Below are 144,179 nucleotides of genomic sequence, written 5' to 3'. Positions count from 1 at the left end.
CAGGTCAGTTTTATAGTGGTAGAGAGATTTAAATTGTGATGGTTTTGGGGAACAAGAAACTCTGGACCATTTAAACAATACTTTGGAGGAGGGTGGTAGGCCATCCCTTTCTAGTGGTAGAAACTTAACAAACATTGGCAGTTTTGTTGGGAGAGGGACTGGGGGGACTCGAGGGTCCTGTAGCCCTTTCAGTCCCTGTTATTTTTTAAACTTTCTGAACTGAACTCCAAGAGGTTGGGATTAGTTGAGGGTGGCTATTGCTGCAGAGTTTAGGAGAGTATATGTTAGTTTTCCTCTCTTCTTCACTCACACACCCCCTCCTTACCTTTTGTAGAGCGGGACCTCCTTCTTACCCTGAGCTAGGTTCCAGGAGAGGTGAGGCACACTCCCTGTACAGTATGGGTGAGTACAAAAGAATGTTTTTAATCACTATTAGGATGGTAGTTTAGGGTTTATTTACCTCTTTCATGATCCCAATGTATTATGTCTGTTCCTTACAGATGTACGATACGCCGAATTGATACAGAGGAGCATTGATCCCAAGTTCACATGTTGATATCCTTTTATTGTACACTTTTGTAAGACAGTAGCGAGTGATTAAGAATTGTGGCCCTGACGAAAGCCCTTGGTACTAGTCCGTTTAGGGCTGAAACATGTTGGCCTTTTGAAAAGCAGTTATCTGTTCCAAACTGCTTCACTTGTTTGGTTTTAACAAGGGAGAGTACAATGCCGATTAAAATTTCTTTTATTGTTTCTCTATCCTGTTTTAATTCACACCACTTCTTCTTTTTCGCACTGCACTTTTTCCATCTAGATCATGGCTCTGTGGTCGTCACAGTGATTGAGGGCTTGTCCCCAACGAGTTTTGTGGTTAGGTATGGTCTTATTGATCAGAAGACATACCAACCAGCTTGGGATGACCAAATGATAACAATTTGATCTACATAAGACATTGATGGGAATCCTACCTCTCTGGAGGGGTCCATTCAATCGGTCGCGGTGAATCATAGAGCCATGAGGTTATAATTCCATCCTATTTTCTATTTTGAGGCACTAAGCGAGGTCTAGTGCGTAATCATTCTTGCTAACTTATATAGGAGTATAGTGAATAGAGGGACCACTATATATATTCCCTTTAGACCCCCGGGCTGTCTTTTGTGCTTAGATAGTTGTTTAGGGGATTTCAGCCTGTGAGTTGGGTCTTTAAATATTTCCCTATGACCCTGTTTTCACCATTTGTTATTTAATAAAACCGCATAAACATGACAACTTTGCTCCCTCCAGAATAAGGAGTATACCTCCAGAGTCGCGGAAACAATAGATAACTATTTTACTCAGTCAATCGTGCATTCTTAGTTTCACCAGAAGCGCAGAGAAATAGAGAGACGGGCGTTTTCAATAAAAGTGGTTATTTATTGAAGAGTCTTCTTTCTCATGCAAGAGAAGTGAGTTGCTACAATAGCAATACTTGTCATAAAGTAAAGTGCGTACAGTAAAATGAGTATTATGAAATAATACTGTAAAAGCACGGTATGGTTTCTAAGCCATACGGTGTTTAAAATAGATAAAATATATACATTGATAAAATCATGACTAAACGTACTCAACTGGTGCTTCTAAGATACGCCTACCCCGGTGTACCTAACCTAAGCCTAGTACGTGGGAAGGAGTAAGTGAGCTGTAGTTTGAGTTAAGATAGTTTCTGCCAAGAATCTAAATCAAGAATTCTCTTAAGGGTCTAATCAGCTCCGTACCTTGGTTATAGAATGAAGGAGGTCTTGTATCTCTCTCTCTCAGGACTCGATCTCCCAGCAACCCGCAAGGGTGACAGGGAAACACTGGAGCTGGATTTCTCGGCAGGAGAAAAGACAGCGTCTCTCTCAGTGCGTCAGTGGGAGGGTCGGCTTCCTTCAGCACTCGTTACAGCAGGGCGTCGGGCAAGTAGATAGCCGATCTGCTCCAAACCACAGTGTCTTTTGCTAGGGCAGATGCTGGTATATTTATACCTGGAAGGTGCCGAGTTTGACATAAGGTTGGACATAAGACATCACTAAGAACTCGCAGTTCTTTCAGGACTCCAGGACTTCTAGGACAAATCAATACAGAAGCAGGGGGAATTCCCGGGCTGCTGGAGGCTTGGTTTGTTTAAGAACACATTGTGCTTTCTAGGAGTCTATGGGAGTAGCCTTGCCGTATTTGGACTGCATTGGCTATGACTTAATATGGGTATGATTCTTATGCCTTTATAAGGATATGATTTGATATAACCGCATAACGGCATAAATCGGGAATATTTAAATAGGGTCCTAGATTAGTTTACAACAAGCCTTTGGAAGGAAATTCAAGTTACTGTAAGTATGGTTACAATTACTTTTCAGGATCAGTAGTGTGCTGAAAGATGCAGCACTGAGGTCTCTCCTGATAACAGGTGAGTAAATCGGAATTCATAGTTCGGCTGATTTTAAAGGAATTTTTTAAAGTTCCAAAACTCCAAAAATTTCCAAGTGAAACCAGTCAATGTTAGCCTATGGAAGGAAATTCAAGTTACTGTAAGTATGGTAAGAATTACTTTTTAGGATCATTAGTGGGCTGAAAAATGCAGCACTGAGGTCTCTCCTGATAACAGGTGAGTAAATCGGAATTCGTAGTTCGGCTGATTTTACAGGAATATTTTGCTCAATAGTGAAGGAAGGGGGCGGGGCCTGGGATAACGTGTGCAAACACGCCCTGTGGCTCGTTTTAGGCTGGGGAATTAATTCCTCTTCAATCCTGAGGTCCCCTGTGAGCCAGCTAGCCCACCAAGTACCTCCAGTATGCGCCAGGGAGCTGTGTTGCAGAGAGGTGTTCAGACGGCACGCCCCCTTTTTACAACATTCTGCAACACAGCTCCGTAACACAACTATGTGGTGCTTACTGGAGATAACTGTTGGACTAGTTGCCCCCTAGCGGACCTATGGATTGAAGAGGATTTAATTCCCCAACTTAAAACGCGCCACAGGGCATGTTTGCACTCACATCACCTCTAGCCCCGCCCCCTACCTTCACCACTGTGCAAACGCACCCTGTAGCATGTTCTAAGTTGGGGGATTAAGTCCCCTTGCATACTGGGGGTCCCTGGGGGTCAAGAAGCCCACCAGGAACCTCCAGTATGCTCCAGGGGACTGCGTTGCAGAGATGTGTAAAAAGGGGTGTGGCCTCATTATACCTCTCTGCAACACAGCCCCCTGGCGCGTTTGCAGAGGGGGAACTAATTCCCCTTGCATACTGGAGGTCCCTGGGGGCCAACTAGCCCACCAGGAACCTCCAGTATGCGCCAGGGGACTGCCTTGCAGAGAGGTGTAATGAGGCCACGCCCCTTTTTACACCTCTCTGCAACGCAGCCCCCTGGCGCGTTTGCAGAGGGGGAACTAATTCCCATTGAAGACTGAGGGTCCCTGGAGGCCAACTAGCCCACTAGGAACCTCCAGTATGCGCCAGGGGGCTGCGTTGCAGAGAGCTGTAATGAGGACACACCCCTTTTTACACCTCACTGCAACGCAGCCCCCTGGCGCGTTTGCAAAGGGGGAACTAATTCCCCTTGCATACTGGGGGTCCCTGGGGGCCAACTAGCCCACCAGGAACCTCCAGTATGCGCCAGGGGCCTGCATTGCAAAGAAGTGTAATGAGGCCACGCCCTTTTTACACCTCTCTGCAACGCAGCCCCCTGGTGCTTTTTCAGACGGGAAACTAATTCCCCTTGCATACTGGGGGTCCCTGGGGCCCAATTAGCCCACCAGGAACCTCCAGTATGCACCAGGGGGCTGCGTTGCAGAGAGGTGTAATGAGGCCACGCCCCTTTTTACACCTCTCTGCAACGCAGCCCCGGGGGCCGGCCTTTTTTTATTTTTATTTTCTTGGGAGGGGGGCCGTGTTGCACCCTCCCGGGCCACTTCTGGCCCCAGAGACCCCAACTCGCGGGGCCTGGCCCTCCTCATTGGAGGGTGTGGGGGGGTCCCCAAGCCCCCCACGGTCCCTGGCGGCTCGCCGCATCCTGCGGGAGCCGGCATTACTTTTCTGCATGGGGAGCAGCTAACATGGAAGAGAGAGCAGGTTTCCTGCTTTCTCTTCCAAAATCCAAAGAAGTTTGCTATGGTAGGGCGGGAGCCGCGAGGGGGTGGTGTTCCCCGGGGCTGGGGGGCCCATCACGGTTTTAAATATTAGTGCCCCGGGGAGGTGGCGGTCCCCGGGGTGTGTGGGGGGGCTTGAACACCCCCACACAGGTTTTTTTAATTTTTATTTTATTCGAAGCCCCGGGGGTGGTGGTCCCCGGGGCTGTTGGGGGGATTGACCCCCCCACACTTTTTGGCATAGTGCACTCGGGATTTGGTCCCCCCGGGGGCTAATTTAAAAAAAAGCAGACCGGATTTATTTATTTTTTTTTCCACGGGGTACGCGTACCTACGTGTACACCGTGATTTATTTATTTATTTATTTATTTTTTGGGCCTTGGGGGTCCTTGTGGAACCCCCTAAGCAGGCCTAGGGGGTCAGGGTGTTTCTACCCTGCCCCCTTTGTGTTTTTTTCCACCTTTGTTTCACTGCTTTCTTGTGGCTCGGTTCCACCGAGGCGCAAGATGGCTGCCAACACTTCCTGGTTTGGAGTGTTGACAGCCAATTAGCACTCAGCTCGTGCTCGAGAAGGTACGCGTGCGGTACTCGCCTATAGATCTGCGAACCGAACTCTACCTTTTTGCCAAATTTGGTGTAATTCCGTTCAGCCGTTCGAGCTGTAGCCCTGGCTAAAGGTCCTATGGAAAGGAGCGGAGCAGGCCATTTTCTTGGAGAATTTCGCAAAGATTCGTCCACCGGCGCCAAAGTTATTCCAAATAGAATGTTGCGGATTTCCTATGGAAACTAGGTCCTAACTATAACTACCCACTGGCGACCGCCAGTAGGTAATATACATATATATATATATACTTATATAATTACAAAGGTCTCTAAAGCTTATCCAACTATGGAGAGAATTCAACGTATAATGGAAATAACAGCTTCACTTTCAAGAAAAGAGTACACTTCTGTGCAGACATTCAAGTTCATGTTAAGAATGATGTCTTCTTGCATTTCACTGATTGCAAATTGTCGTCTACACATGAGACCATTGCAGAAGAATTAGACATACCATCAGGGCCGGACTGAGAATGAAAACCGGCCCTGGCAAAGTGCTCGGCCGGCCCCCAGGGGGTGCGACCGAGCTCTTTGCCGGGGCCGGTTTCCGGCCGTTTTTGTTACGGGGCCGATTTTGCAGCTAAACGACCCTGTAACAAAAACGGCCCCCAGGGCCCAAAACCGGCCCCCACCCTTGCGGCGCACCGGGGGATTGCCCGGTGCCCGCAACGGCCAGTCCGGGCATGCATACCATAGATACAAACCCAAGGTACGTTTGAGGACATAGGGGGTAAGATGGTGGACGGACTTCAGTCCATCTGCCATCGTGTCAGGGAGTGGGAGAGCTCGCTTACAAGCCATGAAGGTCGCATCTGCTATCTTTAACATTGCGGCGGGTGCTGTTAGCTGCAGCACCCACTGTAATGTTAAAAATGCACTGTTTACATTTCCCAGCACTACGTGGCATGCACCAGGCGGTGCCTGCCACATGGTGTAGGGAAATGTAGGGGGTCACCATAGGTGTCCCCCAAGTGCAAATCCAAATCCCCATAGTCAATTCCCACCAGCCTTTCCATGGGGGGGGGAACCACCATGGAAAGGCTAGCGGCGAGCCACCATTTTGAGGATGTGGGTGCGTCCAAAAGGCAATCGTAACGATTACCTCTGTCGGACCCATGCCGTCGGGCTCCCCGCCCGCCAGCACACTGCCCGCCATCACAATCTGGTGGGCGATAAAGGGCCTTACAATGGCGGTGAACCCACCACCGACAGCCTGTTGATGGCGGGTTCACAGCCATCGTAAACAGGCCATGGTCACTTTTACCCCAACTGTGAAACTAGCAATGTCATGGTGAGGAAAAAGGGAAAATATCTCTCTGAACCTTTCATTCATAATGTTGCATTCCCATTTTGTGATGATAATTGATGGTTCCATAGTAGGTTGGGGAGCTCACATTCATGAAACTGGAAATTCAAGGAAAGTGGTCCTTTCAAGAGTCCAAAATTCACATCGATCTGCCAGAGTTAAAAGCTGTTTTCCCAGGCCTACAATATTTTCTTTCTAGAAGTTGCAATTCATCTGTTTTATTGAGGATGGACAATACCACAACCATGTTCTACCTCACCAAGCAAGGGGGGAAAAGTCAAAGATACTGTCCTCTCAAAATCAGCAAATATGAAAATGGTTATTTACCCACAACATCTCTTTAACCCCTAGGCCGCAGCGGTAATTCCGCCGCGGCGCTGGGGAGAGGGTCTGTGCGGCACCGCCATGCTCGTGACGGAACTATTCTCATGAGCCACGGGCGCGGTGTGCTTGTGACGGAGTGGTTCCGTCTTGGCCCCGCCCGCTCAATAGAACGTCCGCGCAGGCGTGGAATTCCTGCAGCGTGGACGGGGCGGCCGCGCCGTGACGGAACAACTCCATCACCAGCACTGCGCGTCCGTGGCTCGTGACGGAGTGGTTCCATCACGAGCACAGAAGAGTTTAACAGTGGAGCACCTTCCAGTGGTGCACAATCAATGAGCAGATTCTCTGAGCAAAACTTCGAAACAGTGTCACAAACTGGAAATTAACCAGCAGCAGTTGCTTCGGGTCTTCAAACAGTGGTGTACCCCAAATCTGGATTTGTTTGCAACCCGTCAAAACAAGAAATTAAACATTTTTGCAAGCAGATTTCTTCAGAAAACGTCTTTTGGGTGTGCATTTCTAAAAGCCTAGACCGAAATGTTAGCTTATGCTTTTCCACGTTCCTCTGTCATCCCAAAGTTATTCAGAAAACGAAGCACGAACCGTGCCGCCTCATTCTGATAGTTCCAACGTGGTCAAGGCAATATTGGTATACAAAGCTTCTTCTATCAGTATGCCCACACATTCAATTCTCACCTGTGGAGAATCTCATTTCCATGAACAAAGTTTAGATTTTTCATCCGCAAATACAGTCACTCAATTTATCAGCTTGGCTCTTCACGACAGTGTTTTGATTGCTGAATATTCCACAGGAATGTAAATCAGTTCTGGAGCAGTCATGCGCCATGGCCACAAGTATATCCTACTGCGCAGAATGGAAAAGATTCTGCTATTGCTGTATCAATAATAATCTACACCCCTTTAAATCTTCTCTGGAACAGTTGCTGCCTCACCTTCTTCATCTAGCGAAGTCTGGCCTAGACGTTCATTTAAAGTACATTTAGCAGCAATTTTGAGATTTTGGAGAAAGAGAGAATACTTCTCTTTGTGGTCTAATAGACTAATTAAGGAATACATGGAAGGACTGTTCAGAGCTTTTTCTCCTGTGAAACTTCATCCGGTATCCTGGGAGTTAAATACAGACCTATCACAGCTCATCAAAGACCTAAATCTATTCATGAGGTGGACATAAAATATGTATCGTGGAATATGGCCTTTCTCCTGGCCCTAACTTCAGCAAGAGGAATACGGGAAATTGAATATTTTATAGTTGCAGAACCTTTCTTGCAATTCAAGGATGAAAGAGTGACTCAGCGACACCCCTCGCAGCGGATCACGCGCCAGTCGGGGCAGGACGAGGGGGTGAAGGTCCCGACGAACCCTCCCGGGCGGAGCTGCTGAGGGCGATCCAGGGGTCCCATTCCGCCCTGGAGCGACAAATTGAAACGGTGTCCATAGATGTGAATTTACTACGGACAGATCTGCGAAAGGTGGCAGATAAGGTTTCTGATGCAGAGGGGAATATGGTCCAGCTGCAGGGAGAGGTGGTGTCCCTCAAAAAACAGTCTCACAGCTTACTGCCACGACGGGGGCACTGGAACGAAGGGCAGAAGACGCAGAAGGGAGGGCATGCCGCAGCAACATTGGGGTTCTCGGCATTCCGGAACGGGCGGAGGCGGGCAACGCAGAGCGCTTTCTGGAGCACTGGATTCATACAACACTATGCCCCACGGGTCTGTCTGAGATCTTTGTGATTGAGCAGGCCCATAGAGCATTGGTTCCACCACCGAGACCGGGAGCCCCTCTGCAAGCCCTCATTGCCAAGATCCTCAATTATCGGGATAGGGACTGCATCCTGAGGGCGGCGAGGGAGACTGCAAACCTCACCTTTGAAAATGCCAGAGTCTCCATCTATCTGGATTACACCCAAAAGGTGCAGGAGCAGTAGAGGTCCTTTCTGGCAGTCAAACAGAAGCTTCGGGAGCTACACCTAAAGTACATGCTGCTCTACCCGGCTAAGCTGAAGGTTATATCCCAGGGAAAGGCGCATTTTTTTGAAGCCCCTTAAGAAGTATGGGAGTGGCTAGAGATCAGAGGGGATGGCCTCCCCCCAGGTGAACGGGGGGGAGCCCGAAGTACTTTGGGGGACACGACCATCGGGGAGGCGCACAAGCAGATGAAGACGTCTCTCAGACACTGTTGAGCGCAAGAAGAGGTGGCGTGTCACGGTGGGAGATCATGGGGTCCTCTGCCTAGAACCGACTGAGTCTGAAGGCTTGCCGGTGACATCGATGACTCCCCTTCGGGGGTAGGTACTGGTCCCAGACACCCTGCAGCCCACCACAGATACTCTCCCGCCTCCCACTACCCCGATTCCTGAGACAGCGGGGGACCAGTTGGTTGCCTCGTCGGTCCCGTCTTGAGGGATGGGTATGGCTGTGTATTGCTTGTTCGACACCGTGACTGGTGGCCGACCTACCTAAGCCCTCTCGCAAGGGAGAGAATGTTTTCAGGTTATTGGCATTGGGGGAAGATGCTGATCGTCGGGGGGCGAAGGGTCTGACAAATTATGTGTATTTCAACTGTGACGGTCCGAACCCTATGTTAATGCTGAGATAGCTGCCTTGCTGGGAGCTGGGTGGGGGGAGGAGAGTCTCCTTTTTATTTTTCGGTTGGTTTAGCCCTGTTGGGCGAATGGGGTGGCTGTGCACGTCCTGGCACCAGCAGGGGAAGGGCATTTTGGCAAGTTTTGTTGTTGCAAGTATATTGCTCGTGGGGGGTGGAGGGGGTTTTGGAAGGGGTTGTTGAGGGGGAATATTTCAGGCATCGTATGTATTACATTTCAGGCACGGGTTGGAGTGACACCATGGGTAGAGTACTATTGCTGGTTTGGCTACATCATCAGACATGGAGTATAAGTTTATGAGCTGGAACGTGAGGGGGCTGGGCACATGCACTAAGAGATATAGGGTCCTTTCTCTCCTTCGCAGACATAGGGTCTCCATTGCGTGCCTCCAAGAGACCCACCTTGCAGATGAGGGAGCTCAGAAATTGAGAAAAAAGTGGCAGGCCAAGTATTCCACTCATCATTTTCCACATACACTAGAGGGGTACTGATTTGGGTGGCACCTGGTGTCCCGTTCGCTATCCAATATGTGGAGGCGGATATCCACGGTAGATACCTGCTTCTTCGGGCGAAACTGGATGGGAGGGAAGTCATTATACTAAACACATATGCACCCAACACGCATGACCCGGTCTTTTTCCAGATCCTCCAGGAGGTCCTGATCCATGACCTAGAGGCGCCAGTGCTTTGGTTCAGGGATTTTAATTGTGTCCTTGATCCTGTCCTGGATAGGCACAAAGTCCCGTATGACTGTACAGCTTAGGGAGGTCATGGAGAATATAGGAGCTGTTGATGTTTGGCGCCAGAGAAACCTGACACAGAAAGTGTATTCCTGTTTTTCCCCCACTCACAACACGCACAGTCGCTTAGATAGGGTATTAGTGGCAAATGCAGAGTCCAATATGTCCCTTGAGGTTACCCACCAGGCTTGGTTCTGATCTAATCACTCCCCGGTAGTGTGCATGGTGCAATGGGGAGCCCCGGTTTCCCACCCCCGGACTTGGAGGTTGCCAGCGGATTGAGGACCAGGTGGGGAAAGCTCATGTGGAGACAGCTCTCAGGGATTACGTGGATCTTAACTGGGAGTAGGGGGGACTTACCCTGGCCACCAGGTGGGAGGCCCTGAAGGCAGTGGTGAGGGGGGCGTGTATGGGTCTCACCTAAGGGGCCCGGAAACAGCTCCATCAGGACCTCCAGAAGGCGGAGGATACTCTTTTGAATGTACAAACCTCGACGGTCACTGACGCCTTACAGCAGGAGGAGGAGCAGACTGGCCGGACTCATGTACATGACATCCTCGATCGGCTTGACAAATATACCCTCGGTCAATATAAGCAGCGCCTTCAAAGGGAGGGTGATAAGTCACGGCGTCTTTTGGCATTTATCCTCCGGAAGGAGCAGGCCCCAGAGCGTATTGTTGCACTGCGGGATCCAACCGGGGCCATGGTTCACTCGGAAAGGGGTATCCTCGGGGTTCTCCAGTCCCATTTACAATGGGTATATACCTCGGACCCCGCTATCACCGAGGCCTCTTATTTCCCTTACCTTCAAGGGCTGACCCTGCAGACCCTCTCCGAGGCGGCACGGGAGGAGTTGGATGAGGCCCTAACGCTGGGGGAGGTGCATACAGCTTTGGGCCGCCTGCCGCGTGCTAAGTCCCCCGGGAGCGATGGGTTCCCTCCTGAATTCTATCCGGAGTTCGGGGGTACACTTTCCCGCCTCCTCTTGCAGGTATTTCTCGAAGCGTTTGAGAGTGGAACTCTCCCACTGAGTATGACACGGGGGAAATTTGTATGATCCTGAAACCGGGAGGGGACAAGCATGACCCTTCTTCGTATCGTCCGATCACTATGATTACTACTGACGTGAAGATCTTGACCAAGCTGCTGGCCACCGGCCTGGCACCGTATATGCCCCATCTGGTCCACACGGACCAGTATGGGTTTATTCCTGGGCGTAATACAGCCATGAACCTACGGCGCTTGAATCACATTAAACATGAGGTACAGGGCAGCGAGGAGCAGATGGTTCTGGTATCCATCGACCTCGCTAAAGCATTTGATACAGTTGATTGGAGGTATCTCCAGGGGGTCCTCCGAGCGGTGGGCTTGGGCCCCAACTTTTGCCAATGGATCCGCATCCTATATAAGTCCCCTCGTGCCAGGGTACGACTTGGAGCTGCGCGATCGGAGGAGTGGCACCTGGGACGGGGTACACGACAGGGGTGTCCCCTCTTGCCACTCCTCTTTGCCCTGGCCATAGAGCCCTTTGCTGTTCGGGTCCGCACGGAGATGTCACAATGGGGCATTCCGGTGGGAGACACATGCAATGTCATCTCTCTGTATGCAGATGTCGCCTTGTTTTATTTGAAAACCCCGAGGGAGGCACTCCCGATATTGGTGTACCACCTGGATCGGTTCGGTGAGGCGTCGGGACTAAGGCTCAACCGCAACAAGTCTCAGATCTTCCCGCTGTCGGGCCTTGACTCAGTGCCCCTGGAGGACTTGCCGGAGCTTGGGCTGCAAAGGGAACGGGAGGGCTTCCGTTATCTTGGTATTCAAGTGGCCTCGGCAGACTCACAATTGCTGGCCCGGAATATTGATCGGGTAATCCAGTTCCTGTAACAATCTGTGTCCTTTTGGAATTCCCTGCCACTATCCTTAATGGGTCGTCTGGCCGTCGCAAAGATGGTAATGCTGCCGAGCTCGCTATACTTCCTCCAAAATATGCTGTGTCCTCTTCCCCCTAGATGCTGCTCACATCCCTGCTTTGGGCGGGCCGGTGCAGTAGGGTAGCTCTTCACACTGTCGTTCGCACATACAAGGAGGGAGATCTAAAGGCCCCGCGCTTTGACTTATATTATTACGCGTCGCAGCTGCAACCTGCGGCCAGGTAGTTCGCAGATGCGGATAATTGGGAGACGAGCACTTCGGCGGGCGGAGCGACTGTGCTGGAGCTACAGGTCGCATTGATGCAGGGAAGGGGGGGCGAATGAAAATTTTCCCAACATTGTGCGTCACACGGCGGGCGTCTGGCAGCGATTTGTAGAGAGGGTCCTGCGGAGAGCGCCCTTCCATAGAGAACTCCTGGTCTGGATACTGGTCCCTCTGGTGGCAATGGAACAACAAATGTCCTTCCGTAACTGGCGGGAGGGGGGCTGTGAGGTTCTGGCCGATCTATACCCTAACGAGTCCTTCTTGATGTAGGATCAGGTGGAGGAGACCTTTGGCCTCGGAAGAGGGCAGTATCTGCACTATCAGGGACTGCACGATGTGGTGCGGACGACCAGGCCTCAGTGTCCGGATGCACCCCCACTGACTCACACCTTACACATTCTTCTGTCCTGCGGCAGGGGGCGCAGACTGATCTCCCTGCTATTAAAAAGGACTCCGCCCCACCGGTGCCACCGGCTTTGGTAGCCTGGGAGGTGGATCTTGGCGCCCCGGTGGAACAGGGGCAGCGCAAGCGAATAGGGGCTCTCACGCGTAAGGTCTCATGTAATGCTCGATTCAAACTGATACACTTTAACTTCCTGCACCGTACCTACCTAATCCCGATCTCGTTGAGGCGTTTATCTGATGACAGGAGGGACTTCATGTCAGACCATGTTTAAAATTTTATATAGACAGAACAAATACTTTTAGATAGTCAGACCAGCTTCTTATATCTTTTGCCTCAACTACGAAGGGCTATGCTTTGTCAAGGAGCAGTATATCTCGTTAGGTTTCTTCAGAGATTACTTTTTGCCACGACAAAGCAGGAAGGCCACTGTCAGCAAAGGTTATGGCAAATTCTACTAAAAAAGTGTCTGTGTCCATAGCCCTGTTTGCTGTAGTGTCACTACCGGATATTTACAGAGCAGAAACGTTGACTAATGTCCACACATTCACCAGACATTATTTTTGGGACTCGTTGTGTAAGGCTGACAAAGCCATTGGACATTTTCCATTTTACATGTTTGAAATATTTACAAGTTAGTTTTTTCTATTGATAGTTGACTTCTTACTCATTATTATTCAATTATTTATTAATTAACTTCCCAACCCCTCCTCCTACAAACCTAGCAACACACACCTAAATTAAACTTGGCCCAAAGGGTGGACTCAATGCTATGTAGGAGGCAAGTTTTAAAACATGGGTGGTGTTCTTAGAATAAAAGAGGTGCACCTTTTATTACACTTCGTGCAACTATTAATGTTAATGAATAATATTGCTTTACTATATACTGAAGTTGTATTGATTCTCTTTTTTAAACCCTTTGGGCCAGATTTACTATTCTCATGCAGTCGTAAATGCTGCACTACATGAAAAGAGAGCACCAAATGTATTTGGCACCCCCCCCCAACTCCGGTGCTGAAATCAGCATAGACTGACTTCAGCCCTTTTCCCATTTTGTATGTGTGTTGTACAGTGCAGCACACGTACAAAGTTGAAAAGTAAAGCATTTCTACTTCCTTGTGCCTACTTTAAAAGGGCGGAGTTTTCTGACGCTAAACCCTGTCTACTTCGTTTAGTAAATTGGGTTTAGGCCATGCCCCACCCAAGGTACGCACCCTTGGCGCTAAGTAATGACCTTCCACCCCAGCATGGAGCACTCATATATTTTGTATTAACTAATGGTTCAGCCTCTCTGAAGTACTTTGCACCTGATCACATTACCTCAGTGTTTGGTCTGTGCACTCTAAGGTACTCACTGTGAGACATTTGACCTATTTGGTACTCTTCCAAATAGTAGTTGATTTGCTGTCACACTTGGTTCATTCTGGCACCACCCGCATACACCTCCTCAATGCACTCCAGCACTCGGGGATTTCACACGTTACAATTTATTGCTCAGGCTTTGCAATGTAGAATATTAATTATTTGCAACTTAACTTTATGTACTGAGTCATTTACACTGGGTCTTAGTGCTAATCTTGCTTTCCTTAACCAAGAAAGCAGTTACCACTATTGTTTTACCAAGAAGTCATTCCCACTCAAGGATTTCTTTTTCAGTATGTCACCTTTGCTTTTTATTTTTCGGGAGGGAAGCCCCTTGAATTTGCCTATCCTCTCTCCTCACACATTCTTCTCCAGGTCATACCTCGAACTCCTTACCACGCAATTTTGGTTATGACTTCCTTAGTGAAAATCATGAGCTTTTCATATTGTTGTATGTCAGAATCACAGAATCCCATCTACACTGACCTTGCTTCGTCTCAAAGCGTTTGTAACAAAGCCTACATTAGAAACTGCAAAAATCCAGTGCAGTATGAAGTGCTACATTTAAAATACGTTTTTTAAAATATTATTACAAATAAACACATGCACCAGCACACCTGCAGTATTCATACCACACAATTCGTACCTGCACATTATGGATTTTGGAAACAATCAAGGCACACGCATCAGGTCCAAAGGTGAGTCACTGTATGCTCTTAACTGTACTAGAGTTTATATTCTAACTCCCACATCGAAAGTTTGCTGGGCCTTTGTCATAATACCACATTTCCGGTAGTTGTGACATTAACACAAATGTAGACATATATGGGGACTAAATTGCAAAAGACATGGAACGTATGGGCTTGAATTGAGGTTTTGGTGGATAGAGTACACTCAGTCAGGCGGGTGGAGCTCATTACCTCTGACATACTGATGGACTACCATCTGCCTTACTTAAGGGTGACCGCTGGTCCAGTAGTCATCTCTATACACTGAAAAGAACCACCATCATGGTTGTTCCTTTCAATGTACAAAAGCTTTGGCGTCAGCTGCCATCAGTTTTGACAGTTTTAAGTTTTGTTTTTGTTTTTAATAAACTAACTCCCAAAGCAGGAACAAAATTAATGACCCCCAAACCCTGAGAGGTCATTATTTTTTCCCCATTCCTCACCACCAGGGTTTTTCCTGGCAGTGATGGCCAGGACAAACACCCATTACACTGCCCACCCTAAATGAGGCGGCGGTGTAATGTCCTTCCTCCCACAGCTCCTAATCCGTCGAGCCATCAAAAGAAGCATTCAGTTGACAGCCAACGAGGATCCATCAACAGAATACTTAAGGTCCACCCATTTCTAAATGGGGCCAACGCACCAAGGGTTTGGCAGGCACAGTACTCAATTACGTTTGCAAGGCAGTACCCTATCTGCCAAAGTCTAAACCAGGCCCCAAGTTTCCTCATGTTTTCCACATACAAAGGGGCAGAGCTACCATCAGCATTCTGTTAGCGGTAACAGGAATAGTTTCTCATGCAGGGAAGTGCCATGGCTGCATTTCTTAATATGGCAATAACAAGTTTCTCTAAATCTAAAAATTGCACTTAATGCACACAAATCATTTTATTCCACATTTAATACTTTCAAATAATTTTGATGAGGACCTAGGGGTTGATATTTTAATAAATATAAAGTAATGCCCAAACACCTTGGTGATAATACCAGCCCATCTTACCCACCATGCTAAAGTAGGAGAGGACACAGCTTTGTGTGGTTTTTTAATGGCAATAAGGAGTTGATGTTCACCGGGCAGGTGAATATCTTCAGTCATAGCCTTGTAAACTTTCAGACATCAAACAACACATAACTTGAGGGAATCTGCGAAAGCCGGATATGTAACAACATTGGAGTTACAATTGGGGGTGGGGTCGCACACTACTCACACACCAGCGGGATCGCCCCTAAGGACTGTGGTAAGTGTAGTTCGTGTTCCGCGATGCATCTTCTTTCGATTCTCTGCTATCTTCGCCATCCCTGGACACGTGTTTCGGGGTATTTACCCCTCATCAGCAGGGATTAGGCCGTGTTCTGGGGTTGCCGGTGGCTGCCATATATTGCCAGGTTTAGTACCACTCAGGCGCGCAGGTGCGGGGTCCCAGGCTCGTCAGCCAACTGCTCAAGGGAGCTTTAACATTACAATTGGGGGTGGGGTCGCACACTACTCACACACCAGCGGGATCGCCCCTAAGGACTGTGGTAAGTGTAGTTTGTGTTCCGCGATGCATCTTCTTTCAATTCTCTGCTATCTTCGCCATCCCTGGACACGTGTTTCGGGGTATTTACCCCATATCAGCAGGGATTAGGCCGTGTTCTGGGGTTGCCGGTGGCTGCCATATATTGCCAGGTTTAGTACCACTCAGGCGCGCAGGTGCGGGGTCCCAGGCTCGTCAGCCAACTGCTCAAGGGAGCTTTAACATTACAATTGAGGGTGGGGTCGCACACTACTCACACACCAGTGGGATCGCCCCTAAGGACTGTGGTAAGTGTAGTTCGTGTTCCGCGATGCATCTTCTTTCGATTCTCTGCTATCTTCGCCATCCCTAAACACGTGTTTCGGGGTATTTACCCCTCATCAGCAGGGATTAGGCCGTGTTCTGGGGTTGCCGGTGGCTGCCATATATTGCCAGGTTTAGTACCACTCAGGCGCGCAGGTGCGGGGTCCCAGGCTCGTCAGCCAACTGCTCAAGGGAGCTTTAACATTACAATTGGGGGTGGGGTCGCACACTACTCACACACCAGCGGGATCGCCCCCAAGGACTGTGGTAGGTGTAGTTCGTGTTCCGCGATGCATCTTCTTTCGATTCTCTGCTATCTTCGCCATCCCTGGACACGTGTTTCGGGGTATTTACCCCTCATCAGCAGGGATTAGGCCGTGTTCTGGGATTGCCGGTGGCTGCCATATATTGCCAGGTTTAGTACAACTCAGGCGCGCCGGTGCGGGGTCCCAGGCTCGTCAGCCAACTGCTCAAGGGAGCTTTAACATTACAATTGGGGGTGGGGTCGCACACTACTCACACACCAGCAGGATCGCCCCTAAGGACTGTGGTAAGTGTAGTTCGTGTTCCGCGATGCATCTTCTTTCGATTCTCTACTATCTTCGCCATCCCTGGACACGTGTTTCGGGGTATTTACCCCTCATCAGCAGGGATTAGGCCGTGTTCTGGGGTTGCCGGTGGCTGCCATATATTGCCAGGTTTAGTACCACTCAGGCGCGCAGGTGCGGGGTCCCAGGCTCGTCAGCCAACTGCTCAAGGGAGCTTTAACATTACAATTGGGGGTGGGGTCGCACACTACTCACACACCAGCGGGATCGCCCCTAAGGACTGTGGTAAGTGTAGTTCGTGTTCCGCGATGCATCTTCTTTCGATTCTCTGCTATCTTCGCCATCCCTGGACACGTGTTTCGGGGTATTTACCCCTCATCAGCAGGGATTAGGCCGTGTTCTGGGGTTGCCGGTGGTTGCCAGATATTGGCAGGTTTAGTACCACTCAGGCGCGCAGATGCGGGGTCCCAGGCTCGTCAGCCAACTGCTCAAGGGAGCTTTAACATTACAATTGGGGGTGGGGTCGCACACTACTCACACACCAGCGGGATCGCCCCTAAGGACTGTGGTAAGTGTAGTTCGTGTTCCGCGATGCATCTTCTTTCGATTCTCTGCTATCTTCGCCATCCCTGGACACGTGTTTTGGGGTATTTACCCCTCATCTGCAGGGATTAGGCCGTGTTCTGGGGTTGCCGGTGGCTACCATATATTGCCAGGTTTAGTACCACTCAGGCCCGCAGGTGCGGGGTCCCAGGCTCGTCAGCCAACTCCTCAAGGGAGCTTTAACATTACAATTGGGGGTGGGGTCGCACACTACTCACACACCAGCGGGATCGCCCCTAAGGACTATGATAAATGTAGTTACGTGTTCCGCGATTCATCTTCTTTCGATTCTCTGCTATCTTCGCTGTCTTCGCCATCCCTGGACACGTGTTTCGGGGTATTTACCCCTCATCAGAAGGGATTAGGCCGTGTTCTGGGGTTACCGGTGGCTGCCAAATATCTGCCAGGTTTAGTACCACTCAGGCGCGTAGGTGCGGGGTCCCAGGCTCGTCAGCCAAGTGCTCGAGGGAGCTTTAACATTACAATTGGGGGTGGGGTCGCACACTACTCACACACCAGCGGTATCGCCCCTAAGGACTATGGAAAATGTAGTTCGTGTTCCGCGATGCATCTTCTTTCGATTCTCTGCTATCTTCGCCATCCCTGGACACGTGTTTCGGGGTATTTACCCCTCATCAGCAGGGATTAGGCCGTGTTCTGGGGTTGCCGGTGGCTGCCAAATGTTGCCAGGTTTAGTACCACTCAGGCGCGCAGGTGCGGGGTCCCAGGCTCGTCAGCCAACTGCTCAAGGGAGCTTTAACATTACACTTGGGGGTGGGGTCGCACACTACTCACACACCAGCAGGATCGCCCCTAAGGACTGTGGTAAGTGTAGTTCGTGTTCCGCGATGCATCTTCTTTCGATTCTCTGCTATCTTCGCCATCCCTGGACACGTGTTTTGGGGTATTTACCCCTCATCAGCAGGGATTAGGCCAAGTTCTGGGGTTGCCGGTGGCTGCTATATATTGCCAGGTTTAGTACCACTCAGGCGCGCAGGTGCGGGGTCCCAGGCTCGTCAGCCAACTCCTCAAGGGAGCTTTAACATTACAATTGGGGGTGGGGTCGCACACTACTCACACACCAGCGGGATCGCCCCTAAGGACTGTGGTAAGTGTAGTTCGTGTTCCGCAATGCATCTTCTTTCGATTCTCTGCTATCTTCGCCATCCCTGGACACGTGTTTCGGGGTATTTACCCCTCATCAGCAGGGATTAGGCCGTGTTCTGGGGTTGCCGGTGGCTGCCATATATTGCCAGGTTTAGTACCACTCAGGCGCGCAGGTGCGGGGTCCCAGGCTCGTCAGCCAACTGCTCAAGGGAGCTTTAACATTACAATTGGGGGTGGGGTCGCACACTACTCACACACCAGCGGGATCGCCCCTAAGGACTGTGGTAAGTGTAGTTCGTGTTCCGCGATGCATCTTCTTTCGATTCTCTGCTATCTTCGCCATCCCTGGACACGTGTTTCGGGGTATTTACCCCTCATCAGCAGGGATTAGGCCGTGTTCTGGGGTTGCCGGTGGTTGCCAGATATTGGCAGGTTTAGTACCACTCAGGCGCGCAGATGCGGGGTCCCAGGCTCGTCAGCCAACTGCTCAAGGGAGCTTTAACATTACAATTGGGGGTGGGGTCGCACACTACTCACACACCAGCGGGATCGCCCCTAAGGACTGTGGTAAGTGTCGTTCGTGTTCCGCGATGCATCTTCTTTCGATTCTCTGCTATCTTCGCCATCCCTGGACACGTGTTTTGGGGTATTTACCCCTCATCTGCAGGGATTAGGCCGTGTTCTGGGGTTGCCGGTGGCTGCCATATATTGCCAGGTTTACTCCTCAAGGGAGCTTTAACATTACAATTGGGGGTGGGGTCGCACACTACTCACACACCAGCGGGATCGCCCCTAAGGACTATGGTAAATGTAGTTACGTGTTCCGCGATTCATCTTCTTTCGATTCTCTGCTATCTTCGCTGTCTTCGCCATCCCTGGACACGTGTTTCGGGGTATTTACCCCTCATCAGAAGGGATTAGGCCGTGTTCTGGGGTTGCCGGTGGCTGCCAAATATCTGCCAGGTTTAGTACCACTCAGGCGCGTAGGTGCGGGGTCCCAGGCTCGTCAGCCAAGTGCTCGAGGGAGCTTTAACATTACAATTGGGGGTGGGGTCGCACACTACTCACACACCAGCGGTATCGCCCCTAAGGACTATGGAAAATGTAGTTTGTGTTCCGCGATGCATCTTCTTTCGATTCTCTGCTATCTTCGCCATCCCTGGACACGTGTTTCGGGGTATTTACCCCTCATCAGCAGGGATTAGGCCGTGTTCTGGGGTTGCCGGTGGCTGCCAAATGTTGCCAGGTTTAGTACCACTCAGGCGCGCAGGTGCGGGGTCCCAGGCTCGTCAGCCAACTGCTCAAGGGAGCTTTAACATTACACTTGGGGGTGGGGTCGCACACTACTCACACACCAGCAGGATCGCCCCTAAGGACTGTGGTAAGTGTAGTTCGTGTTCCGCGATGCATCTTCTTTCGATTCTCTGCTATCTTCGCCATCCCTGGACACGTGTTTTGGGGTATTTACCCCTCATCAGCAGGGATTAGGCCAAGTTCTGGGGTTGCCGGTGGCTGCTATATATTGCCAGGTTTAGTACCACTCAGGCGCGCAGGTGCGGGGTCCCAGGCTCGTCAGCCAACTCCTCAAGGGAGCTTTAACATTACAATTGGGGGTGGGGTCGCACACTACTCACACACCAGCGGGATTTGTAACTGTGTAACTGTGTAATTTGTAATTTGTAACTGTGTTTTGTATCGCGCCAACTCACCGACAGGTCTCAAAGCGCTACTGACCAAGTACAGCAACAAAGATGGAATAAAAAAAAAATACGGGGGTGTCTGATCTAATAGCCGATTATTGGGATGGAAAAGCGTCCCTGAAGAGTAAGGTTTTCAGGGACTTTCTAAAGTGAAGGAGGTTAGGTTCCAAGCGCAGCGCCTCCGGTAACTTGTTCCAGATGGTTGGTGCCTGAACTGAGAAAGATCTGCCTCCTTTAGTTGTTAACTTGAAGCGTGGACAGGATAACAGGAAAGATCCGGACGATCGCAGGGCACGCTTTGGTTCGTATAGCTTGAGCCTTTCTTTTACATAGGCTGGCGCCTGTCCGTGGACTGCTTTGTGACAGATACACATACTCTTGAATTCGACTCTCTGCGCTATAGGCAGCCAGTGTAGCCTATAGAGCAGAGGGGAGGCATGAGACCTCCTCGGCAATCCAAAGATCAAGCGTGCTGCATCATTCAGGATAACCTGAAGACGGTTGATGGAACTCTTTGGGAGGCCGAGGTACAAAGCGTTGCCATAGTCTATTCTAGACACTATGGTGGCTGATACAATGGTTCGCAGCATGTTTCTCGAGAGCAAGGGGGCAAGTTTTCGTAGTTGTCTGATCAGGTTGGTGCAGGAGCCAACTACGGTGGATACTTGGTTGACTATCGAGAGTTCCTGGTCAATTTTCATGCCAAGGCTCTTAACACTGGGGCAGGGCTTTGGGGTAGGTCCTAACTCTTGTGGCCAAAACAAATCATTCCAGGGGGAAGTAGAGGTGGAAACTACAAGCACTTCCGTCTTGTCTGGATTGATTTTCAGCAAATTGGTCGACATCCAATTCACTGTAAATCGTAGAATGTCTTGGGCCAGGGACTGAGCCGATGGAGTATTGTCGATGCTCAGCAGCAGCTGAGTGTCGTCGGCGTAGTTAAAGACTTTGCAATTCATGTTTGCCAGGGACTCAATCAATGGTTGTAAGTACATGTTAAATAAAAGCGGAGAGAGTGCCGATCCCTGCGGGACTCCACAGGCCAGCATGCCCACATCTGAGACCTGGTCTGCCAACTGGATCTTCTGCGTCCTTCCTGTCAGAAAAGCTGTTAGCCATTTAAAGGCTTGCTCTCCTATCCCACATCTAGCCAGTCTGTCCAGGAGCAATGCATGGCTGACGGTATCAAACGCCGCTGAGAGATCTAATAAAATCAGGGCGCTTGGCTTTTTACCGTCAGCCATGCATCTTAGCTCGTCTAGTACCGACAGCATTACTAGTTCTGTGCTATGGTGGGCACGAAAACCAGCTTGCCGCTCCTGGAGAAGATGGTGAGATTCCAGGAGGGATGACAGTGATTTTAGTACATGCTGTTCTAGTACTTTTGACAGAAATGGCAGCTGGGAGATTGGCCTGTAGTTCTTTAAGTTAGTGGGATCTGCTCCGGGCTTCTTCAACAGGGGTCTGACGCGTGCTTCTTTGAAGGAAGATGGCAAAGTTCCCGTGGCTAATGAGGTATTTAGAAGGTCTAAGATTTGATCTTCTAGGAGCGGTATTGCCAGCCGAAGGATGTCAGGTGGGCAGGGGTCGGCGGGGGAGCCAGATTTGGTGGATGATACAAGTTGTCTCAGGGTGGTGGAATCGATTTCAGGGAAGCTAGTGAGGACAGGGGATGGAGGGTGTGAAGGAAGTTCGGTAGAGGAGGCTGGGTTGTCCTTCTTGATATCGGACAGGATGGTCGCTACTTTTTCCAGGAAATAACCCTGAAAGGTCTCACACTCAATCAGAATATCAGCCTTTCCTTCCTTCTTACTCAGCTCTTTTAGGATTTGGAAGGTCTCTCTCTGGATGTTGGTAGCCTTATTGATGCGTGTCTCATAGTAATCCTTCTTGGCTGATATAATGAGCTTTTTGTAAGATTGAAACAATAATCTAAATGAATCCCTGTCAGTATCCGTTTTGGATTTCCTCCAACATCTTTCGAGGTAACAAAGTTTCCTTTTTTGTTCACGTAAGCCTTCGGTGAACCAGGGGGCTCCTTTCCCTGCACCTTTTACTTTTTGTGTTTTTTCAGGGGCTAGCTCATCGATTGATTGCCTAAGGGTGGTTATTATTGCACCATACTTTGAGTCTAAGTCGGAGCTATCAGCAAGGATAAAGGAGTTCTGTTTGTATTTAGGCAGGGCTTTAGTTAAGGTCTCAGAAGTTACTTTCTTCCATTGGCGTACTCTTTTAGTTTTTAACGGCAGTTTGGCCTGGTAGTTATTGTCCGGTAGATCATATGATATAAGATAGTGGTCCGACCAAATACAAGGTGAAATACTTGTAATGACTGTTCTTGGTATCGAAGACCAAATGAGATCTAGGATATGGCCTTTTATGTGGGTTGGAGTTTCCACAAGTTGTATTAATCCAAGGGCAGTCATGGTGGTCTGTAATGTCTGGACAGCCGGAGATTGATCACTTTTATCCCAATGAATATTAAAGTCACCCGTTACCAAGATGTTTTTATAACGTGTGCATAGATCAGAAATAATGGGGATAAAGAGATCGTTAAACATGGGAGTGCTTTGGGGTGGACAGTAGACTGTTAGAATGATGAGACAGGAATTATTCGAAGTAACTTTTATCCCTAGTAGGTCGACGATATTTATAGTCTCTGCTAGGATTTTGGTAACCATGAATTGCTTTTTGAAAATGGTTGCTACTCCCCCACCTCGGGTCCCCTCAGGTCGATTGTGCCAGATCATGTCGTACCCGCTGGGAAGGGCGGCAATGATATCTGGGGAAGAAACATCACTCAACCATGTTTCAGTGAGTGTTAGGATATCGATAGTCTCGTCCTGTAAGAGAGTGAAGATTTCCAAATGATGTTTCTGTAGTGACCTGGTGTTGAGGGTGGCTACCTTTAGAGGGGTTGAGCGGTTTGAATTCTTTCCGCTAAGAGGGTGCAGTATATGATTTTCCTTGAGAGTGGTACATATAGTGGGAGATAGAGTGTACCTGTCAGATTTCAGTGCAAAAAGGTCCGCGGAGGAGTAGCAGGTGCGAGTGCCAGAGTCCCTCAGCCCAGAGCCCGGTCGAGTGCGGACGGGTGCAGACGGGCAGGACTCTGGCACGACTCCGGCGCAGGTCCGGCGTGTCCGCTGATCGCGTCCGCTGCGCGGAGCCATGACCGTCTGTTTTTATAGCGCTGTCAATGGCCTCAGTTACCTAGCCCGACCTAAGATGGCCGCCAAAACCGGCGACCAGCGCTCTCGGCGTCAATACTCGGCCGAGAGCGGGACCGGAGCTGTAGGGAAGGGGCAGAAACAATTTCTAGGCGCTGCTGAGCGCTGGGGGGTCCCAAACACCTATCAGGATCAGGTGTGATAAATTTGGCAGATTGCGAGCCACAATGTTAAAATACACAAATTAAAACAGGGAAAGACAAGAGACCTCCCGGCTTCCGCCTCAGGAGGGGGAAAGGTGCTTGCAATGTCAGGATTACCGGCTACCTCTTCCTGGCGCCTTTTATAGCGCTGTCAATGGCCTCAGTTACCTAGCCCGACCTAAGATGGCCGCCAAAACCGGCGCCCAGCGCTCTCGGCGTCAATACTCGGCCGAGAGCGGGACCGGAGCTGTAGGGAAGGGGCAGAAACAATTTCTAGGCGCTGCTGAGCGCTGGGGGGTCCCAAACACCTATCAGGATCAGGTGTGATAAATTTGGCAGATTGCGAGCCACAATGTTAAAATACACAAATTAAAACAGGGAAAGACAAGAGACCTCCCGGCTTCCGCCTCAGGAGGGGGAAAGGTGCATGCAATGTCAGGATTACCGGCTACCTCTTCCTGGCGCCTTTTATAGCGCTGTCAATGGCCTCAGTTACCTAGCCCGACCTAAGATGGCCGCCAAAACCGGCGCCCAGCGCTCTTGGCGTCAATACTCGGCCGAGAGCGGGACCGGAGCTGTAGGGAAGGGGCAGAAACAATTTCTAGGCGCTGCTGAGCGCTGGGGGGTCCCAAACACCTATCAGGATCAGGTGGGATAAATTTGGCAGATTGCGAGCCACAATGTTAAAATACACAAATTAAAACAGGGAAAGACAAGAGACCTCCCGGCTTCCGCCTCAGGAGGGGGAAAGGTGCATGCAATGTCAGGATTACCGGCTACCTCTTCCTGGCGCCTTTTATAGCGCTGTCAATGGCCTCAGTTACCTAGCCCGACCTAAGATGGCCGCCAAAACCGGCGCCCAGCGCTCTCGACGTCAATACTCGGCCGAGAGCGGGACCGGAGCTGTAGGGAAGGGGCAGAAACAATTTCTAGGCGCTGCTGAGCGCTGGGGGGTCCCAAACACCTATCAGGATCAGGTGTGATAAATTTGGCAGATTGCGAGCCACAATGTTAAAATACACAAATTAAAACAGGGAAAGACAAGAGACCTCCCGGCTTCCGCCTCAGGAGGGGGAAAGGTGCATGCAATGTCAGGATTACCGGCTACCTCTTCCTGGCGCCTTTTATAGCGCTGTCAATGGCCTCAGTTACCTAGCCCGACCTAAGATGGCCGCCAAAACCGGCGCCCAGCGCTCTCGGCGTCAATACTCGGCCGAGAGCGGGACCGGAGCTGTAGGGAGGGGCAGAAACAATTTCTAGGCGCTGCTGAGCGCTGGGGGGTCCCAAACACCTATCAGGATCAGGTGTGATAAATTTGGCAGATTGCGAGCCACAATGTTAAAATACACAAATTAAAACAGGGAAAGACAAGAGACCTCCCGGCTTCCGCCTCAGGAGGGGGAAAGGTGCATGCAATGTCAGGATTACCGGCTACCTCTTCCTGGCGCCTTTTATAGCGCTGTCAATGGCCTCAGTTACCTAGCCCGACCTAAGATGGCCGCCAAAACCGGCGCCCAGCGCTCTCGGCGTCAATACTCGGCCGAGAGCGGGACCGGAGCTGTAGGGAAGGGGCAGAAACAATTTCTAGGCGCTGCTGAGCGCTGGGGGGTCCCAAACACCTATCAGGATCAGGTGTGATAAATTTGGCAGATTGCGAGCCACAATGTTAAAATACACAAATTAAAACAGGGAAAGACAAGAGACCTCCCGGCTTCCGCCTCAGGAGGGGAAAAGGTGCATGCAATGTCAGGATTACCGGCTACCTCTTCCTGGCGCCTTTTATAGCGCTGTCAATGGCCTCAGTTACCTAGCCCGACCTAAGATGGCCGCCAAAACCGGCGCCCAGCGCTCTCGGCGTCAATACTCGGCCGAGAGCGGGACCGGAGCTGTAGGGAAGGGGCAGAAACAATTTCTAGGCGCTGCTGAGCGCTGGGGGGTCCCAAACACCTATCAGGATCAGGTGTGATAAATTTGGCAGATTGCGAGCCACAATGTTAAAATACACAAATTAAAACAGGGAAAGACAAGTGACCTCCCGGCTTCCGCCTCAGGAGGGGGAAAGGTGCATGCAATGTCAGGATTACCGGCTACCTCTTCCTGGCGCCTTTTATAGCGCTGTCAATGGCCTCAGTTACCTAGCCCGACCTAAGATGGCCGCCAAAACCGGCGCCCAGCGCTCTCGGCGTCAATACTCGGCCGAGAGCGGGACCGGAGCTGTAGGGAAGGGGCAGAAACAATTTCTAGGCGCTGCTGAGCGCTGGGGGGTCCCAAACACCTATCAGGATCAGGTGTGATAAATTTGGCAGATTGCGAGCCACAATGTTAAAATACACAAATTAAAACAGGGAAAGACAAGAGACCTCCCGGCTTCCGCCTCAGGAGGGGGAAAGGTGCATGCAATGTCAGGATTACCGGCTACCTCTTCCTGGCGCCTTTTATAGCGCTGTCAATGGCCTCAGTTACCTAGCCCGACCTAAGATGGCCACCAAAACCGGCGCCCAGCGCTCTCGGCGTCAATACTCGGCCGAGAGCGGGACCGGAGCTGTAGGGAAGGGGCAGAAACAATTTCTAGGCGCTGCTGAGCGCTGGGGGGTCCCAAACACCTATCAGGATCAGGTGTGATAAATTTGGCAGATTGCGAGCCACAATGTTAAAATACACAAATTAAAACAGGGAAAGACAAGAGACCTCCCGGCTTCCGCCTCAGGAGGGGGAAAGGTGCATGCAATGTCAGGATTACCGGCTACCTCTTCCTGGCGCCTTTTATAGCGCTGTCAATGGCCTCAGTTACCTAGCCCGACCTAAGATGGCCGCCAAAACCGGCGCCCAGCGCTCTCGGCGTCAATACTCGGCCGAGAGCGGGACCGGAGCTGTAGGGAAGGGGCAGAAACAATTTCTAGGCGCTGCTGAGCGCTGGGGGGTCCCAAACACCTATCAGGATCAGGTGTGATAAATTTGGCAGATTGCGAGCCACAATGTTAAAATACACAAATTAAAACAGGGAAAGACAAGAGACCTCCCGGCTTCCGCCTCAGGAGGGGAAAAGGTGCATGCAATGTCAGGATTACCGGCTACCTCTTCCTGGCGCCTTTTATAGCGCTGTCAATGGCCTCAGTTACCTAGCCCGACCTAAGATGGCCGCCAAAACCGGCGCCCAGCGCTCTCGGCGTCAATACTCGGCCGAGAGCGGGACCGGAGCTGTAGGGAAGGGGCAGAAACAATTTCTAGGCGCTGCTGAGCGCTGGGGGGTCCCAAACACCTATCAGGATCAGGTGTGATACATTTGGCAGATTGCGAGCCACAATGTTAAAATACACAAATTAAAACAGGGAAAGACAAGTGACCTCCCGGCTTCCGCCTCAGGAGGGGGAAAGGTGCATGCAATGTCAGGATTACCGGCTACCTCTTCCTGGCGCCTTTTATAGCGCTGTCAATGGCCTCAGTTACCTAGCCCGACCTAAGATGGCCGCCAAAACCGGCGCCCAGCGCTCTCGGCGTCAATACTCGGCCGAGAGCGGGACCGGAGCTGTAGGGAAGGGGCAGAAACAATTTCTAGGCGCTGCTGAGCGCTGGGGGGTCCCAAACACCTATCAGGATCAGGTGTGATAAATTTGGCAGATTGCGAGCCACAATGTTAAAATACACAAATTAAAACAGGGAAAGACAAGAGACCTCCCGGCTTCCGCCTCAGGAGGGGGAAAGGTGCATGCAATGTCGGGATCGCCCCTAAGGACTGTGGTAAGTGTAGTTCGTGTTCCGCAATGCATCTTCTTTCGATTCTCTGCTATCTTCGCCATCCCTGGACACGTGTTTCGGGGTACCCCTCATCAGCAGGGATTAGGCCGTGTTCTGGGGTTGCCGGTGGCTGCCATATATTGCCAGGTTTAGTACCACTCAGGCTCGCAGATGCGGGGTCCCAGGCTCGTCAGCCAACTGCTCAAGGGAGCTTTAACATTACAATTGGGGGTGGGGTCGCACACTACTCACACACCAGCGGGATCGCCCCTAAGGACTGTGGTAAGTGTAGTTTGTGTTCCGCGATGCATCTTCTTTCGATTCTCTGCTATCTTCGCCATCCCTGGACACGTGTTTTGGGGTATTTACCCCTCATCTGCAGGGATTAGGCCGTGTTCTGGGGTTGCCGGTGGCTGCCATATATTGCCAGGTTTAGTACCACTCAGGCGCGCAGGTGCGGGGTCCCAGGCTCGTTAGCCAACTCCTCAAGGGAGCTTTAACATTACAATTGGGGGTGGGGTCGCACACTACTCACACACCAGCGGGATCGCCCCTAAGGACTATGGTAAATGTAGTTTGTGTTCCGCGATGCATCTTCTTTCGATTCTCTGCTATCTTCGCTGTCTTCGCCATCCCTGGACACGTGTTTCGGGGTATCACCACTCGTCAGCAGGGATAGGCCGTGTTCTGGGGTTGCTGGTGGCTGCCAAATATCTGCCAGGTTTAGTACCACTCAGACGCGTAGGTGCGGGGTCCCAGCGGTATCGCCCCTAAGGACTATGGAAAATTTTATATAGACAGAACAAATACTTTTAGATAGTCAGACCAGCTTCTTATATCTTTTGCCTCAACTACGAAGGGCTATACTTTGTCAAGGAGCAGTATATCTCGTTAGGTTTCTTCAGAGATTACTTTTTGCCACGACAAAGCAGGAAGGCCACTGTCAGCAAAGGTTATGGCAAATTCTACTAAAAAAGTGTCTGTGTCCATAGCCCTGTTTGCTGTAGTGTCACTACCGGATATTTACAGAGCAGAAACGTTGACTAATGTCCACACATTCACCAGACATTATTTTTGGGACTCGTTGTGTAAGGCTGACAAAGCCATTGGACATTTTCCATTTTACATGTTTGAAATATTTACAAGTTAGTTTTTTCTATTGATAGTTGACTTCTTACTCATTATTATTCAATTATTTATTAATTAACTTCCCAACCCCTCCTCCTACAAACCTAGCAACACACACCTAAATTAAACTTGGCCCAAAGGGTGGACTCAATGCTATGTAGGAGGCAAGTTTTAAAACATGGGTGGTGTTCTTAGAATAAAAGAGGTGCACCTTTTATTACACTTCGTGCAACTATTAATGTTAATGAATAATATTGCTTTACTATATACTGAAGTTGTATTGATTCTCTTTTTTAAACCCTTTGGGCCAGATTTACTATTCTCATGCAGTCGTAAATGCTGCACTACATGAAAAGAGAGCACCAAATGTATTTGGCACCCCCCCCCAACTCCGGTGCTGAAATCAGCATAGACTGACTTCAGCCCTTTTCCCATTTTGTATGTGTGTTGTACAGTGCAGCACACGTACAAAGTTGAAAAGTAAAGCATTTCTACTTCCTTGTGCCTACTTTAAAAGGGCGGAGTTTTCTGACGCTAAACCCTGTCTACTTCGTTTAGTAAATTGGGTTTAGGCCATGCACCACCCAAGGTACGCACCCTTGGCGCTAAGTAATGACCTTCCACCCCAGCATGGAGCACTCATATATTTTGTATTAACTAATGGTTCAGCCTCTCTGAAGTACTTTGCACCTGATCACATTACCTCAGTGTTTGGTCTGTGCACTCTAAGGTACTCACTGTGAGACATTTGACCTATTTGGTACTCTTCCAAATAGTAGTTGATTTGCTGTCACACTTGGTTCATTCTGGCACCACCCGCATACACCTCCTCAATGCACTCCAGCACTCGGGGATTTCACACGTTACAATTTATTGCTCAGGCTTTGCAATGTAGAATATTAATTATTTGCAACTTAACTTTATGTACTGAGTCATTTACACTGGGTCTTAGTGCTAATCTTGCTTTCCTTAACCAAGAAAGCAGTTACCACTATTGTTTTACCAAGAAGTCATTCCCACTCAAGGATTTCTTTTTCAGTATGTCACCTTTGCTTTTTATTTTTCGGGAGGGAAGCCCCTTGAATTTGCCTATCCTCTCTCCTCCCACATTCTTCTCCAGGTCATACCTCGAACTCCTTACCACGCAATTTTGGTTATGACTTCCTTAGTGAAAATCATGAGCTTTTCATATTGTTGTATGTCAGAATCACAGAATCCCATCTACACTGACCTTGCTTCGTCTCAAAGCGTTTGTAACAAAGCCTACATTAGAAACTGCAAAAATCCAGTGCAGTATGAAGTGCTACATTTAAAATACGTTTTTTAAAATATTATTACAAATAAACACATGCACCAGCACACCTGCAGTATTCATACCACACAATTCGTACCTGCACATTATGGATTTTGGAAACAATCAAGGCACACGCATCAGGTCCAAAGGTGAGTCACTGTATGCTCTTAACTGTACTAGAGTTTATATTCTAACTCCCACATCGAACGTTTGCTGGGCCTTTGTCATAATACCACATTTCCGGTAGTTGTGACATTAACACAAATGTAGACATATATGGGGACTAAATTGCAAAAGACATGGAACGTATGGGCTTGAATTGAGGTTTTGGTGGATAGAGTACACTCAGTCAGGCGGGTGGAGCTCATTACCTCTGACATACTGATGGACTACCATCTGCCTTACTTAAGGGTGACCGCTGGTCCAGTAGTCATCTCTATACACTGAAAAGAACCACCATCATGGTTGTTCCTTTCAATGTACAAAAGCTTTGGCGTCAGCTGCCATCAGTTTTGACAGTTTTAAGTTTTGTTTTTGTTTTTAATAAACTAACTCCCAAAGCAGGAACAAAATTAATGACCCCCAAACCCTGAGAGGTCATTATTTTTTCCCCATTCCTCACCACCAGGGTTTTTCCTGGCAGTGATGGCCAGGACAAACACCCATTACACTGCCCACCCTAAATGAGGCGGCGGTGTAATGTCCTTCCTCCCACAGCTCCTAATCCGTCGAGCCATCAAAAGAAGCATTCAGTTGACAGCCAACGAGGATCCATCAACAGAATACTTAAGGTCCACCCATTTCTAAATGGGGCCAACGCACCAAGGGTTTGGCAGGCACAGTACTCAATTACGTTTGCAAGGCAGTACCCTATCTGCCAAAGTCTAAACCAGGCCCCAAGTTTCCTCATGTTTTCCACATACAAAGGGGCAGAGTTACCATCAGCATTCTGTTAGCGGTAACAGGAATAGTTTCTCATGCAGGGAAGTGCCATGGCTGCATTTCTTAATATGGCAATAACAAGTTTCTCTAAATCTAAAAATTGCACTTAATGCACACAAATCATTTTATTCCACATTTAATACTTTCAAATAATTTTGATGAGGACCTAGGGGTTGATATTTTAATAAATATAAAGTAATGCCCAAACACCTTGGTGATAATACCAGCCCATCTTACCCACCATGCTAAAGTAGGAGAGGACACAGCTTTGTGTGGTTTTTTAATGGCAATAAGGAGTTGATGTTCACCGGGCAGGTGAATATCTTCAGTCATAGCCTTGTAAACTTTCAGACATCAAACAACACATAACTTGAGGGAATCTGCGAAAGCCGGATATGTAACAACATTGGAGTTACAATTGGGGGTGGGGTCGCACACTACTCACACACCAGCGGGATCGCCCCTAAGGACTGTGGTAAGTGTAGTTCGTGTTCCGCGATGCATCTTCTTTCGATTCTCTGCTATCTTCGCCATCCCTGGACACGTGTTTCGGGGTATTTACCCCTCATCAGCAGGGATTAGGCCGTGTTCTGGGGTTGCCGGTGGCTGCCATATATTGCCAGGTTTAGTACCACTCAGGCGCGCAGGTGCGGGGTCCCAGGCTCGTCAGCCAACTGCTCAAGGGAGCTTTAACATTACAATTGGGGGTGGGGTCGCACACTACTCACACACCAGCGGGATCGCCCCTAAGGACTGTGGTAAGTGTAGTTTGTGTTCCGCGATGCATCTTCTTTCAATTCTCTGCTATCTTCGCCATCCCTGGACACGTGTTTCGGGGTATTTACCCCTCATCAGCAGGGATTAGGCCGTGTTCTGGGGTTGCCGGTGGCTGCCATATATTGCCAGGTTTAGTACCACTCAGGCGCGCAGGTGCGGGGTCCCAGGCTCGTCAGCCAACTGCTCAAGGGAGCTTTAACATTACAATTGAGGGTGGGGTCGCACACTACTCACACACCAGTGGGATCGCCCCTAAGGACTGTGGTAAGTGTAGTTCGTGTTCCGCGATGCATCTTCTTTCGATTCTCTGCTATCTTCGCCATCCCTGGACACGTGTTTCGGGGTATTTACCCCTCATCAGCAGGGATTAGGCCGTGTTCTGGGGTTGCCGGTGGCTGCCATATATTGCCAGGTTTAGTACCACTCAGGCGCGCAGGTGCGGGGTCCCAGGCTCGTCAGCCAACTGCTCAAGGGAGCTTTAACATTACAATTGGGGGTGGGGTCGCACACTACTCACACACCAGCGGGATCGCCCCCAAGGACTGTGGTAGGTGTAGTTCGTGTTCCGCGATGCATCTTCTTTCGATTCTCTGCTATCTTCGCCATCCCTGGACACGTGTTTCGGGGTATTTACCCCTCATCAGCAGGGATTAGGCCGTGTTCTGGGATTGCCGGTGGCTGCCATATATTGCCAGGTTTAGTACAACTCAGGCGCGCCGGTGCGGGGTCCCAGGCTCGTCAGCCAACTGCTCAAGGGAGCTTTAACATTACAATTGGGGGTGGGGTCGCACACTACTCACACACCAGCAGGATCGCCCCTAAGTACTGTGGTAAGTGTAGTTCGTGTTCCGCGATGCATCTTCTTTCGATTCTCTACTATCTTCGCCATCCCTGGACACGTGTTTCGGGGTATTTACCCCTCATCAGCAGGGATTAGGCCGTGTTCTGGGGTTGCCGGTGGCTGCCATATATTGCCAGGTTTAGTACCACTCAGGCGCGCAGGTGCGGGGTCCCAGGCTCGTCAGCCAACTGCTCAAGGGAGCTTTAACATTACAATTGGGGGTGGGGTCGCACACTACTCACACACCAGCGGGATCGCCCCTAAGGACTGTGGTAAGTGTAGTTCGTGTTCCGCGATGCATCTTCTTTCGATTCTCTGCTATCTTCGCCATCCCTGGACACGTGTTTCGGGGTATTTACCCCTCATCAGCAGGGATTAGGCCGTGTTCTGGGGTTGCCGGTGGTTGCCAGATATTGGCAGGTTTAGTACCACTCAGGCGCGCAGATACGGGGTCCCAGGCTCGTCAGCCAACTGCTCAAGGGAGCTTTAACATTACAATTGGGGGTGGGGTCGCACACTACTCACACACCAGCGGGATCGCCCCTAAGGACTGTGGTAAGTGTAGTTCGTGTTCCGCGATGCATCTTCTTTCGATTCTCTGCTATCTTCGCCATCCCTGGACACGTGTTTTGGGGTATTTACCCCTCATCTGCAGGGATTAGGCCGTGTTCTGGGGTTGCCGGTGGCTGCCATATATTGCCAGGTTTAGTACCACTCAGGCCCGCAGGTGCGGGGTCCCAGGCTCGTCAGCCAACTCCTCAAGGGAGCTTTAACATTACAATTGGGGGTGGGGTCGCACACTACTCACACACCAGCGGGATCGCCCCTAAGGACTATGGTAAATGTAGTTACGTGTTCCGCGATTCATCTTCTTTCGATTCTCTGCTATCTTCGCTGTCTTCGCCATCCCTGGACACGTGTTTCGGGGTATTTACCCCTCATCAGAAGGGATTAGGCCGTGTTCTGGGGTTGCCGGTGGCTGCCAAATATCTGCCAGGTTTAGTACCACTCAGGCGCGTAGGTGCGGGGTCCCAGGCTCGTCAGCCAAGTGCTCGAGGGAGCTTTAACATTACAATTGGGGGTGGGGTCGCACACTACTCACACACCAGCGGTATCGCCCCTAAGGACTATGGAAAATGTAGTTCGTGTTCCGCGATGCATCTTCTTTCGATTCTCTGCTATCTTCGCCAACCCTGGACACGTGTTTCGGGGTATTTACCCCTCATCAGCAGGGATTAGGCCGTGTTCTGGGGTTGCCGGTGGCTGCCAAATGTTGCCAGGTTTAGTACCACTCAGGCGCGCAGGTGCGGGGTCCCAGGCTTGTCAGCCAACTGCTCAAGGGAGCTTTAACATTACACTTGGGGGTGGGGTCGCACACTACTCACACACCAGCAGGATCGCCCCTAAGGACTGTGGTAAGTGTAGTTCGTGTTCCGCGATGCATCTTCTTTCGATTCTCTGCTATCTTCGCCATCCCTGGACACGTGTTTTGGGGTATTTACCCCTCATCAGCAGGGATTAGGCCAAGTTCTGGGGTTGCCGGTGGCTGCTATATATTGCCAGGTTTAGTACCACTCAGGCGCGCAGGTGCGGGGTCCCAGGCTCGTCAGCCAACTCCTCAAGGGAGCTTTAACATTACAATTGGGGGTGGGGTCGCACACTACTCACACACCAGCGGGATCGCCCCTAAGGACTGTGGTAAGTGTAGTTCGTGTTCCGCAATGCATCTTCTTTCGATTCTCTGCTATCTTCGCCATCCCTGGACACGTGTTTCGGGGTATTTACCCCTCATCAGCAGGGATTAGGCCGTGTTCTGGGGTTGCCGGTGGCTGCCATATATTGCCAGGTTTAGTACCACTCAGGCGCGCAGGTGCGGGGTCCCAGGCTCGTCAGCCAACTGCTCAAGGGAGCTTTAACATTACAATTGGGGGTGGGGTCGCACACTACTCACACACCAGCGGGATCGCCCCTAAGGACTGTGGTAAGTGTAGTTCGTGTTCCGCGATGCATCTTCTTTCGATTCTCTGCTATCTTCGCCATCCCTGGACACGTGTTTCGGGGTATTTACCCCTCATCAGCAGGGATTAGGCCGTGTTCTGGGGTTGCCGGTGGTTGCCAGATATTGGCAGGTTTAGTACCACTCAGGCGCGCAGATGCGGGGTCCCAGGCTCGTCAGCCAACTGCTCAAGGGAGCTTTAACATTACAATTGGGGGTGGGGTCGCACACTACTCACACACCAGCGGGATCGCCCCTAAGGACTGTGGTAAGTGTAGTTCGTGTTCCGCGATGCATCTTCTTTCGATTCTCTGCTATCTTCGCCATCCCTGGACACGTGTTTTGGGGTATTTACCCCTCATCTGCGGGGATTAGGCCGTGTTCTGGGATTGCCGGTGGCTGCCATATATTGCCAGGTTTAGTACCACTCAGGCCCGCAGGTGCGGGGTCCCAGGCTCGTCAGCCAATTCCTCAAGGGAGCTTTAACATTACAATTGGGGGTGGGGTCGCACACTACTCACACACCAGCGGGATCGCCCCTAAGGACTATGGTAAATGTAGTTACGTGTTCCGCGATTCATCTTCTTTCGATTCTCTGCTATCTTCGCTGTCTTCGCCATCCCTGGACACGTGTTTCGGGGTATTTACCCCTCATCAGAAGGGATTAAGCCGTGTTCTGGGGTTGCCGGTGGCTGCCAAATATCTGCCAGGTTTAGTACCACTCAGGCGCGTAGGTGCGGGGTCCCAGGCTCGTCAGCCAAGTGCTCGAGGGAGCTTTAACATTACAATTGGGGGTGGGGTCGCACACTACTCACACACCAGCGGTATCGCCCCTAAGGACTATGGAAAATGTAGTTCGTGTTCCGCGATGCATCTTCTTTCGATTCTCTGCTATCTTCGCCATCCCTGGACACGTGTTTCGGGGTATTTACCCCTCATCAGCAGGGATTAGGCCGTGTTCTGGGGTTGCCGGTGGCTGCCAAATGTTGCCAGGTTTAGTACCACTCAGGCGCGCAGGTGCGGGGTCCCAGGCTCGTCAGCCAACTGCTCAAGGGAGCTTTAACATTACACTTGGGGGTGGGGTCGCACACTACTCACACACCAGCAGGATCGCCCCTAAGGACTGTGGTAAGTGTAGTTCGTGTTCCGCGATGCATCTTCTTTCGATTCTCTGCTATCTTCGCCATCCCTGGACACGTGTTTTGGGGTATTTACCCCTCATCAGCAGGGATTAGGCCAAGTTCTGGGGTTGCCGGTGGCTGCTATATATTGCCAGGTTTAGTACCACTCAGGCGCGCAGGTGCGGGGTCCCAGGCTCGTCAGCCAACTCCTCAAGGGAGCTTTAACATTACAATTGGGGGTGGGGTCGCACACTACTCACACACCAGCGGGATCGCCCCTAAGGACTGTGGTAAGTGTAGTTCGTGTTCCGCAATGCATCTTCTTTCGATTCTCTGCTATCTTCGCCATCCCTGGACACGTGTTTCGGGGTATTTACCCCTCATCAGCAGGGATTAGGCCGTGTTCTGGGGTTGCCGGTGGCTGCCATATATTGCCAGGTTTAGTACCACTCAGGCGCGCAGGTGCGGGGTCCCAGGCTCGTCAGCCAACTGCTCAAGGGAGCTTTAACATTACAATTGGGGGTGGGGTCGCACACTACTCACACACCAGCGGGATCGCCCCTAAGGACTGTGGTAAGTGTAGTTCGTGTTCCGCGATGCATCTTCTTTCGATTCTCTGCTATCTTCGCCATCCCTGGACATGTGTTTCGGGGTATTTACCCCTCATCAGCAGGGATTAGGCCGTGTTCTGGGGTTGCCGGTGGTTGCCAGATATTGCCAGGTTTAGTACCACTCAGGCGCGCAGATGCGGGGTCCCAGGCTCGTCAGCCAACTGCTCAAGGGAGCTTTAACATTACAATTGGGGGTGGGGTCGCACACTACTCACACACCAGCGGGATCGCCCCTAAGGACTGTGGTAAGTGTAGTTTGTGTTCCGCGATGCATCTTCTTTCGATTCTCTGCTATCTTCGCCATCCCTGGACACGTGTTTTGGGGTATTTACCCCTCATCTGCAGGGATTAGGCCGTGTTCTGGGGTTGCCGGTGGCTGCCATATATTGCCAGGTTTAGTACCACTCAGGCGCGCAGGTGCGGGGTCCCAGGCTCGTTAGCCAACTCCTCAAGGGAGCTTTAACATTACAATTGGTGGTGGGGTCGCACACTACTCACACACCAGCGGGATCGCCCCTAAGGACTATGGTAAATGTAGTTTGTGTTCCGCGATGCATCTTCTTTCGATTCTCTGCTATCTTCGCTGTCTTCGCCATCCCTGGACACGTGTTTCGGGGTATCACCACTCGTCAGCAGGGATAGGCCGTGTTCTGGGGTTGCTGGTGGCTGCCAAATATCTGCCAGGTTTAGTACCACTCAGACGCGTAGGTGCGGGGTCCCAGGCTCGTCAGCCAAGTGCTCGAGGGAGCTTTAACATTACAATTGGGGGTGGGGTCGCACACTACTCACACACCAGCGGTATCGCCCCTAAGGACTATGGAAAATGTAGTTACGTGTTCCGCGATGCATCTTCTTTCGATTCTCTGCTATCTTCGCTGTGTTCGCCATCCCTGGACACGTGTTTCGGGGTATCACCGATTAACACTCTGTTGACATACCATAGAACCAGCGGCAGCTCCTCTGCTAAAGCGGAGGAGGATCACTCATCTGCTCTGTGAGCATGAGTTAAAGGAAAACGAAAAGGAAAATAACCAACGTTATTATCATTTTCGTTTTTTGTTTCCTGGTGCGATGCTGCTCTGCTTGCAGAACAGGAGCCAGGGGTAGGAGTGGTTTGCCCCCTGTCTCAGGACGGCCAAACTTTCATGTGCACTTTGCTTGTCATGCCCAGGCTCCCTTTCCCCATCTGAGCATCAAACCACGGCGCTCAGACTAATCACAACACTGTATCTGAAAGAAACAGGTTAGTATTAGATTCCTTACCTTAGAATATCCCCAGGCGTCAGTCTGGATCCGGAAACTTTTGCATAGCAGTACCCCTGCGCATCGGTAGGCGTCGTCTGCAGGCGTCCCCTGCGGCTCCGCGTCCGTCGTCCTCGTCGTGCGCCGTGATGACGTAGCTGGAGTATATAGACGCCGCCTCCGCGCGCTGACGTCAGTTCTTCTTTTTTCCGCGCCAGTTAGCGCAGATCCGAAGAGCAGTACTCCGGTCTTTTGACCTACGTTTTTTGATTAACTTTCTAACTCTACGGTGCCGATAGGATGCCCGGGTTTAAGAATTGTGACGGGTGTGACCGCACGATGTCGGTCACGGACCACCACCGACTCTGCCTCCGGTGCCTGGGCGCGGACCACGACGTGGAGTCCTGCGTCGACTGCCGGGCCTTGACGAGTAAGGCTAGACGGGAGCGGTCCCGCAAGCTACTCGAGCTCCGGGTGTCGGCCCCGCGTCAGGAGCGGTCCCGGTCCGGCCGGAGGTCGAGGGAGCGGTCGAGGGAGCGGTCGCGGAGCCACCACGAGTGCTCTGGAAGTCGTCACCATTCCTCTGGTTCCTCAGGTAAGAGGCACAAGAAGTCGGGGCATCGTCATCGTACCCCCGACTCCCCCCGACGCTCGCGCGATGCGGCCGGGGGTTCGGGTGGCCCCACCCCCACGGCTCCGCGTGGGTCGCCGACGCTGCCTGCTCCATACCCGACGGTCCCTGGGCAAGGCGCGTCGCGAGAGGAGATTGAGGAGTTCCTCATGGCCATGAGGGCGCTGTCTCCTCCGACGGGGCCTACGGCGCCTGCGGGCCCGGTGGTCCCGTCCGGGGGCCCGAGCGGTTCGGGTGCTCCTGCCCCGACGCCGTCGGGTGCTCCGGCCCCGACGCCGCCGGCGGCTCCGGCCCCGGCGCCGCTGGGCCCTTCAGGGTCGACGCCGGCTGGTCCACCGGCCTCTCCGGCGTCGATTCCATCGGGGCAACCCATGGTGCCGCCTCCGCGCGGCGCCGGGACTTCGACGCCGGCGGGGCCGGCGTCGGGACTTCGACGCCGGCGGGGCTCCGGCGCCGGCTCCGGGCGGCGCCACCCCCATTCCCTCTCCTACTCCGGACGCGGAGTCGGACCGGCGTCGTCCGACGCCGAGTCCGGCGCCGATGGGGCCCATTGACCCCGAGGAGCCGGTCTACATCATTGACTCCGAATATGGTGAGGATGCAGATTATGGAGAGGGTTGGGAGGGGTCTGAGGACCCTCTGTCACGCGAGTGTCAGTACGACGTGGACTGGACAGGTGACTTGGGTGATGCCAGTGGTCTGGACGATTCTCCTAACCCTGGTTTTGTCTCGCCTCCTACTGTGGCCTCGGAGGCTGGGGCTGCTTATTCAGTGGTGTTGATGAGGGCTGCCAAGGCCTTACACCTTGAGCTCCCCGTCGCGGTCGTGAGGCCTAACATCCTCACTGAGGTCTTCAAACCGCAGTCATGCCCACAGGAGCCTCTGCTGCCGTTCAACGAAGCCTTGACAGACGTTCTTTTGGGCACGTGGTCCAGGCCCGCTTCAGGTTCGCCTGTTGATAGGAACGTGGCCAGACGCCACTGTCCGTGTCCGGACGACCCCAAGTTCCTGTCCACCCATCCCACCCCTGAGAGTCTGGTGATCCAGGCCTCGACCTCTCAGACCGCATTCCCGTCGGCCCCGCCCGATCGGGAATCCAAGAGGTACGACCAATATGGAAAGAAGGTCTTCTCGTCCCTGAGTCTGGGACTGCGGTCTTGCAACACCGCATGCCTCTTAGGCCGCTACACCCACTCTCTGTGGGATACGGTCGCGGAGTGTCTGCCACAATGCCCGCAGGAGGTACGGGCAAAGCTCGGTCAGGCTATGATTGAAAGCCGAGACGCAGCACGATATTCCATCAGGTGTGGTCTCGATACGACCGACTCGCTAGGCAGAGCGATGTCCACGACGGTGGCGATTCGTTGCCACGCCTGGCTGAGATCCGCCAACTTTTCGCCGGATGTCAAAAATACTTTGATGGACATGCCGTTCGATGGCAGTCGCCTGTTTGGCGACAAAGCGGACCACGCGCTGGAGCGCTTCAAGGACTCCAGGGTCACGGCCAAGTCCTTGGGTCTCTCGACCCAGCGCCAGCAGACGGGTTCGTTTCGCTCCTTTCGTGGCCACGGAAGGGGCGGTCCCACACGTGCTGCCAGCCACGCACCGCAGAACACTTCTCAACGCGGTGGCGGCCGTGGCTTCCGCCGTGGAGGCGGTCGGGGACAACGGCGAGGTCAGACCACACCTCCCCCCGCAGCATCAGCCTCCAAATCCTCCTAGTCCGAGCTTTCAGGCCCATATGACGCCAGTGGGTGGCAGGGTTCGCCATCACCACTCACGCTGGCGCACCATCACATCGGACGGGTGGGTGCTGCAGCTCGTCCGAAGAGGCTACTCCCTCCCCTTCGAGAGCACTCCTCCAGCCATGCCACCGCAGAACCACCGTGTGTCGGGGGACCACCTGACACTTCTGCAGGAGGAAGTTACGGCCCTCTTGGCCAAGGGGGCCATCGAGCACGTTCCTGGGCCAGAAGTAGGGTGTGGTTGCTATTCCCACTACTTTCTGGTACCCAAGAAGGACAAGGGGGGCCTGCGTCCTATCTTGGATCTACGGAACGTCAACGGCTTCCTCCGAAAGGAGAAGTTCAAGATGTTGACTTTGGCTCAGGTCTTGGCTGCTCTGGACCCACAAGACTGGATGGTGGCGTTGGACTTGCAGGACGCGTATTTTCACATCCCCGTCCTGCCGGGCCACCGACGTTACCTGCGGTTCACAGTAGGCCACAAGCACTTTCAGTTTATCGTGCTCCCATTCGGCCTTACCAGCGCCCCACGGGTGTTCACGAAAGTGATGGCGGTGGTCGCAGCTCATCTGCGCCGGTTAGGGGTTTCAGTCTTCCCCTACCTCGACGACTGGTTGTTGAAGGCGGGCTCGCCCCAGACAGTCGTCCACCACCTTCAGATGACGGCAGACCTCCTGCACGAGCTGGGGTTTTCCATCAATGTGCCGAAGTCACACCTGTGTCCCTCTCAAAAGCTCCTTTTCATCGGAGCGGTTCTCGACTCGGCGCAGTTTCGGGTTTATCCTCCGGAACGGCGGGTCCGGGATATTCAGGCTCTGATTCCAATCTTTCAGCCGTTATCCCGGGTTTCGGTCAGGTTGACGCTGCGGCTGCTGGGGCTGATGGCTTCCTGCATCCTTCTGGTGCATCACGCCCGGTGGCGGATGCGGGCTCTGCAGTGGGACCTGAAGTTTCAGTGGGCCCAGCATCAAGGCAACCTATCCGACCATGTCCTGATCTCGGAGGGCACTGCGAGACAGTTGCAGTGGTGGCTTACGGACCGCGATTGGGTCAGAGGCAGATCCCTCTCCCTTCCCCAACCGGAGCACGTAGTTGTGACGGACGCGTCCCTCCAGGGCTGGGGAGGCCACTTGGGAGAGGCGGAGATCAGAGGCATCTGGTCTCCGGCGGAGTCCCGGCTCCATATCAACATGTTGGAGCTGCGGGCGATTCGCCTAGCACTGAAGGCATTCCTCCCCTTTGTCAACGGGAGTGTAGTGCAGGTGTTCACGGACAACACCACCGCCATGTGGTACTGCAACAAGCAGGGCGGAGTGGGGTCGTGGACCCTTTGCCAGGAGGCTCTGCGTCTCTGGCAATGGCTGGAACGTCAGAGCGTGACTCTGACGGTTCAACACCTGGCAGGTTCTCTGAACGCCAGGGCGGACGAACTCAGCCGTCGGTGCTCGGTGGATCACGAATGGCGTCTGAACTCGGACGTGGCGAAAGGCCTCTTTCTGCAATGGGGAGAGCCTTGGTTAGATCTATTTGCCACAGAAGAGAATGCGCAATGTCAGCAGTTCTGCGCGTTGGAGTTTCCAAGATGGCACTCGCTCGGCGACGCCTTTCGGCGCGAGTGGAGTTGCGTTCTATTGTACGCCTTTCCGCCTATACCACTTCTGCCCAGAGTGCTGAAGAAGATCAGGCGCGACCGGGCCCAAGTTATCCTTGTGGCTCCGGACTGGGCTCGAAGGTACTGGTATCCCGAGCTACTCAGCATGTCAGTCGGTCCCTCGATCCGCCTGCCCCTTCAGGAGGACCTTCTGTCGCATCAGCAGGGGACGGTCCTCCACCCGAACCTGTCCAGTCTCCACCTCCATGCGTGGAGATTGAGCGGCGACAGTTGAGGCCATTTGACTTGCCTCCTGAGGTTTGTGATGTGATTCTGGCAGCCAGGCGTCCCTCCACAAAGTCGGTATACGCCTGCCGGTGGAACAGATTTGTGGCATGGTGCACAGCAAAGGCTGTGGACCCTCTCTCTGCCCCTCTTTCCGAGGTTCTCCTCTTTCTTCTCTCTCTTGCCCAGCAGGGCTCTGCTCTGGGCACTATCAAGGGCTACCTTTCTGCCCTTTCGGCCTTTCTAAGGCTGCCTGATCAACCTTCTTTGTTCAGGTCCCCTATTGTAACAAGATTCTTGAAGGGCATCACGCACATGTATCCACCTGTTCCGTTCGTGATGCCTCAGTGGGACTTGAACCTGGTTCTGACTTTCTTGATGTGCGCTCCCTTTGAGCCACTTCATTCCTGTCCTCTCCGTCTCCTGACTTTAAAGACGGCCTTCCTGGTTGCCATCACCTCTGCCAGGAGGGTGAGTGAGCTCCAGGCTCTTTCTGTCAAACCTCCTTTCATGTCAATTCATCCAGACAAGGTGGTTCTGAGAACTAGACCTTCTTTCCTGCCCAAAGTAGTCTCTGCTTTTCACATCGGGCAGTCCATCACCTTACCCTCCTTCTTCCCGCCTCCGCATCCTTCAAAGGATGAAGAGCGGCTCCATCGTCTGGACCCAAAACGTGCGCTTTCATTTTATATGGATCGCACACGCCAGTTCCGGGTGGATGACCAACTGTTTGTTGGCTACGTGGGTGCGAAGAAAGGACGGGCGGTACATAAACGGACCATCTCTCGGTGGGTCGTTCTGTGCATCAAAGCGTGCTACTCTTTGGCTCGGAAGGAGCCTCCTGTTGGGCTGAGGGCCCATTCCACTCGGGCCACGGTGGCTACTACTGCCCTGGGCCGGGGAGTCCCTTTGCAGGACATTTGCCAGGCGGCTACGTGGGCCTCGCTGCACACCTTTGCGAGGCACTACTGCCTGGACAGTCAAGTCCGGAGGGATGGCTTCTTTGGCTGTTCGGTCCTCCAGGACTTTCTGGTGTAGGATTGTATTGGTTCGCAGACCCACCACCGGGGTTGGTATTGCTGGGGTATCTATTCTAAGGTAAGGAATCTAATACTAACCTGTTTCTTTCAGATGAACAAGTTACTTACCTTCGGTAACGATATATCTGTAAGAAACAGTAGTTAGTATTAGATTCCTTACCGCCCCGCCCATCCTCCCCGTTCTGCGAACTGATACCTAGGGTTAAGGACATCCCTTTCAGGGCCCTAGTTTCAAATGGCACCAGTGTTGGTTCTCACATGGCTCTGCGTGTTCTGGCGCGGAAAAGCTATGTACAAAGAACTGACGTCAGCGCGCGGAGGCGGCGTCTATATACTCCAGCGACGTCATCACGGGGCACGACGCCGACGACGGACACGGAGCCGCAGGGGACGCCTGCAGACGACGCCTACCGATGCGCAGGGGTACTGCTACGCAAAAGTTTCCGGATCCAGACTGACGCCTGGGGATATTCTAAGGTAAGGAATCTAATACTAACTACTGTTTCTTACAGATATATCGTTACCGAAGGTAAGTAACTTGTTCGATTGGTTTAGGGGGGCATGGGAGCCCAGATGTTTCCTGCTGCCGGACTCCAGACAGAAAGAAGATAAGAAGAGGACAGAGGAGAGACGGCAGGATTAAAAAGATGAACAATTCGATGCCACACGGTCTTAATGACCGCATCGAGTATAGTTGTTTCTTGTGACCTGTCTGGACCGCATCTACACACGTAACGCACTATGTGTGCGTTCTGAACACTTCCATGCACCCGTACTGCTTCAGTGACTTTTTCCATTTTTAATTTTTTTCACCATTCTTTTCATAATTTTTTTCACTATTGTTTTCAACATGTTATGGATGCAGCCTGCATACATGTTCTTTTAATCCTCTATTTATTCTTTTTTACTTTCCTTTTATTCTGTATTTATTTCATTCGTTCGTGCAATGTCATCAATGCACTCATATCTATACATATAAAAACCAAGGTATGTTTGTTTGTTCTTTATGCATTACTACACCATTCATCCGATCGGCATGAAACATTGGGAAGTTGTTGAGTATACTCCCGTGAAGGTTTCTGGCTAAAACAAAAAAAAATGTGTTAAAAGTTGTTGAGTACACTCTCGCGAAGGTTTCTGGCAAAAAAAAAAGGGAAAAATGTGTTAAATATCGGCCCCCGGACCCTGAGGGCCCTCATAATCTTTCCAATACTGAACGTTTACAGTTTCCGGTGCGACTCGCTTTTGCAATGACCATCAACAAAGCACAAGGACAATCGCTGCAAGTGTGTGGACTAGATTTGGAGAATCCGTGCTTCTCACATGGACAACTGTATGTGGCCAGCTCGCGCGTCGGAAAGCCTTCTGATTTATTCGTGTACGCACAAGACGGAAAAACTAAAAATAAGGTGTATCCACAAGCACTCGAATAAATAAACAGAATTAAAACAACACTTTAAAATGTTTTCCATATTAAAATGAATAAGTTTCAATAAAAATGACACAATGTAAATTGAATGTTATCATATCAAGTTTCCTTAAATTTCCTTTCTTCTGAGATCGCAGCAACGAGCGACGGGTAAGCTAGTCTGGTATAATGTTGTTCCTACTATATTTATGAATTGTTCTTTTCAATCCACTTCCTGTGTGTAATTTTACATCTTCACGTAAGTCTGGCTCACACATTTTTTCATATAGCTCCATACAACTCGAGACATATTCATCCACTTCGAAATGGCCATCGCTCTTCTTGGGCGACAGCACCCTCTTCACTTTCCGCAATGTTAGCCTGGTTACACGTCTTGACATACATCTACATACAACTCGAGACACATTAACCCACTTCAAAATGGCCATCGATCTTTTTGGGCGGCAGCACCCTCTTCACTATCCACATTCATGGGTAAATATGGAGTCCGTTACGGCGTCTCAGTCATATTCCAGTTATCCGTGTTGTGAGCTCCGTGATTGGTATGAGCAAAATCTGAGCGCACTAAGGTAATACTTTTTACACTCTTTCAGTTTGAAAGGGGTGTGCATGTCGGGAGTGACATCACGCCGCACAAGTAATCTAAAACTCACTTTGAGACGATACCGCGATCATAGCATGTCTCAGCCATTAGTTTGACATTCAGATTCTTTGCACAGCTGAATATTACATTGGGAGCATGTCACAGTTATCTCCAGTTTCACGCAACAGTATTTCACATCTCGCGTACATTAGAACATCACGTTTTAGACACAATTTCGGAGCCACACAAGAGTTGTTTTCATTCGGTCTCCAACCGGCTTTCACTTGTTTTTTCACCTGACAGAATTTGTCGCGGCTGCATTCAACAACACCTAAACAGTTCACCTTGCACCTCTCATTATCATTGGTTTTAGGAACTTTGTCATCTCATTTCGCTCTGTCTCGTTTTCTGGGAATTTACCCCATGAAGAAGGGGGGTTTATCTGCCTGAAATGCATTAGGGTTAACGCAAATGTGATTCACAGTATTACGGATAATAGATAATGAATTTATAAGCATCATGTGAACTACTCATGAATTTAATGAGAGCATATCAATTTTCAACATAAAGGATGTGTTGAAACCCAACTTTTGGATTATTTGATTAAACTTTTGGATTATTTGATAAAATTTTCCATTTTGGATTCAGGCAATGCACATAGAGGGACACTTCCCGGTAGGGAAGTGCAACTGTGGTCATTTTCATACACCTAGGTTTAGGGGAGGATACCTCAGTGCACGCCTTAATACTCAATTAACTCTTCAAACCACCAATGTTAACCTTGAATACCACAGAGTACGTGATTCAATAGCCTTTGAAAACGTCCAATCTGCCACCTGGTTGACTGAACCCAGGAGATGTTTGCCTCTCATCAAAATGTGTATATGGAGACAATATTCCCAGAAGCTCTGAGCTGAGTCAGAGAGAGCCTTGGTTCTTGTTCTTCCAAAGTGGTTGATATACTTGACCGCCGATACATTGTCCATCTTGAAGAGGACAAAATATTGCGCTTTGTCCTTGGTCCAGCATTTCACAGCAAAGGAGCTGGTCAGCAACTTGGGGCAATTGATGTCCTAAGGCTGTTCTGCAGTGGACCAACTGCCTCTAATGGCAAAGTCCTCACATTGTGCCCCCTAGTCTGTACCGCTGGCTTGGGACTTAATTATCAGATCTGGTTAGGAACCGAAAATAGCACACCCAGACTTCCATATGGGAGATCCACCAACAGAGTTCGGTCAGGTAGGCATCCTTGAGGTCCAAACATATCAGCCTGTCATTGGGTCTCATTTAATTCCAAAGAAGGTGAATCTCCTCCATTTTGAAGTGGCAGTAAACCAGCCACTCGTTGAATTCCCATAGGTTGATTACAGGGTACTGACCCCCTTTGGTCTTCTCCACCCAAAAAACATTGCTGAGGAAACCTGTGAGGTGTACGGTCGATGGAATGATAACGCCTTTGGAGATAAGTTCCAATACCTCTATGTTGATTAATGCGGCCTCCACTTCAGAGAATAGCAGGGGAGGGGGAGGAGCGTGTTGAAAATCCATTGGGTAAAGATGCATTTAATAGAAAACGGGGCTTTATCCAATGAGTAGAATGTGGACACAAACTTGCTAAGTTCCTTTATGAAGGGGTCTCTAAAGAGCCCCCCTGTGCTACCTGGCCCATCCCCTGAGACTGGCAAATCCTCTAGTTTTGAGTCTATCTTGATGAAAAGAGACCTGCACCTCACAGTAGACGTGGTGTAGTTGGCATTCCCAAGGAAAATGATTGCCCTTTCGACACAACCGAAAAGGACCTCTGGTGATATCAGGGTTTCAGACGCCTTTGCGTCTTGGGCCATGTCAAGAATTTTAGTCAGTGGTCCGGTGACATCCAAATCTTTATCTTGACATGACCTCCAAAAGCGGTCATTCCCATTCTTAGGGTCCCTCACATATTTGGCTAGAAAGATATCCATCCTAGGATCCATATCGGGTGTCAGTGCCACTTTACCGTTACACAACGTGCAGGGAAACTCTGATCACAGATGACTGCAGACTTCCTTGTCCAGGGGTCTTCAAAGTCTGCTCGCCATGTATGCGGTGACCGTTCTTGCTGTGGCCCACTCCAAGGAGCAAGCGTGTAGGAGATCCTCAGGATGTAGCATATACGAATCCTTGTTGGGGATTCTGATGGCGGTGCCCCCAGCAAGTACCCGCAGACGGGCACCTTGGCTTGTCGAGTTCTGTATCACCATTGGATGCCGCATGGGGGTCGTCCCTGTCTGGTGAAGGTGGAGGTTATCAGCTTGTCCTGGTTCAGTCCCTGTTAAGGTTCCCGAGGGCGGTGGAGAAAGGGGATGGAGCCTGTGGAGCCTGGCTCATAAAGGCTTTTTTAAGTCTGGCAAAGGCATCCTAATTAATCCCAGGGTGTTTGCACGGGGCGGTGTGAGTCAGCACGGCTGGCTGTTCTGGAAGTATGGGAACCAATGGTCCAAAAGGGTCTTCCCTTGGACGGAGGGGTTTTAGCATCGCTCTGCCATCCCTAAGAGCTTGTGCTCCAAGGGCACCACCGCGTCCGACACTGCTCTGTGAATGTGGGAATCCATGGCCTCGCAAAATACATTAGTAATAGAGAAAGAGGAGCTGGACCGCTCTTCTAGATATGAGTCTTCAGACTCCTGCATAATGAGGGAGGGCAATTGCAGCGGGGGAGGCCCAGACAATGTGAAAAACCTGAATACGTTAAATATATATATGTAGGATTCTCCAGGCCTGACTGATAGCCAAGTAATACAAAACTTGGACACCACATGCTCTAATTATTTTCACAGGGCTTCCATCTCATTGAAACACCTGGGTCATGTCCCCAAATAAAGCCCGTACTCAGTTTGCATAGTACGGACTCCATGTAAGGGGGGTATGACTCAGGCGGTCAGGGCACTCTCAGGTGGCACTCTGCAGTTGGATACGTCGGGCTCCAAAGGATGTCCCTGCAATGTACTCTGACCAAGGAGGCAAAGATGCGTATGCATGTCAAGAGACGCATATTACAAGTAGTGCATGCTCCCTAGTGGCCAGAAGACTGCTGCGCACCAGTCCTGGAGCCTCGCTGAGGCAAGGGATCAGATCACAGCGGCTGTGAAGGAGCGTTGAAATATTCCGGCAGCCGCACCTAAAAACAAATGATTACTGTGTTAAGCGCGCCCAGTCCAGGGCCAGTAAAAATGAACAGAATAAACCTCACGCATTAAGCACAACAGGCACAAGTAATAAAATATTGCACAATCAAGTCAAGCACTTATCTGTCGGCTGCTAGAGCAGCAAAGAAAGAGGAGGCAGGAGAGTCTACAAGGGGATCTGATGAGAGACCATGCCTGTGGATTGGGTGGACTGGAATTCTTCTCTTTCCCAGTGATTCATGGTAAATGAAGCTCTGTTATTGTGTTTAACATGGCTGCTGTTTTAATGAAGTGAAGAAAGAGCAGCATAATCCTCACCTCCGGTCCTGACATGGATTTATTTCTCAACTGTTAGAAATGGAGGCCCCTAGTTGGCAGAGGTAGGTACCTTTGTCCAAATAGAGACCCTTGCTTCTAGGCAGGGTAAGGGGGATACACACTCTAGATAACCCCATATCACCCCCTTGGTAGCTTGGCATGAGCAGACAGGCATATCCCAAAGGCAATGTGTAAAGTATTTGTACCAACACTCACAGTAACACAGTGATAACAACACAAATGGACACCACACCGGTTTAGAAAAACTAGGTATCTTTTCGAAACTTAAGGCCAAAACAACAAAAATCCAACATACAAATATTAAGAAAAATGACTATCAAAAGGTTTTAGCAACTGAGTCTATAGAAAAATATGGATGCGTAATTTCTTGCAAAGTACCTGTCGCTGCGACAAAATTCACCAAGCCAAACAGCTGCAAGGATGGGAAGCGTAAAAAACAAAGAGATGCGTCGATTCCTGAGACCTTCGTTGATGCAGTGCGACAGTTCCGCTGGACACAGGGGGGTGGTGTGTCGGGTCCGGTCTGTAGGGGAAGGCGATGCGTCGAATCTGAGATGACTTCCATCCGCGGGTGATGCGTCGGGGAAAACTTGCCGCACAGGGACGATGCGTGGAAATCCGGAATGCATTGGCGAACAACAAGTCGGCATCGAACTGCACTGCATTGGTTTCTTCAGCCGCGATCCCTCGATGTGTCGATTCTTGCAGCAGTGACAGGCGCTGCATCCGTTTTAGCAGCAGTGCAGGAGATTCTTCTCGCACCACAGCGTGGCGTTTCAAAAACTGTTGCAAGAAGAGAGATGTGTCGATTTTCTTGTTGTTGCATTGCTTCCATCTCCCAGCAGCAGAAACAACCTCCAGAGGCCCCACACAGTCGCAGGCACTCCTGGCAAGTGAGTATCCCGGCAAGGAAGTTCAGGGGAGCTGGGGGTAAAGTCTTTGTGTTATTGAGACTTCAAAACAGAAGGCAAGCTCTACTCAAGCCCTTGGAGACTTTCCTCAAGCAGGGGATACAGCACACAGCAAAGTCCTTCTCCTTTCCTAGGCAGAAACAGCAACTGCAGGCCAACCGCAGACACACAGTAAGGGAGTACATCTCCTCAGTTTCTCGAGCTCTCCTCATTGGCACAAGGTTCCTCTTGATTCCAGAAGTAGTCTAAAGTTCAGGGGTTTTAGGTCTAATGCTTATACCCCAAATGTCTTTGTTCCCTTTGTGCAAGGGTCTATGAGCCCAGGCCAAACCAGTTCTGTCCTCTCTGGTGCAGCTGCCCAGCAGGAGGCGGAGGCAGCATTGTGGAAGGCAGACAAGCCCTATTCAGGTGCAAGGGAAATCTCCTCCCACCACTCTAAATGCAGACCGGGCCTATTCCGGTGCTAGTGAGAACTCCTTTCCCTACTCAGACCAACCCAAGTCTATGCAGCCCAGCCCTGATCATTCAGGAAAGGCAGAACGCACATCAATCCAAACCCCGGTGGCTGCCTGAGAGAATGCACAACCCCAGCCCCTGTCACTCCAAAACCAGACAGTCAATACACAAACAGGCAGAGGCACACAGAAAGGTTAAACAAGAAAATGCCTACTTTCTAAAAGTGGTATTTTCAAACACAGAATGTAAAAATCACCTCACTAAAAGATGCATTTTAACATTCTGAGTTCAGGCATACTAAACTTTATTTCCCTACCTTGTTCCCAGGGGCAGCTATGTTTATAAGATGTTATAAACAAACTCCCCATTCGGTCCTATGGGAACAGGTAGCCTTGCAATAGTGAAAAATGAAATTAGCAGTGATTCACTCTCAGGACTTACCACACAAATCAGGGCATGTCCTACCTTTCACATACACTGCACCCTGCCTGCAGGGGTACCTTGGGCTTACCTTAGGGGTGACTGACATGTAAGAAAAGGGAAGGTTAGGGCCTGGCAAGTGGGTGCACTTGCCAAGTCGACATGGCAGTTAACAACTGTGCACAGACACTGCAGTGGCAGGTCTGGTTTACTGTTTCAGAACTACTTATGTGCGGGGCACAATCAGTGCTGCAGGCCCACTAATAATATTTGATTTACCAGCCCCGGCACACTCAGTGCATTTTACTAGGGACTGACCAGTAAATCAAATATGCCAATCAGGGAGAACAAATCATAATACCAATTTACAACAGTGAGCATATGCACTTTAGCACTGATTAGCAGTGGTAAAGTGCCCAGAGGGATCACTGACAGAATATCGAGGAGCAAAATATCGACCTGCAAAAATATCGTGGAGAAAATATAGAATGCCAGAATATCGACTTCCTATCTACAAACAGGTAAGTACAAAAATATCGACTCCACAATATCGATTGTAAAAAATATAGACAGTCAAAATATCGATTTTTTTAAATGTCTTAAAAGTAATTTAAAATTAATATAATTAATTTAAACATACTTAAAATACTTAAATAAACTTACAATTAATAAATAATTAATGTAACTTAAACATTTTTTTAATACACACACATATATATATATATATATATATATATATATATACATATATATACATATTATTAACAAAACATATACAATATTTTTACCATAGGATAGCGAGAGGGTTAAATTTACTAATACCACTCCAGTGAGTGCAACAGTAGGGAAAGCGTTGGATAGCGTAGGGGTAAAAATTACTATTCCCACTCCAGTGAGTGCAACAGTAGGGAAAGCGTTGGATAGCGTATGGGTAAAAATTACTATTTCCACTCCAGTGAGTGCAACAGTAGGGGAAACGTTGGATAGCGTAGGGGTTTAAATTACTATTTCCACTCCAGTGAGTGCAACAGTTGGGAAAGTGTTGGATAGCGTAGGGGTAAAAATTACTATTCCCACTCCAGAGAGTGCAACAGTAGGGAAAGCGTTGGATAGTGGGAGGGTAAAAATGACTATTCCCACTCCAGTGAGTGCAACAGTAGGGAAAACGTTGGATAGCGTAGGGGTTTAAATTACTATTCCCACTCCAGTGAGTGCAACAGTAGGGAAAGTGTTGGATAGCGCAGGGGTAAAAATCACTATTCCCACTCCAGAGAGTGCAACAGTAGGGAAAGCGTTGGATAGTGGGAGGGTACAAATTACTATTCCCACTCCAGAGAGTGCAACAGTAGGGAAAGCATTGGATAGCGTAGGGGTAAAAATTACTATTTCCACTCCAGTGAGTGCAACAGTAGGGGAAACGTTGGATAGCATAGGGGTTTAAATTACTTTTCCCACTCCAGTGAGTGCAACAGTAGGGAAAGTGTTGGATAGCTTAGGGGTAAAAATGACTATTCCCACTCCAGAGAGTGCAACAGTAGGGAAAGCGTTGGATAGTGGGAGGGTAAAAATGACTATTCCCACTCGAGTGCAACAGTAGGGAAAATGTTGGATAGCGTAGGGGTTTAAATTACTATTCCCACTCCAGAGAGTGCAACAGTAGGGAAAGCGTTGGATAGCGTAGGGTTAAAAATTACTATTCCCACTCCAGAGAGTGCAACAGTAGGGAAAGCGTTGGATAGCGTAGGGGTAAATATTACTCTTCCCGCTCCAGAGAGTGCAACAGTAGGGAAAGCGTTGGATAGCGTAGGCGTAAAAATTACTATTCCCACTTCAGAGAGTGCAACAGTAGGGAAAGCGTTGGATAGCGTAGGGGTAAAAATTACTATTTCCACTCCAGTGAGTGCAATAGTAGGGAAAGCGTTGGATAGCGTAGGGGTTTAAATTACTATTCCCACTCCAGTGAGTGCAACAGTAGGGAAAGCGTTGGATAGCGTAGGGTTAAAAATTACCATTCCCACTCCAGAGAGTGCAACAGTAGGGAATGCGTTGGATAGTGGGAGGGTAAACCTTGACTGTTTGTATTTTGTATTTTGCCTCTGTTGCGTTTGTATTTTGTATTTTGCCTCTGTTTTTTCGTCGATTGCCTCTGTTTTGCAGCGTTATTGTGTGTTCTGCCCCACTTGTTGTGCCCAGCCCCTGCCGCGTTTCCCGCCCTCTCCCCGCTCCCCGCCGCTGCTCCCCTGCGGCCCCGCCCCCTTCTTTCTCTGTGTTCCTTCCCATTCGCCGCCCCGCTCCTGCCTCCCAGCTGCTCCTCCCTCCCACTTCGCCATTTATGGCGGAGTGCACGTGTACGTGCAGCGTTCACGCACAGCGGGTGCGCCGATTGTGCGCCGAAGGCACGTTAAAGGGAATCCCGTCTACGCCCGTCCGCGCCTGGACCGCGCCCAGCGCCAGAACCCCTGGCCCCCGCAGATGCCAGCCCACACGCCGGACTTACGACGCCGCCACCCTCAACGCACTCAACACCGGCCGGATCCCCGGTTGCTACCGAGCCACCCAGAGACGCACCCACGGACCCTTCACCTGCCAAGCCTGCAAGGTCACCTGCATCCGGACCTGCACCGCACCCGCTAAGCCGAGCACCAGCAGCAACCACTTGAAGTGCATCCTGCTCAACACCCGCGCCGTCACAGACACGCCGTGGAACTCTGGAACCTGCTCGACACCACATCTCCAGATGTCGCCTTCCTCACGGAAACATGGATGAACGCCTCCTCAGCGCCCGACATCGCCATCGCCATCCCGGACGGATACAAGATCACCCGGAGGGACCGCGTCAACCAGACTGGAGGAGGCATCGCCATCGTCCACAAGAACACCATCCGCGTCACGACCAACTCCGACGACACCCTCACAGCCGCCGAACACCTGCACTTCCAGATACACACCGACCCCCAAACCACATTCAGAGGCACCCTCATCTACAGACCCCCAGGACCTCGCACACAATTCAGCGAAGACATCGCAGACTTCATCAGCCCGCACGCCCTCTCCTCCGCTGACTACATCCTCCTAGGGGACCTCAACTTCCACCTGGAGAACAACAATGACAGCAACACCACCACCCTGCTGGACAACCTCGCCAACCTCGGATTCAAGCAACTGGTGAACACCCCCACCCACTACGCCGGACACACGCTTGACCCAGTATTCTCCTCCAGCAAGTACATCTCCTTCAACCACTCCACCGGACTCCACTGGACAGACCACAGCTGCGTCCACTTCAGCTTCAGAAAGACCACGACCCACCACCACCCACAACAGGTTCCCTGCAGGAGCTGGAACAAGATCACCACTGACCAGCTCACCACATCCCTGAGCCAGAACCCTTCCTCTAGCTCAACGGACCCCAACCAAGCAGCCAACAACCTCACACAGTTGATCGCCAACTGCGCTGATGACCTCGCACCACTGAAAAACCATCCCAGCAGGCCCGGCAGCAGGAAAGCCTCTTGGTTCAACGACGATCTCAAGAACTCCAAGAAGAACTGCCGTACCCTCGAGAAAGCATGCCGCAAAGACCCGACTACAGACAACATGACCGCCCCTGGGGATAACCCTGCAAAAAGGGCCAAGTACAGCACAGCCCCCTTCCATCCTAAAGCCAGAGTAGACCAATCCATACCTCAATTGCCTTCCCTGCTTGGGGCGATAGAACATGAAACTTGGTCCACAACAGCAGGTGTCTATTCCTGTTCTACGCCTTCCTGAACCGAGTTGGATCTCTTGATCTATACTCAGGGCCCTCTAGCTAACCCATGGGGAACACTTCTCCTCACCTGTGGACACCATCTGTGCTGCGCCTTTGCTCACAAATGTGTCCCAACAGGCAGACAGTACCCACGTGGCCAACACAGTGGTGTGGCCCAGTCTTACCCCTCGTGGTGTGACTCTTGTCCCCCTCCCAGGGTCAACCTGCCAACTGTCAGTGATGAGAGCCAGGCCTCATGATTTTCAAGCCTCTCTAACCTCTGTGGCATTAGAAAGTGGGGGTGGTAGCCCCAGGTGCCTGGCACCTTTTGTCCACTCTCCCTCCTGCCAAATCAGGCATGGCATCTTGACACTGACCCACCAGCCCCGAGTCTGTACCCTGCGGCTGGACAGGAGATGAGGGTTGGCTCTCCCACACCCTGTTCCCCTCCCTGGGACTCTGCATCCCCCACTGGGAGCAGTCCCCCTTGATTCCAGAATTGTCTGGGCACTTGTGGCAGGTGTTCTGCACAATTCTCCCACCAGTTCAGGGGTGCTATCCTGCAACTGGTACACCAGTCCAGTGTCTGTACCCTCCAGCTGGATACAGGAGTGGGGTGGGCTCTCCCACACCTGGTCCTCCTCCCTGGGGCTCTGCACCCTCCCACCTGGAGGGCACATTAAGAATCTTACAACCAAAGGGGCCACATTTCCAACATTTAAGGGGCATATTTATGAGTTTTGTGGTACAGCGCAAGAAGTCACCTTGCTGCGCTGCCATGTGTCACAGGTAAAGGGCATTATGCAATAGAGCACATTCCTGTTCTTTCCCATTGCGCTGGCACCGTTTTGGCAGCCTAGCACCAATGCAGGTACCCTTGCGCCATGGTGCAAGGGTGCCTGTGTTGTAGGCAGGATTGTTTTTGTGCAGTTTTCTGAAGCATTGTGCCTACGGTGGGACCTGGGCGGCCTCCTGTTGTCAGCCCAGAGGAGACAGAACTCTCAACTATCTCTCTGGTGGAGTTTGGGACTGCCAACCATATTGTGTATCCACCTACCTTCGCTCCCCACGGGAACTGGCTCCCAGGGTATTCATAGACCGTGCTGACTACCATATCGACAGTCATGCAGAAGGGCTTCTGTCACAAAGTACGAAATACGGTCGCAAAACATTCACAGTTTACCACCTACATCAAGTAGGTGGTAACCCATTCGCAAATGGGAAGGGGTCCTCAAGGGACCCTTTACCCTTTGGGTATGGTAGCAAAAACGTTTTTTTTAGAGCAGGCAGTGGTGTGTTGGAATACTGTCTGCCCTTAAAAAATTTAAAGAAAACTTTTCATTTTTCTTTTTCAAAAGGAAAATGGGCTGCATTTGAAAAAAAAATCCTTTATTTAAAAGCAATTACAGACATGGTGGTCTGCTGACACCAGTAGGCTACCATCATTGAGATTTTAGCGATTCCCAATGGGTCGCAAATCGTGACCTAACTCATTAATATTCATAAGTTAGGTCCTATGCGACCAACTAGGAATCGCTAAAAGAAACTCATGGAGTTTCATACATTAGGAATAGCGATTACCTAATTGCGATTCGTGGAAAATAACAATTAGGTAATCGCTATTTCCAATATTGATACATGTAACCCACTGTGTCTATTCTTTAGACTTTCTGGGATGGAGTAATAATGCAGAACATGGGAAGGAGGGCATTCTCTCTTCCGAGGCAAACAAATACACCAGCAGAAGGACACATTTCTGTACTTCACATGGAATGTTTGCTCCATTAACAACAATGTGAATACTGATTGAAAGATCCTACTAAAGTGATCTGCTGCTGAATGCTCCCATCCCAGCAGATCAACTGCCTCTAAGGCCAGAAAATTGGCTCTGCCAAAAGACAAATCTGTCGGATATGAGAGTTTAATGACTGGAACAGACAACTCCCTTGATGATTTATGTCACTCATGATAATCTTGTTGTCTGCTCTTAACTGAACTACCTTATGTTCTAACAAAGTGGCAAACCGGAGGAGAGCTAAATTTACTACTTTGAACTCCCTCCAGTTGAAGGAAGTCCTCCTTTCCTGTGGAGACCACAGGCCTTGTTCCATAGCCTGCTCCAGGACAGCTCCCCAACCCACCAAACTAGCATCTGTAGTTATTGATTTGCTTGGGCACTCTCTGAATGGGGATCCTTTCTGTAAGTTCTCCTCCTGGAGCCGCCACTGCCGTCCCATGGGACTGGATCATCTTAATTGCCTGTCTCTAGATCCCAATGGGAAAGAACATAATTGATCAGAGCATACATACTCAATCTTGTCTAGGGAATTACAATACCACAGTGAGATGATTCACACCAAAAGCAGTAAACATTTCTTCATCAAATTAGATTTAAATTGCACTCCATTGTCTGTCATGAGACTTTTAGGAATACCATCTTTGAAACAGGACTCTGAAAAATTCTATGATCACTCAAGTGTCAGGGTTCTCTCAAGAACTTGCCCTCAACCCACTTAGAATGATAATCCACTAACATCAGCGCATAGAAATATTTTTCTGGCAAGTCCTGCATGGGACCAATAAAGTACATTCCTAACTTTTCCCAAGGCTACGTAGGGAACTCGACAGGAGCGAAAGGACTGTTCACTGAGCAAAGGGATCTGTTTGCACTTCTACACTCAACACAGCTGGCAGCAGACATGGCCACCTCTGTAGCCATACCTGGCCAATAATAAAACATCTGAAGTCTCTACTTCAAATCTGTCAATTCTACATTACCATGATGGGCAAACTTAACTAGTTATGTTCTCAAATTAGTTGTAGGAATCAACAAACTACCCCTAAGCACAAGTCCAATTTCTACAGTTAACCGGTCCCTCACTTTGGAAAATGATTTAAATTCATGACTTAACATGTTCTCCCTAGACGATCATTTAGTCATATAATCCTTCATAGCATTGAGAATGAGCCAGACTGAATACCATACTCCCATTCCTGTACAGTCACAACCTTTCCAGAGGCCATTAAGCCATCCACTAGACCTTCCGCATATTCACAACCATCCTCACCATCCTCTTGAGAGTCATTCTGCACCAGACACCTGGACATAAACTCAACTCTAAAATTCTTCCCTCCTCGAATATGTCTTACACAAAATTTTAAATCATATATCTTAGACAAAAGTCTTACAAGCTGGGACTGACCTTGTTTAGACTCCTTTCATTGAGCAAATATACTAAAGTTGTATGATCAGTGACTAAAGAGAAACGTCTGCCCTATAGATAGGTAGAAAAATGATTGGAAAACAGGCCAGAGCCTTCCTCTCTATCGTACTATAATTTCTCTCCAAATCAGCAAGACATTTCGAAACAAATGCTACAGTGTGTTCCTTTCCTTCAACTATTTGACTCAGGATTGCCCCGAGACCTACTGCACTGGTACCCACTGTGGCTATAGAGGAAATGCCATCTCTGTATGGGTGCAGGGCAGCAGTATCAATATTCAATAATTTCAACCTGTCAGACACCGCTTTCTCCTCAACTCCCGAACTGAATTTCACTCCCTTCTTAAACATTCCTGAGTGGTTCAGTCTGTAAAGTAATAACGTCAATGAAACATGAATAGTATTCACACAAAACTAAGAAAGATTGCAACTGGTCTTTGTCACTAGGAATTAGACTATTTCTTATGGTATCCACCAGGTCCAATTTGGGATCAATACCCTATGCAGAGATGTAATGATCCAAATTACCCAATTCCTTCATCTAAAAGTGACCCTTCTCTTTTTTTACAGTAAACCCATGACCCTGTAACATAATCAACATCTCACCCAGCACAACCAAATGATCTTCTTCCGTGTCAGTGAAAATAAGGATATCATCATGGTAAGCTAAGACATTTATCAAATCGTTCAAGATCCTACATATCAATATTTTTAAAAACTGATGCTGCTGAAGCCAACCCAAACAGCATGCAGAGAAATCTGTATGCCCTGAAAGGAGTGTTAAAGGCTGTTAATGAGCGAGAATCTTCACTAAGTTCAACCTGGTTATAAGCTGCCCTTAAGTCTAGTGTGGAAAAAGCTCTGGCTCCCCACAGCTGAGCTAACATTTGCTGTATTTTATGGAGGAGAAAACAATCAACAAAGATATTCTTATTTATGGACCTACGGTCTCCATACTGCCTAATATCCCCTGTTTTCTATTTTGCAACCACAATAGAAGAAATCCACTGAGAGGAGTCTAATGGCTCAATGACATTTTCAGAACATAGGGGCCGATTATGATATCGGTTTTCCCGCATCCTCCGGGCTGGCGGAAGCCACCGCCGGCCTGGAGGATGCGTGAAAACCGCTGCGGACTGAAAAAAGACCCCCCGCCAGATTAGAATGGCTGGGGGATCTTTTTTCCATCCGCAGCTTTTCCGCCACGGTCGCCTCCCGTCCGCAGCGGAAAAGCACTAACATGGCTGGCGGTGTCTATCAGACAACACATTTGAATAGTAAGGGGCCACCGGGGGTTTCACACCATGGGGGACCACTGCACATATAGCATGGTGAAACTGTAGGTAACGAAACCGTTCAGTGTCATGGAGTTGGTACTTAGCCTGCATTTCTTCAAACGTTAACATCCCATTTTTACCCCACACATCTCGCACCTGCACAATTCAAATTAAATCCCAACGGTCAAACCCTTTCGTTTTCCACAGTGTCCCTAACTTCTCCGAACTCCTTAGGGGAGTGGCCATTGTTATACGTCCTGCCCAGTTAAGAGCCCTTGTAGCCTCGTGCCAAATCTTCGTCGCCGTCGATGGAGGACCCACCAAGGGGAAACGACCATATTTCGCATATACCACTCTAGTATACTCTCCCCCGGGCACCTGCCCACAGTCCATAGTAAAAACCCGGATCCATCGGCGAGCCATAAATTGCTTGGTTAATGGGCGCCAACTGGGACGCCCAATAGTATTCCCTGATGTTGGGCAGACCTAGACCCCCGTCGTACCAAGGCAACATCAATTTTGACAATGCAATACGGGGCCTCCCCTCCCAGAGAAGGCCTCGCTGCAACGATTCTATCTCACTAAAATACGACGGGGGCACCGGATCACAGGAGTTCTGTAAAGCATATAGAAAACGCGGGAGGGCCATCATCTTAAAGAGGACCGCACTGCCCTATAAGGAGAGCGGGAGTGTTTTCCACCTAGTGACATCACCACGCCCCCCGACTACCAAAGACGCGATCTTACAGCGTCTTGCAGAAGACTTAACCTCCTGAAGCGGAAGCCGGGAGCGATACTCTGCACTTACAATTTTTTAAATCTATTTTGAGAGTCACTATTTAATTGTTTTGCTTTTAAATCGCACTGTGAACTATGTTGGAAGCGTGAGTGTGTTGATTGATTAACCTTACCATCCTCCATCACAGCCTCTTGCCACACAGCGGATATTAGCGCTGCCGAGGCAACTCAGCTAAACAATTCTTGCCGCCATTTCCCGCCGCACCCCAGGGCCACGCCCCTTTCACGAGGCCACGCCCCCCCCCCCGACTACTAAAGACGCGATCTTACAGCGTCTTGCAGAAGACTTAACCTCCTGAGGCGGAATCCGGGAGCGATACTCTGCACTTACAATTTTTTTAATCTATTTTGAGAGTCACTAATTAATTGTTTTGCTTTTAAATCGCACTGTGAACTATGTCCTATGAACTAGGCCTCAACGCCTACACAAACATAAATTATGTGTATCTTTCGGTCGCGCAGCGGACGAGCGCAGCGGGCGCGACGTTTGCGCGCCATAGGCGCGCCTAAGGCAAGCCCGTCTGCGCCCGTCCGCGCCAGCTCCGTGCCTAAGGCCAGCCATGCTGCCACTCCCCACCCCGCGCAGAGACTCACATGGACCAGGACACAGCTTCTGGACATTGGTAAGAAATCCTGCACCCCGTCCAATAGATGGAATTTCCCTCCCCTTAACCCTCACCCTATGCAATATAAATGTCACAATTGCCAATTCAATCTGCGCCCCCACTGGACTTGCCCCCAGGCCTGCACAACCAGTCATCCCTCTCCCATCAAAAACCACTCTATGGGATTGGTGAATTGCCGTTCCTTACCCGGTCACGCCAGTGACATCTGGTTACTACTTTCTTCCACCTCCTGGGATGCTCTATTTCTAACGGAGACCTGGATTAAAGACTCCTCCAACCCCGATATATCTCTCGCCGTACCCCCCGGCTACCACTTCACTGGCATATGCCGCGAAGGCCCCAAAACAGGTGGGGGAATCGCAGTAATCCTAAAGAACCATCTGAACATCACGTCCAGGAAAATTTCGAATATTAAGCCCATAGAGGCACTTTACTTCTCGATCACAGACTCTACAACAGCCATTGCCTCTGGGATTTTGGTATACAATCCCCCGAACACCCCCCAAACAGCCATCTCTGACCTGCTGGCAATCACCGCCGATCTCTCTATCAAACACCCCCACTTTGTGGTACTGGGAGATTTCAACCTCCACGTTGATATAAGCAGCTGCAACCGCGCCAACCACTTCCTACAATCAATGGAAAACCTAAACTTGACACAAAAAGTTAAGGGCCCCACTCATACAGCAGGTCATACCCTTGACCTCATCTTTTCTAACCACGAAAAATTGACAATCCTGCAAAGTCTGCCTCTGACATGGTCAGACCATTTCTTAATCCCATTTGTGATTCACTCAACCCAAATTGCCAATAAAGAGGTTGCCACCAGAACTCAAGGAAGGAAATGGCACAAAATATCATGTTCTATCTTAGAACAACACTACCATAACAATGTAAACCCATGCCCTGACGACCTTAATGTAGCGGTTCACACATTTAACAATGATCTTACTGCGGCCATTGAGAAACTAGCCCCGCTACAAGCCCTCACCTCCCGCAGACAAAAACCGCCAGCTCCCTGGTTTACTCAGGAACTTAGAGAACATAGAAGCAAATGTAAAAAAAATGGAACGAAAATGGCGACAGGCCTATGACTCAGAAGCCAAAGCGCTCTACAAATCAACCCTTAAAGAATTTCGTATACTTAAACGTAACTCAATGAGAACCCATTTCGCAGAATCTATTACAAAGGCAAAAAACTCTTCCAAAGCCCTTTTTAACATCGTGAAAGATTTTACCATGCCCAATGCTATGTCCACCTCTGTCCCCCCTTCCCAAGAACTGAGTTAAAACCTATCAGACTTCTTCGAAAAAATTTTTTTTAACATTGCGGAAAATATTCTTCAGAACGCCACCACTATTACCGAGGAACCTATCATCTTCAGTAAGCATGCTTTCTCTGCGTTCAATCCTCTCACGAAGGAACATGCCCTGAATCTTCTAGTGAAATGTAAATCTGGCTCTCCTTTAGATCCAGCCCCGGCATCTATCATGAACGAAATTGCCCCTCTTATTATTGACCCCCTTCTCGAAATTTGGAACTCTTCCTTACGTTCAGGTATGGTCCCTTCCGCCTGGAAACACGCCATGCTTATACCAATTCAAAAACAAGCTGGCATTGACCCTGCCTGCCTTAGCAACTACAGGCCAATTTCACTCCTACCCAAGCCCGCTAAGGTTCTTGAAAAAGTAGTCCAGGAGCAACTATCCCATTACCTCGAATCCAACTTCTTGTTTCATGATAGTCAATCTGGATTCAGACCTGACTTTAGTACAGAGTCAGCTCTTCTTGAGGTCTCGGAGTCAATTCGAGAATGCACGGATAGGGGAGAGGAGGCCATGCTGGTTCTACTCGACCTATCCGCTGCATTCAACACCATCTCCCACGACACTCTTCTATCCCACTTACAAGAGGTCGGAATAAGCGGAATTCCCCTCACTTGGATTAAATCCTTCCTCACCAACAGATTCCAACAGGTGATGCTGGGCTCCTTCCTCTCCTCCAAGAAACCTCTGATCTGGGGCGTGCCGCAAGGTTCTGCTCTCAGCCCACTCTTATTCAACGTCTATTTAAAACCCCTGGCCAAAGTAATTGAACTTTGGGTCGTCAAAGCAACCTTCTACGCCGACGACACCCAATTGGTGTTCTCCTTCAAAGACCACCCTGAAAAATCTTTTCACAAATTTCGCCAATGCATGATGAACATCGCCTCCTGGATGTCAGCTAACAACTTAAAATTGAATACGGACAAGACCGAGGTCCTATTCTTTAATCAAAAATCACCAACCCCCTCCACCCTCTGGTTGCCAACTGAATTGGACCCTCCCCCTGAACCTGTTCATACAGCCCGTAACCTTGGCATCCAATTCGACACTGCTCTCTCCAGTAAGACACAAATTAATAAAGTTACTTCAGCGTGCTTTGGCAAATTACGCATGATAAAAAAAATTATTCCTTACCTACCATCCGACTCCCGAAAAACAGTTGTCCACTCTCTCATCACAGCGCACTTGGATTACGCAAATAGCCTATACGCAGGTGCCCCGGCTTATCTCATTAACCAACTTCAGAGAGTACAGAACTCAGCGGCCAGGTTGATTTGCAACATCCCATTTCGCCACTCTATCACCCCACATCTGATCAAGCTTCACTGGCTCCCAGTAAGACGCCGCATCCAATTCAAAGCCCTCATCCTGGCCTTCAGAGCAATGAATGATCGAGGTCCTCTTTACCTGTGCCACAGAATCAAACACTCACAAGCCTCCCGGAACCTCAGATCCAACCACCTCCGCCTTATGACTTGCCCCCGCTTTCGCCTGGCCCGTACGGGTGGAAGAGGCTTTGCAGTGACCACCTCCAAACTATGGAATCAACTGCCCATTGAATTAAGATTCTTGACATCGGAACCTCTCTTCCGAAAAAAACTCAAGACCTGGCTCTTCTCCCTTATCTAAAAAATTCTCCAATCGCAGCATTCTCCCCCACCCCCTTGTAGAGGGTATATCTTCAGCACCAGGACACCTCCGTTGGAGGTAGCTGTGCGCTATACAAACTACTAAATAAAATAAATAAATAAACCTGGCCAGCGGGGGCAATATATTCAATCTGAAGCGAATCCTGGGGTCTCTCGAAATCTGAATTCCCAAATACCAGAAACTAACCAGTTCCAGCTGCACTGGGCAATTGTCTGGCACCCTGGGAGGCTCACCACTCAGCACGAAGAGGACCGACTTCGCCCTATTGATTGCGAAGCCCGAGTACCTCCTGAAAATCGCAAGGATATCCATAAAGACCATCAGGGAACTGCGCGGGGAGGTCAAATATAACAGAATGTCATCTGCATACAACGAGATCTTATCTTCCCAGTCTGAGGTCCAGCGCAATCCCCTGATTGAGCGGCCCACCGAACCCAGGCCGCGAGTGGCTCGAGAGCCAGGGCGAACAAGAGAGGTGAAAGAGGGCAACCCTGTTGAGTGCCCTTTCCAAGCGAAAAGTCGCTGGATTTATGATTGTTCACGACAACGTGAGACAGTGGGGCCGAGTAAAGGAGGCGGACCCAACCAATAAACTCGGGGTCAAATCCCATCTTCTCCAGGACCGCAAAAAGATGCGACCATTCCACTCTGTCAAAAGCCATAGTGGCATCAAGAGACAACAACACCGCCGGCTCATGGATGTGGGACGCGCTTGCCACCACCCCATGAAGCCGACGGAGATTAAGGGCGGTGTTCCGACGAGGCATAAAGCCGGACTGGTCCGGATGCACCAGCGTCGTAATAACCTTCACCAGGCGGGCTGCAAGCAATTTGGCCAGCACCTTAGGCTCCACATTCAACAGAGAGATCGGGCGATATAACGAGCAGTCCAAACGTGGCTTACCCTCCTTATAAATGACCACTATATTAGCGAGACGTTGATCATACGGCAGTTCGTCACGGTCTCTGCTTTCAAGATACATATCTTTTAAATATGGGGCCAAGCGGTCGGTGTGTAATTTAAATAATTCAATGGGAAGACGTTTGGGCCAGAAGCCCTGCCAGAGTGGACACCCCTGATGGCCATTGCCACCTCATCGTTAGTGAGAGCTGAATCGAAGAACTCTTTATGCTCAATAGATAGAACCGGCATAGGAATGTCACGAATCATGTCAGCATTCTCCTCCTCCGTGTAGCCCCCAGCTGAGGTATAAACCTCCTTAAAGTACCGGGCAAAGTCGTCTACAATCGCTTGGCGGTCCGTCGACACCGCGCCCGCAATACGCAGTTCCGGTATCAGCCGAGAACCCCAATCGTCCTTTTCCAACCAAGCTATCAACTTCCCGGCCTTATCGCCATGTTCGTATAATCTACTCTGCGTGTTAGCGTGCTGCGTCTTTGCTCTGTCACGTGTCAGGGTCCTGTACTCATCCCGGAGCAAACCGAGACGGTGCCCCTCCCGGGGTCGCTCCCAGAGGAGACAGCGGTCTCCAAGACCAACAGGTCCGCCTCCACTCTATCTATTTCGGCCCTGCTCTTCTTCTTCTGCCCGGATACTAGGGAGAGTACCTCCCCCCGTGCAACAGTTTTGTAGGCCTCCCACAGGGAACATTTCGACGTACCTCCCCCAGCCTCAGCAATCTTCCTGAGGTACCGACGGAGAGGGCGGTGCTTCCCTAAACCTGAGTCTGAGCCAGGTGAGGTGAGGCTTGATACCTCACACGGGGTAGGTTTGAATAACCATCTGTCCTGTGTAGAGGTATTGTACAAGCTCACAACCAAATTGAATTGTGATAACTTTAAGCTTTTCTTTTTTATGCACTTTTTGGACCCTTGTTGGTCAAATTTAATTGAATGCAGTAGCTTATACTTAGAGGTCCTGAAGAAAGTCGGGGTACTATGACCCAAGACGGCTGAAACTAGTAGACCACGACATCCGGCAGATGTGTTTATTGCCGAGTTACTGTTTTTAATCAAGTTCTTTTAACATCACTTTCACTTATTGTTCATTTCTTGCACTGCACCCATCAATTGATTTGCTCAATTGTTTACTTCACTGGTCTCTCCTTGTGCCCAGCCCACGAGTTGTTGGTTTGTTGCCAGAGGAACTGAGGTGACAGGGGCGCTCCAGGAGTTCCAAATGATGACACTGGCCACGAAGGGCAGTTGATGGAAATCCTTGTTGTTTTCTCCCCTCCTCAGGGTCTTCTTCTGTCATATAGTCACATTCGTGTCAATACTTGTAGCGACTTTGGTCCTTAAGTGTGACGAATGATTTGATTTGACTGTTCATTTTTAGTCTCTGTAGTGTTTTATCTTATTAGACCACCAGCTATTCTATGTGTTGAATATATTAGGATTTGGGGATTATATCTGGGTAGGTCTCTAAACATTCCCTTTGACCCTTACTCCTCTTTGGGGGTTGTTATGTTGGAACATTTCGACGTAACCAACCCCTCATTTTCCCGAAAATAATGATCCGTAACAATCACAAGCTCCTTCCTGACTGCAGGGTCTTTCAGGCACCATGCGTTAATTGGTGCAACCCTACCAACATCACCCTGTCCCATCCGTAATCGGAGCCAAATCGGCGAGTGATCAGACACTCCCCGCGCCAGATGAGTCACCTCCTGAATAAAGGCCGCCTGAGATGCCGGCAGTAAAACATGGTCTATCCGAGAGAGCGAATGGTGCGCCACAGAGGCGTGGGTATAGTTCACTTCGCTGGGGTGTCGAAGTCTCCACCAAACCTGACGCAGCGACAAAGTCCGCCAGCCATCTGCGGGAAGGCAAAAGCACACGGGGGGAGTCCTGTCTTGCTCACCATCCATCACAGCGTTGAAGTACCCGCCCAGCACCAAAGTTCCAACAGGCAGCGTAAGAAACATTCTATACAAATCGCGAAAAGTATCCACTTGCAGCGCTGGGGGGACATAGACAAAAACGTGACAGTCCTACCTTCCCAAAGTCCCGATATACCGACATATCGGCCTCTATTATCAGACCATGTCGACTGAATAGTGAGGGGAAAGGAGTTTTTTACCAAGATCCCTACTCCTCTAGAGCCAGAAGTGAAGCCAGCATGTACCACTAATTTGTAGCCCCCACGGTGAAGTGCCATACATAGTTTACCCATAAGATGGGTTTCCTGCAACAACGCCACATCTGGCAAGTGCCTTCTTATCAACTGATTCACCATGGTGCGCTTTATCTTGTCACCCAGGCCATTCACATTCCAGCAGAGGACGGAAAACCCCAGACCCAACCTACCGGAAGCCATTCACATCTCTAAAAAAGAACAGGATATCCACGAGTACCCTTAGCGAATTCTGGTCACATAAAACAAACAAACCAACAAACAAAAGCACCTCGAACCCCATCCCCCAACCCCCCTCCCTGCACCCCTGCATGTAGCATATGCTCATCCCCAACTCGCAGTGTGCCTGTCGCCCCCAACTAACTACAGGTATCTAAAAGTAGAAAAACGGAGGAGGACCTTACAACAGGCCGCCCGACCCCGCCACCCCAAACCAGCCACTACCCCCCCACCTGGTAAAGTCAAACAGGAATCACCGAAAAATAGTCCGCAAAAAAGGGAAGGGGGGGGAAGGAAGAATGATCAACCCCTACCAGACCCCTTTCGTCACCAGCCATATTGATACAGTACAAAGTCAACTAGTCACTGGTCTTCATTATCTGTTTGGGCTTTAGTCCCGGCATCCGAGCCCTTGATACGATCCAGCCAGTCCGTGGCGACCTCAGGAGAGTCAAAGAACCAAGTCTTAGCATCATGTTCAATCCGCAGACGAGCCGGATACATCATCGAATACTTGATGTCCCGGTCTCGCAGTCGCCGTTTGATGACCATAAAGCCTTGCCGTTGTCTCTGTACCATCTGGGTGAAGTCCGGGAAAAACAACAGTGAAGTGTTCTCATAGGCCAGCGGGCGCGTGGCCCTCGGTGTTTGCAGGATAGCATCCCGGTCTCGAAAGTTCAGGACTCGGGCGATAATGGGTCGCGGAGGCGCACCAACCTTTGGTTGACTGCCGGGGACTCTGTGGGCCCTTTCCACAGTGAAAAAGTTACTAAGGCCCTTGGGCTTGAGATGTTGTAGGACAATTTCTTCAACGAAAAGGTCTGGAGCCATCCCCTCTGATTTTTCCGGCACTCCCAAGATGCGGACGTTATTGCGGCATGCCCGACCTTCATACTCATCGAGATTTGATCTGTTTGAGTCCGGGCCGTCTTGAGATCACGTACCTCCTTCTGCAGTTCAGTCACATCCTCAATGAGACTCTTTGTCTTTATTTCGAGGTTCTTGACCTTCTCAGAAGTTTTGGTGAGGTCAGCCCTTATGAGACCCACCTCAATGGATACTGTATCGAGTTTATTGTCCATCCTTTCCAAGGAGGACTGGACTCCAGTAATAGCAGCCATCAGGTCCTTCATAGTGGGATCATCCTCAAGTGGCTCACCATCCCTGCTCCCCGCCGGGGTTTTTTTTCGCATCGGCTGGGGATCCCTTGGAGATAGCATATTTGTCGATTTTATTTGACTGGACCTGCCGAGTGCCTTTCGATATTCTCAGCTGAGGCTTCTCAGGGTCACCTCTTGACGCCATTGCCACCGCAAAGGCAGGGGAAACCCACCACTCTTCAGTCGAGTCCAGGCAGGTTCTTTGATAATTAGCCTCCGGCGAGGGCAGGGGGACCCAGGACGTCCCGTCCGTCACTCCGCTGCGACAAAGGAAGCTCCGACCGATCACTTCCGGTCCGAGAGGCCGCTGTTGTCGCACTCCATCACGGGCAGCTCCACACTTGAGGTCCCGGCATCCGAGACCGTAGGCCCCTATTTTCCCGACGACGATAATCGGTCGCCGAGGCGTCCAATCGGACCAGAATTTCACCCGGTGACTCAGGCGCCGGTCCCCCACCCGATGGTAGGGACGGGGTTCAGGATACTATGCCGGATAGCTGATCAGGATGTGGCGGCCGGCGGAGCCGATGCTCAAGCGGCCATCTTGGTCGCTGGCGCGGCTCCTCCTGAGAAGCACCAACTTTTAAAGCTTCAAACATTGTAACAAAAGTCCTCTATTTTGAAAGAAACCTAACATGTTAAAACCGTTACATAATCCTGTGCCTCCTTTTTTGAGTTCCTTGTTGTACCGCCCTTCCATGTGATTTCACCCTTCCCCCTCTCATTTTTGGTCATTTGTAGGTATGTGTCTTTCCATTTTGTTTTTTTTTTACTCCTTTTTCTCGTGCTATTTCTATTCTCTCTCTGTACCCTTTCTTTACTTATTTGATTTCTCATTTCTCAATCTGTTCTCTTAAGCTTCCTGCTTTGGTATCATTCTCTTTTCCTTTTTTCTCTGTTACTCTCCAGACTAAAGAGATTTGTCTCTCCCTTTCTGTCCCCTTACTTCTCTCAATGTTTGTTGACTTAGACTTTTTTATATCCTCCTACCTTTTTTGTCATCCCCGTCCTTTCATTCTTTCCCATTTTCTTACTTTATTTCCTATTCTTTATCTCACTCTTCACTTCTGATGTTTCTCTTCATCTATCGAGCTTTTACTGAGTCTGGTTTAAGTCAAGTTGCTCTCTCTAGAGTTAATTCCTTGTTTCTTTACACGATTCTTCCTTCATATGTTACTAGATTTTTCGTCAACTATTTGCTCTTGTGGTTTATTTTGTACCAAGTTTATTGTCATATCTGGTCCAGTTTAACTTGTTCACTTAATGGTTGTTAGATGGCATTAAATATTGTTTCTTGGAATGTCAGAGATTTGCACTAACCGATTAAAAGGCAACCTCCTATTATCACATTTGTCTAAACTGAAGGCTGATATAGCTCTGATTCAAGAATCTCACCTAACAGAATCTGAATCCTTAAAGTTGATGAGAGACTGGGTTGGGGATGTTTCCTTTTCTCCAGGTGATGGTAAGTGCAATGGTGTTATCACATTATGTCATAGATCTCTCCATGTTAAGCGTATTTATTTTAAGAAAAAGATGACGTAGGTCATTGGTTACTTACAGACCTATTAATTTGGAATACTCCACTCACTTTATTTAACATTTATGCACCAACTAGAGGTATTGCCATTTTTGGTCCCACCTTGCTGAAAAAATGATGCAGTTCCCTCAAGATAATCTGATTTTAGCTGGAGATTGCAATCAAATTATTGATCCCTTCATCGATCGCAATTCTTCCTCGCCCTTTATACCTTTCAAAGCACATAAATCATTCTTACACTCCTTTCAACAGAGGCAGTTAATCGACACATGGAGATTGTGCAATCCGACTTTGAGAGACTACACTTTCTCCAGTTCATCACACACAGTCACATATTGATCATATCTTTATTTCTCATGACCTTTCTCAATCCAAAGGATCTGCAGACATCGGCTCCATCTTGATTTTCGATCATGCCCCGGTCTCTGTTTCTTTAGATATTCTTCACAAACCTTCTGCCCCTAGGCGCTGGCATTTTAATAATTCATTACTGCTTGATCCTGTTTTTACATCCTCATTCATCTCTTTTTTTAATGAATATTTCTCTTTTAATGAATCAGACACACTTCCTTTTCATGTCATATGGGCCGCGTTTAAGCTGCTGCACAGGACTTTATCATTAATTACATTTCTAAGAAGCTTCACACTGCCTGAAAATCCGCTATGGATCTTTTCATTAAGAAAAAAAATTGGAACATACCTATTACACTTCTAAATCAAAGGATTGTTTAAGAGATCTAATAGCTGCCAAGCTTCAATGTAATAAGGAGTCCACTGAAAATGCTTCTTTACATTTACATAAATGCAGTGAAATGTTTTTTGGCTGCCAAAATAAGTCAGGCAAATTACTGGCCAATTATCTCGAAGTTTAAAAAAAACAAAGTTACTATTGATTCAATCCTTGATGACCAACAATTACCCAAAATTAAGGACTCAGAAATTTTGCAAGAATGCCATACATTCTACAATTGTATACATCTGAAACTACTCCTAAGGACGAGTCCATTATGAATTATCTCTCCTCTATTACTAAACCTTCTAATATACATTTAGATGTTGACTCATTAGAGCTAGATGTTTCAGGGAAAGAACTACATAATGCTTTGCGCGTTCTCAAGAAGGATAAACCCCAGGTCCAGATGGTCTCACTGTTGAATTCTTTTCACATTTTTCCCAAATTCTTCTTCCCGAGTTACATAAACTCTTGACTTCTTCAGGTTCCTTTTTAGAAGCCCTAATTTGCCTCATTCCCAAGGAAAATAAAGATTCACGCTTTTGTAAAAATTACAGACCGATTTTATTAGTAAATATCGATTATAAAATGTTCTCAAAATCCTTCTCAAAATCCTTGGCCTTACGTCTAGAATCTATTCTTCCAGATCTCCTAGGTAAGGAACAATCAGGTTTCATGAAGGTTCGCTTTCTTACCAATAATACACACCTGTTTTTATAAACTTTCCAAGTCTTCTCATTCTTCCGAATCTCTGGCAGCGATAGCTTAAGATGCCGAAAATGCTTTTGACAGAGTCTATTGGCCTTTTATTTTTTCAACACATAAGTGGTTTGGCTTTGGTCCTAAAATTAATACTTTAATTTCTCTTTTATACTCAAATCCTAGAGTGGCTATATTTGTCATTGGCCTTACTTCTTTGTATTTTATGTTGAATAGAGTCGTTCGGCAAGTTTGTCCTCTATACCGCTTTTTATTTAATCTTGCTTTAGACGCCTTTCTATCTAGACTTAGTCAAAATTCTGATTTTCAAGGTTTCAATCATGGTAGCACACATATTGATTTGGCAGCTTATGCAAATGACATTTTGTTATTTCTCTCTAATCCTCTCTCTTCTTTACCTGCTTTTCTCTCGGAGACGGAGTCCTATTCTTCTGTATCTGGTTATAAACTTAATAATGAAATCTTGCCTTTAACTAAATTTACTTTTAAGGATGATTTTAAAATAACTAATTTCAATTTGAATACTAAACACATAAAGTACTTAGGCATATATTTCTCTTCTTCTCAATCACTTCATCAATTTCCATATATTGGGACAAGTGTTGCTCAAAGATTTCTTCCCTCATTGACAGATGGCATCCCTTGTACATATCCTGGTGGGGAAGGTTGGATACAATAAATATGATGCTATCCCCTATTGTCTTATTTACTGTGTCTAACATCCCAGTCACCATACCCCAAAGGTTTTTCAAACAAATTAACTCTTTACTACCTTGCTTTCTCTGGAATAAGAGAAGAGAACGTATGTCATAGCAAAGCGTATTCATCCTAAAATAGAGGGTGATGTTAACTTTCATAATTTTCCTACCTACCATAACCTTACGTCAATCATTTCATTGGTTTACCAGTATCTTGTCAGATTCACCTCTTTGGGTGACACCTGAACATTCCTATATGGCCCCTTTTGCTTTTCAGGAACACTTATCATTCACCCGAAAACCTCAGAAACTATCTACTCCCATTGTTAAACACACTATAAGTTATTAGATTCTATTCTATTAGACAATTCTTCTAATGTAACATCACTTCTTCAAATGCCCATCTGGCACAATCATCAGAAAACGGTTAATGACAAACCCATTTATTGGAAGTCATGGTGACAAAAGGGCCTTCTCTGGGTACACCAGTCATATCAGAATAATACAATTATATCTTTTCCCCAAGCTAGAACTATATTTAATTTTCCTACTTCATTTTCTAATAAATGTCATTTGCTACAACAAGCCTTGATTTCAGCAGTTGATCAGTCTGCTCCAATTTTAGACCAATCAAACATTATTTCTAACACTTCTCATACATTTTTGAATTCTTGGTCCAAGACATCAACAATTTATACATACTTATATAACCTGATTCCCGTTAGAAACAAAACTGAAGTGGAATTAGATAGAGAATGTGACCTTAATGTCAACTGGTCTGTTCAAATATGGAATAAAATCTGGCTTAAAAAACATCTAGAGCAGTCAACACCACGCAGACGCTTTTCTTCATTTATAATAGGCTAATCCTTTCCCCCTCATTTCTTCATAAGATTAACGCTGAACTACCCGGCACTTGCTGGTCATGTTCATCCATGAATGCTGATTTAAAGCACTTACTTTTTTCCTGTTCATCTGTTCAAGATTTTTGGAAGAGTGTCTGGAAACAGATTACCCAGATTTTTCAGCTTGTGGTATCTTTCTCTTCTGCTAATAATTTTTGGGGGTCTCTTTCTGATGACTGGTTGCAATGTCCTTTACATTTACAGGTTTTGGATTTGCTTTAGGGCATAGCGTTTCAGCAGATTACTAAACACTGGAAGAATATGTCTGACCTCTCTTTCCAGGCTTGGCGGTACGCTGTATGCTATAATCATAGAGTGGGTACTGTATATGTATATCTAATATCTTTGGCTGTAAAACATCTGATTATATGATCTCCAGTTACAAGTTTTATTGATTGCCATGCAAAAATATCATATACACGAAAAACTTCTGACCAAGAAGTGTCTAAACCTCCTTGACATTCTGATCTTTCTCTATTTTTAATAATGTTTGTATAGGTTTTATATAAGTTATGTTGTTATGTTTTAGATAATTGACCAGATTTGTAATATAGTCTCACATATTTTCTCTTTATTGTTAAGATAACCACTCATCTATGTATATTTATTTCTCTTTTTGTTTTTCCAGATTAATAAACATAATATATATGTATCTTTATTGTAATCCCTCCTCTTTTAGCCTTCCCTGTTTACTTCAATAAACTTTACTTTTTTCAAAACTAAAAATACCATTACACAAAACTAAGCATCATACCAAAGTGAGTAAGGTTGGAAAACCAGTATGGTATAGCAGCAGCCCAAATGGACGAGCCAGGAAATATGACAATAAAACTAATTTTTATGATTAGGGAGGATCTCTGAATGAAATACAGTGTGGGCCTAATTACGAGTTCCTGGTAATTTTCCAATCCATGGTTAAAATCCTGTTTACGTGTGAAGGTATTTAACCCATCCCATAATTATCCGATGCACTAAATAACTCAACCTTTGTTAAATATCAGCAGGGCAAATGTGCTGGAATTTAACAGTGGCAAACATACCGTATTTACTGTTTCATGCGGATTTTGGTGCGTTAAACACCAAAATCAGCATGTTATTCCCCATAAACTCACCCGATGAATAAAGTACCCTGTTGTATCATTATTTATCAAGGGCAATAACTAACGCCTTCGCTTGTAATCAGGGCCTTAGTGTATAAGATTATCACAAATAAAGACTGCATAAAGCAATGAGATAGGTATATGTGGTGGCGTAAAATTCAATCATTTGCAACAGTACATTTTAAAGTGAGAGACAGATGTGGGAAACCTGGTAAAAGCCATCAGATTTGAGAAAACACCCGTGCACCTCCACAATAGTCACTTTGATCCTTTCGCTATTATAGCGTTTGACATACAGTCCATATCCTTAGTCAGAAGCCACTTCCACAAAATCAGACGATGTAGAGAGTTCAAGCTTTTATTTTGCAAACGTTATGATCCACAGCCGACGCGCGTTTCGCCCTGTTCGGGCTTTCTCAAGGCTGTATACCATACATAAAACAAAAAAGAAAGGAAACATACATGTACTGAGTTTTGCACGTTCCAATCAAGTGTTTAGACGATTAAACTCAATTCACAATTCTTACATATTTCTCATGCAAGACAAGTTTGGGTAGTGACCACCTTACCCCTCACCATATACAAAGCACATGCAGTTATCACCAACACCCCTTATATTGGGTATTGTTGGAAACTTCACATGATGACCCCACCAGGGACACCGACGAGAGCCATGCACTCCAAACAATCCAACCATATGTGTTATTGAGTTCAGTGCCACTCCATTGCGTATGATTCTATAATATAGTCCAATCATCTAAAAACCCGTGCCAAATCACTGCACACATTTGAATAAGTGCCCAGTGTCAACCATAAAGAACCTAGCTTTCCAGTGAGTAAATATCATGAGACTTATGTAAAACTTCACACATGCTATTCACAAGGATAGTGCATTTCAGCTCACCTATTTGTAGTGCAATCATAAGTCCCAATTCCTGTATCTACTGAAAGTCTGTGAAATGTACTTTTATGTCCTTGTCTGGTTAATCTAAAAAACAATTCCCAAGCAATACATAATTTTTCAAAATATCCTTGTAAACCTTTAGTTAAAACACTTTCCTAATTGCTACAGCTCAATATTACCACAAATTCATACCTTAGACTCTTTAGTCATTGTATTACTGCAGGATCCCTTGATTAGTGTCAGAAACGTGAAATATCAAATCGGTCTTCTCAGCAGTACTATTCGTGTGGCACCATATTAAGCCCCACCTCCTGTTGGTTAAATAACAAGTCGCTATAATGAGGTGTTTACTTTGACTAGCATTGTCATCCCTACCGATCAATTAAAAACACCCACTGGTGTAACGTTACCCCCATTCTAACTTGACAATAATAACTGATATGTAAGTATCTGTTTTAGCACTATTCCTGACCTATGACGGTAACCGTTATGTAAAAACTCTTTATTGATGACTATTCAGTATATCCTCTTCAACATAATACACCCGTATAGCGACCCACTTGGCCATAGCTCTAGCCCTCAGATGTCGTGTTCACCACCCCTGAGGTCCACTGCTTCATTTAGAGGTGGGGGACTCGCTTGCTTTCTATCAGCAGTGCCTCAGCTTGGAAACCCCAATACTGGCGGCCCATATGTCTCAGGGCCACAAGAGTCAGGAGAGGCTTGTCCCTGTATATGAGGATACTGGAATTAGCGGCAATGGAGAAGCAAAATTTGTAACAGTGTTGATTAAATGATACAGCAGGAAAAGATGCATACGGACAAAATTTGTGGCAATTATTTGACTTTTCTGATATTTTAACCACACAATGTTCCTGATGCAATAGTGTTTTCATAATAATAGACAACACAGAAATTTCTCAAGAAGGAAAAGGAAATATATATATATATATATATGTATATATATATCTATATATATCTATATATATATAGATATATATATATATATATATATCACACCAAAACGCTGTATACCAACAGGAAAGCAGCAGCCACGGACACAGGAAAGCTTTTAAGCAGTTGTTTATTTTGCAGATACCGGAAACTTGACGCGTTTCGGGACCGAGTCCCTTGATCACGATATATATATATATATATATATTCTTCCAAAGTTTGCCCACAAACGAAGATACACACAGCTTACACGTGATTCCTGCTACAAACATTCTTTATTCAGGCAACACAGTGAGTACAGCCAGGTATTCTCTCCACAGCCCTACGCGTTTCAGAACCCTGTCTTCATTGAGCAGAGCTTACAGGACAGCTAAGAATAATGCAGTGACACAACTGGGGGGGCTCTATCAAGACTAGTACTAACTGAAACCTCAGCAAGTCGGAACCCATTGGGGTAATATTTAAAGGTGTAGTACAAGTCCCAGAAGCACTATAATTGAAGCCCATCGGAGGGCGATAAAAGCTAATTAGAGACTTGCAGCAACCGTATCCAACCAGCGAGAGCCCGTGAACAAGGAGGACGAATCTCCGAAACGCGTAGGGCTGGGGAGAGAATACCTGGCTGTACTCACTGTGTTGCCTGAATAAAGAATCCTGTTCGTAGCAGAAATCACGTGAAAGCTGTGTGCATCTTCGTTTGTGGGGGAACTTTGGAAGAATATATATATATATATATATCGAAACAAAACACTTTCAGGCATAGAGTGACGCATAAATTATGCAAAAAAAGAGAGAACTCTGGGTAGTTCTCAAGTTTAGGTGGAAAGCAGCTCCTGTTAGAGCACTTTCAACAGCAGCGACACTCTAGATCTGCTCACCTCAAATGTCTGCTTTTCTATCAAAGTCTTTAAGCATAGGATTAGCACAGTGCCATCCACGCCGAGATAGAAAAGGACAAATAGCTGTAATACTGTGCCTGGAGTGATAAATGACTTTTATTCAGGCTTCGAGTGCTGCATAAATTATGCTGAAAAGAAGCAGAGAACAGTTCCCAAGTTTGGATGGAGAACAGCTCCTGTGTAGAGCACCCTACAACTCCAGTGACACTCTGAATCTGCTCACCTCAAATATCTTTTCCCAGCTAAGCTTGGGAACTATCCAGACTTCTCTGCTTCTTTTTTGCATAGTTTTTGCATATGTATACATGAAACACCATTGTAGCAAGAATTATTACATCCCAAATATTGTACCCCGAGGTTTGTCAGAGGGGAAAACCAACACAATAATCCTTTCCTAGAAAGGTAATCTATGACAGTTCATGTACCAAATTACCTATGTGTAAATGCTGATTGACTTCAACAAATACTTTTCACAATCAATATGGCAGGCCTGCTGCGTTCATTGTAACTTTTTGTAATAAATATATCAGACTTATGGCATATGAAATATATTTTCTGTGTGAAACAATAAGGCCTATAGATGTTATTATTGGCTTGTCATCATGACCAACTCAGGCCACCTCTATTGAGCTTAAACTTTCATATTAGGCAACCATCAAGCATACAGTCATAAATTTACAGTAGTATACAAAATTAAACTTGTCAAAACGAAATATAATTTCTCCTAAGAGGGCCTAATAACTATTCTCACAGACCATCTACACCCACGGTGTTCTGGAGAATTAACCAGCACCAAAACCTTGCCTAGTACTGTAATCTATGAGATTCAATGTATCTAAATACATAATTTGTAGGCTGCCATTTAACTGTAAACCTGCCTCCAAGCTTTAGCACAGTGTAATAACAATCGACCTTTAAAAGCCTGTTGCTTTTATCACTTGCTTTTCATAATAAGTATATTAGGCCTACTTGCTTAGTCATAACTTGCCATTATAAACAAATCACAGATAAGGAATATGCCATATATTTGCCCAATGTACTATTAAGGCCAATAGCCCTTTCTATTGGCTTGACACTATGTCCCAACACATATCTACGGAAGTGTGCGTAAGCTGTCAACCGTAACCCATACAGTTATAAAATGACAAGTATGTACAAAATTACAGTTGGCAAAATAGTATACAACCCCCTCTTAGTAGGGCCTAACAAGAATCATCACACTGAAAGTTTACTCCCAGTGTTTTACAGAGTGGGTAATCTTCATTACAATCTGTCTATAGCCTGTACCATAATGTGATAACAATCTACTGCCTTTGTAATCACTTTTCACAATACACATACCGGACCTGTGGCATCTGGCATAACTTTTCCTTGCACACCAAACAGCCCTTTTGCTATTATTATTGGCTTATGACCATAACAAACTCAGGTTCACTATACTGAGTGTAAGCTTTCCCACAAAGCAACGACCAGACTTACAGTTATAAAATTGCAAATGAATACAAATTTACAGCTAGCAAAGCATAATACTATATATCCTAAGAGGGCTAAACAAGGATTCTAATAGTGCAAATATACTATACACCAAAGTTTCTTCAGGGATTTTGAGGGGGCAAGCAAAAGCAAAACCATTACCTACTATGGTAATCTGTGGCATTCGGTGTATCAAAATATCTAACAGTAGGCTTTAATACAGAGAAATAACAATCCACTCTTAAATCCCTATTTACTTTAACATGCTTTTCAATCAATGCGTCAGGACTACTGTCTTTATCTTAACGTTTCGGAATAAACAATAAGGATTATAGCCTTTAGCATTGGTTTGTCATAATAAACAACTTAGATCTACTGCATACATTGTGGGTGTCCAATGCCACAACCCTAGTCTACTATGATAATCTGTTGGATAGCATGCAATAAAATACCTGTTTATAGCCGGTACACAATGTGATAGTAACCATCTGTTAAAGGGATAGAGGATTTACCAAATGCTTTTCACAATAAATAAGATAGGCCCACTGTTTTCCTTATACCTTTTCATAATAAGCACATCAGACCAATGATATTGGGCATAACATTTCCCAATGCACCAATCAGGCCTAAAGCTTGTCACGATAAACAACTCAGGTCTACTCTACTAAGTGTAAGGCTTTCCACAAGGCAACCAACAGTCACACAGTCATAAAATTAGAAAGTTATACATACTTACAGCTGGCTAAGTAAAATACGGTGTCTTCTAAGAGGTCCTCATAAGAATTCTCACGGAGCAAATACTCTATATCAATAGTTTGCCACAGGGGTAACAACACTGAAACACTTACCTACTGTTTTGATTTGTGAGATTTCCCGTAACAAAATACCCATCTGTAGGCTTTACTACAGAGTAATGGAAACCCACTCTTAAATGCCTACTGACTTGTATCATATGCTTTTCACAATCAATATATTAGGCCTTTATTGTAATTTTTCCTGATAAACAATCAGGCCTAAATCTTTAATATTGGCTTGTCACCATAACTAACTCAAAGTTACTGTGTTGGGCATACGTTGTGGGTGACCAACACCAAAACGCTTGCCTACTATGGTAACCTGTGAGATTACATGCAACATATGCTTTTGGCAATACATTTGTCAGGCTTACTGCCTTTATCATAACATTTCATAATAAACAGATCACGCCCATAGCAATGATCCCTGTCTTGTTAACATACGCAGCTTACTCCTGCTTTATTAAGTATAAACTGTAGCACAAGCCAAAAGATGCAATACAAGCATTCTTTTTAGTGGAACCACATAAATATGGCCAATCAAATCCTGTACGCAGGGAAAAACAAACATGCGAAAAACAAACATGCGGGTGGAGCATAAACCTCACTCTCAATAGTAATCTAAAAGCTGTCTTTATTGATCATATAAGGTAGAATAGAGCTGCACTTTCTAGCCAGATGTACAACTGCATGTAGATTAGTGAAGCCCTTGGCATTCCATATTGCTCTCTAACACACAACTGCACGCTGAAGTCGAAAGGTAATGATAGAAAGGGAGTAGCAGAGTGCTGGGAAGTGCTGGGAAGCAGCAATACATGCCTAATGACTTGCCTCCTCCTATATGTGCTGCTGTCATAGAAAAACAAAAAATGTGAACTATGTACTTATCTAAGGCACTTTATCGGCATTACAGTGCCATCGCTGTGCCTCCTGAAAGGTCAAGCTGCTTGATACGTTATGGTTGTTAGTGAGACTTCTTTATAAAATACTACTGCTGCTTTCTCATAAATAAACAAAATAATCACAGGTCTGGGAATGGAAAGCTCTTTCATACAAAAAGTACTTGTCCACCAACCTGTGACCAGAGCCAAAGCCCCTTTCCGTCGTACTCCTGAAAACTCTTTTTTAGGTTTATTTATTTATTTATTTATGCATTTTTATATAGCGCGGACTTTACCCGAAGGTGTCAGAGCGCTTCACAAAAGGAACAGAAATGAAACATAATGAGAAACATTACAAAAGAACAGATTACAAAAGCATACATTACGTTACATAAGGTAATAGTGACATTTGTGAGCAAACAAAATACATGAGGTAGTCAAAATTGTGAGCAACCAAAAATACATGAGGTAGTAAAGGTAATAGTGACAATTGTGAGCAAACAAAATACATGAGGTAGTAAAAATTGTGAGCAGCCAAAAATACATGAGGTAGTAAAAAGTGCACAGGAGGAAAAAGTGACAAGTGTGCAGTTATAAGAGAAAACAAAGTATCATTTGAGGTATAATACTGCAAAAGGTGCTAGACACTCAGGCACAAGAACAAGCGTTATGTAGGCAAAGGAGGCACTTGTGCCAGTATCAAAGGTAAAAACATGTGAGAGGTAGCAAACCGTGTGTTACAAGGGAAGGGCAAAGTGGTGTGTGCATGTTATACAAGGGCACCGAACACAAGTACATGGAAAATACTGCAAAGAGGCAGACACTCCAACCCCAGGAATACCCTGGGAAGGCACTTCCATGGTCGTGGAAATTGTCAGTATTGGGAAGTCTTCCTCCAAATAACAAGAGGACGTGAATTACTTTTGGAGGTGTCTCTGGAGGAGGAGAACTTTGAGGTCCCTTTTGAAAGCCTGGGAGGAGGCGGTGGTCCGGAGCAGAGGCGGAAGGGAGTTCCAGATTCTCACTGCGTTGCCTGAAAAGGATTGGGCCATTGTTCTCTCCTTCTTGAAAGTGGGAGGTTCAAGTAGAAGATTCTCCGCATTGCGTGAGGGTGTAGAGCCTAGGTTGATTACATAAGGTCCAGCGACAGCGGCACTGTCAAGCCAAACCTAAAAACGATGGATGAAAATATTCGAGTCAGTCTGAACCACTGGTAGTTACTAGGGTTCATGCCACTTCATTTGTGTACATGTGTTTGGGCCCTTATACACAGGGAGCAACCACAAAACGGCCTTGCAATCAGTCAACAGAACACTTCAGCCCAGACTGCTTGGCCAAGTCTCACCTGGACTGGAACACAAGCAATTCCAGACATGTTTCTACCAGTTTTGATTTGTATACTTTGATCTCTATGGTCCAGCACACCTGTCCCCAAGCAAGCAATCACATCTTACTAGAAGATGAAGGGTGTCTTTTTCTATATGGAATCTGTTTATACTGGAACAATGTACCACAAGAAGGGGATGGTTCCTTGGACAGTTGGAAACACCTCTTTCTGCTACATACATTTGCAGTACCAGGGACAGGCTTCAAGCTATTTCTATGGCACACTTCTCAATGAATCTGACATAGACCTTCACTCTAAAACGAGGTCCAGCAGGTTTAATATGTAAGCAATCCTATATCCCCTATATACATCACTCTGGATATGGGGTCCCATGGCTGACCGTGTCAGCTCTGGTCATATGCATGTTGGAAATTCCACCTTGCTGCCTTTTCACCTTTACACAGGGGTGTGTGATGTTGGCGAAGTTAGTTTCAGGCAACTTTGTGTTTTTTTCCCAAACTTTACCAACCAAATGCAAGTAGGGAACTTAAAAATGAAATGAAAAATAACTGCAGAACATTCTTGCAAAAAGAAAGTTTTACATGAGCAGAAACGCACTTGCGTATTTTTGCATTAAAAGGAGTCCTTCTCCCACCAAAAGAATGCGGTGCAGTGGGAAAAATCTCTCCGCAAATAACCCTTTACCTGAATTTTCACAAGCAGGTGAAGATAACAAAATGGGCAACTTCAGGAAGTTTTCAAGTTTGCGAACTTTGCAAATCAATGCTGATGGAATTTTAATTTCTAGCAACTCTAGTTTTAAATATGGAGATTTCCATCATCTGCGGAGGATCAGTACTGAGCGAGTCCCTGTCTGTACGAGGAGTCTGCAGCTGGTGATGGCCAAACTAGACCCTTGAAACCACAGATCATGACCCGAAACCAAAACTACTGCTCAAATCGCAGACATCCCAAGACAAAAAGGGGGCATCTATCGCACAAGCAAGGTATTTTTGCAGTACATTCTGAGAAAAAGAGGTATATATTGCTGTTACAGTAATCCATCCACGTGAGCGCAGAGGTTTCTCATGAATATTATTTTAAACAACCACTTGTGCAAGCTTCACATTAACACCGCTGCCCAGCTGCACTTTCAAGGTTGCACTTTTCAAAGTCTGCGCTCAGCAGTAAAAACAGGGGCAGGTGTTGCCCAAGTCAGACACTGGGAACCTGCAATTAGTCACTTCTCTACTCTCCATACCCTACATACACCATCAATTAGACAGTTTGCATGACAAATGACCCTGGTTATACCAAGAACTCCATAAACTAGAGAGCCTTCCTATGGAGTCTTCGCAAAATGAAAACAAGGCTTAACATCCAAACTCCCACCTTTTCCAGAAAAAGAGACAGAAGCCAATTTTATTATCTGAAGAAGATTGATTTGGAGGGCTACCTGTTCTCATCTGCTTCTGCTCTTGCATTACGTTGTCTGGTACCTCTTTCCAACTGCATTAAACGTTTATAGCTCCTGAGAACTTTTAGTAAAGTCTATCAGCAGGAGTACACAGCAGTTCCTAGTCAGGTAGATAAGACATAAGTAATGTCTAGTGACAGGGCCGACTTTAGCACTAGTGGCGCCCTGTGCGACAATGTTTGTTGCCTCCCCCCCATCCGAAATGACCAACTCCTCCACAGATTCCCTCACTACCACCATTTGACAGTGCCCCTCATGTCTCCATAACCACTGTCTCTTAGATTTATTTAGTTATATAGCGCCACTCATACAAGTTTAAGATGTCAGCATACACTTTACATCACAGACACATTGCACAGAGACAATGTGATGTGATGTGAAGTACATTTGTATAGCGCACTACCACTCCACGGAGCATCTTGGTGCTTTAACACGTGCCGCTGAGAGATGGTCACAGCTCTACTATTATCAACCACAGGGAAAGCTTTATACCAGTGTTTTACATACAGCGTCCGGCAGGCTATAGATCCATGTCTTAAGGGATTTCCTAAACTTCTGTTCGGTGGTGATCACGCGAAGTTGATGGGGCAGTTTATTCCATGCCTTTGCACCTATGACCGCCAGGGATTTTCCTCCCTTAGTCGTCAGTCTAAATTTCGGGACAATCATCAGATTGGCTGTAGCAGATCTAAGTTCCCGTGTGGGATGGTATCGCCTGAAATTTCTGCAAAGGTACAATGGGCCTTGCTCATGGAAGGCCCTGTAGACAATCGTCAGAACTTTAAACAAAATGCACTTCTGAATTGGAAGTCAATGAAGGGCGTCCAGCGCAGCCGAGGCTGAAGATTTCCTTGGCCATCTGAGTACCAGTCTAGCAGCCGCATGCTGGACCATCTGCAGTCTGTGCAGGGCAGATTTATTTGCCCCTGCATACAGGCTATTGCAGTAATCCAATCTGGAAGTGATTAGCGCTACTGCGACAGTACATCTGGCTGGTAGTGGGAGAAGGTCAAAAAATTTCCTAATGCCCTTAGTTATGTAAAAGCATGAGCCAGCTACTTCCTTTGCTTGCTGTTTGAACGAGAGAGTCTCATCAAATTTAATCCCTAAGTTCCGTGCTGCCCTGATAGTATTCGGGGAGGGTTCTGCATCCTCTGGCCAACACTTCTGGGGAGAAAAGGAGTTATTTAAGCCAAACGGCAACATTTCCGTTTTAGCGGAATTACATTTGAGATGATTGTTTGTCATCCAAGCAAAAATCGCCGTCAGGCACACGTTCAGGGTCTGTTCCGTATTGGTCATGTCCTCATCCAGGACTAGGACTAGTTGCGTGTCATCAGCGTACGCTATTGTGCTGATATTGAAGGAGGAGATTAGTTCAATCAAGGGGACCATGTACAAGTTAAAAAGGGTAGGGCTCAGACTCGAGCCCTGTGGGACTCCTGACCGCAATGCCTTCTCTTCGGAGCAGAACTTTCCCAGCGTGATAACCTGCCGTCTATGCGTCAGAAAATGTTTGAGCCATTTTAACACGGTGACCGCTATGCCCACACTAGTCAGGCGATGTAACAGGATAGTATGGGACACCGTGTCAAACGCTGCAGATAGATCTAGTAGGATCAGGACTCCCCTCTTGCCCTGATCCAGTGCAGATCGTATGGTCTCTGTTGTGAACAGCAAGGCAGACTCTGTAGAGTGGTGAGCTCTGAAGCCAGCTTGATTGGTATGAAGAATATTTTTCTCCTCCAGAGAAGGTGTGTAAATCAGTATATAGGAAATGTTACATAACACAGAGGCCTACAAGGAGTAAAAGTCACATTTCATCCATACTGGTAGGCAGTATAGTTTAAGAGTGATTGGCTTGGAAAAGCACAAATTCAGATTTTAAAATGTAACACCATTATTAGGGGTTTTCTTTAATAATAAGCATTGATTTCTACCCAAATGAACCCCTTTTGCAATATTGTGACAATGAAAGACTGGGCAAAAAATATATAGCTCTAATATTTTCCTTGCAGTTTACAAGAAGCTCTTTGGTGGCAGTTAATAGCTCACTATTAAGATTTTAACTCATAAACTGAAAATAACAAAAGGATCTCTGACAAAAGCGGTAACCCATTGATTTATTTATATTATATGCACTTTGTGATGTGAATGGGACACGTTCTTTACAGCAGGCATATAAACCCTCTGCACTATGATGAGTCGAATCTCACACTAGACAAAGCTCCGGTTTCTCCAGGAAGAGCATTAATCACCGGAATCGTCATTTATATTGATGCTGGAAAATTGCTTATTACAATGTACGCGGCATCAGGGGCTTTTGAAAGGCTGAACATCACACCCCTATCCCAAGTCAGTGCCCGGTGCGGTGGCACCGATCGCACGGCCCTAGGGCCGACCCTGTCTAGTAACTATGTCAACGGAATCAACCAGCAGAGTATGAAACGATCTACAACAAGAAAAGAGAGAGAGAAAATAAAAAAACGATATAACAAAAAATACCTTTCTAAAACTAAGGGCCTGGTTACGATCTTGGCTGCCAGAGATACGCCGTCACAAACATGATGAATATCTCGTTTGCCAAATTACAATTTCATTATATGCTATGGAATTTGTAACATGGCAGACAGGATATCCATTACGTTTGTGACATAGTATTCCACCCGCCAAGATCGTAATCACGCCCTAAGACTCCAATACTGCCTTGGGAAGACCCCGCCCCCAGAATCCAGGTACTGCCTTGGCCATTGTGTTGGATGAGGCAGCCAAGGTGGCTGGGTAGTACGAGGGTAAAGATGGTTCTGCCCAGCTCAATGCTGGCAGCAACCCCCATACTATACCCAGGGTAATTCGGTGGGTGGTTGCCGGGCAATACATGCAGGAACCCAGTAGCGGCCTGTACCCTGCCAAAGTGGCGGGACGGGCCAGAGGAGTGAGGGGGGGTGGAGGGGATTGGGCCAAAAAATAAAAAACTTACCTCAACGCCGCTGCAGTTTGCTCTTCCTTCTGGGCACAGGCTCCCAGCCTGCGCTGCGGCCAATCACCTGAGCCCTGGCAACTTGCGCTCCCAGGCCGACTGGGAGCTTGTGTCTGCTCTCTCCAGCCCCAGCAACAAAGCTGGGGCTGGAGAGAGCTACCCTGCGAATGAGGGGTTTTGCCGGCCTGAGAAGGCCGGTATACACCTGTTAAACACCTAGGGCCTCATTTATGAAAAGTGACGCATTGCTGCGTGAAAACAGCAATGCGTCACTTTTCACTGCGCTCTCACTGCGACATGATTGATGCGTCATATTTATAATATGACGCATCATGGCGCAAGGAGTTACAGATTCGTCAGTATTTCTGACGTATCTGTAGGCGCAAAAGTGACGCATTGCTGGAGTGTGTCACAAAAGTGACGCAACTCCAGCAATGCTTCCTTTCACATGGGGAAAGCCCCATGTGAAAGGGCTTGCGTCAGTCTTACGCCTCCTGTGAGGCAGGCGCAAGATTTTGACGCAACAGCGTCCTAAAAGTGACGCAGTGAAATCTCATAGATTTCACTGCGTCACTATTACGAGGCTTTTTGCGGGTGAACGCCCCCTCTGCATACATTATACCTGACGCAGGTATAATGTAGCGCAGGGGTTTACAAAGTAAAGCATCTGCTTAGATGCGTCACTTTGTAAATAGTGCGCATCAGGAGGCATGTTTTACGCCACCGAAGCGTCACAAAAAGTGACGCATCAGAAGCGCAAAACTCACGCAAGGCCTCATAAATGAGGCCCCAAATGAGCAGTGAAGGGATTGCTCACCACTCCCCCACCAGCGGTGTCCTTCCCTGAACCCGCCCCCAAGATGAGTCAGAGTTCTGGGGGCGGGTCCAAGGGATTAAAATAAAGCAATAATAAAACAGGTTTAAAACATGTTTTAATATTGTTTTATTTGCAGGTGGTGGCGGAGCGACACTTCTCCGCTCTTATTGAGTGCCGCCGCTGCTTGACGTACCACAGCCTGTGGGCACATTCAGGAGTGCCTCACGTCCAGGAAGGGGCAATAAAGCAACACACCCCAAAGGCTCTTGAGATTTCTCAATGGGTTTGTTGCTCCTGGAGGTGAGGGGAATCCCATAGATGTGTTTCAGGTCTACAGCACATGGACAGTAGACTTAAGAGGGGAGAGTGTGGAAATGTGATCCAAGAGAGTCTTTTATGCACCTATACAGACGCAAAAAGGGCAATCCCTGTGAAGCCCCGTTGTGGTCGACCCCCATTGCCTGTACTTTCATGCAGTGCAAAACGTCAGCACTGCCTTTTCACTGCTCAAACAAGTAGGGATTTCTACTGAAGCCATTGTGCAGGTCTGCACTAGGATTCAAGGCAGCAAACGCCTTTCAAAAATATTACAACTATATTTTTAAACATCTTCTCCATCTGTGACTCCAAAAGCAGTTTTGTGTACTTTTCGTTAAAACAAGAAAGGAATACAATTTAGTGCAAAAACATAAGAGAACAATACCACGGGTAATTGTGAGTCCACCCTTGTAGCTCCACATGTGGACCTTTCGCCCATTCAGACACTTCGGTCCATGGTGGCAGCCTAAGATATATGGCGAAAATCTAGAGGGTCATTCTGAAGGTTCCAAGCTATGCAGACGAAGCAGGAATTTGCTTAGTGGAAATCAGAAAGAGAAATACTTTTGCAATGTGCAATACTTCGGGATTCCTTTCAGTGCTCAGCACTTTAACTTTCTTCAAATGTCAGTTTGAGTCTTTCTTCTCATCTCATTCTCAGTCCGTGTTTCCTGTTGGGTAGTCAAGCGCTGCTGCTGATAAGACAGACTGCCCCAGTATGCAGGCCCAGGCTGCCAAAGACAACAATATTAGGTCACTGAGAATAGTGTGATTGAGACATATTGACTGCTCCCGCCCCTGGTGAGCCCAGTCCTGCCGAGGGAGCTCTGACTCTGCGAGTTTCCCACTGGATCTTTGTATATATTCACCAGAAGATTGGCTTCCTCGCGGGGCATGTCATGTAACATGTAGGATGCCATTTTGTAAACAGACCAGATAGCTCAGTGTGGGGAGCAGAGAGAGCCCTTGAAAAGCCGTGCTAGATCAAAATTTCATCCCTGAATGTATGTAGGGGTGGATGTGAATGCACAGAAGCATCATTGAGTGGATGGAGGAATATGAGTTGAACTATGTTATATTAAGGTGAATATGAGTTTAGAAGTATTGTAATGCAGACGTGTCGGTGAAGCGACTCATGCATTTAAGTGTTTTCTTGCCAGGACTGTATACAGCATCAGGTGAGAATGACCACTGTCTGAGCTGTTTTCTGCTGTAAGGGGGGGTGTTAAGCCTACCACTATATTGAATTATTCTGGCAGTCCTGGGACATGCAGTCCCCCAAACGGCATCCCATCTGGAATCTCAGGGCCCGATTCACAGTATGAACTTAAGACTCAATCCTAAACTTACTACTATTTTGGTAATCACAGAATGCACTTACTACTTTTGGTATTCACAGAATGAACTTACTACTTTTGGTATTCACAGACTGCAGTTTAGCTTTTCCCTGGGAGAATCTGCCACTTGGTTGTATAATAATAACAATTCCAACTGAGTTGAGACTGGACATGGCAGGCCACATACTTTTTTATGGATTACGCATTAGCATATTTTTACTATCATGATCCTGGCCAATAGGGGAGAGGATGTGGCCTGACGTCTAGAGCGTGTCTCGGCAGGGACGCTCAACATCCTGTGATTCTGGGCAAATCACTTCATCTCCCCGTGCCCAACAAAAAATAAATATGTCCATCTGTAATACAACTGGTGCTCGTGTAAAGCGCTCCGATACCTTTGGGTCAAGTTTGCACTATATAAAACTCTGTAAAAATGACAACCATTTAAATGAATGTGACCAAATATTCCATGTCCTGTTGGCGTGACTTCTTTCATTGAGTCATGTGAACCCTACAAGGTGTCTTTCCCCCCCACAATCAAGCTGCCCACAGCTCCCAAACCTGCACAGCCGAGCCTAGCTGAATCAAAGGTGACTCCCAACCTAGTGGTGACCCCCATCCAATCAGAACATTCAATCAGAACATTTGTAAAGTGCACTACTCACCCGTGAGGGTTTCAAGGCGCTGGGGGGGGAGGGGTGCTGCTACTGCTCGAATAACCAGGTCTTGAGTAGCCTCTTGTAGGTTAGTAGATCCTAGGTCTGCCGTAGGAGGATGGGGAGGGTGTTCCAGGTCTTGGCGGCGAGGTGGGAGAACGATCTGCTGCCGGTGGTCGCTCTTCAGATGCAGGGAATGGTGGCGAGGGCGAGGTCGGCGGAGCAGAGCTTGCGGTTCGGGGTGTAGAAGGTGAGTCGTCTGTGGAGGTATGCTGGTCTGGTATTGTGGAGTGCTTTGTGGGCATGGGTGAAGAGCTTTAAGGTGATCCTCTTGTTGACGGGAAGCCAGTGTAGGTCGATCAGGAGGGGTGTGATGTGGCTGTGGCGAGGGATGTCGAGGAGCAGGCATGCAGGGGCGTTCTGTATGCGTTGTAGTCGTTTTAGGAGTTTGGCCAAGACTCCTGCGTAGAGGGTGTTTCCGTAGTCCAGCCTGCTGCTGACGAGGGCCTGGGTGACCTTTCTACTTGTTTCGGTGGGGATCCACCTGTAGTTCTTGCCGAGCATGCCGAGGGTGTTGAAGCAGGAGTATGAGACAGCATTGACTTGCTTGGTCTTGGAGAGTGTTTAGTCGAGGACGAACCCCAGGTTGCGTGCGTGGTCGGTGGGTGTCGGTGCTGCTCCCAGTGTGGTCAACCACCAGAAGTCGTCCCAGGCTGTGGGGGTGGAGCCGAGGATGAGGACCTCCATCTTGTCTGAGTTCAGCTTCAGACGGCTGTTCTTCATCCACTCGGCAACAGCCTTCATTCCTTCGTGGAGGTTGGTTTTGGCGGTTAGGGGGTCCTTGGTGAGGGAGAGGATCAGCTGGGTGTCGTCGGCGTAAGAGATGATGTTGAGGTCATGCAGTCTGGCGACGTGGGTGAGCGGTACCATGTAGACTTTGAAAAATGCCGGGATGAGGGATGATCCTTGGGGTACGCCGCAGTTGATCTCGGAGGCTACGGAACGGAAAGGGGGAGGCGGACGCTCTGGGTTCTGCCGGAGAGGAAGGAGGTGGTCCATTCCAGAGCCTTGTCTCGGATCCCTGCATTGTGGAGGCGTGTGCGTAGGGTGCGTTGACAGACAGTGTCCAAGGCGGCTGATAGGTCCAGGAGGATGAGGGCAGCGGTTTCGCCATTGTCCAGCAGGGCCCTGATGTCATCGATGGCGGCGATGAGGGCAGTTCGGTACTGTGGTTGCTGCGGGACCCGGACTGGGAGGGGTCCAGGATGTTGATCTCCTCAAGATAGCGGGTCAGTTGTCCATTGACAGTTTTCTCGATGACCTTCGCCGGGAACAGGAGAAGGGAGATGGGCCGGAAGTTCTTGAGGTCCTTCGAATCCGCCTTGAGTTTCTTGAGTAAGGCGTTGATCTCTGCGTGCTTCCAGTTCTCCGGGAAGGTCGCGGTCTCAAAGGAGATGTTGATGGCCTTGCAGAGAAATGGCGTGCGATGGTGGTGCTAGTTTTGTTGAAGATGTGGTGTGGGCATGGGTCTGATGGAGAGCCGGAGTGGATTATGTTCATGCTTTTGATGGTGTCTTCATCGTTTATGTTGGTCCAGGTGAGCAGGGGATCAATGTGGGTAGGGGCTGTGGGGTCTGAGGTGTCGGTGGTTTTTGGGCAGCCAGGTTGTTGAAGCTGTTGCGGATGTCTGCGATCTTGCGATGGAAGAAGGTGGCAAGGGAGTCGCACAGTTCTTGCGATGGTGGGATGACGTTGGTGTTGGAGCTGGCGTTGGAGAGTTCCTTCACTATGTTTAAGAGCTCTCTGCTGTTGTGCGCGTTGTTGTCAAAGCGGTCCTTGAAGCAGGCCTTGTTGGCGGATCTGATGAGGTGATGGTGTCTGCGGATGGTGTTCTTGTGGGCTGCGTAGCTCTCTGGTGTCTGTTCGTGGTGCCATTTCTTCTCTAGTTTTCGGCAGGTTTGCTTGGAGGCCTGGAGGTCCATGGTGAACCAGCTGGCTTTCTTGTTAGTGCGTCTGTTGGAGGGTTTCTTGAACGGGGTGAGAGTGTTGGCGCAGTCGTCGATCCATCGCCTGAGGTTTCGGGCGTCGGTGTCGGTGGGGTCGGCGGGTGGGCTTCGGGCGAGAGTGGTATTCAGCTGGTCTTTGCTCCAGCTGCGGCTGGAATCTGTTGAGTGCGATGGTGCATGGTGGGTTTCCGGAAGGTGAAGTGGATGCAGTGATGGTCGGTCCAGTGAAGTTCGGTGGTGTGGTTGAAAGTGATGTGGGAGCTTGCGGAGAAGATGGGGTCAAGCGTGTGGCTGGCGGAGTGGGTGGCCGATGTGACGAGCTGTCTGAGTCTAAGGTTGGTGAGGTTGTCAATCAGGGTGGTGGAGTTGATGTCGTTGTTGTTCTCGAGGTGGAAGTTCAGGTCTCCGAGGAGGATGTAGTCTGTGGAGGCACGGGTGTGCGTGCTGACGAAGTTGGCTATGTAGTCGCTAAACTGAGGCCGGGGTCCCCCCTCATCCCATTTGTGCAGTTTGTACGAGTATCTCACCAAGCCTTGTTTAGGCCTCGTTAGATTAGTATTTCTCAGTAGTCACAAAGCTCATTGTTATATAGCACCCTGCACAGTGCAGCACCTCACACACAATTAAATGTACCTCTCCTTGCAGTTAAAAATGGTCGGTTAATCACTCTTGCTCCTGCTAGCATAATCAAACTATTGAGTGTGCACTGAATCAGACTTCCAAACATGAATTTTAACATCCACCAGTTTCCTAAAGTTAATTTTAAGACAACAAAACAAACTGGCTCACTATGAAGTTAACCCCAAAGCATTCAAACCTGGCACTCTCACTGGACGTAGATGAAATACTGGACCTGAATTGTCACATGGCACTTTAAAGCAAGAGAAAGTAGTTCTTCCTCACTGTACCTTCAAGAAAAGTTGCAACTATAATAAATACTTCTCCTCTAGGCATTTTAATAACCTATCAGGATTGGCTGCACCTTTTGATTGAATTTTTTCCAGTTAGTGGTCTAGTCCACTTTCTTGGATGGATAACCGACCATTTATTCTCATGTAGGAACCAGCCATCTTGGTCTGGTGTCAAAGGCCTGGAGAGTGTGTGTTTGCTAGCAGAGGATTGTCTCACAGCACTGCACTTGTGTGTCACTATGTGTCTCTATGGAACGTTTCTCAGCCACTACTAGCCAAACACTCATGAGTCAATTCTCTAAATTGTGTTTTTTCTTGTGATCCCTTTAATGTTAAGAACACACATGGAATTTTTGGACTTTACGACCTCTCCATGGCAGTTATGTTATGTTATATTAAGAAATTTGTAAAGTGCATGGCTAGCCCGGCAAAGGGACGTCACAGCGCTGATTGCCAGGAAAGAGGGTGGTAGAGGAAGCTACTGATCAATGAAAAAGTCCGGTCTTCATCGCCCTTCTAAAGGATAGAAGTTATGGATGGTACAGCTTATAGATTCCTAGCACAAATACTCTAACTCTCACTCTCCATATGAAGATGACACCAACTTAATCTGGTCGCTCAAGACCTGAACAAATCATCAACCATACACCACACAGCACATAGTTGAGTAATCTCAACAGAATCCAAAAATTCCCTAACCAGCAACCAACTGGCAAACCACTCCCAAAGTCCATACCACAACCATGCTCAATACAGAAAAGCTGCATCCTAGCCATGCCACACTTCAGACAGGTATGATTGTCACAGAGATTCTAAGCATACTTGCATCCCATCTGGAATCTCAGGGCCCGATTCACAGTATGAACTTAAGACTCAATCCTAAACTTACTACTATTTTGGTAATCACAGAATGCACTTACTACTTTTGGCATTCACAGAATGAACTTACTACTTTTGGTATTCACAGAATAAACTTACTACTTTTGGTATTCACCGAATGCACTTGCGGCAAAACTACTTGAGGAGGAGGAGGAGAGCAGAGAGGATCTTCAGACAGAGGATCAACCTATTTGGAATGTCCAACCAAGATGTAAGGGCCAGGTACCGTTTCCCTTCCGAAGTCATCTTGGATATCGTATGTGAATGGGAGCAGGAACTTGACTCTGTGACCTGCTGCTCACATGCAATTCCAGCATATCTCAAGATCCTCTCTGCTCTCCATTTCTTTGCCACTGGGTCATTCCAAAGGGTCTCCAGTAACCATGTGGGCATTTCCCAGGTGAGCCAGTCACGGTGCCTGCATCAGGTACTGAGATGCATCACTGCTAGAGCCCTCAACCACATACAAATGCCACATACACTGGCCATGAGACAAAGGGCATCAAGAGATTTCTATCCCCTTGACAAATTCCCACATGTACTGGGTGCAATTGATTGTACTCATGTGGCCCTTCAGCCACCCGCCACATTGCACACATCTTCTGCAACAGACACAGATGGTATTCCATCAATGTGCAAGCTGTCTGTGATGCCAGTGGGAGGTTCATTAATGTGCATGCAGCGTTCCCAGGCAGTACCCAGGACAGCATCATATTCCGCATGTCACCTCTTGCCCAGCGGATGGCTGCTGGAGAATTTGGCAACATGTGGCTACTGGGTAAGTACCAAGCACTAAAAATGAGTGATATGAGTACTACTGTATAGAACATCCAAGCTGTATCACTTATGTATCATATGGGGAGGCGATTTTAACTGTAATATTTGTGACCAGGTAGATAGTGGGCGCTGTGGTCTTTCCTGGGATAAGGATCATCCCGTCCAGCAATTTGCACATTATAAAACTGGGGATATCCTTAATGAAGTTTTGTTTGACTTGGGTTTGGGCTTTATCAACATGTTATGCTCTAACCCCACGCCTTTTAACCCCACTTATAATGGCCAGGGGAAATCATCAACAATAGACTTCATTTTGATGTCATGTATATTTGCTACTAGAGTTAAGGATTTTGCCACACATGACATATCGGTGAGTGATCATTTCCCTTTAATTATGTCTCTTTAAGTCCAAGAGAATTTTTAATAGATCAAACATCGGTACTTATGGGGAACCTAATGTATCTAGGCAAAATGGATATGCCCTAAAATGGGGTAAGTTTAATCCTGACACCTTTACAAGGAAGGTTATGCTTAGATGTAAGTGCCACGAATAATGAGATCATTAGCGGGTTTCAGATATTTTCGAGGTACATTAAGCAGGAATTGTCCGTGAAACTTAGCAAATTGAATAAAAACAAGCATAGTTGGTTTGACGCAGCATGTTCCAAGGCCCATGCCAAGCTAAAGCAGTCACTACATTCAAAGCCTAGAGTTGTAGAGGATGTTAGGCTTGCGCGTAGAGAATATAATGCAGCCTTAAAGCTAAGGAAACGAACCATTAAAAATGAAGCATGGAGAGACCTACAGATAGCTTTAAAATTAAAGGACCTATCAGCTTTTTGGAAGGCGGTCAACGCACCCTTTTGGTGGAGAAGGACAGGGACACGATTGAGAATGCCATTAGCGAGGTGGAGTGAATGGGGCATTAAAAAAAATTATACAGTATTTCAGGTCACACACCAATGATCGGGATTGAGCCTGTAGCCACTAGGCTTACTATACAAGGTATAGAGGATGTGACCCTGAAATTTGAGCTGAACGAAGTTAACTTAGCCATTGAGTCGAGCCTCGGAGGTAAGGCACCTGGACCAGATGGCATTCTGTTGATCTTTTTAAACATAATATCCCCATTTGGGGTCCTATTTTAACCCAAGTGCATGTAGTTCAACTGGCCCTTTAACTTCTTGGTATGAATCAACCCTGGTCCCCATTTTTAAAAAAGGGAATAGGTCAGACCCAGCCTGTTATAGGCTGATATCATTACTCAACTCAACAATTAAGATTATTGGCAGAGTCTTGTTATTAAGGCTACACGCCTGGGCGGAAGAATACTCGATTCATAGTGACTTGCATCACGGCTTCCGCAAAGGCATGGGCACAATTGACCAGGGGTTAAATTTGAATATGATGATCGGCAAATATACCAAAGCCAAACAGGGAAAGCTATACCTAACGTTTGTAGATTTAACTGCAGCGTTCGATTCTGTAATCCATGAGGAGCTTTGGAGAATTTTATCTAATCTGGGGGTGGAAAGTTCAATAGTTCTAATTTTGAGGCAATTATCTGTGGGAGCAAATGCTAGGATTCGCTATGGGGCAGGAGGGGAATGCACAAAGCACTTTAGGGTGAGAAGGGGCTTGAGACAAGGTTGCGTGTTGGCACCTTTTTTATTTATATTATATATTAATGATTTGGGGAAAGAATGCCAGGACCTTCCATAAGTCGGTAAGAGACCTATACCAACATTAATGTATGCAGACAATGCGGTTTTAATGTCCTGTACCCTGATAGGGATGCAGAGGCTAGTTGATTGTTTTGCTGCTTATATGGCCAAACTAGGTCTAAAAGTCAACATCTCTAAGACTTTTGTGATGATTTGCGGGACAGGGATTACAAATGTTAGACCCATTTCACTCAAAAAGACACACATTGACCACTGCAATACCTTTTCCTTCTTGGGAATACTTTTTGATGAGAGGGGGACATGGACCCAGGCTATTAAAACACGGAAACTGCTGTTTTCCAAAGCGGTAGCCGCACTTTTTAATTTTAGTAAGAAATTGGGAAAACGGGCACCAGAGGTCCTAATACAGATTTACAAGGCGAAATGCATTTCAATAGCCACTTATGGGGCAGGTGTCTGGGGCCACGAGAGCATCAACTCACTTGAATGTATTGAAAATATGTTTTTAAGATTTTTATTGGCTGTCCCGGTTAGCACTTCTGTCACACTGAACTGGGCTTGCCTTATATATCGGATATATGTAAAATCCAATCTGTACTCCAGTGGCATAGAATCTGGACTTCAGACTCACTGGAGCCCAATAGACAAATATTTTTAGATTGTGGTAAATTGGATGGGGTGTGAATGATTAGCTGGCTTGAGTATATTAAAAACTTTGTTGGTAACCTCTGCCATCCTGAATATTTCTCGGAGCCCCTCAGTTTACTAGATATAAATAGGAAAGAACTTAAAACTAGCTGCCCAAAACAAATGGTCAAAGGAGCTGTTTAAATATCCTTGCGATGATGTATCCTCACAATCGACGATGCATGTGTTGTTTTTCTGTAAATTCTACTCCGACAACAGGCATAGGTCGATTCTGCCAATTTGAAAAAACCGAGGCCTAAGACAATGCCGGCCTGCTTTCCTGTTTCTACAAGCACTAGGAGAAGAACAGTTGACCATTTCAATTTTGATATTTCTAAAGTTGGTGATAAAATGTAGAAATTCAATTATGATGTAAAAACATATATATAAATGAGGGGACTCGAGGGCGGACTTGTTTGCTTGGGAGAACGTCATTGCCATCACGGATCCTGCCACAGGGGCCGCAGCGGGATTCCAACTCCACTCTCTCCCTATTCCACCGGCCTGGGACGCCCTCAACATGTGGCATCCTGGGAGTGGTAGTTCAGGATTTAACCACGAACTCCCACAGGTGTGCTGCATTGCTTCAGGGAGGGGCGGACCTACGCCAATGACTTCTAGGCAGCAGGAAATCTCAACACAACAGGATTGCATCGGGTGTGGGGCACTGAAGAAGGCACACCCCGCCGAAATGCATTTGCCGCCACCCTTGCTGTTGTTCTGAACAAATAAAGCCTGTCTCACCTGTTCCCCTCCGGGTCCTGCCTCGTTCTTTTTCCTGGAGGACGATTTTGCAATAAACTTCATGTGCTGGCCAGTTGCACATTGCAGGAACCCTCACCACATTCCGGGTCTGGACATAACCTGGCGTTGCTTCACGGCTGTGTATACTTCCAAGGACTGGATTGCCTGGTACCCGCCTCTGTTTCGGGGGCCCCTGAACAGTAGAGGTATTCTACCTCTTTTTGGGCATTTTTGCACTGCGCAAATCTAGCCACTGCTCAGATGGACACGCTGAAACAAGGGCTGTGGCGAAATGAGGGGACTCGAGGGCGGACTTGTTTGCTTGGGAGATCGCCATTGCCATCACGGATCCTGCCACAGGGGCCGCAGCGGGATTCCAACTCCACTCTCTCCCTATTCCACCGGCCTGGGACGCCCTCAACATGTGGCATCCTGGGAGTGGTAGTTCAGGATTTAACCACGAACTCCCACAGGTGTGCTGCATTGCTTCAGGGAGGGGCGGACCTACGCCAATGACTTCTAGGCAGCAGGAAATCTCAACACAACAGGATTGCATTGGGTGTGGGGCACTGAAGAAGGCACACCCCGCCGAAATGCATTTGCCGCCACCCTTGCTGTTGTTCTGAACAAATAAAGCCTGTCTCACCTTTTCCCCTCCGGGTCCTGCCTCGTTCTTTTTTCTGGAGGACGATTTTGCAATAAACTTCATGTGCTGGCCAGTTGCACATTGCAGGAACCCTCGCCACATTCCGGGTCTGGACATAACCTGGCGTTGCTTCACGGCTGTGTATACTTCCAAGGACTGGATTGCCTGGTACCCGCCTCTGTTTCGGGGGCCCCTGAACAGTAGAGGTATTCTACCTCTTTTTGGGCATTTTTGCACTGTGCAAATCTAGCCACTGCTCAGATGAACACGCTGAAACAAGGGCTGTGGCGAAATGAGGGGACTCGAGGGCGGACTTGTTTGCTTGGGAGATCGCCATTGCCATCACGGATCCTGCCACAGGGGCCGCAGCGGGATTCCAACTCCACTCTTTCCCTATTCCACCGGCCTGGGACGCCCTCAACATGTGGCATCCTGGGAGTGGTAGTTCAGGATTTAACCACGAACTCCCACAGGTGTGCTGCATTGCTTCAGGGAGGGGCGGACCTACGCCAATGACTTCTAGGCAGCAGGAAATCTCAACACAACAGGATTGCATCGGGTGTGGGGCACTGAAGAAGGCACATCCCGCCGAAATGCATTTGCCGCCACCCTTGCTGTTGTTCTGAACAAATAAAGCCTGTCTCACCTGTTCCCCTCCGGGTCCTGCCTCGCTCTTTTTTCTGGAGGACGATTTTGCAATATATATATATATATATATATATATATATATATACACACACATACACACATATATATATATATATATATATATATATATATATATATATATATATATATATATATATATATATATATATATATATATATATATATATATATATATATATATATATATATATATATATATATATAATTTTCTTGGATATGACCTGCATTGTTATCGTATGGATTTTTATAATTCTAATGTGTGTATATATTATCCCTAATATTTTAATAATAAAAAATAATAGGCACATTTATAAAGCGCATGGTTATACTTGGCCAGTGTGTCCCCGCGCTACGGTGCAACTGCATGAATTCCGCACCCGACTGCCTCTCTACCTAGTTATCCCGAGGGAAAAGAAATGTTTTCAAATTGTTCCTGAAAAAGCTCTCTCGGGCCTCCATCCGGAGGTACACGCGGAGTTTGTTCCAGTGCTGGGCAGCCAGCAGGCGGAAACAGCGTCCACCCATCATAGCTCTGTTATTGGCAGGAACGCACCACACCAAACCCACACCGCATGATCTTAGTTGGTGTGTAGGGACATAGGGGGTGAGTAGCTCCAACAGATAGGAAGGGGCAGTCCCCTGCAGGATGCGATGGCAAACACACATTGCCTTAAACAGGACTCTCTCCCTTATCGGCAGCCAGCACTGCCGTCGCCGAGGCCCTCCTCGGGCACATAAAAACAAGACGTGCTGCTGCGTTCTGCACCCCTGGGAGTCTGAGCATACACTTTATCGTAGCACCCAGATAAAGAATATTGCCATAATCCAGGCGCGATGTAACCAGGGCATGGACCATTGTTTTCCTGGCAGCAGTCGGTAGCATATCTAGGGTTTTTCGAGGACCTTCAGGACTCCACAACAGGCGCCTGCCACCTGCTTGGTTTGGTACTCAAAGGAGATCCTTGTGTCCAACCACACCCCCAGATTCTTTGCCTGCATGCAGGGGACAGGCGTAGTCCCCACGTTCTGAGGCCACCAGGCAGATGACCATACCGTCAAAGCTCACCCCACCACAAGCACCTCGGTCTTATTGCCATTCAACTTCAGGCAGTTCTTAGACATCCTAGCGGCCAGTTCTTTCAGGCACGCCACGAAGTTGAAGGGAGGGAGACCACCAGCTGTGTGTCATTGGCATAGGACACGACCCTGATCCCAAACCCATCAGCGATCTCCGCTAAAGGAGCCACGTATAGATTGAACAGGGTCGGGCTCAGGGTCGATCCCTGCGGTACCCCCTGTCTTAAATCGATGACTTTTGAGTGATGGGAGCCCTGCCTCACTTGGTAGCTACGCCCGACAAGTAATATTTCAACCAGCTCAGGGCACTGTTCGACACACCTCCTTTCTTCAAACACTGCACCAGGGTGTGGTGGACAACAGCGTCAAAGGCGGCACTTATGTCCAACAGGATCAAGGCCGCCGTCTGACCTGCATCCACATATTGCTTGATGGTCTTAGTGGCAAAGAGCAAGGCGGATTCCGTAGAGTAGCAGGCTCGGAATCCAGACTGAGTGGGGTGCGGGAGATTAGATCTCCCAATATGCGCCGTCAGCTGCATATTTACCACTTTCTCCACAACCTTGGAAATATATGGCAAGAGAGAGACGGGGCGAAGATTATCCAGTTGGTCTGGGCCAATATGAGGTTTCTTTGGGAGCGGTAGTACCACAGCTTTCTTCCAGCAACCAGGTACTGTACAGGTCCTAAAAGAAGTCTCCACCAAGTGTCTAATATGTGGCTCCAGGATATCCAGGCTCCCTCTCAGTACCTTAGGGGGCGCCGGGTCTCTGGGAGAGCCCGATTTTATACTAATACAGATTTTAACCCTCTTCAACCCTTCTACCACACAGACATACTCTGTGTCCTCCACCACCTCCTCTACTACATAGACGGAGTCAGGGAAGGTGGAGTATATTTTCTCCACTCTGTCCGAGAAAAAGTCTGCCACACGGTTACATAGCTCTTTGGAGCCGCTGACATAGACAAGGAAGATATCTCCTTATAGACCCTAAACAGCTCCCGTGTAGAGTTGCCCGCAGATCCAATTCTCTCCAGATAGTATAGTGCTTTTGCTTTCCTAATGAGCCCGTGGTAGCTCTTCAATGCCTCTTTATACTCCCTCCTCCCCTGGTCAGAGAAATTTTCCTCCACTGCCTTTCCCAGCGTTTCCAACCTGCTTTTGCCGTTCTTAAGGCGTCAGAGTACCAAGGAGCAGATTTATGTGATCTTCCCGGTAATTTATATGACATGGGGCGGTGCTGTCCAGGGCTTCTGTAATCCACCTGTCTAAGTTTATGCATGCCCCTTCGGCATCTGTGCCGCCAGGTAGGCCCCCCAATGAGAGTGCGCTGCTAAACTTTTCCTGTGAGAAGCCCGCCCATCTCCTACACACTATGCCCCTTTTTGCTTTTTCCCGTGTCTTTGGCCCCGGCAGTCTCATAGCAAAAGGGACCAGAAAATTATCAGTCCATACAACAGGGAAAGGGAGATAAACAACTATATCCTCCCAATTTGCAAAAAGGGGGTCCAGCATATGGCCACTCAGATGGGTAGGGGAATCAGACATTTTACTGTGCTTTTATGATTACTTTTTTAATTGAATAAAGCTGATTGAATTGAATTGAGTGATATGAATCATTGAAATGTCTGAATGCCCCCCAATATTAACCATTGTACAATAAGAGTCATGGCCCAACAGACACTGCATGTACTAACGTATAGATCATGTCCTGTGCAAGTCAAAGAGGGAAATGTAAACAACTGCCGTTTCTTCCCTCCTCAGGGGACGCTGGGTATGCACTCTCCCCACATCTCCTCACTCCTTACAGGCGTACAAACACTGTACCTCGGCGTAGGTATACTAGGGCACACATACGGATTCGAGCCATCATAGAGCGCACTTTTGGTCTGTTGAAGTCACGATTCAGATGTCTCGACCGTACAAGGGGTGTGCTGCTGTACTCCCCAGTAGTTGTGTGCAAGATCATATTAGCCTGTTGTGTTTTGCACAACATTGCTTTAACCCATGGCTTACACATACCTCTGGAACCTAGGCTAGCTCTGAATCTGGGAAACCGGGCCATTGCACATAACCGACGTCAGGGCATGCAAGTCCGTGATCAGCTCGTTGCAATGTTTTTCACATGAGCAACCTATAGTGACATGGACAAAATTTGGTTTGCTGTCTGTTGTCAATGATGAAACTTGGATAGACACGACTGTGTCAATTAATTCCACCCTGAGACGACTTTGCAAGCCACACTAACTGCATGTAAATCACAGCTGCTGACAGTAGTCAAAAGGTGGAGCGTGCCTCAGGTCATGTGCCCATGTCAGTGATCAGTGTAGTGGATGTCCCTAAAAACATCTATTCATGCTGATGACAAACAAAACATGTCCTGAGAGACCTACCTGGACCGCATGAGGATCCTTCACTTAATCACAAAAGGCCATAACCCTTGCATACTCAGGCCTGTGACCGCAATAGATTTGACTCCTCCACAAATGATGGTCCCAGAACATGAGTGATGATGTCATGGGTGAATCAGGCACCATGGGGCAGATTTACAATAACTGGTGCATTCCTGCATATCAGCAGGGATGCACCAGTTATTGTGAGTCAATGCAGACACCTCTTGCGCCACCTTGGATGCGCCGCATTGCAAATGCGGCGCACCATGGCGCAAAAATAGACCGATGCGTGACGCATCTCCTGCTGTAAAGGTGACGAATTACTGGAGTCGCGTGACTCAGCTCCAGCAAGGCATGGGGTGACCCTATGCCTAACATGCTGCGTTTTGACGCAGCATGGCCATAAAAGTGACTGAGTGAAATCATGTAGATTTCACTCAGCCACTTTAAGAGGCGTTCCTGCGCCGGAACGCCCCCCCCCCCCTGCACCGGAATGCCCACATGTGGTGCAGGGCTTCACAACGTGACACATCTCCCAGATGCGTCACGTTGAAAATACCTCGCAGCATGTTGCTGGCTTTGCGCTGCCGCTGCGTCACAAAAGTGAAGCAACGGTGGTGCAAATGTAGCGTACGGGGCTTGTAAATCTGCCCCCATGTGTCTGTGATATATCCACACTGCTCCACACCAATGTTATGTAACACATCACACAACTCTGATAATGAGCACTCAATATGGACTACATGTACCATAATGCAAAGTAGGAGAAAATTAAACTGGGGTTTGATGTTGTGTCAGCCACCCCCTGTCCGTGCAGAAATGTCATTAAATGGTCTGTTCCCCTTTTTGTTACATATTCATGATTCTCACCTGCACTGTAATTTCTGTTTTTTCTACAACAGAACAGCAAGATGGCAGTGGATTTGATTACTGATTATGGATGGATCTGGATGAATACAAAATGGCTGCCAACTACTTCCTGTAATGTATTTCCTGCCTCCCACTTCCTGTAGGACATTTCCTGTATGAAATTATGTGTTCAGGGTCATTTTCGGAGGTCCAAAAACGTAATTTCCGATTTTGAAGCGTAATGCGCATGCGTGGACCCGACGCTCCGGAACCGGAAACTACGTTGTTTGGCCGTAATCTCTGAAAATAAACTGGAATACATCATTTCATACAGGCAATGTTATACAGGAAGTGGGAGACAGGAAATACATCACAGGAAGTAGTTGGCAGCCATTTTGTGTTCATTTTGAGTCATCCTCTATCACTGATCAGATCCTCAGACATCCTGCTGCTCTCATTACACTTATTTCCCCCAAAATGGCTGAGGAGTATGAAGAGAGAGCACCCCCTTTCACGGAAAGAGAATTAGACATCTTGGTAGAGGGGCGCTAGACAAATATTCTCAGCTATATGGGGACCCTGAGTGCTAGCTGAGCACTGCAGCCCAGGCCAGGCTATGGGCCAACATCGGTGAGCGCTGCAGTACAGTGGGAGTCTACACCAGGAGTGCTAGGGCATGCCGCAAGCACTGGGAGGACCTAAAACGCTGGTCCCCCCACAAGGCTACGGAGCTGGTGGATCTGTCTTCCCAGCACCATGTGCATCGTCCTCGCCTCTCCCCATTGTACAGGAGGGTCCTGCGAGCAGGTTGGCCGACCCTCCATGCTCAGCTGGAGGAGCATGAGCAGCAGGGAACTAGTAAGTGCATCATATGCAATATGTGTCTGGGAGTATGATGTGAATGAAACAGTGCTGTACCATTGTGTGTCGCATGCCTCCATTCACCAATTCCATGTCCATGCAGCAGTCACCAAGATTAAAAAGGCACACTGTGGCATACGGACTGTACAGGGCAGAGTGCCTTTTGGGAGTTGTAGTTTCTTCGTGACAACTGGGTAAATGAGCCACACTTGTGCATTGATATTGAAGTCTGCTCTGCCAGCACCACGACCATTGAACCAAGGAAATCATAACTGATGTGTGCATTGGGTGGGCAATGGTACAGACACTGTCCAGTGTGTGCATGGCAGGCCAAAATGTATTGGATGCTGTGACTTGCATTGCATTTGTAGAGTTTGGTTTCCAATTGAGACAGATCATCAGGTGCCATGGAGTCAAGACAGACTTTGAGATCCTTGCATCACCCTTAAGTGTTCCTAAATTTGCAAGGTGTGTCCACTGCCAGACGTCTCACCCTCAATGGCCTCCATGACATTTCACATGTACAGGTAGCTGTCAAAATGACCCTCCAAGGTTCACCGGTGTACTGCACTACCTTTTAAGTCAAATAAGCCAATATGTGGCACAGGATTGTCTGATGATGTGTGGGGACGGCAAAAGGCTAGACTCACAATGTAGCTAGAGAAGTAGTCCAGACCCTATGTGGATGTGTGACCCACATTCAGCATTTGTCTTGTCCCATACAATGCTACAAACCAGATGACACCTGTCCAGATGTTAAATAGCTGCAACTCCATATCAATGTCCAAATTCAATTAAATCTGGACTCTTCATGTTCCCCTTTGGTGGACTGGTTTTGGAACTGGCACATGAAGCAGTGACAGGACACACAGATCACAAGAATGCCAAGGTTTAGGGTTGGCCAATACAGTTACGTAAGCCAGAAAAATACTCATGAGATGTCCATGTCAGACTCAATTCAGTAAATGGCAGTGAAGATACTTGTAATGTAAGTTCATAAACACTGAGGGGCAGATTTACAAGCCCCTTGCGCCTCATTTACACCGCTGTTGCGTCACTTTTGTGACGCAGCAGCGGCGCAAAGCCAGTGCCATGCTGCGGGCTAATTACAACGTGAAGCATCTGGGAGATGCGTCACATTGTAAAGCCCTGCGACACATGGAGGCGTTCCGGCGTGGGGGGGGGGGGGGCGTTCCGGTGCAGGAACGCCTCCTAAAAGTGGCTGAGTGAAATCTACAAGATTTCACTCAGTCACTTTTAGGGCCATGCTGCGTCTAAACCCTGCGCCTGCGTAAGGATTGACGTAGCATGTTAGAGATAGGGCACCCCCAAACCTTTCTGGAGCTGCGTCGCGCTTGCGATGCAACTCCAGCAATGCGCTACATTTCCGCCGGGGAAGCGCCACACATCTGCCCATCCGAGCGCCATGGTGCGCCGCATTTACAATGCGGCGCACCATGGCGCTCGGATGGGCAGATGTGTGATGCTTCAGTGGAGGTGCACAAGTGGACAGATGCGTCGCAACTCTTCTGGCACATCTCTGCTGATTAGCAGAGATGCGCCAGAAGTCGTAAATCAGCCCCTGACAACTGTAGAGTGTGATTAGAGGAAAACAAATTCTGACCTTGGCTCATCTATGTATGTGTCTCGTCCTGCATGAAACAACCACCACATCAGGATTTCGCTTACATTTCAGCAGGCACGGCTGGTGATATAGAAGAACTGCAGGAACAAGTCTGGAGAAGGAGGCCATCAGTTTGCTGGCGGCTATACCCTCTTTCCACCAGCGAGGAAGCGGAGGAGGAGGAACCCTCAACATCAGGAGGCAAGGGGATTGTGCCCACCCGGAATGAGGAAGAACAGCACTCTGGTGCTACGTCCCGGGTGGAGGCTGTGGACATTGAAGGTGGGGGAAGGGCCCGACACCTCTGACCATGATGTGGTGGAGAGCTACTCTCCACCACACTCTTCACCAGTGGGTCCTGAAGAGGTGTCCCCGGGGCAGGCCAACACTCAATCTGGGCCTGTCATCAGCCCCTCCCTACCTCCAGAGTCATCCATGCCATCGGGGGCTCCAGCTGCATCCTCTGCAACCTGTCCCCCTCCTCGTAGCCACCAAGCCGAACGCAACATCTGCTCCGGACCTGTGGCACCACATCCCTCCTGTCCCCACCGGCCCCTACCGGTGTTGTTCCTCCTGTGGCCTTGAGTTGGATGGTTGAGGGTCAACCAGACATATCCGCTCGCATCATGCTCCAAGAGTGTCTAGAGATACGCACGATTCGAGTGGACATTCTCCGATCTCTGGACACCCTCACCACCAGTGTCAATTCCATGGCCACAGCCATGTCGTCTTTTGTCTCCCAAATCCCTTCCCATACCATCATCAATGTTTCCCCCTGTCCTTTGCCCCAAACTGTTTCCCCCGTACTCCTCATGTATCACGATCCCATGTGGTGCCTGTTCCTGCACCAGCCAGCCGTGTGCCTACAAGATCATCATTTGTTTTCCTTTCTCCCTTCCAAATGGACGGTTATTTTCTGTTCCTACATAAATATCTTTGAGGAATTCTACTTAGTTTAACTTGTTTGACTTCATGTTGGATGTCTGTTTCCGAATATGGACACATATTTTGTGAGTCATATGCTATGCACATAATAGCTTGTTGCAATGATGGGTTACAATTATAACTGTGTCTCACACACACAAACACATACCTACATCGTTAGACAGGACATGATACACAACTGAATCTTACTTTTGTAGATCTTTATATTTACAATACACATAAGAACCCCAAGACAAATTGACCACGTGAATGTCACTGGCGATCGTGCTTGCGACTCTGCAAGTTTGGAGGTGATGATCGCTGTGAGGGGTCAGGTTGAGCTTGTTGCCTACGTGTATGTGGGTGTTGTACAGGGTGATCTACAAGTGCATGTGCAGATGGTGTCTGCACATTTGGTGTCTGTGCCTGGACAAGGGCTGGTTGTGCAGGTGGTGGGAGTGACTGTACAGAAGTTGGTGGTGGTTGTGCAGGTGGTGGGAGTAACTGTACAGAGGTTGGTGGTGGTTGTGCAGGTGGTGGGAGTGACTGTGCAGAAGTTGGTGGTGGTTGTGCAGGTGGTAGGAGTGACGGTACAGGGGTTGGTGGTGGTTGTGCAGGTGGTGGGGATAGCGGGGGTGCCTGTTCAGGGTGCCGGTGTGTTTGTGTACCTTTGCTGTGGTGCTGGGCAGTTGGTGGTATAGGTGTGTGGATGTGCTGTCCTGCAGGCAGATATGATGGCTCCCCTCCCTGCGTTGGCCGTGAAGGGAGACTTTGGATCACTTTCAGCATGCCCTCCGTCACTTCATGGCCAAGGCATGGTGTCTTGCACTCTCTTCCCTTTGGATGGATATCAAGTCTCCCATATTCCTGGACATGCCCTGCCAAGTTCTATCCATCCTATCCAAAGATTGGCACACCCTGTCCACCACCTGAAGGAATTGGACCATGTCCTGCAGGGACTCTGACATGTCTGACAGGGTAGCCCCTATGGCACGAATGTCCTGCCTCACATCTGCCTGCTGTTGTAAGAAGTCCTGCCAGGGATGGGATGAGCAGTTCCAACACCAGGGCGGGTGTCAGGTGGAAGGCTATGGGCAGGAGAATGGAGCACAGGGGATACCTGCCCCACAACAGGACTGGTACTTCCCACAGATAGTTGAGAGGATGGCTGGGATACACTGTGTAGGGAAGAGCAGGTAGGGGAACCACCATGTCAGTCCTAGACGTGAGGGAGTTATGTCTGTGTTGGGATTCGTGGGATCGGTGGCTGGTTTGATCTATGCTGAGGACAGGGAATTGTTTGTTTGGGAGGAGGCTGAGGAACATTGCTTGGCGGAGGATGTGATGCAGTGACATCAGAATCGTCATCCACGGAGTGGATGGATATGTGGTCATCATCATCCACAAAGTCAACGTCCTCATGATCTTCCTCCTACTCTTGAGCATGAATTGCTGCCGACATAACTGCGTGGAGAATCAGGGGATTCTCCCCTCTGATTCCCCCTTGGCCAGCACTGGTCATAGGTCAGTCATCCTCTTCCTCAGTATCATCTGGAACACAGAGTATGCAACCGTATTAGTGATTGACCTGGTATTACATGTGGTGCAACAACAGGGTTGTATTAACTGTACTTTGCATCAGCAGATGAGGATCATGTGACCTGGTTAGGGTACCACCACAAATGACCGCTCACACCATAGCACTGAGGTGTTACACGGAGATGTACATAATACTAGCAAACTCACCAGCTCCAGCCACAACTTTCTGTCTATTCGCATTCCCCTCTGGTGTGACCTTCTGAACCTGTCTCCTCATAGATGTTGTAGACATAGCTGTAGAGGGTAGAGACAACATTCTCAATGATCTGCATCACCAATTGATGGACAGGCACATGTGACACTCCTGATTTGTATTTCACTTTGTAAACAACAACTGTTGATTCCATGTAGAAGGAGATCTGGATCTCTGTCATGGCTTAGTAATCTGAGCTAATGACACACCTCATGCCAGAATTACCTGAATGACAGCTACATGAGGGTTTCACTGCTGCAGCCAGGATGTCATGCATCCCCCGGAATGGTGTTCGCTGCAGTGGGTTCATCTTGTGAGCAGCTGTGATGAGACATACATGTCCATATTTTAGTACAACAAATGGTAGCTATGAGCCAACATGTCATTCTCAAGGGACATGATGTTGCTCATTTGTGCTTCCCTACCCATGGGGTCACACAGCTCATTTTTGAATGAGAGAACACAGATTTCTTATGTCCATCCTTTCAGTGTCCTCTGTTCCCATACTCTATTTCCAACATCATGGTACTACTTAGCTGACAACGGATGGTGTCTTGTACAGCAGACATCCAAACCTCATATGTCAAACACTCACCTATGCATGTGAATACAGTAGAAGAGGAGGCAAGCAGAAAAAAACATTTGGCTATGATCACACATTGCAGATAAGCTGGGAAGCTTTGAGTCTTCCTGCCAGCACTGGATTATCGTGTTGCTCTTCAGTCAAGTTATTTTACAGGTGTAACTACATGAAGATTCACCTTAGCAGCCCCTACACCCATCTCAAAGGTACACAACTGGCATCAGTGTGTGCCTCAGCCATACCAATTTCATATTGATTTAACCATGTACATTTTGCTAGGGATTTATACTATCATTGAATTGCAAGCCTGTTATGTTTTGGTCAGTTCATATGACACATTGTTCTATTGTATGTCCATTCTGCACTCACTTGGCATACATTTTGTGTCATCCTCTCATTTGCCACCAGGGTCTGAGCTGCCATGTGTTCAAATACCATATGTGAGCATATTGTGATGCAGGGCAACAGTGTTGTACAACACATACAACATACGGTGGAGGTGAAAGGCCCAATTAATGAGCATTCTGCCAGAATTATTCTAGGGTTGACTTACCTTGGCCCGGCACTGAAACAGTGTGTGGTCCCTGAACAGATGTCACGTCCAACCTTGTAGCAAAAGTCAGTGTGTGTCTGGGAGGACCGCTTTGTACCTACAATGATAAGTGTGTTTTGCATCTTTATATTTCTGCTTCCACATGTGATGCACTCAATTTCTGGCACAAGGGACGAGCACAAGCCGTTGTGGGCACCACCGTAGCAGAAGTGTGTTATACATAATGTCATGACTGATCCCCTAAATGACTTAGAATGGGCCCACTACCTAGATGCAACCTATATCACAATTACATGCCTACGAATCCAGAGGTAAGGTCCACTATCGTGTTTTGTTGATGCCCAACAAATAATCCATCCAATGTAAGAAGTACATGACCAGCTGTGTGGACTGTGCAATTTAATGTATATTGGAAAGATTTGAAGTTGGACAGTGGATATATTGTCAATACTACCAAGACTGCTATCTCACTGCTTGTTCATCATTACCATATTTGTGCAAATAGGATTTCTTGGTTAGGTCTACATACACTATTACAATATCGTGGTGACACCCTTTTGACTAGTTGTGGCACTTGATTACAGGATTGGATTCCCAGGTCTGGGACTGTTGGTGAAATACTTGTAATGTTCCACAATTACAAAGGTATGATGAGCCAAGACATATTATATTTTGTCTCACAAATGTCATATGCTAAAGGTGAATGTCCATTGACAACTCCAATTGTAATGAAGCAATTTTTTCATCTCTGGTTGACTTTCATAGGTAGGCACTATATGTCCCTCTGTCGTCTCCTGACAATGTGTGCATTTTGACCATCCCCTGCCCAGTTTGACTTACCAGTTAGTGAGGTTGTAATGATTTCCTCTGTATGTTGTCGATTCCTCCCAGTAGATGCGGCGACCTCTGCTACTGCTGTTGTCTGTGCTCTGGTTGGATGTGTCAATGGGTGAGAGGAGAGAAAAGTACCCAAATGGGAAATGTGTTTGTGGAACTTTTCAAGGATTTCCCCATATCTTCTGCATGCTAACAGTGTTGTGAAGTACTGCCACAGACGGGACAGGTAGGAGCAGTGGTGTGTTGGGGATGTAATGGCGTGGCAGAGTGGGAAATGGACAACAGAATATGTGTATGACATATTTTGATCTGATGATTCACTCACCTTCTGCTTTGTAATTTAGGCTGGCACAAGGTAATTTACTTCTTGGATAATTTGTGGCAGGTTTACCCATCCCTTGAAACAGATTTACACTGCTGTTGTGTCACGTCTGTGACACAGTGGTGGTGTACAACAGACAACAAATTTTTAATTATTCGCAACGTGACGCATCTATGGAGAAGCGTCACGTTGGGAGGCCCTGCGCAACATTGAACCTGCGTCAGCTTTGATGTAGGCAGGGGGGCATTCTTTTGGGATATGCTGCGTAAAAGGGATGCAGTGAAATCTACAAGATTTCACAGAGTCACTTTTCAGAGGCTGCTGTGACGCAACCGTATGCCTGCTTGTAGCAGACATTAGGAGTGGCGCAGCACGTTAGGTATGGGCGGTCCATGGACATTGTTGGAGGTGCATCGCACTTGCAACATGACTCCAGCAAAGCACCCCCCTAATGCCATCAGATGCAACACACATCTGTATATCCCTGCGCCACAGTGCACCGCAATGTAAATGCGATGCATCCGTGGTTGCGCAAGGGTTGAATTGCATGTCACATTGGTACTGGCGCGTCCCTGCTAATTTTTGTCAATTGCTACTTAGCAGGGTTGTGTAAGTACGACAGCAGTACTGTGCCCATGTTTTCAAAAGGGGGGGAGGGATTTGCCATTTCTAATGCAAAGGAGTCTGGGACTTGTGGTGCTACATACAGAGGGTGACACATGAGTCTCTGACTGACTATATTTTTATATACACTTTGGACAAGTTCCTTACTCAAAATGACAGTGCAACACAGACAATCTTTTCATGCACTTTTTCTTTTCATTCCATTTACCTGGTACCACGTAGCGGACGTCACTGACAGGCAGCCCATGGACCAAGTGGGGGTGTATTGTGGTAAGGATATCCTCCTCCAGTGGGGTGAGATGGATGCGGGGTCCAGGGTATGCAGCAGGGAGGATCCTGCTTAATTCAATTCTGGAGTACTTCTCCTTTACCCTCTGCCTTTCATCCTGCCACTTCTTCTTGATGTCCTGTACTGTGCGCCTCTCCTCCTCCAATGCTGTGACAGCAGTGGCTAATTGCTGTCATAGGGCTGCCTTCTGTGTCCCACTGGTGCAGTAGGGTGGGAGTCCATATAGACGTTTGTGGTGCCTCACTATGAACTTTACAAGCACGGTGGTCTCCTCTGCAGTGAAGCTCCTCTTTCTCCTCCATTTTTCTCTGGCATTGTGAGCGTTGTGAACACAAACTCTCTGTGGCCAAACCTGTCCCTTCAATGTGTGCTGCTTTTATGTGTTTTGTGGTGCTGGTCAATTAATCTTAATTGGCTTCAGCTGGACCATGGGGGGGGATGGTAGGCACTTGCAACATTCATCATGGCAAAATGGAGCTATTGGCTGCAGTGTGTCAGCTGATCCATGGTGGGGGGTAGTAAGCACTTGGACAGGTGTTTACCCTTGGCTAACATGATCAACTGCCAAAATTCATATCTTCCGACCTGAAATCGGAAAATCTGCCGCAGTGCTGGGAATTCCGGCCCAGAAGCGGAAATTCCGACCCGGGAGCGGACATAAAGTTAGTAGTCGTAAGTCTATTCTGTGAATACCAAAAGTAGTAAGTTCATTCTGTGAATACCATAAGTAGTAAGTTCATTCTGTGAATACCAAAAGTACTCAGTTTATTCTGTGAATGTTAAAAGTAGTAAGGGCATTCTGTGAATACCAAAATAGTAGTAAGTTTAGGATTGAGTCTTAAGTTCAATTTTGTGAATCGGGCCCTCAGTATGGAATGTTGTATCGGAATGTACACTGAGCTCCCAGAGAGAGTCAGTTGGCACAGGCTTCTCCCCTATGCAGATACAATTTGATGTTATGGCATAAACTTTCCTTACCTGAACCCTGAAGTATCACAGCTGTCATTGAAGAAGAGGACATGATACACACCCTTGAGATGCACAACCTTTTACCAGAAGAAAATTGCTTCATAAAAGGTAAGATGGAAAATCCAACCATTGCTTTTGGTGAGATCTTCCCTATGGGCGCACAGTGTTCCATAAGGACAAATAAGGCCTGATTCACAAAGGTAACTTACACCTTTAAGTAATTTACACATTTGCATATGTTTATATTTTTTACCTTTTCAAAAAAAAACAGTGTACACTACTCCAAAAGTGTAACTTAGATGTCTCCACCAAACTGAAGGGCTTGGGGCTGTTCACAAACTGCAGGGCTATTCATAAAGGTATCTTACACTTTTGAGTAATTTACATGTGTAATTTACTCTTACACTTTTGAGAAAGTTTAAATCTTTTGGCTATTCACAAAATCCGACTGTAAAGTTACTCAAATGTGTAGGAGTAAATGACGTGTAAATTATCCAAAGTGTAAATTAACTTTGTGAATAGCACCTGCAGTTTGTGAATAGTCTGCAGGCATTTCAATTTGGTGGAAACAAGTAAGTTATACTTCCGCAGTAAATCTAAGCTCTGATTTTGTGAACAACCAATAAGTAGTAGACTTACTAAATACTGTAAATCTTTAAGACCCCCTGGCCACATCGTCTAAGAGCTTCCTGAAATATGGTCGAGCCCAACCTGACCTTTAGGAGTCAAGGTGACCCGATGATGAAGCATGACACCACGAGGGTGTGTAAGGGGTAATTAAAACAGAAGGAATTCTTTCCTTTCCCACAACCCGGTGGGTAATAACTAGGATGCTTCAGTAACATCTTCTCATTCTCAAACAGGGTTTATTTATTTATTTTTCATTACACAGTCTCCTTCATAAGTCGGTAAACAAAATTTTTTGTTATTTGCAGCAATGCCCTCTTTCATTTTAGCGGCTGTTATTTTATTAATTTGCTGCGCGGGCCCAAATGGAGCCTTTTTAGTCACTAATGTAACAAGCATTTGTACCACCACCACCAGTACCACCACTACTACCAGTACCACCACTAACAGTAACACCACCACCACCACTACCAGTACCACCACCAGTACCACCACCACCAGTACCACCATCACCAGTACCAATACCACCACCAGTACCAGTACCACCACCACCGGCACCACCACCACCACCAGTACAACCACCACCAGTACTACCAGTACCACCATCAATACCACCACTACCACCTCCACCAGTACCACTACCAGTACCACCACCAGTACCACCACCACCAGTACCACCACTACCACCACCAGTATCAACAGTACCACCACCATTACCAGTAGCACCACCACCAGTAGCATCACCACCACCAGTAGCAGAACCTCCAGTACTACCAACAGTACCACCACCACCTCTAGTACCACCACCAGTACCAGCAGTACTACCTCCACCACCAGTACCACCAGTACCACCACCACCACCACCACCAGTACTACCACCAGTAGCACCACCACCACTGCCACCAGTACCAACACCACCAGGAGCACCACCAATATCACCCCCACTAGTACCACCAGTTCCACCACCAGTACCAGTACCACCAATACCCCCAGTACCAGTACCACCACCAATACCACCAGTACCAGCACCAATACCACCACCACTAATACCAACACCACCAGTACCACTACCACCAGTACCACCTGTACCAGTACCACCACCACCACTACCAGTACCACTACCACAACCACTACCAGTACCACCACCACCATTACCACTACCACCACCAATACCATCACCACCAATACCACCACCAATACTGCCACCACCGCCTCCACGCCTCTCGCTCACTAGTGATAGCAGGGACACTGTTCGAGACAGGAGCTGTAGCCGAGACCCTCCCTCCCTCCATGCGTGCCATAGAGCACAGCCAGCCCTGCACAAGGAGGTGAAGCCAGGGCCCTACTACAGCTGGAGTGTTTTTTAGGCCAAAGATAGCAATAACAATACGCAATGCCACACTGCACAATCAAATCACGGAGAGGGCCGAAAACAGGCCCCCCGCCGCTCTTTCTCCTATGCCGTGACAGTGTAATCACAATGCGATTGTGTTGGAGCGCTTTGTTAGTGTTTATTGCTCTGTAACTCTCACTTCACACGTTGTGTCTGTGTAATTTACAACAGTTACACATCTCCACAGCACTATTTATCACTACCTTGATGACATCGCAGGCGGTCTCTTCTTCTGATATTTACATTCTAACATACGGTCGAGGAGACCCTTTATTGCAATTCAATAGGTATCGCAATTGCAAGAGTCAAAGCTATTAGTATTGTAAACAACAATGCCTTTTATTTATGTTTTATAACCCAAACCATAAATAAAACGCATTGTCTTTTACAATGGTAATAGCTCAAACTCGTGTGAATGCGAGACCTATTGCATTGCAAATGCTTGTTTAATTTTATTTTAAGCCATGTTTGCATAATTTCTATGACAAACAAACCAACTCATGGCTGATTTTAATTTGTAGTCCCATATGCAAGACAATATACAAGCGGCCCTGGTCTTTGGCAAACAACGCTCATTAACCTTTACCCCCCAGCGTGGAAACATGGGGCCTCAAAAATCCAGCCTCAGACATAAACAAATTTACAACAAGGGGTGGTGATGGACAGAGTCTCTGAATTAAGCAGAATACTCTCACCCAGTCAAGAGATCAGGGCTAGATCCAACACCGTTTTTTAGCTCATTGCACCATCCCAGTTTCAGAACCTGGCTGTATGCAAATTAGTCTGTCCCTGGCCCAGTGCATCATGGGAACAGGGCAGACCAGACTACAAAAGCCAATTCTTACACTGGGAAGGAAACAAGCTTCCGGGGACCGGTTTCTGGCATTTCAGCCGTCTTCGGCCCGGCTTGCTTGAATCCTGATGGTGCAATGAGCAAGGGACTCACATCTGAGTATACCCTTCCACGCTTAGGGTGGACAAAATAATTTACAACAAGGGGTGGTGATGGACAGAGTCTCTGAATTAAGCAGAATACTCTCACCCAGTCAAGAGATCAGGGCTAGATCCAACACCGTTTTTTAGCTCATTGCACCATCCCAGTTTCAGAACCTGGCTGTATGCAAATTAGTCTGTCCCTGGCCCAGTGCATCATGGGAACAGGGCAGACCAGACTACAAAAGCCAATTCTTACACTGGGAAGGAAACAAGCTTCCAGGGACCGGTTTCTGGCATTTCAGCCGTCTTCGGCCCGGCTTGCTTGAATCCTGATGGTGCAATGAGCAAGGGACTTACATCTGAGTATACCCTTCCACGCTTAGGGTGGACAAAATAATTTACAACAAGGGGTGGTGATGGACAGAGTCTCTGAATTAAGCAGAATACTCTCACCCAGTCAAGAGATCAGGGCTAGATCCAACACCGTTTTTTAGCTCATTGCACCATCCCAGTTTCAGAACCTGGCTGTATGCAAATTAGTCTGTCCCTGGCCCAGTGCATCATGGGAACAGGGCAGACCAGACTACAAAAGCCAATTCTTACACTGGGAAGGAAACAAGCTTCCGGGGACCGGTTTCTGGCATATCAGCCGTCTTCGGCCCGGCTTGCTTGAATCCTGATGGTGCAATGAGCAAGGGACTCACATCTGAGTATACCCTTCCACGCTTAGGGTGGACAAAATAATTTACAACAAGGGGTGGTGATGGACAGAGTCTCTGAATTAAGCAGAATACTCTCACCCAGTCAAGAGATCAGGGCTAGATCCAACACCGTTTTTTAGCTCATTGCACCATCCCAGTTTCAGAACCTGGCTGTATGCAAATTAGTCTGTCCCTGGCCCAGTGCATCATGGGAACAGGGCAGACCAGACTACAAAAGCCAATTCTTACACTGGGAAGGAAACAAGCTTCCGGGGACCGGTTTCTGGCATTCCAGCCGTCTTCGGCCCGGCTTGCTTGAATCCTGATGGTGCAATGAGCAAGGGACTCACATCTGAGTATACCCTTCCACGCTTAGGGTGGACAAAATAATTTACAACAAGGGGTGGTGATGGACAGAGTCTCTGAATTAAGCAGAATACTCTCACCCAGTCAAGAGATCAGGGCTAGATCCAACACCGTTTTTTAGCTCATTGCACCATCCCAGTTTCAGAACCTGGCTGTATGCAAATTAGTCTGTCCCTGGCCCAGTGCATCATGGGAACAGGGCAGACCAGACTACAAAAGCCAATTCTTACACTGGGAAGGAAACAAGCTTCCGGGGACCGGTTTCTGGCATTTCAGCCGTCTTCGGCCCGGCTTGCTTGAATCCTGATGGTGCAATGAGCAAGGGACTCACATCTGAGTATACCCTTCCACGCTTAGGGTGGACAAAATAATTTACAACAATGGGTGGTGATGGACAGAGTCTCTGAATTAAGCAGAATACTCTCACCCAGTCAAGAGATCAGGGCTAGATCCAACACCGTTTGTTAGCTCATTGCACCATCCCAGTTTCAGAACCGGGCTGTATGCAAATTAGTCTGTCCCTGGCCCAGTGCATCATGGGAACAGGGCAGACCAGACTACAAAAGCCAATTCTTACACTGGGAAGGAAACAAGCTTCCGGGGACCGGTTTCTGGCATTTCAGCCGTCTTCGGCCCGGCTTGCTTGAATCCTGATGGTGCAATGAGCAAGGGACTCACATCTGAGTATACCCTTCCACGCTTAGGGTGGACAAAATAATTTACAACAAGCCAGTCCCTTATCATCTGGCCCTTATCAACATGTCTGCTTGCCTCTGACCTCTTATCACTAATCTAACAGTTTCAGGTGTGGCTCGCCCCCTGAAAACAGCCAGTCAGACCATTTTTTCAAAATAACTAAGGTGCAGTTTACTAAGCCATGATGTGTGGACCAGAAGCAGCTTCTGTGGGAATTACACTGCAGCTCTCGCCAGCTTGCGTCTTAGCTAGATCCTTCCAAACGAAGAAACAGAGATCAGGTTCCAAAGGGGACGAAAAATGCTGCAACTTGGGGATTGATAATATTAAGGAAAACCTGATGAATCCTGGAGAATAACTTTAATAGGTGAATGCTCTAGATCAGAGGTCTTCAATCTGTGGGGTGCGACCCCCAGGGGGGTCGTGGAGCCCTGGGAAGAGGGTCGCAGATTGTCAGAGCAGTTCCTTGAAACTCATAGTTTGCCTTAGTGGTGTGGGGCTGATTGAGGGTGCTCACGGCGGAGGCCTAATTCACACCGAGGGGTGAAAAACATCAAAGCCTCATTAACAAGTAAAAGGTCTTTTAAAGACCTGTGAAGTACTCGGGTGTGGCTTTGTGTGTGTCCAAGCTGTTTCCTCCGGGCTCACATACAAAAGGGGGGAGCGGGGTGGGGTGGCTGGGGGAGGAGGCTGTAGCCCTTCGAGTTCAGTGGACGTTGCATGCCTGGAGCAGTGGGTCCCACCAGTAATTGCACGTGAAAGGTCCTCCCCCCCTCTCCGACACGTCCCATAAATCATTGGTTCAAGTCCCATGAGCCCTCATACCTGCCGCTGTTCTTCACGGTGAGATGTTGTTACACCCTGTCTGCCCTCCCCCTCGCCCCCAGCAGGGAGGCACAGAGATGCCCTCCCATGAGAGAGGAAGAAGACGCAGAGAGATACTGACCCCTCCGCCCCATGAGAGAGGCACAGAAAAGGTGGGTGGAAGAATGATGGGTGGGTGGATGGATGAAAGGGTGGACAGATGGATGGCTGGATGGATGTAAGGATGAAAGGGTGGATGGATGAAGGATGGATGGATGGATGTGTGAAAAGGTGGGTGGATGAATGATAAGTGGATGGATGGATGAAAGGGTAGGTGGATGAAGGATGGATGAAAGGGTGGATGGATGAAGGATGGGTGTATGGATGGAAGGATGAAAGGGTGGATGGATGAAGGATGGATGTATGGATTGATAAAAGGTTGCATGGATGAATGATGGATGTGTGAACAGGTGGGTGGATGAATGATGGGTGGATGGATGGATGGAAGGGTGGATGGGTATAGGATGGATGTATGGATGGAAGGATGAAAGGGTGGATGGATGTATGGGATGGAAGGATGAAAGGGTGGCTGGATGTATGGATGGAAGGATGAAAGGGTGTATGGATGGATGAAAGGGTGGATGGATGAAGGATGGATGTATGGATGGAAAGATGAAAGGGTGGATGGATGAAGGATGGATGTATAGATGGATAAAAGGTTGCATGGATGAATGATGCATGGATGGATGTGTGAAAAGGTGGGGGGATGAATGATGGGTGGATGGATGGATGAAAGTGTAGGTGGATGAAGGATGGATGGACAAAAGATGGATGTATGGATGGAAGGATGAAAGGGTGGATGGATGAAGGATGGATGTATGGTTGGATAAAAGGTTGCATGGATGAATGATGGATGGATGTGTGAAAAGGTGGGTGGATGAATGATGGATGGATGGATGGATGGGTGGATGGGTAAAGGATGGATGTATGGATGGAAGAATAAAAGTGTGGATGTATGAAGGATGTCTGTATAGATGGAAGGATGAAAGGGTGGATGGATGAATAATGGATGGATGGATGTGATGAGGTCTAACAGGCGCATTTATGGTTGTCGATAGTTGTTGATGATGAGGAGTACCAGTTTCTAGAACCTTTTGTCGGAAGGGGGTCCTTACGCCTAAAAAGGTTTTACAAGGGGGTCTCGGCATCAAAAAGTTTGAAGACCTCTCCTCTAGATGATTATAAATAATGCAAAACCACATTGATAAGTTACCACAAAGCGGTGCGAAGGGACAAAAAAGCTCACTTTGCGGATCATTGATGAGGTAAGGAACCAAAGAAGACCTTAACCTAAATATATCGAGAGCCACGATACCGTAGCTCTAGTCACCACCACACAACCCTGTAGAGATCTCCCAATATGCTGATGTTCTATGGTCCCAAGCAGGGATACCCAAGCAGGGATACCCCATCAGTATCTATGGGCCCGTAATCAACTAGCTTATAGTGCCTCACTTGCCCTCCTACCTTTTCCAGAGAGACGAGTGATTTGGCACCCCAGAACACAACACTGCCAACCCTCTCAGAAAACGTGGTAGCAGGCTGCCCCTTTCATTCTCTCACTCGTACTTGTCCATAATAAATAGAAAAGAGACACAAAGGAAGTTTATAATACTTTGTTTAACTATTGTTCTCTAATATGCAATAATTTCACCACAACTAGAAAAAGAATGCAGGTCAGTTATGTCAGTAGCATGATTAAAATACCATATACAATAAAAAGCCCTGTCATATAGCTGACAGATTTGCCTAAACCCACCCTCACTAAAGAAGCTAAGTGATAATAGATTATAGATCTCTGGGCTTAGTGGCAGACCCCATACCTTTGAATACATAGTTAGTTGCTCTACAACCCAGCTGATGCAGTCCTTTCATCTCAGGATTGCCATGATTGTTGTTTAGAACCAAAACTCACGGGTTATCTGACAAGATATATTATGTTCAAAAACAGTAGTTGCATTCCTCTATTATGTCTAGGTGCTAGTGTCTGACCACAGAGAATAACAAGGAGCAATGTTGTTTGACCTTATCTAGGTTGTTCCGACTTAATCCCAGGACAAGAACAAAATATAAAAAAATGTGCTGATTAAGTATGAAAATGCAATGTGGCACAAAAACAAGCAACATTTTTGGTAACGTGTGCAAAGTGAAAGCAGCCTACAATGTGCATAATTAGGCTAACATAAGGAAAACAACAATGGGCCATGTAGGAAACACACGACAGAGCAACTTTCCACAGCAAAAACATTTGTACTGGAACTAAATCCTAAATAAGCGATGTGTGCTGCTATGTATCACTTTTTGTGACTTTAGACCGGAACAAAATGTTGATAAATGTGGCCTCATGAGAGGAAATAGCTACATAACTTTTCCAACTCCTTGTTCTGACATACTGAGAACTTTGATCGAGGACATCAACTAAAGCAACACTCGCCTACCACCATTGGGAGCAAAGACCGTCACATTGATGCCCCATTGAAGTATGTGGCAAGATCACCCATCACTGCTTATCAAAAAATAAGTAGGTGAGAGATAAAGGAAAAAATAAAGGAGAGAAACAAGGAAGGAAAGAGAGAAACATCGCTAAATAGCAACAACTTTATGCTAGGAGCCTCTCACAGGTTGCAAATAGCATACAAATAGGTTGTCCACAGCTTTGTTCCATGCATACATCAGAGGTCAGTTAGCACAGATTTCAGTGCCCTGCATAGTTCTGGGGCTCCATAGAGCCACAGCAGGAACATAGTTCGCCCCACACACTGTGTGTGGAGGGGCTCACAAGAAGATGACCGAACTTTACATGCATTAAATAACCTTTATGGGCCCTGACAGAATTGTTCTATGAAACACTATGTAGAAATAACTTATTTTTGCTTCTGTTGAAATCATCATTGTTGTTGTTATTACCGTTATTACTATTATGTAAACAGGTGTAGTTTATGGCTCCTGTTGAAAGCAACCACCTCAAAATTAAAATTACAGACCCAAGCAGTATGCATTAGTAATGTGAAGGATTTGCTATCAAGGAAAACCATATCACTCAGCATCTGTAATTCTTTCCATAAAAAGAATATATGGCCTGGATTGCCCTGTTTAACCAACTCTAAAATATTTATAAAGTGAAAGTTATATTACGGGATCAGAAAGGGGATTTATTGTGTGGTGTACAGACTGCATATGGAGTTCATTTTAAAGGTTTAGAGTTGATTAAATGCAATAAATATGATTGATTCTGGGCGCAGGCGCTCCAGATCATGGCAGATTTCACTCATTCTTTCGTCATGAAGGCAGACTGCGCACTGATCCAGCACATTAGGGGTTTTCATCGCGCTGGGGCTCAGTCCGCACTTCATAATGTTTGCATCAGGGGGAGCTAACCCCCCGAAGTCAGAGCCAAGGTAAGGAGCCGCCCTACCTCAGCTGTGGAAAAAGAGCTCCTTTGCAGCAGGGACTGCACAAGCTTTGCGCGCCTCCTTGAAAAAGAGTGCGCAGTGCAACTTTAGTGTGTTGAACACTTCCATCTGTAGATATCATTCGCCCGAGAAAAACAAGATGGGGTTGGGAGGTTGGGCGCCATCTGACGAAGGCATAGCATGAGGTTATAAGAGACTTTACTCAAAGGTCAGATGCACTTGATGGTACTCAGATGAATCTTAGGTTGTTCGCCATCTGTGGTGCAGATCTTCAGGGGAGATTAATGAGGTGACCTGAACGTGGTGATTCATTTTATTCCATCTCTTCATGGTTAAATAACAAAGATCTAACCATATTTTGGAGTTTGGGAGGAAGATCAAACACTACCTGCTGAACACAAACAAATGGGCAGAGTAAAGAGACCTTGTTATACTAGACACTTTTATTCTTCCAGGTCAAAGGCCATGGCTTTGGTTGAAGCGTTATCAAAGAGCTTTTTCTAATCATGGCACGTCTTCTATTTGTTCAAGAAAAGAGGCGAATGCGCCCACTCTTCTTTTGTAAGACCATAATGTTATCCTAAATGACTTTGTAGATTTAGATTAGATTTCTTTGTGTTTTTTGAAAGAGGTTGAAGTAGGTGCCAAGTCACGCCGCCATGTGGGACACCCCCTGTAAGCGTGCTTCTGCACATGTGGCTGTTTGAGGAAGGAAGCCAAGTCATTAGCATCAAATAAGGAAGGATTGGAATAAAGAGGCACCTTATTGAGAAACTTTCAAATTTAAGGAAGCATGGTGGCACATTTTAAAGCAGTTAAAATAAATATGGTTCACTTCCATTAGGATGTGATAGAATTCATGAAACAAGCATTTACAATGCAATGGTTTCGCCTTTGGAAAAGTTAGAGCTATTGGCATTGTAAATGACAAACTTTGTATTTATGTGTTGGTTTTGTCATTTACATTGCCATTAGCTTAATCTCTCGCAATGTGAGACCTATTGTACCCTACGGACGAGCTCAGCAGACAGCAATTACTACCACACACACACACACACCCCGAGCCACACACACACCCAGAGACACACACACACCCAGACACACACACACACACCCAGAGACACACACACACCCAGAGACACACACACACCCAGAGACACACACACACACCCAGAGCCCCCCCACACACACACACCCACCCAGAGCCCCCCCACACACACACACCCAGAGCCACACACACACACATCCACCCAGAGCCCCACACACACACACCCACCCAGAGGCAGGGCAGCCCACATCTCACTTCTTGCTGTTTGAACAATATATTTGGGGACTAAGAGTGTATTGCTACGTTCTCCCTACCTCTCTTCACAGAAAAATCTAGGACTAACACAAAAACACACAAAATCTTTGACTCTGAGGAAAGGCAAGTAACCATATACATTGCTAATCCACGGTTTCTGAGGAAAAAGCAACGGCCAGCCACCCCGTTATTGTCATCTACCATGCACTGAAAAATACTTAGCCAACAATTGCTTTTCCATCCAAACCTGAACAGGAATGAGACTTATAGGCAAAGACACAGAAACTCGATCCATAAAGAATGGAAGAATACCTTGGCTGGCACCATTTTCTTGCAGGAAAATTAGTGATTACACAGAGAATACAAGGGTGTGGAAATGCAGGAAGCTTTGGGTGGTGTGACCTATTTACAATCAAGGATACGTGAGTGTATCATGCATTCACCATTGTCCCCAGGCTTTGTCCACCAGCTCCAAATAACCCATTCCTTTACAGAACTGTTTTAAGGCATAGCGCAAGAAGCCTGTTGCTTAATGTCCCCACTGTGGAAGGAGGCACCAGGGCACACACTTGTTGCAGCCCACCTGCACCCTCGGGCCTGCAACCATGCCCAGCAGCCCTGGGGATTCTGAATTTCAGGCTCAGTAAGCGGCAGCTGATCGTGCGCTGCCACTTACACGAACAAATGAATTGTTAACACGATGTTTGCAGAACTGGCTGTTGTCTAACAAGACCATTTCTTTAGGCATATCCTGTAAGGAATGTGCTTTTATAAAGAAGAGTACTGTAAGTAGGCCTGGTGGGGAAATTTTGTTATGCAAGGGTGATCCCGCACAATTTCCGAGTAATTCATATCATTTTATTCTTTTAAGTGTTTATGAATTTGTGCATTATTTTTTATCCAGTGGGAAGACGGTTTCAAGTCGAAAATACCTCATAGGAGCTGAGTTCTTGATGTAAGCCCCGGCCTCGAGCCATTTCCTGCTTGAAGGTTTGTAGGAAAGGTAACCTCTCAGTCAGTTGTTACCGGAGACCAGAGACAACTAACTGCCTTTCACACAAAATGCTGAATGTTCGCTAACCCTATTCCTTTTTCGTTATTTTGCCCACCCATAAGGCATGTGTTTCTTTATTTGTGTTACTGTTAGTTAACGTACGATAGCAACATAATCTGCTATCAGAGATACTGTTAGGTGAGCACTCCTGTTGCAGAGAACTGTTTGTAAAGTGTAAATTCTTGTAGATGAACTTTCTATTTGGGACTACTTAATTCCTACTCTACTATGACACTTCTTTCAGGGTGCCAGGCCGCGAGCTGTGGCAAGGGGTTAATTGCCGCGGGGGCAGGCCCCAGCAGATTCTAGTCCTAGCCTGGCCTCCATCAGTAGTTCACGCCCTCTGCAATTCGCTGCGGTGGGGGTGCAGTAAGTGTGCAGATTGGCACAAAGCATAACTACTGGTTTCTATAGTCTCACTCAAAGAGAATGAAATGTCACAAACAAGCACACTGAGCTAAAGTATTGTCACACATAAGCAATCTGAAACCTAAGCAGCTGTGTTGCCGCAGCGCCGGCCCGGCTCACCAGGCTTGCAAAGAAGAGCCTGAGACTGAGTGAGGGTACAATCTCCTAGGTGCACTTGCAATGCTATAAAGTTTGTTTTTAGGCTAGCACATGATTGAATGATCAGATTGATGAGATAATATACTGAGCAGCTGCAGCGAATGCCTGCCATGTTACTAAGAATTGCAGTCATTCATCATCAGTCTGTCTCTGGTTAGTGCCCCTCCAAGATCTTCTTAGAGTTTCTCGTTGCTCAAACAGCCATAATTTCTGATTATCTATATGTTTCCCTCTGCTTCCTTGCTTGATTTTGCTCGAGCGAAAGTGTCACACATAGTCATTGAAATGTCACAGATAATTGCATTGAAATTATGAAAATGTCACACACATAGCAATCTGAAACCGTCCTGGCCGCTATGAAAAACAATGTTCTAAACCAAGGCCTCGCCTGGTCCATGCACCTCCTTGAAGCCGGGACCGGGGCACAACAAGCTGCAACAGCAAAACAAACTACTTACTTGAACTTCGAGTTCGGATTGGAATTGATTCGGAAATCGGACAGCGGGACAGGCTGAGCGTGGGCGGGCTGCCTGGGCTGCTGCTTTCTTTGTTTTGTCTTAGTTAGAAGGATTATTAGGCAGAAGTTGTTCGAGTTCGTTGTCTTGTCTTCTGTTGTTATGTTAACTTAAATTATGGCTATGCGCGCCGCCGCGCCCGGGCGCCCCTGATGCCACGCACATGCCGGCCGCCCCACACGCACCTGAGTGCTGCTGCTTATTGGCCCGGCTGGCTGGCGCATGATGTTTGTGCGTGTCACCACCACTCAGCAGCACGCAGCCCCTAGTGCCCACGCGCATACGCGGAAGTGCAGAACAGAAAGTGAAAGCATGAAAGGCCTGTCCCACGGCCCGCCGCCATTTCATAGAATCAGGCGGGCGGGCTTAGTCAGATTAAGAATGATAACAGTTATCTTAGTATAAGCCTGCCTGATTCTATGAAATGGCGGCGGGCCGCGGGACAGGCCTTTCATTCTTTCACTTTCTGTCCAGAGTGACTCCAGTCCAGACAGTCCGACACACACTCACCAGTTCACAGGGTGACACCGGCGGGGGCCCCTCCACCATTTCGGACTTGCTTCTTGGGCCCCGGCCCCTGCCGGCCCCCCAGGCCATCGAAGAAGTAGACCCTGACTCGGGCCCGGCCCGGCCGGGGCCCCGCACGCACCATGGCATGAAATCGTTTATTTTCGAACACTGTGACTGACTGTCACTTCACTGACTAGACTGACTGTCTCAGGGTGGGTGGCCCCGGCCGGCGACCGCAGCCGCACCATTTGCTAGCTCCTCCAGTCCCTGTCCCACTCCAGCCAGCCTCCCAGGGGGGGCCCACCGGGCCCGGCCGGGGCCCCACCCGCACCATCTCAAACATACTCGCAGGGGCCCCGGCCCCCTGCCGCAGCGCTGCGCACCATTATGAGCCTCACTGCCTAAGCCCGGGAAAGGAACGGCCAGCGGGAGGGGGGGGGGCGGGAAAGGAACGGCCAGCGGGAGGGGGGGGGGAAAGGAACGGCCAGCGGGAGCGGGGGGCGGGAAAGGAACGGTCAGCGGGGGGGGCGGGGGTGGGGGCGGGAAAGGAACCGACAGCGGGAGGGGGGACAGGAAAGGAACCACTCACCTGGACTTCCTCGGCCGGCGGTCAGCCGCCAAATGGCCCAAACAAACCTCGACGAGCCCAAAAAAAAAGCCACGCCCACCGCTGCATGACGTGACCAAAAGAGAAAAATTCTCGGGAACGCCCCCGAATCTGGTCCGGCCTTGACGGACAGATCCGGCACCCAATGGCTAGCCTCCATTTATGGAGCTAGCCAATGGGAGCCGGGGGACGTTCCTGAAGTCCTTATTGTAAACAATGGATTTCACCTGCGCCGAAAAGCTGCGCAGAGCGCAGCCTTCGGCAGGCGAAACCCAAAAAGGGGATTACTTGGCCTCCAATTCACAATACTGCTTTTTCATTCAGCAGGTTTTAGATGCAACACATTCAGTTGTACCTTACTTTATTAATTGTAATCGTTTTGAATCACCTTCAAGCAACATTATTTTTCTTTGATGCATTCAAAAGATACATATTCCACTTTTCAGATAATAATTCATCAACAATGTGAAACAAATCTGTGCAAAATGTAACAAAACATTAAAAAATGTCAACACATTATAACTCATGTACACTTTCAAATGGATACACAAGTCAATATTGTTAACAATCAGCCTGCCTGTACCAAAGTTATTTACACTTTGTGTTTTTTAAGGAAAGCAGACTAACTACGGGGAAATGGATATTTTCGTTCTCTCTACGGGTATACTTTTTGTTTGTTGGTAAACCCTCACAAGAGTCCAATTCAATTTGTTTCCGTCATAGGTTCAAAGGAAAAAAGCTGACGCATTTCCAATCCCCTTCGAAGTTTGGGGATTATTGTCAGGGCTGAACCACGGTGTAATGTATCAATTGTAAAACATAAGAGAGGAGGGTAAAAAAAACAACACCACAAATTAAAACGCTGTTTCTACACTTTCCTTCTATTTGTATTCCATTCTTAAACAACAGTTGATGTACCTGATGTTTATTGAAGTGACTAGCACTCGCTGTGCACCTTCTTTAATGTATTTGAGACACAATGGCCGGGTACCTAAAGATATTGCAATAGATTGTGTAAATGATCGAGTCTGACAATTCATGACTCGTTCTTATTAATCGCTCACTAGAAACTTACTTGGCCAATAAACGTTTCTTATGCATGTTTTCAAACTGATTCTCGTGCCTCACGCTGAGACGTTTCCATTCCTGTACATGTTTATTTGAATGATTGGCCTGAAAGATATATTGTTATGGCTCATTAGCGAGTTTGCGGTTTATTGAGTAACAGGGAAAGAAACGGGCAGCACTCGTCGTTATGCTTACTTAGAATTACTTCTTCCTTGTCCAAAGGTAAGAGTGTTCTATGTTTTTTGTGTAGTCACTTGTTTTCATTTAGGCCTTCATTTATATGTCGGACTCCATTTCCTACAAATTTAAATGACAGTCTAATTATTGCACGCTTCTCATCCTTAGGCGGACCGCTACTTGCAACAATGTTCTTTCGCCGTTATGGCTTAAGCGTATCACGCTAGTTCACATGGATGCATATTATTACACAATATCTTCACGCTCATTGATAAAGGCGGGTGGTTCAAGTTTAAGTTTGACAGTTTCCAAACCCGATAGCTAGCGTTTCATTTTCTGCGGTATACTCGCAAGAACTTTTACAAGACGTAAGAACAACGACTATTGTAAACTTATCCCCAAGAGTGTTGACGGAAGTTGAGAAGTCCGTCTTAGAATTGGGTATTACATTTGTTCCATTAACCAACACAGATTATGCAAATATGAAAATAGAGGCCTTGGAGTTCTGTCGCAAGATTAGATTGCAAGCCTTTTTCTTTCTAAAGGAAAACCCGGGAAATACTGGTTCAACTGGATTAGTTAAAAAATCTAACTTCATTCCACCGACTCATATGATGCCAAAACAGATTATCGCCTTCGAACATGCGGTTTTGTCTTCAATCAGATACTTGGAGAAACAAAAGCAATTTTCCAAAATGAACATCACAAAACAACAACATGAAGACATAAGGAATCTACAAAGAGAAGATTCAGTCATTATAAAACCGGCGGACAAGGGTGTTGCCCTGGTCGTGTGGGTCAAAGACCTGTATGTATCTGAAGCCAAAAAGCAAATCCTTAATAAGGAATGGTATTGTCAATTAAGTGAAGACCCGACATGTCAAATAGAAGGAGAAATTAAAGAGAAGCTCAAATGGGGATTAGACCAAGGGATCCTTGGTCCAAAAGAATTTGAATTTTTGAATAAATCAAATCCCAGGATCCCTGTAATGTATTTTCTCCCAAAAATCCACAAAAATGTGACTGAGCCACCCGGGAGACTAATCGTCTCAGGGTGTAAATCTGTGTTGGAGCCGATTGCCAAATACATGGATATTTTTTTTAAACGTTTTGTCAATCAAATGCCATCTTATCTTCGAGACACCACCAACTTTATCAACAAAATCGAAGGACAAATATTCTATGTCCGTACCCAGTGGTTAGTCTCATTTGACGTAACATCATTAGACACTCAAATACCACAAGAAGAAGCGTTGGAATATATGGAATTCTATTTAGAGACACGAATAAAACCTCAGAGAGTACCGACAGAATTCATATTAGATTTGGCCAGGATTGCGCTAAAAAAAACTATTTCAAGTTTGAGAACACGTTTTACATGCAGGTCAAAGGCTCTGCTTTGGGGGGTCCTTTTGCCCTGGAAATGGCCATTTTGTTGATGGCACTGTTTAAATAATCCATAAAACATGAAAAGTTGAACTTCTTTATTGCAGCACTGTCATGAAGGTACATCTTTCTTCAAAGTCCAGTCTGTACTGGCTCCCACTATCATTCCATGCATTCTTCAAAACCTCTGGAATGTGGAATACACTTGAAATACAACATGTCTCATGCAGAAGCATGAGGCAGGAGCCGTACATATTTAAAAGGTACATTACATAACAAATAAACTAAAGATATAACACATCTCCCTATTACCAAACTGACTTTACCATAATAAAATACATTTGAAACATGTACACTGAAATGCACCAACTATGTATAGCAGATAAATAAAATTGATAAAAAAGGACACTACATGAAATTTGTATATCTTTTAGGTACATTAATAACACGTCTAAAATCCTTAACCCTGCGGGCAATAGAATCATACTTGTCAAAATGTACATTATTTCCTGAATCATTTTTTCCAAGAATATTAGATCTTGGACATTTGGCCAATCTTCTAAAATTCCAAATTCTCCCATCTTGAGTCATAGCACTATTGATAAACACTTTCCTTAACTGAATGGGCTCACTGAACTTATCAGAACCTTTATTCATTAGACATGGTTTGAGAATCCTTACCCATTCTCCTACCTGAAAATCTTGTGATTTAGTATTCCATTTATTATCATACCACTTTTTGGTTTTAAATAGCTTATTTTCCACATGTTTGGCAATATCACCAATACTTTCCTTATCAGACACAAAATGATGGGACTTCTCTCTCAACCACCACAGTAGTACTTTTGACGCAGGATTTCTACCTTTGAAGAGTTTAAATGGGCTCACTTCAGTGGTGGAGTGAGGTGCAAGCGGTAATTCCACAAACGTTCTCTTAAAGCACTTACCCAATTCACCCCAAACTTGACAGAATCGACAATGAAACTCTTCAGCACACGATTGAATCTTTCCACCTGACCATTTTCACGTGGTTCATACAGAGATGTAAACCTGTGGATAATATTACACTCTTTGAGAAAATCAGCCATTTCCAAGGAAGTTAACTGAACACCATTATCAGTGACCGAAAACGATGTACATCCTTCTCTAGTGAAAACATCTTTAAAGAAATTTATCACAGAATCAGTAGTGGCTTTAGGAACGAACTTTACCTCAGGCCACTTTGAGTGGTAGTCAATAATTACTAGTGATAGCGTAAAGATTCTGGCAACATGTGAAAAGGACCCGAAATAGCAAACGCAATTTTTTTCCCACGGTTCAGATGGCCATCTAACAATCTTAAGTGGTGGAGTATGTACTTTTAACATCCTTTCACTTGAAACACACTCTGGACATTCTCTGACAGTTCTATCAATACATTTGTCATTCCCTGGCCACCAAAAGTAATACCTCACTAATCTTTTATGGATAAAATGCCAGGGGGGGGTTTATGTGCAATCTGTTGAATAATATCATACATGCCCTCTGGAGGAATACACTACCCTGATTTGAAAATGAACTCGCTTTCTAACTCTAACTCTTCCAGCACATTATAAAACGGTAAAAGTTCAGACTTCACTCTCTCTTTCCTTGGCCAACCATTTTTAACGTTTTTTTTTAGTTCCTCCCATTTGTTAATTTCTGTTCACATTCATGCCAAATTGTCTCTGTGATATCTTGGAACTTTTCTCATAAAACATCTCGAATGGTAAAAACAAAATCATATTAAGTTACCACACTGATCTCATCTTGCTTGCATGGTAAACGTGACAGTCAGCTGTCACATTTTTCTTTCCCGGTACATAGATAGCAATGAAATTATATTCCTGCAGTATTGATGTTAATCTGGCAATCCTAGCCGTGGAATCCCATCCTCCTCCTACTGACAAGATGTTGACTAAGGGTTTATGATCCGTCCTAAGCCTGAACTTGGAACCCCAAACATATAATCTAAAATGCTCTGTAGCCCAAACACAAGCAAGCAGTTCCCTTTCCATGACAGCATATTTACGTTCACATTCATTGAGTGTCCTTGAGGCAAAGGCGACATTCCGTTCATCACTTCCTTCCTTTTGTGAAAGCACACTCCTCAACCCATACAGACTAGCATCAACTGTTATCACACATTCTTTGTTCATGTGAAAAGGTTTGAGTTTGGGAGCATGTCATGTTTAATCTCTTCAAATGAATGTTGTTGCATATCAGACCATTCATATGTCACCCCCTGTCTAAGCAATTTCCTCAAAGGTTCCATTTTAGTGGCAAAATTAACATCAAATTTGCTGTAATATTCATACATTAAGGCGAATGAGAGTAACTGATCTTTGTTCTCTGGGGCGGGAGCTTTAGTGATAGCTTCTTCATTAGACTTTTTAGGAATAACACCATTACCTGAAAGAGTGTGTCCCAGATATTCCACAGACTCCATGAACAATTTGCACTTGTGTGCTTTAAGAGTTAAACCACTTTGCTCTAACCATGTGCAAACTTCCTGTACATGTTTTTCAGTAGTATTTTTGGAAACAACTCATCTTGAAAACATTTTACAAAGGTGTCTACATCTTGAAAACATTTTACAAAGGTGTCTACATCTCTGAAAATTTGAAACATGATTCTTTGGAATACTAACGCAGCGGATGCGAGACCAAAAGGTATTCGCTTGTATTGGAATAAGCCCTGTGGTGTTATAAATGCTGTAAGTTTTTTTGAGTCTTCCGTTAGTACAATTTGGTGGTAAGCCAATCTGAGATCAAGGGTGGAAAATATTTTTGCTCCATCCAACAATGAAACTAACTCATTTATATTTGGCAATGGGTGGCAATCAATTATGATGTTAGAATTTAAAGCTCTTAGGTCAACACATACTCTCAATTTTTGGTCTGCTTTTCGTACTAAAACTATGGGAGATACACATTCTGATGATTCTGTAGGTTCAATTATACATTCCTTTAATAGCTCATCTAACATGGTTTTAAGTTCTTCCCTGATATTGATGGGAACACTTCTGAGCTTTTGCACAACAGGTGAATGAATGCTTTTCAACACAATCTTATGTGAGAAGTTTTTGAGCTTACCCATTTTATCACAAAACACATTTTTGAAACACTTAATAAGATTACATGCCTTTTCAGATTTGGTCAGATTGTCATCAAAAGCATTTTCCACTACAGAAATAGTATCCATAAAACTGTCATCACATAAAGACACTGGTTCTTTGGAACAAGGTTTTAACATAATCCCCAATTTCCATTGGTCAAACCAACCTAAGACATTCACACCTTTTTGGGAAATATATAGCTTAATATTGGCTTTTCTGTGTTTGAAATGTAACTCCACTTGAAAAAGAACAATGATGTCGATCCTTGTGCCACAGAAACTCTCAGCAATAATATCAGAGTCTCTCAGATCATCCATAGAAATAGAATTTGCTATGGTATCACTATAATACTCCTGAGAAATAATGGTCCACGGAGAACCTTTTTCAGTATCAACATTGACATTCCTGATTGTACTTATGTTTTCTTCAGAAATAGAGAAAACAGCACCTCTACTATTAAAATGGGGACACTTATCTCTACATATGTTGCTAAAATGACCAATTCTATTGCAGATTTTACATTCTTTTTTCAATGCTGGACAACCTGAAAAAGAGGCATAGTTAGACCTCTTTCCACATCTGTAGCAAATGCCTTGAAAATTAGATACTTAGGGCCTCATTAGGATAGCGGGCGGAAAACCGCCCGACCGCCATGGAGGCGGGAAACTACCGCCCGCCGGGGCCGCGGATAAACCGGAGGCCAAATTAGGATCAACCGCCAACAAAGACCGACCTCGGCGGTAGCGGCCCAAGCAACACCGTCCGACGCGGGCGGTGAACACAAAAAAACGACCGCGGCGGTCAGAAAAGCAGCGGAAAAGCAACAACCCGCCGCAAGGAAAGCGGAGACACCGCACGGGAAATTAGGATATCCCCGAGGGTGTCGCATTCGGAACCGCTGTTACCGACCACCGCGGTCGCACACAGGAGTGAATGGGAGAGATAGCGTAAGAGTGGCAGCATAGCCACCGCAGCGGATGGAACATAAAAAACATGGCAGACGATTCCAAAACACCGCAGTGATGCCAAACATTGCATAAATCAAAGTAGCCAATTCCCCCAAATACATAAAACACATAACAACAAAATAATGCAAATAAAAATATAAAAGCACAGGACAACTCCCACAACACACCTGACAGCCAAATTCCACTTGGACACACCCACACAGCTGAGTATAAAACCACCACCTTCACTGACCACAATCCTTTACAACACTCCAGAAGAGAAGGCCATACACCACATCTGACAGGAGAGGCCAAAGAGCACAGCACATACACACATCCACCACCACCATCACTACCACCATCACACCAGCACCAACAATCCCCCAGCACACAACACACCTCACACATCAACACCACAACCGCCACCCACACACCTGCACCCACAAACACTTCAACCACCACACACCATGACATCACAGAAAATGCCCAAATTCACAGAGAGTTGACAGTCATGGTCAATGAGATAGTGAGAGTGGAGCCACAACTGTTTGGTAGCCTGGTCCAACAGACACCATTAGCCACGAGGACACAAATGTGGGAAAGGATAGTACAAAGGGTCAACGCAGTTGGGACCACCCGAAGATCCAAGAAGGAGATCATGAAGCGGTGGCATGATCTCAAGGGTTGTCAAAGAGAAGAGGAGCAAGAACTGGGATCTGGCGAACGTGACTGGCAGTGGCCCTCCCATCCCACAGAAAACATTCACACCTTGGGAGGAGAAGGTGCTTGCCGTACTGCATCTTGAGAGTCTCACAGGAGTAGCCGGGGGAACGGAGGCTGGTAAGTACAAACAAATGGCAACCAACACACTGAGAAGTACTTCCTTGCACAACCCAAACACCATCACACTGTCCACCCTCACCCAACAGGTAGCTAGCCACCTTGCTTGGGAGGCCAGTATGGGGGAGGGAGGTCTGTACAACAACTCACACCATGCCCCCTGTACCACAGCCTACCAAGATGGATCCCCCCCAACACCACACAGAAGCATGTGTCAGCCATTGCACTGTTCACCCTCACCTAACAGGTAGGTAGTTATCCTGCTTGTGATGTCTGTCTGTTGGAGGGAGGCCTGCACTACCACTCCCAGCATGCCCCCTGTCCCACACTGCAGCAGCATGGAGGCCTCCCGCACCCAGGACCATGTGTCAGCCATTGCACTGCTCAACAAACAGACTTACAGGTAGGTAGCCATCTTGTATTGGAGCACTGTTTGGGGGTGGGAGGCCAGTATCACTACTCCCAGCATGCCCCCTGTCCCACACTCCAGCAGCATGGAGGCCTCCCCCACCCAGGAGCATGTGTCAGCCATTTCACTGTTCAACAAACAGACTTACAGGTAGGTAGCCATCTTGTGGTGGAGCACTGTTTGGGGGTGGGTGGCCAGTATCAGTACCGGCATGCCCCCTGTCCCACACTTCAGCAGCATGGAGGCCTCCCCCACCCAGGAGCATGTGTTAGCCATTGCACTGTTCACCCTCACCTAACAGGTAGGTAGCTATCTTGCTTGTGATGTCTGTCTGTTGGAGGGAGGCCTGCACTACCACTCCCAGCATGCCCCCTGTCCCACACTCCAGCAGCATGGAGGCCTCCCCCACCCATGCCCATGTGTCAGCCATGGCACTGTTCAACAAACAGACTTACAGGTAGGTAGCCATCTTAACTCTTCCTGATGTCTGTGTGTGTGTGTGTGAGACCTGCATCCCTACACACAGCAACAATTGCATGCAATGCCTTGACACCTGACATGTATGAGTAAATGATGTTCCTCTGCACTATGAAATTACACACAGTGTTGCAATCAATAATACTAGTGGAGACTTCATAATTGTGTAGTGTACAGACAGTCGATGATACACAGATGATACAATACTTACACAGTGCCCAACACTGACCATTCCCCATCTAATCCACAGGTGATGAGGAACTCACTGCTGAGGACCACAACAACGAACAGCAGAGCCAGTCTCCACCCCCGGTACATGGACTCTCAGATGTTGACTCCCAGGACAGTTTGGACGATGAGCTCCAGCCCATCTGGTGTGCCACAGACCCACAGATCCCAAGACCCCATCCTTCCCACCACCAAGTCTGCTGCAACAACAACAGCACAGGAGACCCCTGCAGTCACGGCCGGTGCCTCCCTCCACCACCGCCGCCACCACCACCACCACCACCACCAGTACCACCAGTACCACCTGCAGCACCCTCCCTGTGCCAGGGGATGATCAGGCCACACCAACAACTGTGGAGGGCAGGGAGAGTGTGCGTGGAGTGGACCCACAGTGGTGAGGCAACAGGTCCGTGGCAGCAGGACAGGTGGGAGGGCCAGGGTCACCACCAGACCTCGGGAGGAGTAGACACCATCCCTGGATCACTTCACCAGAGTTGTGGAGGCATACCAAGAGGTCCAGGGACAAAGTGGCCGGTCTGATGTACTATTAAGGGAGCTCATCCTGCTGATGAGGTCCATCGACAACCGCCTTGGACAGATGGTGGACCTCATGGGCCAGCAAGCGGCGTTGCAGAGGGACAGGCCTGTGTCCCAACCAACACCTCCGCCCCCTCCTGTTGTGCCGCAGGATGACAGTGCACCATCCTCCCCTGCGCCAACAGAGATTGGCGAGTCCCCTGATGCCGCTGGCCAGTCAGCAGACCCCCACCGACAAAAAGATCAAGGGGGCGTCCAAAGAAGAGCCTGGGAGACTCCGGAGGCAAAGCACCTGCCACACGCCAGTCATGTAGCCAGCCCTGATGGCAACCCTCTTCCCCACTGCATTGACTGCTTGAACTGTCTTTCCCCACATTTCCTTGGCAATGGCACTTGTCTGTTGGACTGGGTCACCACATCCATGTGGTGTCTACTCTTGCATATCATCGACCATGACTGTCAACTCACTACCTGACGCACCAGATTTTGTGCAGTATCGTTTTAGTGCAATATTTACAGTGCTGACAATGTCCATGATGTGTCCAAATGATGTACTGTATGTAGGGCAGGATTATTCTGAAGCACCTAGGGAGACAGAACAGAACAACAGTCACTGGTGTCATTGTGGCATCACAGACAGAACACTACACAAAACATACACAAGACACTACTGGCATACAAGACAATGGGCTGCAGGTGTGAACAAATAGAGTCCAGTATACGTCCCAATATGGAACGTCAATGTCACATTTACCGCATACAGGTGACTAAACATGTGCCTGTCTATTACATCCGCGCATAGCCATTCACAACAACAGCAACCACACCAGACAATGTGCACGTCGTACCTCGTCACCCACCTTCAAGTGAAGTAGCGGTCGATGAGCTGTTGGCGCAGGTCAACTTCTTCCTCCTCTCCACTGTCATCATCACTGGACTCAGGTCCTGGAGCAGGTGGTGGCCTTGGTTCCTCACCATCGTCCAGGAGCAGGGGGATCCCCTTGTGGATGGCCAGGTTGTGCAGCATACAGCATGCCATAACGATCTTGCAGACCTTCCCAGGCGAGTATATGCCAGTGCACCTCCTGTCCTGTCAAGGCAGCGGAATCTTGACTTCAGCACGCCAAAAGTCCGCTCAATTACACGTCGGGTCCTGCCATAGGCCTCATTGTACCAGATGTCAGCCGGGGTCCTGGGATTCCGTAGCGGGCTTAACAGCCATGGCCTACTGGGATATGCAGAGCCACCTATGAATGACAAACACCCATTGCAATGTTGCACAGCCAGAGTGCAGCAGGTAACACACAGCATGCCATATCAGTAGGCATACTCACCCACAATCAAAGCACGCTCGGGATGTAGATTTTCCATCATCCGTGGCACCATGCTGTTCCTCATGATGTACGAATCATGTGCAGAGCCAGGAAATCTTGCACACACATGGGAAATGGTCATGTCTGCAAGGCACACCACCTGCACATTGATAGAATGATAATGTTTACGATTTCTATAATTGTGCTCTGTTGCCTGTGGTGGCACCAGACCTACATGGGTGCAATCGATGGCACCAACAACATGTGGGATGCCCCCAAGGGGATAGAAGTCACCCTTCACACCGGCCAATTCTGCTCCCCTAGGGAAATGAATGTAGTGATTCCTATAGAGCATCATGGCTGCAAGAACATTCCTCAGCACCTGGCTGAACATGGGCTGCGACATCCCTCCAGCGCTAGCCATGGTCTCCTGGAAGGAACTAGTTGCAAAAAAGTGGAGGGCTGCCATCACCTTGTATGTGGGTGTGAATGCAGTTGGATAGTGACGGCGAGGCTGCAGGTGGGGCTCCAAAAGATCACACAGGATCTTCAGTGTTGATCTGTCCAGGCAGAATTTCTGAATTATTGCAACATTCTCCATGTCCTCCAGCACTGTCAGGTGACGTAGGAGATTTGGCCTCCTTCTAGTTGAGATGTATATTTGAAAATGTCAGTGACAACCACCATGAGATGGCCACAGCACATACCATCAATGATGTCATGGAAAAACAAAGACTGCCTGAGAGATGCATGGCACACCAGGTTACATGGGTGGCCTTTTGATACACACAGAGGGCACACCTCTCCACTAACAATACGCAAGTGCCACAAACACATCGGTGAATGTGAATGTACACATACTGAACCACACATTTCGGATGTGCACGCCAGGTGCTGTAACATCTGAAAATGTGTCTGAAATTACCATGACTGTATCATACCCATCTGCTGTACCTGTCACACCTCAATGCATCATGTAAAGTCTGCACACATCCATCAACACAATGATCACAGTAGCAGGAAAACTTTCAGTTGTTTGCATGAGCTGATGTGAAAGCACCAGTCTGGTATGATACCATACAGTGACACAAGCCTTGTCAAGGTCAGCACTGACACACAACACATTGATTTCTTCAACATCATTGACACCAGCTCAGGAGTGTCAAGCATCATCAACCATCAAATTCATAACTAACATGGCAGGGTCCGCAGACCAAAGTGTGTCACACAGAATGTGCGTCCACCTGTGGATGACATGGAAGAATGGCATTGTGTGTACAATGATGTGCCCTTCACCATGTTGCCGCTGGGTACTGATACAGTGTTCACGATGGACATAGCCATTAAATGTTATGAAAATGGCGGTACCTACCGCATGGCCCCGGCGGTGTGACACCAGCACCACCCCCTTCAAAAGTGCGGTAGCCATTGGCGTATGGACATGTGTAGATGGCGGTGGGCATGCTCCGCTGCATGAATCGCGGTACCTACCGCCTGGCCCCGGCGGTGTGACACCAGCACCACCCCCTTCACAAGTGCGGTAGCCATTGGCATATGGACATGTGTAGATGGCGGTGGGCATGGTCCGCCACCACGGAGGCGGTCATTGGATATTTTTGAATGATGCACTATCGCGGTAGCGCACCCCGGGCACCCGTGGTGCTTCACCGCCATGGAGCATTGCCTACAGCCAATGGGAGCGATGATCACGGTGGCATGATGCAGATTTGAAAGTCGGTGAAGGTGTGCTCTGCCACCGCGGAGGCGGTCATTGGATACTTTTGAAAGAGGCAGACCTGGACAACCAATTGCTGCTGCTTTGCAGCTTCCATACGACCCCAGGGGGCTATAAATCTGTGGGAGTGAGCCTCACATTTCCACTGCTCACAGAGCCTGCTGCCTGGGACCCTCTCCTGCTGCTGCCTGGGACCCTCTCCTGCTACTGCCTGGGACCCTCTCCTGCTTCTGCCTGAAGAGCTTGTTGCCTGGGACCCTCTCCTACTGCTGCCTGGGACCCTCTCCTGCTGCTTCCTGAAGAGCCTGCTGCCTGGGACCCTCTCCTGCTGCTGCCTGGGACCCTCTCCTGCTGCTGCCCGAAGAGCCTGCTGCCTGGGACCCTCTCCTGCTGCTGCCTGGGACCCTCTCCTGCTGCTGCCTGAAGAGCCTGCTGCCTGGGACCCCTCACCACTCACTTCCACCACAGGTGTTCCATGTCCACAGGGATGGCAAGTCCATTCACAAGTGAGGAGCTGGAGGTCCTTGTGGACGAGGTGCTGGCACAGTACCCAAGGCTGTTTGGTGGTCCCAATGTAGTGGTAAGTCTCCATGAAGGTAAATGTAGGGCATGGGTGTGTCAGACGTGTAGTTGTGCAGCTGCAGCATATGCCTGAGTGTGTGGGGTTGTGTCAAACACTAACAGACAAGCTGTCTCCAGGGTGAGGGAGTGTGTGTGTCCCAATGTCACTCTTTTCCATGCCTGTACTTGTATGTGTGTGGTACGGGTCTATCGCCAGCCCCGCCCGTACCTCCCGTTTTCGGACGCTCACCCTTCACGGCAGCTTGCGAGGAAGCGTCCTTGGACACGGCCCTGACAACCAGCACCCCACCCCTCTCTGTCTTTCAGGGGCCAATCAGGAACGGACGACTCCCGGAACAACAACCACCTGATCCCGGAAGTCCCGCCTCGGAATCACCGCCGGAACCAGGAAAAAGTGGAAGCACAGACAGAGACTCGTTCGGAGCAGCGATCTCGCGGCAGGAGGCTCGGACCGGCGTTGTAGCAGACCAGACGAAGGAAGAAGAAGAAGAGTGGAGCGAAGACTGGTGGAGTCCAGAGGAGGAGGCTGGAGAGCGGCCGCAACTCACTTGGGAGTTGCGGCGGAGCGTGACCGCCCAGATCACCCCCTCACCGGAGTACCTGTTCCATCGCCCGAAGGAGACGACCGAACATCATCGCCAGGAGCTCCATTCCCGAAATACCTTCTCCCCGCTTGTAAAGACTTTGTTCTTGAGACAATTAAAAACCCATCATTGCACACTACATACGGCCTCCTTGCCTGATTTTCCGGCCCGCCATAGTCCCACGATCACAATGTGTGAGTGGGGTGTGTTACATTGTCAGCCATACAGGGCCAACGGATGTTAGCCATGTAGGTGCCAGGACAGTAATTGCTTGTGTGAATATTTCAGTGTGCCCCTGTAGTCTGAGTCAGTGTGACCCAGAGAGTAGGTTCAGTGCCTGCCCACCCAAACGATAAAACATCACCAGACTTACATGCTCCTTGCTCCTGTTCCTTCACACTGAATAGTAGATATGCCCCATCTGTGCCATGTATAATTTCAGACTTACACACTTCTGTTGATGCATATTATATTGAGGCATCCTGCATTTGTGAGATTATCATGGAGCCTATACGCCCCAATGTGTGCATGTAATCACAAATGTTTGAGCAATGCAGAGTGCCCTTGTGAGAGGTCCCCCAGTTTTGGAGGGAGGGAGGTTACAATTAGTCCTGAGTCTGTGTCTTGCTACTGTACTGATAGATGTTGGTATCTGACATTGTGTAACTGGTCATTTACCCTTCTTTTCTCTCATACCTGCAGCTCAAGGTACACCAGCGTAAGGCCCTGTGGAGGGCCATTGCAGAAAAGGTGCGGGCCCTGGGGGTTTTCAACAGATGACGCACCCACTGTCACAAGAGGTGGGACGACATCAGCCGGCTGGCAAAGAAAGGGGCAGAAATGACCTTGGGGATGCTACCACGCACAGGGCATTTGGCACGGCGCAGACTGACTCCACTAATGGGCCGCATCTTGGCAGTGACTCATCCAGACCTGGATGCACGTCTGAAGGAGCATCGGCAGCAAGGCAGGGATGGTGAGTATCTGGGGAGGGTGAGTTTTGCTGGGAGTGGATGCATGTGTACAGGGCCTGTTGCACCGGTGACCCATGTGATGTGCGTGTGTTGCTGTGATGTGCTGTGTAGTGTGAGTGGCTGCTGTGATGTGTGGTTGTATCAGGCATTGCCCCACCCTGGCCTTACTAAGCGGAAACTCCCTGCTGTACTTTCGCATTGCCAGATGGGTTAGGCTCCACATGGTCATTCATCATTGGGATAGTGTGGGGAATCTATATTGGGGTGAACTGCAGTGTCAACTTTCTGAGTGTGACTTCATGTATGCCTACTTTGAAGGCACCATGATCGTTGAGGCCCACACATCTGACAACAATGTGCCCCAGATTACCACATGGTGCCTGCTATGGCCTACTTGGCATTGTGGCATGTAATGTCATAATAGGTGTGTGTGTTGTCCCCTCCTGTTCCCTGAAGGTCTGTCAGTGGTAATAAGTGTTGTACCCACACCATGTCCCTAGGGCAGGGCAAGTTGGGGGGGGGGGGCACTCCATCTACGGGCAGGGTGTAGTGCTGTGTGGCATCAACATGGCTCATTCATGGCAGTTATTCTGCGTTACAGGCACTGTTGTGGTCTATGTAGTGTGTTGCTGCACAGTGATTGCAGGGTTTGGTGGTTACCATGTTGGTTTGGGGCTCTCCTGTACTGCATTGATGTGAAATCGTGTGACCAGATGATGACACTTACACAACCCTGTATCCCTCTCTAATGCAGATTCGCAAGAGACCATGGAGGAACATGAGCCAGAAACCAGTGGTGGCGAGAGTAGCACTACAGCTGCAGCGGAGGCCAGTGACACAGAGCCCACCAGCGCATCTGAGGGGGACAGAAGTATGCAGGAGGAATCCGTGTCTGAGACACAGAGTTAAACAACAAAAGGGTGAGGTAGGATCTGAGGGACAATCTTTAAAGACCAAATTTACTCCATACCCCTGAGTACATACCTAACTTACTGAAGGGAGTAAAGTGGTCTGATTTGATATGACCGGGAGACCACGACTACGGGAGCAGATGCAGTTCACCAATATTACAAAGCCTGTGCAATCTCGGGCCTGAGTATGGTTCGCTACAGCCCACCCATTCGGCGGAACTTCGTCATCTGGAGAACCAGAGGAGAGGGGTCACCTACAGCCAAGGTGGTGACAAGGCTGATGTTGCAAGTATGTAAGACCTCCTGCTCCTTACGGAAACTCGGCCGCTCTGTTTGGACAGGATATGCAGGGACTGATGAAGTGCAGTGCAAGTGATACCGTGTGTGAAATAAAAATGGCTAGAAAGACAAAAAATATGTTTATTTGAAATTGTCCTGCTGCCATATATAAAAAACTGCCTGATAGTATTGAACAATTTGTAACTATCTCTTGGCTAGGAGTGAGGTCGACATGTTTCAGCCGTTTAGTTAATTAACTCGGCTTTCTTCAGGACCTTAAAGTGACATAGTGCTACTGCAAGTGACAATACAACGTGAAAAATATTGCACTAATGAATTCAGTTGAAGAGAGATAAATCAGTGGTGTACTACCACCCTACCAGACATGTGTTCCATGTATGTGTAGTAACTTCTTCATCCCAGCATTTTGTGGGGGTAGGCCTCACCTCGCCCGGCTATTGCTCAGTGCTGGAGGCCCCGCTCTTTCCGTCGGTACCTCGTCGCCGTCTGCGAGCAATGTGGGAGGGAGGAGACACAGAGTACCACATCATCTGATGCCAGCGGGGATGCATCCATGTTGGCAGGCACAGGGAATGGGGAGTCTGCATCATCATCTACCACCCAGCGGCCATTGCCCAGCCTCCCATCCACTTCCTCTGGGGCTGCCCGTATCCGTGTCACTAAGAGGGGAAGAGTCACATTCACACCTGGCACCGCTGCCCCTGCACCTGTCCCCCCTGTTGCCCTCTGTGCAGAGTGTGTAGAGCTCCTGCACCAACTTTGTGTGGGCCAGACTGCCCTGCGCAATGCCTTCAGTGACCATGACAAGAAATTAGGCCAGGTGATTGCATACATGGAGGGCATACACTCTGACGTGGGTGGGCTACACTGTACTGTCCAGGCGTTGTCATCCACAGTCACGTCAGCCCTTCAATAGGCACATGCTCCCATTGCAGCTCAGGTGCCTTTGTCCACCCCCCAGTCAGTGGCCACATCAGATGACAGTGTGCACGGTTCGCCTGCGTCAACGAAACGGTACAGCACAAGGAGCACACAACAGACACAAGCCAAACACTCCCGCCCACAGACACCATCCCCACTGAAGAGCATGGCCACCCCAGAATGCACAGACAAGAGCCAGTCAGGGAAGAGCATGGCCAGAAGAGCAATCAGGCAGACATCAGGCTCACATGCCGCAGAGGCATCACCAGCAAAAGACTCTCCTGTCACTAAAACATCACACAAACCTACCCATGCAGTGTCTGTGCCCACTGAGGAGGTGTTGCATATCAGGGGTACACTTAGGAAGAGCACAGGGACACATCCACCCACCACATCTACCCTAATTCCACGACCATTGATGCAGGTGGAGGAGGGCATGTAGAGACCACCGCTGGCAAGAAGGCAAAGGAGGGCACTGTAGGGGGTACGCCTGGCAAGGAGGCAAAGGAGGGCACTGTAGTGACTAGCCCTGGCAAGAAGTCAAAGGAGGGCACTGTAGGGGAAACACCTGGTAAGAAGGCAAAGGAGGGCACTATAGAGACCACCCCTGGCAAGAAGGTAAGGGAGTGCACTGTAGGGGATACACCTGGCAAGAAGGCAAAGGAGGGCACTGTAGTGACCACCCCTGGCAAGAAGTCAAAGGAGGGCACTGTAAGGGGTACACCTGGCAAAGAGGGGAAGGTGGTCCAGAGACGTAGCCAGGCCAAGCGTTCCGCAGGATCCAGCACATCTCCAGAGGTAGTGCCAGTGTCTGCACCTGATGTGGGACAGTTGGGGTGTGTGCCTGTTGTGTCATCACCACTTCCCATCAACCCCAAGACAGGGAAGCCATTTCATATTCCCAAAAAGTGGAAGGGCACCCCTCCAACCTCTCCCACCCACACTGTGTCAGAGGTCTGCATGACTCCACCTTCATGTGCCACTATGCCACCTGGTCCACACAGCCCTCCGGCTTGCCAAGACACTGTTAGTCCCACATCACCTGGGGCTCTGTCACCACAGTCAAGTGGCCCTGCTGTCCCCAACACACAGCCAGGTACAAGTCCGCATGACAGCCAGGAGTGAGTTGACATCACCCTCATACACCTGTGCCTCATACAGGTGTGCTAGTCCTGAACATTGTTTAGAACATGGGTGTGTTGCTGGCCCTGTTGCTCCCCTGTTGTGTTGGCCTCTCACCTACCATGGACACTGGCCCTGTTGCTCTGCTGTGCTGTACTCTCCCCTGTGCAGCCTCTCGTGTACTTGCTGTCTCACCTGCCATGGACACTTGCCCTGTTGCTCTGCTGTGCTGTACTCTCCCTTGTGCAGCCTCTCATGTACTTGCTGTCTCACCTGCCATGGACACTGGCCCTGTTGCTCTGCTGTGCTGTACTCTCCCCTGTGCAGCCTCTAATGTACTTGCTGTCTCACCTGCCATGGACACTGGCCCTGTTGCTCTGCTATGCTGTACTCTACCCTGTGCAGCCTCTCATGTACTTGCTGTCTCACCTGCCATGGACACTGGCCCTGTTGCTCTGCTGTGTTGGCCTCTCACCTGCCATGGACACTGGCCCAGTTGCTCTGCTGTGTTGGCCTCTCACCTGTGCTATGGACACTGACCTTCCTGTTTGTGTTTCACCTGTGCATAGTATCTTGCATGTGTACATCATTTTGTGCCTTGCTGTTGTCTACTATTGTCCTACTGCTACATCTGTGCAATATGTGAATAAATACAGTTACTTCTGTTGTGTGTTTTGTCAGTGTCCTTGCTGATTATAGTTCTTTTTATGTTTGCATTTGATTGCATGTGCCCCATGCTCTATGCAAACATTGCAAGGCTCTTTGCAGGCATCAGATTTTTAGACTGGGTTGACAGGGTCTTCAGTCCATTCTGACCCTGGTAATAGTGTAATCTGTGATGGCTATTTTACCTGCCATGCAGTTATCTTGTTAGTGATTTGCTATTGTTGGCTACACTGTTCACATGTCAGGTTGGGGGACACTGCCAGCACAGGGTGTGATGCTGTGCAAAGGGTTTGAAGCAGGCTGGGATATGTCATGATGTATGTGTGTGGATTCCTTTATGTGTGCCCAGCCGTGTATGTGTATGGTCATCTTGTGTTGGCACTTAGTCCTGGTACCATGGCCTACATGAGATGCTTGGTCTTGGGTGTAGCAGAGGTGTGTAGTGTGAAGGGTGTGAGTTTGTAGTGGATGTATGTGTGCCCCTGTATTGTGTGAAACACACATGTGTCACCCAGGAGTTGTATGCCTGTTGTTTGTTTTGTCTTGCCCTGTGTAGAAGATTGTATGCACTTGTGTGAGCCGTTTGTAGTACACTGTGCTGTGTGTTGGTGTGTCCATGCTGTTGTGTGCGACTCCTCCTTGTTGTGTTGGTAAGTTTGAAGTGTGCAAAGTGTGTGAGTTGCACATCAGTGTTGTGTTTGATTGATCCTCTATGTGTCTTGGGTGTGTTTGTGTAGACTGTGTGGCCCTGCTGCTACACACTGGCATTGCGTTTGTGTTTGTCATGCATTGCAGGCACATGGTGGTTTTTCTCCTCCAGTATGGCATGGTGTCTGTTGTCACAAAGTGTACCGGAATTCCTTGAATTTCCGTAGAAGCAGATGGCGTGAAGGAGAAGTTCCCAGCTGAATGTTTCCCAACTCCCCCACTCCCCTAGACCCAGATTTCTCTAAGCCCAGAAGAGTAAGGGAAAGGGGAAGTGGAATGAAAAAGAGAGACTGCCACACGGGTGTCACCAATACTCTTCTGTATTTCTGGTCTGGTCTCACCTACAAGATTGAGCACAACATTAATACAGTTCATAATAATACTGTGGCCCAGAACTAATTCCTCCTATCCAGAATCCTACCTGAAAACTGTGTGGGTTTAGCTGCTCTCTGTAAATAGTATCCAATGAGAAAGAGTGAGCTGCTTGACCCTGACTTGATAAGCCTTGGAAGTAGTCAATGAAGTTTATAGATGATTTTAAAGATGGTATACATTGGTATCAATTATATGCATATCATTAAGTACCCCTATATACTTGTAGACCAGTAGCCTGGGTAAGAACTCTGCTGAATGGACTCACTCTCTGGATGATAACTTAGTTCGGTGATTACACAATCCTTATGACTTGTAAGGTTCAGTAAGTTCATGGAAAGTGTATTCTGTAGTCTGTAAATCAGGACACAGTAGTGTTCCAAACAATGTCTCTCAAGGTTCCAGCGAATGTACTGAGCAGAGGGAATGGAATCTGGCAGATAGATACCTGACTTGGTTAAACGAAATAGCTCTCATATAATACTGAATTCTCCTTCCAGTGGTCTTCGGGAATACAGGAACTCAGTCAAAGTAGGAAACCTTCCTACCGCATAACACTAGACCTCTGGACACTGGAAACAAGAATTTCTTCCTCCAACTCAGGAAACAGAACTGGAAGCGATGAAGGAGCGGCTGCTGAGTAACTTCCAGAGGCCGCTACAGATTCGAATAGCGGAGACTTGAAATCACAGAATTTAACCTCAAAGACAAGGAATTACCTCGTACAGGACCGAGGTGCTCAGGAAACAAAAAGGGCATAATAATACCCTGTCAGAAACGCGGGCTTATAGGCACGCCAGAGAAGCGCGACCTGCCGCCGGAAAACAACAGTTGAAGTGCGCAGAGAAGAATTCTCGCGCACGCAAAATGGCGGTTTACCGATAACTGCTAGAGCGCTAACTGACTGCGCTAATGGAACATCCAGGAACCATCTATTCTAATATGACCATGATTTGGCCAGACGCTGCCGCCAGCTCCAAAGGGCTAAAACGGTGGGAGCAGCAAGTCTACCCAAACCCTTACAAACCAAGGAGATAGATTTAGAACGAGGTCTGACAGTACCCCCGCC

General features: G+C 47.9%; 1 long non-coding RNA gene across 1 annotated transcript; it reads left to right on the top strand.

Moving 5' to 3' along the window:
* The first annotated feature begins 57,417 nt into the window (after positions 1-57,417).
* On the top strand, positions 57,418-139,343 carry LOC144824508 (uncharacterized). The gene is made up of 3 exons (XR_013608988.1): positions 57,418-57,458; positions 137,839-138,112; positions 138,865-139,343. It is a non-coding gene; the product is annotated as an uncharacterized LOC144824508 (long non-coding RNA).
* Positions 139,344-144,179: the final 4,836 nt, after the last annotated feature.

Source organism: Lissotriton helveticus, chromosome 3_1, assembly GCF_964261635.1.
Source record: "Lissotriton helveticus chromosome 3_1, aLisHel1.1, whole genome shotgun sequence".
NCBI classification, from domain to species: domain Eukaryota; kingdom Metazoa; phylum Chordata; class Amphibia; order Caudata; family Salamandridae; genus Lissotriton; species Lissotriton helveticus.
Note: the sequence above shows the minus strand (reverse complement) of the source record. Positions and strands in the feature narration are given on the sequence as shown.